This window comes from Xenopus laevis, chromosome 1L, assembly GCF_017654675.1.
Source record: "Xenopus laevis strain J_2021 chromosome 1L, Xenopus_laevis_v10.1, whole genome shotgun sequence".
Classification (NCBI taxonomy): Eukaryota; Metazoa; Chordata; class Amphibia; order Anura; family Pipidae; genus Xenopus; species Xenopus laevis.
Genome location: NC_054371.1, coordinates 81,361,005 through 81,505,183, shown reverse-complemented (window position 1 = coordinate 81,505,183; position 144,179 = coordinate 81,361,005). Strand labels below are relative to the sequence as shown.

The 144,179-nt window shown below is 37.5% G+C and overlaps 1 protein-coding gene across 5 annotated transcripts; it reads left to right on the top strand.

Annotated features, from left to right (window-relative positions):
* Positions 1-79,173: 79,173 nt before the first annotated feature.
* Positions 79,174-138,713, top strand: XB5957215.L (melanopsin-B-like L homeolog). Of its 5 annotated transcripts, none has more exons than XM_018254519.2 (12): positions 79,176-79,263; positions 104,843-104,906; positions 108,034-108,179; positions 109,943-110,076; positions 113,155-113,358; positions 114,188-114,359; positions 115,985-116,140; positions 122,204-122,311; positions 123,618-123,821; positions 128,235-128,283; positions 133,340-133,480; positions 136,986-138,713. In XM_018254519.2, exons 2-12 carry the CDS (start codon positions 104,892-104,894, stop codon positions 137,400-137,402), a joined length of 1,746 nt encoding a protein of 581 aa, XP_018110008.1. In that variant the 5' UTR covers positions 79,176-79,263; positions 104,843-104,891; the 3' UTR covers positions 137,403-138,713.
* Positions 138,714-144,179: the final 5,466 nt, after the last annotated feature.

Below are 144,179 nucleotides of genomic sequence, written 5' to 3'. Positions count from 1 at the left end.
ACAGAAGGAGTCGCAACTTGTGTTAAACCAGACTTGGATTTTTACTGTTGAGTGCTGTTCTCACATCTACCGCTAAGTGGGAGCATTTTTAACAATGCAGGTGCCAGGGAGCTGTTATCTGGTTACCTTCCCATTGCTCTGTTGATGGGCTGCTGGAGGGGGGGAAGGGGAGGTGCTAATATCACTCCAACTTGCAGTGCAGAAGTAAAGAGTGACTAAAGTTTATCTGAAAACAAGTCACATGACTGGGGGAAACTGACATGTCTAGCCCTATTTAGATTTTTAAATAAACTGTGTTCTTGAAATTAACAGATTTTGATTTTATTTTCCATGTACAGTATTTGTACTGTAGGCTTGTCAGAGTGAAGGACTGGGGCAATGGCACACCATTAGATTAATTGCCAGCAATAAATCTCTGCTTCTGCAGGAAACTAATATCCTGTAAAAAGATTTTTGTGATTCACGTGATAAAACCCATGTATAGCTTCAGTCTTCTAAAATCGCTTGAAGTTTCTTCTTGAGGCAACTTCAAGTGATTTTGGGAGGCTGAAGCGACACATAGGTATTTCCACCAGCGATTCACATTATTGTCAGTGGGAAAGTTTTTACAGGATATTAGTCGCCTGCAGAAGCAAAGATATATCGCTGGCGATAAATCTCCTGGTGTGCTTTTTGTAGCTGTTTAGGGTCAGTCCACATAAGCAGATTCGGGGAGATTAGTCGCCCCAGTGATAAATCCCCTCTTCTTCAGGAGAATCTCCCCAAACTGCCTTCCCTCTGCCCTCCTCCGGCTAAAATGAAAATCGCCTGTCGCTCCGAAGAGGAGGCGATTTGTCGCTGGGTTGACTAATCTCCCCGAATCTGCTTGTGTGGACTGAACCTTAAACTTCACTTGACTTCTTTAGTGTTTTGGAATCTAGGAAAAGATATTAAATGGAATCTTGAGGCTGATTGGCAATGGAAGGTTAAGGCAATTACAGAAAGAAAAGAAAATGCTAACTTTTTTCATGTCAGGAGCTCAAAAGAACACCAATCACTGCTAATCCCTAGATTGCAAATTACCATAATTTTGAAATGTGACAGAAGTATCATCATGATCTTTCTCACAAACATGTTAAACTACTGAAAACGCCACATCAAATTCCATATCAGTCCACACAGTGCACACGGTACAGACATCATACAATTCATTTTGCATCCATGGAAAAATGAGTTTGACATTTTATTTCTGCCTTCTATATTAGCATGATTTGTAATAGTATATTAAATTGTAAATAAGGATCTATTCATATATGGACTAAAATATATTGTGTAAATAACTGTATCAGCAGGCATCTTCTAGCAATGATATTTGCTTGATTTCAGCATTCTTATAAAGCTGATGAAGCATGAAAGCAACAAATTGATTTTGTAACAAGCTAGGACATCAAACGGAAACCAGTGGTTTCCAGACGTATGCATGTCCGCTTATGTTAACATCATTTCAGCAGCTGGGAGCTGTAATTTTTATTTAATGCTTGCTTAAAGGAACATCCTCCTAAATGCAATATTAATGTTTTACCTTTGTGAGTACACTTGTACAAAATAACTTTGTACATTTGAATTAATAATCAAAACAAGTTGCATGATGAAATAATCTAAAGAAATGGAATTAAAGGAAAACTATACCCCCCAAACAATGTAGGTCTCTATTAAAAGATACTGAGTAAAACAGCTCATGTGTAAAACCCTGCTTCATGTAAATGAACCATTATCATAATAATATACTTTTTTAGTAGTATGTGCCATTGGGTAATCATAAATAGAAAATTGCCATTTTAAAAAATAAGGGCCACCCCCTGAGATCTTAAGATTCACTGTGCACACAAACAAACCACATGTTAGATCACATGAGCCAATTAACAGACAGAGTTCTGCCTTTTGCTTCCTCACTTCTTCCTGTTACAGTTAGTGTTGTAGTATTTCTGGTCAGGTGATCTCTGAGGCAGTACAGATAGAGTCACGAAATGGTGGTTCAAGGCAAGAGATGTAAAAGGGCAATATTTATGTAAATATATATTCCAGTTTGGTAAGATTCTTTAATATGTCATTCAATTTGATATAAACTATCTGTTGCTTAAGTATTCATTTTGGGGGTATAGTTTTCCTTTAACCTAGAAAAATAAGTCTTGAAATTGTGAAGAAAATCTATTAGTTAAGGACAGATTAACTAAATCATTTCTGACATTTCCTCTAACACATCCTCAAAATGCTTTGTTCTAAACTTAAATGTGCTTCAAAGGGTTTTCAAATGAAATTAGTACAGTACTTAAATGTAGATGTGATCTAGTATTTTATATAAAGTGTGTAACCAGAGCTTTATTCTCATATCCTTGGTTGGACTTACATACTCTCAGGTACTCCAAGACAGGTTTACAGAGAGTGCTCAAATTCTTTGTGGTATATTGTATCCATAGAGAGGCTTTATAAGGAAGCCACTTTCTCCTTGGCTGACTTGAGAAGAAGAGTGAATGATGCTTGGGAGTCTCAGGCTTGCCCACAGTGATTCAAAAGTTAGGTTAACTAGTGGAATGTTAGACCCGTGGAGCTCACTGTAGGTGGTAAGAGATAGCGGTAGGTATCTAGTTGAGCAGCTTAGGAAGGGGCAACTTCTTAGCTGTACCTTACCACACAGAGAACCTGGGACAGTTGGCATTACAGTTCAGAGCCCTTGGCCTGAAGAGGAGGAATAGGAGTGTGGGCATCACACAGCAGGGTCCAGCAGCTTGCAAACCCCCATTTTGTTTAGTTAATATTTGCTTAGGGATTTGTGTTAATATTTGCTTAGGGATTTGTGTAATTATTGAAGTCGCCGTATTGGTGACTGTGAATAAAGTGTTCCTGTGTTCATCTGCAAGATCATACGGACCTATAATTTTATCTCCTTTAAGAATGCTCAAGCCTTTTTGTGAAAAAAAAATCATTAGGAAGCTGAGGTATTTGAATGAAGGAATCACAAAAGATTTTGGGAACTCACATGTGGTTCAACCGTTCCTATAGCTATATGTACCTGGAGGAGTTTTTTGTTTTGTTTTTTTCTCTGCCATTACTGCTGAGCATACAATACTTTAGCTTTATGTTTGATAGCAGGAGCATTGTTTTTTTTCATTATTGATTCTTATAAAATTATTTGGTGGTTAGGGATGGGTGGTCTCCATCTTCGTGGCAAGGAGATATATTACTTTAGCTGCAGTTTAAAGACTTTTCATTGCTCCACTTTTTTTCATTCTGAAATACACTTATTTTGTTTGTGAGCCATGGAGATGTCCAACTACAATAAGCATGTTGTACCAGCTTGTATACTGATTTCTATTCTTTTTTTTTTTTTTTGCTATATTTTTGAATGAATAGTTTCTTATAAATCCAAATCCATGCCCTGTTTCTTTTTAAACCCTTAAATGCAGTGGCTATAATGCCTTTAGCAGTGTCAAGCCACCGCTAGCTCTAAAGCTAGATTAACTCCATGCAACCTTGAAATTTGTGTTTTTGTACTACAGTGAGCTAATACTTACTGTAGAATGATTTGCACTAAGCTTTGTTGTGCTACTGGAAACTGTTTCTGAGAACTCTTTGCTTTTGCTATAATATTTTAGTTTCAGTTGCATATGGCAAGTATTGATTGAACACTTACAGGAGATGAAAGCTTTGGTAACAATGGCATTTTTACAATGAGAAATAAATGCTTTTTACTTTGAAGGTTAAAGTAGTAAAAGTCTTTTTCACACCTGCCATGTTTAACTTCACGGTCTTTCACCTATTCTTATGTAATGCATTCACACAGCCGATCTAGTTTTCAGGCAGAAGTCAGACTTTTCTTTTTAAAATAAATATGCAGTCAATTAATTTTGAAGTATTATAAACTTTTTAAAATGATCCAATAAAGAGAAAACAGCAAAATTTTAGGACTGGTTATATGTACTGGTAATGCAAGGGATTGAATATGTGAGCACAAGGGATGGCTGATTGCCTTAAAAGACATTTGAAAAGACCCCAGTGAACACACTAAGTGCTAAAGTTATATAAGACAAAATAGTAATTTGGTGTTACTTGCTTGGGGCCAAAAACGGCCAATTTAACAACACCAAAATTATCCATAGCAAAAAATCAGCAGTTACCTTTCACTAGTGTACCATAAATTGGAAGATGAACCAAAGATTTGTTTGTTGTTTGTACACGCAAATTAGTACCTGTGCTAGTAAACTAGTCCCCATATCTGTTGCCATTCCCAGGGTTATTTTATAATTCGTTATTAGATATTGATAATAAGAAGATATTTTACGCCAGGTATACTTTACAGTTTGAACGAAGGCCCGACCTTATAAACTGAACACACTGCACACAATAAATACTACAAATCTGAGAAAGGAAAGGCCCTTTTGATTTTTTTCCAAGAAATAGCATTTAACATAATATGTGTGTGATTGTCCATTGACATATGGATTTAGATGTTAGCTTGCTTTAGAATGAGATCTGACCCTTTCATATTCTTATAATTTTCACAGTCTCTGTTGAAATACTAACCTATAATGTTATTGAATGTAATTTCTCATATATGAAGAGAAAGCAAAGTGAAAAAAAATTATACTGCAGAATGGGTTGGCTATAACAATCTTGTCAGATTAGACAAGATTAGTAGGAGAAGGGTTGAGGCACGTAGCAACCAGAAGTACAGGTCATAACCAAAAGTAGCTCTAATGGACACTTGGTCACAGGAAACAGAGTCATTTTAAAGGTGCTTTTGGCAGGAAGTGCCGTAAATGATTCTGTGTCTGTGCATCAAGGTGCTCACCCACAGTGATGCATCAGGACACAGATACATCAGGACACAGGGTCAGACTGGGGGGCCCAGGGCCCACCGGGGCTGATGTCTCAGCCCTGATTCTGCCGCAAATCCCCCTGCGGACCCCGGCCCCTGGTTTTGCCATGACCGGGCCGGAGACAAAGATTGTGGCAGCAAGGGCAGGGAGTGGGTCTGGGCCCACTGGGTTTTTTCCCTGCACCCCGCCGGCCCAGTCCAACCCTGTCAGAACAGATTTATGATCTATTGAGGTTTGTGGCAAGTTTATGCCAGAATATCAATTGCTTTTTTTCCCAATCGTGTTTTGAAAAACCATTAGTATTTTTTTTTTCCATCGTCAATTTTTTTTAAAAATTAAACCTCTCCACCTAAAGCCTGCTGCGCTTTTTATTTTTTTGTAAAAAACATACATAAAAATACAGACTGGTTTATCAAAACAGTAAAGGGATGTGGGGGGGGGGAAGTAATTTAATCTGAATGCCCACAATCCTCAATGGATTATAAATCCAGCTGGCTCATGCCATAAATGTAGCAGGGTGCGACAGTACGAGTGTGTAGGAGGGGTTTTTGACACGGACGTTGTGAATAAAACCAGCTAACAATGTAATCATAAATGCAGTAGATATAACTGAGCACAGCAGCCACAGGAATGGCTTTAGAGTTGACTTGTAGCCTGTTCAAAGACACCATAATACATTTATACTTATCCACTAGTGCTAAGCCCGACAAACTGACATTGTTAGAGAGGTTTGGCAATCCTTTCTGCTAAAAGAAAAAAAAATTAAATAGAGAAAAATAAAGTGTAGAGTTTTTATAATATCAAATAAAAGGAAACCAGTTTTATTTACCTCTCTGCTCATCCTGGAAATGCAACCAATACAGGACAAGTTGTAACCAGTGCTATGGTTTATCTGAATGTGTAACTTCACCTGTGCTACTGTACATGTTTGGAATGTTTTGCCTTGATCCCTGTATTTGATCCCTCGAATTGAACTGAGGCTGCAGCTTCAAAGGGTTAATGCAGGCTTAACCTAGCAAAGAACTTCACAATGCTGGATCCTTGTATCTAGCAAAAAAAGGACTTGAAATGGGATTATAAAGCAAATATATATCCAGGTTGTCTTTCTACAGTGCAAAGATTCCTGGTGTGTTGTAAAACCCCATAGGTCAAAAAGGTGCAGATCTTTCCAGCATGATTTCACACAGAAGTATTTTCACAGCACAAGTTGTTACAATGTCTATATAGGGTCAAGTAAAGACCTACTGCAAGTAAAATATTTTCACATCATTAACCCTACTGAACACCGCTACACTACTGCATACCAATCTTCTTCAAGTTCGGCACCCCAAACTATTGTTAACCCATTCAGTGGGTTTCGTCTGAGAATGATGGGAGTTGTAGTTTGCCAAAAGCTGGAGGGTTGCTATTTATCTATCAACTTTTCCTTTCATCTTCATTTTTGCTCTTTTTAAATGAGTATCTGCAGACAAAATTCCTATTTACCTAAAGAATTGCAATAGCTACTGTTGTATCTTCCCCTCTGATTCTTTTCATGTAGGAATGCCATTTTTATAGTGTGACTTCTATATGAGTGCCAAGTGCTAAAGGGATTCTGTCATGCGAAAACATGTTTTTTCAAAATGCATCCGTTAGTAGTGCTGCTCAAGCAGAAAAAAAAATCTGTGTACAAGGTACTATTTAGATGGTACTTGACACCCGATAAGATAGCAAAAGGTATCCCTAAGGCAGATCCCAGTTGTTTCAGAGGCTTCCAACAAATTGGTTCCATGTACCATATATGGTGGACGTGCCCTAGGGTGGTTAGATTTTGGATTTTGATACACACTGTCATATTTTCTGTTTTCAACATTAATGTGAGAAGAGATCCAATAATAGCTCTTTTGAATGGCAAATGTGAAGGTTTCTCCAAGATACAACATAAACTTTTTAACGTTTATTTTTATGGCTGCAAAACAAACCATTGCTAAGGCGTGGAAGGCCGGATCTTTTCCTATACTTGCCTTTAAACGTAAAATGGACTGGATTACGGTGAACGAAAAATTAACTAGTTTTCTCAACAACACCCATGACAAATATCTAAGGATTTGGCAACCCTGGTTGGAGTATAGGCGCTGTGATCCCATTGCTTGTCAGCTTCTTTCTGTCTGATTCTCATCCTATGCCATATTATTTTACTTTTGAGGTATGTCAAACTTCTGTGATCTATTCTGTAATTCATCAGTCCTTCATTACCATTCTGGGATGCAGTGGTGTCCCAACTATATAGGTGGCTTATTTGATTATTTCTAATAGTTGTAAAAGGACAAAAGTTTGATACCCAATGCAATATTTCAAGCTCATATTGGCCTATGATAATTTGTAACGATTTTTTTTGCACGTTCACTGTTGACATTATAAATTGTATTAATGTGAGCTGGTAACTTATTATGTTAATTTCCAATTGTCTGTATTGTCTTTGATAACTTGTCAAACTCTTGTTTCTGCATATATTGCATTTGTTTAAAAAGCAATAAAAAAAAAAAAACCCAGCATACAGAATTTTTTATATTTAATTTTTAATTCTTACATGTTGCTAGACATGCCAGTTTCACAGGTGTCCCAGTCATGTGACTTGTGCTCTGATTAACCTCAGTCACTTTTTAGGATGGTGGCACATGCTCAGATTTGGGGAGATTAGTTGCCTAGCGACAAATCTACTCTTCTTTGTACGACTAATCTCCCCAAAATGCCTTCCTGACAGCTAGAATGTGAATTGCCAGCGGGATGGTACTCGGATAGCTTCGGCTTTCTGAAGTCGGCCAAAGTTTCCTTGTGAGGAAACTTCGGGCGACTTCAGAAAATGAAGAGACGCGAGTGCCATCTCGTTAGAGATTAACATAATATAAAGTACTTGGCTGACATTGTGGTCGAGGGAAATATAATGACATTCCAGTTCCTGAAACAAAACTATACCCTTCCCAATAACTTATTTTTTAGATACTTACAACTGAGACATGCGGTAGATACCCAATTTCAAAATGTATCAATAGATACCACTCCCAGAAGTATTGAGTTAAGCATTAGAAAGGAGATCCTCAGTAAACCACTTTCATCCTTCTATGCCCAGTTGTCTCAGGCAGGGAGTGCCTCTCTTAACAAACTGTTAAATGGCAAAGGGATACTCCCGGGATTACTGCAGAGGAATGGGAGGATATACTGGAAGCTGCCTTTGAAGGTATCATGTGCAGTAAAGATAAAATGACTCAGCTGAACTACCTTCACAGGGTATACTTTACCCCACATAGGCTTCACATAGGCTGTCCCAGATGCTCAGGTTCCCCAGCAGAGTTTATGCATATGGTTTGGGGCTGCCTGATAATCCAAAATATCTGGAGGGAGGTAACACAGCTGATCAGAATGTAAACTGAGATCCCCTTACCAATGGATCCCAAGGTATTATTATTAAATTGGGTGGCTGAAATTTCACCAAAAAGTGCACAGAGAACTTTAATAACTATTCTGTGTATGTATGCAAAAAAGTTGATTGCAGTGAAGTGGAAATTAAGAAATGGACTGTCAGTGCAAGATTGGGAGCAGGCAATTGAGAAATCAGCTACCAATGTATAAAATAACATATATGAGAAGAGGCTGCCCGGAAATTTAACAAGGTGTGAGCGCCGTGGACAGATGATGACCCAGACTTAGCTGCACCCCCAGATCTGGAGCTCCTGGGGGGGGGCAATGCTCCCCTCCAGGAACCTGATCAGTTAAGGTACAACTGGGTTTGCACTCCTAATGGTTACCCTTCAGAATCTTTTCCTAAAAAACAAATGGTAAATTTAATATGCTTTATTCTCCAATGGCATTGTATATGTAAATGACGACATCACTCAGGTTAACAATTAAATTATTGTTCATTTTATTTAAAAATGTACAACAAAAATGTAACTGCTACATATATGTCTGTAACGCATATCAGTTGTGCATTAATAAAAAGAATTGTTAAAAAAAAAAGTAGATAAGAAGAGATCAAAAGCAGTTCCAAAATTTTACAAGAAAGTTTTTTATACTTTGCCTAACCTTGAGTACTAGTCCAAAAAAGCACAAGTTAAAGACAGGGTACTGCCTAGGCCTACCCAGGGGTGCACAGGACATGTAGCAAAACACTTATAAATGCTTAGCCAGCAAAGTAACCATATCTCCTGTAGTATAATATACTATCTATATTTTTAGATAACAAAAATATACATTAAGCTATCATATGAAGCATTTAAGCTGTGCTCATTCATATTTGTAGGCTACTACCACATGGGACCTTCTACTCCAGTCCACTATCTGGTGTGTCTGCATCCAGAGACACTGCTTAGGCCTAGGTGCAGACACACTTTTGATGCTAAAATTCGTATATGCCTCAGGTTACATTCAAGCATGCTGATTTTTTTTTTTCATGAAAAGTTCCTGAAATTGGACAATGCTTTTTGAGCTGTTTTGAACTCTTCTTTTCTACTTTTGCATATACTCTCATGGTGCAGCACATACAACAGTGATCTGCAGCCATACAACTCCTTAAATCAGGATTTTAATATTGGTATATTTATAACTGCAAGACACGGGTCAAATTAATTAGGGATGACTAAATGAGAATGTTAACTAAAGGGTAGTATGAACTGATTTACTTTATAGATGCAAAAGGTAATCCACCGGTATGACATGATGCCAACACTTACAGTAAGTTTTGATTTTACTATTTTCAATTGAATGTATCGACTCACTTTGGTTGTACATGTTTATGTAGAAGCACCAAGAAACACCCTATGTGGCTTAATAAAGAAGTAAAGAAGTTAATAGAAAAACTATAATATTTAAAAACTATAAGGTCTGTGGGGACAGAAGCTGCATTTAACTGATAAAAAAACGTGAACAAGGCGCCAGGGCAAGATGGAATACAACCTTGGGTTCTAAGAGAGATTAGTTCAGGCCTCTCTCTGATTTTCTCAGACTTGCTTTCATCTGGTATGGTACGTATTGATTAGAGGAAATCTGATGTAATTTCTATATTTAAAAAGGAATTACGATCTCAGCCTGGCAATTATAGGCCAGTAAGTTTGATACCTTTGATGGGCTAATTTATTTGAAGGCCTGTTAAGGGATCACATTCAAAATTTTGTCCTAGTGAATGACATTATGAGCAGCAATCAGCGTTATGAAGGATAGGTCATGTCAGACAAATCTGATTGCTTTTTATGATGAAGCAAGTAAGATGCCAGACAGCGGGGAGCAAAAGAGATTCATACAGTGCCAGACAAACGACTGCTTTCTAAATTAAAGTCTGTCTGGCTTAATTAAGTCGTTTGCACATAGATAGGAAACTGGCTACAGGATCAGGTACAGAGGGTGATTGTTAATGTTACATTCTCGAGTAAGGTTTTTAGTGGGGTCCCTCTGGGCTTCTTTTATTTGATTTGTTCATTAATGACTTAGGGGAGGGTATAACAAGTAATGTATCAGTGTTTGCAGATGACACAAAACTATACATTTATCGAATCAACGTTGGATCTCATCTGCCACCTAACTGCCCAGATTGCCAGTTTGTCAAAATCCTGTTGTAAGGAGCATACTGGAAGGAATTGATTGGTCTGTAAAGTCATACACCTGGATGTAAAAATATGCAAGACACATACCCTTAATGGGACTGCACTAGGCAAATCCATAATGGAAAAGGACCTTGGAGTCCTTGTAGATAATATACAAGGTTGTAGCAAGCAATGCCAGTCAGCAGCTTCAAGAGCAACAAGGTATTGAGCTGTATTAAAAGTGCATAGATTTGCAGCGCTCTTAAGCCCCATCTAAAATAAGCCATGCAGTTTTGGTCTCCAGTACTTAAACGGGACATTATTGAATTAGAGAGGGTGCAGAGAAGGGCAACTAAGCTGGTAAAAGGTATGAAAAATCTCAGCTGTGAGGAAAGACTGGCCAAGTTGGGGATGTTCACACTGGTGAACAGGCACTTAAGGGGGAATATGATAACTAAAAATATGTATAAATACAGTATATAAGAGGATCCTACAATAACCGCTCTAATGCTTTATTTACCAGTAGGTCCTTCCAGCTCACAAGAGGGCACCCATTCCAATTAGAAGAAAGGAGGGTCCCGCTAAATATTTGAAAGGGATTTTGTATAGTGAGAGCTGTGAAGATTCAGAAATTCCTGAATCAGTCTTATTGGTTGATACATTAGATAGCTTAAAGAAGGGATTGGGTGGCTTTTTAGAAAATGAGGAAATACAGGGTTATGGAAGATAGCTCATAGTACAAATTGATCCAGGGATTGGTCCGATTGCCATCTTGGAGTCAGGCAAATCTGGAATCTGAGGCAAATTGGAGAGGCTTCAGATGGGGTGTTTTTGCCTTCCTGGATCAACTAGCAGATAGGCAGGTTATATATCGACTTAAAAGGTTGAACTTGATGGATGTGTGTCTTTTTCAACTTAACTTACTATGTTACACTGAGAACACTGATGAAAGTCTAGTGAGAATTGTACTTTTAACTACACTTTTACTCCATTAATCTATCTTTCTCTAATTTTTCTTTAGTCCCCCTTTGTGAACAAATCCCTATGTTTTAAATTATAGTTTTTAAGATAAAAGGGCTTTAGGCCCCTCATGGTCTCTGTTTCTAAGAATAAGCAGAGATCATAAAGATTTTCTGACATTCGTTTTAAATGTTGGATTAAAGATTTTCAGAATAAAATTACCTATTCAATCTTATACTGTGTTCCCATGCAATACCACTCTCGCCTTTCATAAATCTCACCCTAGGCATATTTTGTTCATGGGTTTATCTAACTATATATGAAAATTCCCATAGCATACTGTGCATATATTTACCATCTGATTGCTATTTAGCCAGACAATATATTTCAAACAATCTGACATGTAACAGTTATTAACTATAGTCTATCCACCTGCAATCTGTATTTTAATACTAATTGTTAATGGCAACTTAGTTACATTAATGCCAACAGTATTTATTTTAGCAGTGAAGTTGCTACATCAAGTTATACATTGGTTCATCATAAGCAGCAGAAGATGTTAAGTGATGATGATGGCAAGAGATTGTGCTGAACACTTTGTTCTACTTTTTGCATTATATGTTTATTATAGATAAAGACAGAGCAAACATTTTTTGTCATTATTTATTTGAATTATTTTGATTAATTGGATTGCCTTATCTGATATTTTTGTATAGATATTAAACAAAGCACCATGCTGATATTAAGGTGATATTAACAACCAACCAGAAATGCAGAATGTTTTTTGTTTTTTTTTTTGTTTTTTTCTTTTGAAATTCTTTTTCTTGAGATTTTCATTAAAATACAAGAATTTGACAATATGTTAAACATACAATGTTTCAACAAGGAGCAAAAGAAATATTCTTAAGCATAACATTTGACATGAAAAATAATAAAAAAAAGGAAAATACAAATAACATAAAATATTAAAATATTAAAATAATAAAAATAAAGTAAAATAAAATAAATAGACCTGTTTATTCTTTCCTTACAAATTAAAACCTGACAATGCAAAAATAAATAAAGAAACGTTCTTGTGAATGAAGGCACTAAATATTTCTTTTAACGTATCATTAGCATAAATCTTGTCCCATAAGATTAAGGATAAATGACTTTCTATCAGCCTCTAAAGTTGAAATATAAAGGGACCATCTATTCTTAATTCTATTTCTTTGGAGAAGATCATCCATTCTAAATCTAATTACCTCTTGAATACATAAGTTAAATAGATAAGAAAGCATATATTTCAAAGAAGGGCGGTTCTCTTTTATCCAGTACAAAAATATGGATTTTCGAGTAGCTGCCATAACCAACCAACAAAAAGATAATATTTCATCTGAGACATTAATAGGAGAACCATTGTAAGATACTGGAAAATAGTCTTTCACATCTACTAGAGCATACTGTGGATTTAAAGAAACATCTAAATTAATAGATTTTTTAATAAAACCTTTAATTTTCTCCCACAGGTTTCTAATAAACGGACAATCCCAAATATAATGAAAGAAATCAACATTCTGCTCTTTACATTTTGGGCAAAAAGAAATCTTCTGAGAGCCATCACAGTTTTGGAACAATAAGCCATAACCTAAATGAATGAGCCGAAAGTGCTGGTCTCTCCAACACTCAGAGCATATATTCTTTCTAAAATTTTGGAAAGAGTGCAGAAGTTCCCTGGAAGAAATATTAGTTCCCAAAAATGAAGACCATTTTTTACTTGAGTTCTCAAGTGGATCCATATCCTTGGAAACTGACTTTAAAAGATGTAATGAGATCCATGAAATACTATTTAGTTTAATGTCTTCAACCAATTGTAATAAACATTTATAAAACTGATGATGACGTAGTTGTGCTTTTGTTCTATTATCAATTCATTGGAAACCTTGTCTAATCTGCAAATAACTGAGCCTTTCCTTCTCAGAAAGATACTTTTCCTTAACTATTTTCCAAGGAAGTGGGTCTCCCGAAATAGGATCTATAATGTGATTTCTTTGCTTTATAGGAAAACCCCTCAGAAAGAAAGGAGATAAAAAAGGTGAGACATTGAAGTTCAGATTATTCTGTTTACATTACATTTTCCAAGTACTGGTTGTATCTCTAAAAATTGGATTTCTCTTAATATCTATATGTTGCTTAGACCAGTTTTTATGTAAAGAAGATATAATATGTTCTTTTGAGTCCAAAAATAATTCCAGATTCAGATTAGTAAATTTCTCAGTACCAGACAACCATTCCACAATGTATCTAGTATTAGCAGCAATATTGAACTTTCTAAAGTCTGGGACATTAAGTCCTCCTAAACCTTTAGGTTTCCTAAGTTTAAATAAAGAAATTTTAGGTTTTTTGTTATGCCAAATAAAATTTCTGAGGATTCGGTCTAACTTCTGCACATCAAGATGCTTTAGCAATAACGGAAGGTTCAGGATAGGAAACGCAATTTTTGGAAAAATTAGCATTTTAAATAGTGCTATCCTTCCCATTAGGTTCAATGGACTATCCATCCATTTTTTGCAATGGGTATGCATTATGTGACTTAATGGAGAAAAATTCAAAGGGTACAATTTAGAGAGACCAGAAGAGATCATTATCCCCAAGTACTTAATTTTACCAGAAGGAGATTTAATTTGAAGATCAGCTAGCAATTGTCTTGGAATGGTGGAACAAATGTTCAAAATATCTGTTTTACTGGAATTAATAAAATATCCCGAAAAAGTCTTATAATAATCAAAAAAATTAAAAATATTTCTACGTGATAACGTTGGATTACTAACAATCAAAAGAAGGTCATCAGCATATGCTAATGATTTGAAATGTTTACCATCAATCGTCAGACCTTGGAATACATTTGAAGAATCAAGAAATCTAATTAAAGGCTCCATAGAAATATTAAACAAGAGTGGGAACAAAGGACAACCTTGACGAGTTCCTCTGAAGAGATCAAAAGTCTCTGATAGTTCCCCAACTGCTGCGATTCTTGCTTTGGGATTCGAATAAATAGAGTTAAGCAATAACATAAACTGACCTCTAAGACCAAATCTGTCACAGCATTCCGAAAGATATTTCCAAGACACATTGTCGAAGGCTTTTTCAGCATCCAAACTCACTATTGAGCATGGAATCATAGCTTTCTTGGCTTTATAAATAATATTTATTAAAGTACGTATATTCTTAACCCCCGTTCTATTTTTTACAAAACCATTTTGCTGAGAAGAGATAATATTGGGTAGTAATAAAGAAAGCCTATCAGCTATTATTTTTGTTAAGATCTTAATGTCAAGATTTATTTAAGATATAGGTCTAAAAGAAGCCGATGAGAAAGATCTTTGCCTTCCTTTGGAATTAATTTTATATGAGAAATCATACTAGATTTTAAGACCTTCCCATGACAATAAATTTCATTATATAGATTAGTCAAAAAAGGGGCTAGTTCCAGTTTTAGTGCTTTATAAAACGGAAAAGTTAATCCATCAGGCCCACCGGCTTTAAAATCCTTTAAAGAATTTATGGTAGACAGTACTTCCTGGATATCAATTGATTGATTAAGCAAATCTAGCTGCTCTTCAGATAGTTTTGGGAAATTAACCTTTGAAAGAAAATTCAGACTTTCAATTTCATTTATCTGTGAAGGAGAATAAATAGATTCAAAATAACATTTGAAGATATTTACTATGTCTTTTGGAAGGTTAGTCAATTGACCCAAATGATTTCTAATTAGCATAGGTTTATGAGACCATTTACTGTGTTTAAACATATTAGCAAGAAATCTATTTGATTTATTATGCAAATGACCAAAACCAGCTTTACAATAGGCCAATTAACCCAATGTTTAAGTTTATCTAAAGCTTCTTTATATCTTTCACTATGTAGTTTAGTAGGATGCATAACAAAATTCAAATAGGCCTTTTTTTGAGCTTTGGAATGCAAAATAAATTCTTTGTTAATTTTTCTCATATAATGTATTCTATAAGAAGTAATTTCTCCACGGATAACCGCTTTCCACGTATCCCACAACAATGGCAAGTTGGGCTCATCATCCTGAATCGACACATTCTCCTTAAGAAACAAGTTCCATCTCTCTCTCAGCTTTTTATTAAATTCCGGCTTATCTTTGAGAAAAATTGGGTATGACCAAGGAATGTAAGATTTTGGTGTAGGGCCTAAATCTACCTCTATTAAGACCAGGCCATGATCTGACAAATTAATACTACCAATATTTGCTGATCTAGTTTTATTAAGTACATCAATTGATGAAAATAAGTAATCAATTCGATTACCTATTCCATGAGGATGAGAGAAGAAGGTAAAATCTCTATCTGTCGGATTTAACATTCTCCAAAGATCTACCATCTTTGTTTGACTTTCAAAATTCGATAACAATTTTGATTTTTTAATAGACTGTTTTTGGACTGGACCACTTTTATCTAAAGGCCATAAATAAGATTCATTAAAATCTCCTCCAATAAAAAATTTATTTTATGGATAAGACCCTATCTTCTGGATTATCTGAGAGTAAAACTGTTCTTTACCTGAATTAGGAGCGTACAAGGAACCCATGAACCAAACCTTATTTTGTAAAAGCACCTCAGCTATCACAAACCTTCCATCATTATCCCTTTCTGAGTTCATTAATTGGATATTCAAAGACTTATGGAATAAGATCGCTACTCCTCCTCCTTTCCTCACTGCAGTAGAATAAACTATATTTCCAACCCACCCTTTTTTTCATTTTTCAGATTCTACGTCAGAGAGATGAGTTTCCTGAAGCATAACCACATCTGATTTCAATTTTTTTTTCTCAGCTAAAACTCTTTTTCGCTTTATAAACGAATTAAGCCCATTCACATTCCAAGTAACTATATTAAGCATTGAAACCTATAATAAGATATGAAATATTGTTACAAGAATACCAAAAGTTTCTAGAAATACCAGGTCTAGCAAGATAAGAGGAGAATGTAATGCAGGTCAAATCCTTAAAGTGAATGAAAAAATAAAATAGAAACATCATAAAAAAAAATTGAACAAAACTCCAATAAAATACATATAAAGTCATCAGGAATGTAAACCATCTATTGATGAAATGAACATCTTTAATAACATCAACCCTAAAAACAGCTTTTGTTTCTTGTCTCCTTTCCTTAGCCGAAGCAAAGAAACCAAATCTTGCATCCTTAGATTGATCCTTAATAGAGGATGGGGATTGTTTCTCAAGCCGGAAAATGAAGTTTGAAGCATCCTTTGGATTTTCAAAAGTGTGAGTTTCAGTAGCCAGGAAAATCCTCAATTTAGCTGGGTATGTGAGTGCAAATTTAATGGCAAATTGTAGTGAACTCCTTCCTTTTTTGAGAGAGCAAAATTGAATAGTCTTGGAATATAAGAATTCGAAAGCCATCAATATCCAATATATGGTTTTTCTTATAGGCTTGAAGCAATAAAGCTTTTTCAGAATAGTCTGAGAACTTAGCAATAACTGCTCTTAGTTTGAGAGGAGTTTGCTCTCTTAAAGGTCCAATGCGATGAACTCTTTCCAGTTTCATATTTGTTAAGTTCTGAGAAATCCCTAATTTTTTTGGGATTGTTGTAGTAATCATTGTGACAATGTCACTCATCTTGTAAGATTCCGGAATTCCTATAAATCTTAAATTATTTCTTCTTGTCCTATTTTCGAAATCATCAATTTTAGATTGCATATCCTTTGTCTTCTTTTCCAGATCATCCAATCTTGTAGAAGTGAAAATTGTGTCATCTTGAATATCAGAAACCAGAGTTTGTAATTCCTGCATCTGGCGATTCTGTGAGGTGAGGTTTTCAGACAAACTTTTAATAGTGCCTTGTAAAAGTTCGAGAGCTTTCTCAATAGCTGATTGAATATCAGTCGTTGGGTTAAGTAGTTATATATATCAAAATCCACTATAGTTGCAAGCAGTACCACAAGAAAACACTCAATCTCCTTGAATGTAGACTGGTGTATATTTCAGAATTGGTCTGCAATAAAATAACATATATATATATATATAAATTTTTTTTTTTTTTTCTTCACAGTTTGCAACACTCTTTGCAGTATGGTATGAAGATGCAGTAAATAGGTTCAGATAATTCACTTTTCTTCACCTCAGCTTCTGTTTATTTGCAATTCAAGAGTCTTTACGCACAAATATTAATGTTTGTGAAGAAAGTGTGTCATGAGGTAAAAATTCAACCACCATATTCCTCACACAAATGCGTCACTCATTAGTTAAAGTTAGGTATAACTGAAGATCTTATCATCTCCTTAGTAAAACAATGACACTCACTTTGCTTTTCCCTTCACAACTGTTACCTTTTCCCCCAATACAACACTTTTTGCGTAGAAGTATTAAGGCATGTTATGAGGGTTTATCCTGAGGTAAAGAAAAACCCCTTTGACGGCCATCTTGCTGCATAAACAAATGCGTCACTCTCTAATAACGTTTGTTATAATTGGGGTTATTACTGCTCCTTTACAAAAACTTAGTCACTAACTTTCTCCTTCACAACTGTTTCCTTTTCCCTTAATCCAGTCCTCTGTATTTAGAAAAATAGTAAGACTTGGTAAAAGGAGTTATTGTGAGGTAATAACTCTGTCAGCCATGTTGTCACAAAAGTATATGTCTCACGAATCTTTTAAATTTGCCAGGAACATTTTAAAACGTTAATATATAAGTTATAGTTACTGAAATCCTCGAAATAATCCACTTTGCATTCCGGTTCACAGGTTTCCAGGTCTCCGTTTCAGAGCCAAGGTCATGAGCACCCGCCACTACCGAGCCAAACTGCCCCTCTGTTCTCCAAAACAGCCCCAACCGGAACCGGATCTCTTCGGAAGACTCACAGAAGAGAACAGGAACTCCGAAAATCTTCAGGGTAAGTAAATGAAGTACATTGCCGAATTTAAATAGCTGGTATAAGTGGAAATGCGCAGAGCTTCACTTCCGCCCTCCCGCTCTCTCAGGCGCCATCACCGGAAGTCCGAAATGCAGAATGTATGTTAAACAAAGTTATAATCATTAAATGTAGCTTCTTTTTCTAATATCAGACATTTTTTATTGGTCTGTCCACATATCTCTATATAGAAAGATAAGTGCTTTTTAAAATCGAATTTATAAAAACACATCTGAGTGAGTCACCATGTACAGTCATCTAGAAATGTCTAAGCTTATAAACTTTTATGAACATCACAGCGGAAATCATATAAACAGATGCACATCTTATTTCAAACTAAAAAATACTATAGAACACCTTGACTCTATAACATTTCAGTCACAATTAACAATGGAAGAATGCAAAGCAATCTTAAAAAATATTGTTTTTGTTTTTTAGTTTAAATTAAATTTACAGTCACCCAACAAACACAACTCTTGAAATCCTAATTTCTTTTCTGCACTTGTCCATAAACCCCAGATGAGGGTTTTTGAATTCAAAATCTGATTTGGAAGTTTTGCTGCATCTGAATCACTGGTGGGACTTGAACAGAAATCGCCACTCTTTTAAGCTTTCAATTAAAATAGAAACTTCTCTTTGTCAGATTTTAAGTCAGAGAAACATGAAAGGTACATGAGATACATCCACACACTAATATCTTGTGCTTTTAGTCACCCTCATACAGATTTCAAATATGAATGCAAAATGAAGAACCACGCGCCACACCTATCAGTACAGTGCATCTTACTTGCAAGGCAGGCTGCATTTGCACAATTTGATTCAATTGAGGTTGAACACTCTTTTTGATGCCTCCCATGAAGATACCTTCCTCCCATACACTTCCATTTGCTTCCCTATATAGTACCAGTGCTATATAGTGCTATTGGAATTTCACAGCATGCAATATCTACAGCTAGAACATTGTATTATGTCCAAACTTAGGAACTCAAATTGTCTGTGCCCAACTGCCAGTTACAATCTATCAAATCTGAGTATGCAAGAAAGGAGCAGAAACATCCAGCAATGCCCGACCAAATCCAGGTAGAAAAAACATTTGAAAAATACATTTATTGATTCATTCTATCTTAATAAGTCATAGTTAGCTTCATGTAACATCCAGGATATTTATATTTATCCAATAAATTAATCATAATAAATATCATTTTATAGACAAAAAAAAGAGATGGCATGAAAATATGCCAGCGTATTTAGCACTGTAGGACCCAATTACTTGGGATAATAAGCAGACTTTAGAAGTGTTACACAAGGGCTTATGTTCTACAGAACCAAAGCTTTTTGTACTATTAACCTTATCAGTCATGCATAATCATGACTAAGTTCCATCATGACTTTTTCCATGATTTTTAACAATTATAAGCTTACTTCTGAATAATTACAAATGAGTTAGTCACAGTCAACTAAAGTCAGGAGGAAAAATTTTGATTTCTGTGCATTTTCAAGACATTAGAAAAGTAGCAACTGTCATACCCCCAGCTGTCCTCTTAAATTGCAAGTCATTCAGATATAGGTTTGCCACCTGGCAGGTATTTTATTGGCCTAGTAAAACACCAGCAAAAGTTGGGAATTTGTAATCCCCATTTATTCCTTAATCCGCCTCCAATCCAACCCAATCCCAGCTCCCCCTGTATATCCCCAGTAGATCGGTAACTCTGCTCTTTTCACCAAATCCCTACCCAATATATCATGGCTCTCTTCCCTTACTGGTCAAAAACATGGCAATCCTATTCAGACCTGGCATTCAAATAAGAGAGCTCTTGCATACACATGCCACCATTGGGACCTGTACTTTTTTTTATGTGCCACAGTTGCAGGGTGCAGCCAGGTCCCAGACAGAATACGCTTTATGAATAGAGAGATCCCATAGCTGCATTGCATTTTGTTAAAAGGCATTGAAAGAGGAACAGACACGCCAAATCGTAAGAATTGTCCAATCGGGATGCCCCTCACACAACCCTCTGCTTGTGCACTCTTAGAGTGTTATTGCTCAACCTTATCCGCAGTGTTCCTCAGACCCCCAACCCCTCACCCCCTCTGCTCCGTCACCGAATTTTCTATGGAAATCCATGGCGGAGGGTGGGGAGGGTTTAAAAAAAAAATAGGAACCCCCAGGGCTGCCCCCAAAACCGTGCCACCGTAGGGGCCTATATATAAATACGGCCCTGCCCTTAGCTCACAGTAGAAAAGGTGTTGTGAGGAAGGAGCTGGTAGAAATACTTAAATTAAGGGTTACTGAGGAGTCCAATAGTGATTGGTGCAGTCCTGGTCCCTAAACCAGATGGGCCAATAAGTTTTTGTGTAGATCTGTGTAAGAATCACATAATCTAAGTTTAATGTCAACCCAAAGCCTGAGTGGACCAATTTCTAGACTCCTTGGGCGTGGCTATATATATATACCGTATATTGTGTATATATATATATACAATATACTCTTGTATTTGTATATATTTATATATATATATATATATATATATATATATATATATATATAGTCCACTCAAAAAAAACCGCATCAACCAAGTCTTAGTATGAAAAATCAAATATTCAAAATTTTATTGTCAACGTTTCGGCTCCATAGATTGACGGCTCAATCTATGGAGCCGAAACGTTGACAATAAAATTTTGAATATTTGATTTTTCATACTAAGACCTGGTTGATGCGGTTTTTTTGAGCGGACTATGTGATTGTTGTAAACCAGCACACAGGCATTGGACTATTTGCCGTGTGCACCAGCTACACAGTATATATATATATATATATATATATATATATATATATATATATATATATATATATATATATATATATATATATATATATAAATATATACAAATACAAGAGTTCTCTGCACTCAACCCATTATCAATATGCCAGGTCTCTGCATAATCAGTGTTAAAACATACTTGATCCACATATTCCTCCATGGTACACTACAAGGTGTCTGTCTTGTCAGATAGTCCAAGCAGGAATAAAAAATTTTTTTCTCAGAAAAAGGTCAAAAAAGACTTCCTATATAAATGTGGGTGCTGATAGGAATACCTAGCCAAGGTATTGCAATTTGTACACATTCAAAGTCCTAACGCACACCATCCATGAGAGACTCCAATGATTAGTCACATACCTGGGTGCTACGCTGAAAATAGCTGCATTATCCAATTTCCACTGACAAAAGGTGCACACCAGGATTTTTCAGTTTAAAACTCCATGTTTATTAAATAGATTTAAAACAGGAACCGGCCAACGTTTCGGTCTTTTTCTAAGACCTTTATCAAGACCCTGTTCACAGTAAAACATGGCCATGGCGCCCTCATATGCCAATCTGTATATGCACTTATACGAGCAAAAAATACTTATCCCCCGTTTTGGGGACAAAATGCTGTTTTTTCATCGTTATATCGATGATATGATCATCCTGTGGGGTGGATCTGCAGAGGAGTTTATGGGTATGATTAATTATTTAAATTCACTGGACAGTCCAGTTAGATTCACATGCGAAATTAACTCAAAGAAATTACATTTCCTTGATATTGAGTTATCTTTGAATGATCATGGCCTTACCTATACCCTCTTCAGAAAGCCCACCGATAAAAATGTGCTGTTACACTATGGAAGCTGCCATTCGCCCACCATGAAGCGATCCCTTCCCATCTCTCAATTTTGTAGGGTGATTCGTAATAACTCCTCAGAACAACAAACTGAATTACAGCTACGTGAGATGTGGGCTCGCTTCAAAGATCGCGGCTATCCAGACAAGGTACTGGACAAGGCCCATGCGATAGCAAGGAATAGGTCTAGTGGTGTAAGTGAGACTAAGAAAACTACTTCGAGGCTGGTTTTCACTACCACTTACAATCCAAGCACCAGTATAGTCAACAAGGGGGTGAGGGACCATTGGAAAATTATAGAGGCAGACGCTGATTTACGTAGACTGACTTCTAGTCCCCCAATGATGTGTTATAAAAGAGGCACGAATCTTAGGGATTTGCTTGTTAAGAGTGACCCAATTGACTACTATACAAAGAACCCTGGTGGTTGGTTACGTGATCTAAAGCTTGGCTGCTTTCGCTGTCCATGCTGTACGTCATGCAGATATATGTCTCCTGGCACATCTTTCCTTCATCCCCAAACAGGCAAGCGCCTGTCTATTAGACATCACATTACCTGCACTACCACGCATGTGGTTTATTTAATCACCTGTCCCTGCGGTCTTGCTTATGTGGGGAAGACAGACCAGACCCTAAGATTACGAATGGATGGGCATCGGTCCGCCATCAGTACAGCATTTAGGGACAGGACCACCAACAAACCTGTTGCAAAGCATTTTTTGGAACTGAATCACAGATTACCCAAGTATATAGCTATTGACCATATTCCGCCCCTGAAACGTGGGGGTGACAGGTCTAAAATATTACTTCAGCGGGAAGCGTTCTGGATAATTAAACACTATAGCCCCTTTAGGCTTAAATTAATACTGCTCCTACTTATGCTTCCTTGAGCAACGCTAATGGTTTGGATACAAAGTTGCAAAAATCTATATCCTCAATGTATTTATTCTCTGCTTATATTGAAGTGTTCATGCAATCTGTACATACTTGCCACAATGTGCTTAATTCTTCTCTGCTCTTTTTTGGTGCAGGTGTTTCCTTTTTTCACATAATCATGTGGGCGTGCACAAAGGGGTGAGTGTCATGTTTTTAGGTATTTAAACACTGATGTTTTACTGTGAACAGGGTCTTGATAAAGGTCTTAGAAAAAGACCGAAACGTTGGCCGGTTCCTGTTTTAAATCTATTTAATAAATATGGAGTTTTAAACTGAAAAATCCTGGTGTGCACCTTTTGTCAGTGGAAATTATATATATATATATATATATATATATATATATATATATATATATATATATATATATATATATATATATATATATATATATATATATATATATATATATATACCTTAAATTTAACAAATGGCTATAGATAAATTCCCCTTGAAGAAAAATGTAATCCCAAAACCGCCTTTGCAACTCCCTACCTATAGTTTATACCATAATGCCATTTGGTCTACATGGAGCCCCTGCTACCTTCCAGAGGCACATGGTTAAAGGAACAGTAACACCAATAAATGAAAGTGTTTTAAAGTAATGAAAATATCATGTAGTGTTGCACTGGTAAAACTGATGTGTTTGCTTCAGAAAAACTACTATAGTTCATATAAACAAGCTGCAAAGTTACGCCCTCATGAAGAGTATGCTGCTGCCTACCTTGATGATATTGCAGTTTACAGTAAAACTTGGCAAGCTCATCTGGACTTCAAAAAAAAGGCAAAAATTATTTGTCCTGCAAACAGATGCCTCAGAGATTGGCCTAGGGGTAATAGTTTTTTTTATTACTCCTCTATGGAGGATAACATCATTGAAGATATAAGTAGTATATCTACTCTTCACTGTAATGAGCCTCTCTCTGTTGCACAGATGCACTTAAATGGATTAATATATACTGTAGCAGAGACAGATTGATCTGCGAACTTCAAGCACATGTGGAAGTGTGTAATGCATCTACTACTACCTGTGGTTGGGCTAAACCCACCATGCATTTTTCCATCCTTACCTTCTTCTCCTATGAATATTGGATTTCCTGCATGTGGAAGCACTTTACTCATAAGTGGAGGCTGGAGGCATTTAGATATCCTTGATACTGTTCCATAACTCATGTGAGGTGGCCCTGGCAGGGTGCAGTAGAACCCTCTTACTGACCACCAGCAGGACAGGGATGTATTGTGGCCACCAGTGCTACACTTTTAAATCTGGAATTAGACTCCTTGTGCAGGTCTGGCCAAGTAACACAACTGCTCAGTTAATGAGCGCTAAGGGGTGTCTAGGGCATTTACAAATGACCCAGCTTTTGCTTTACCCAATTAGAAAATACTGTTTAAATTGAATTGAATTATAACAAACATTTTAATTATGTTTAATTTATAACATATACAGTATTACTTTATCAGTTGTTGATGAAGTGGTATTTATTGCTTTATTGCTCAAGACAATCTCTACTAACTCTAGATATTTGTGTATATATGTTTTTTGCAGTTGTTTGTCTCTGCAACCATTAATGATCTTTTTCTGATTTACATAACCTTCACATGCAGGGTACAGTTGCATTTAAAGGGAATGTAAAGACAAAAAAATAAAATCCCATTTTTACTTTCTTTAAAGGAGAAGGAAAGCTACAGAGGCATTTTATTGCCAATAGATTAGCTGCAATAGTGCAAGCTAGAATGCTATATTTATTCTGTAGAATGTTTTACCATACCTGAGTAAAAAGCTCTAGAAGCTCTCTGTTTGTTTAGGATAGGAGCAACAGTATTAACGTGGTGTGACATCACTTCCTGCCTGAGTCTCTCCCTGCTCTGGGCTCAGATTACGGTAGAGAAGGGAGGGGGGGGGGGAGAGGAGCAAACTGAGCATGCTCTTGCCCAGGGCAATGAGGTTTAAGATGAAGGCAGGAAGTCTGATACAGAAGCCCATGAGTACACAATAGAAGGAAAGAAATGCAGTGTTTCTTTTGACAGGGGACTCAGAGCAGCACTACCTTGGGGGTTTACTGGTATATTTAGATTGACCTTTCTGATAAGGCTTACTTAGTTTTAACTTTTCCTTCTCCTTTAATGTAAAAAAATCTCCAATATACTTTAATTAAAAAAATGTGTACCGTTTTTATAAGAAACCTGACTGTATGCAGTGAAATTCTCCCTTCATTTACTGCTGTGGATAGGAATTGTCAGATGGTCCCGAACTGCTGAGCAGGGAAACAATCATACTTATGAACAGCAGGGGGAGCCCCCGCCTTACTTCCCAGCCATGCAGAATTCTAGCAGCTTTGTTTATGACGATCCCTAAGCAGCCCAGACCACACTGAGCATGTCACAGTCTTAGTCTTGCAAAGATGTTTAACAAAGTTACAAGATAGTGACCCCCTTGTAGCCAAATTTGAAAGCATACAATTATTTGTTTGATTAGGCTTGTGGTGCAGTAAGTTCATGTTTATATTTAGTATACAAAATACAGCATTTCTAGCCTTATTCTAGTTTACATTTTACATGCCCTTTAAGTTGAAGGCTCCTCCCGAGGACAAAGGCGGCTGCTACAGGTGGAAGATTGAGCCGTGACACACACTACTTTTCAGCACATAGTCCTACATACAAATACTTACTGATGAGGTTTTATGTTTAGTACACTATAGTAATTTCATTCAGAATATGTTACTTCTCAGGGGCAAGTTTCTAAAGATGTGTGGAAATACAGAAAACACTGCCACATTAAAGAAATTGTATTCTATATAAAACTGCAAGCATTCACCGCTTATGTTCCCTTTTCATAAGCATTTAAAAACTGTTCTATAGAATGAAAAATGTCATACAGCTTAAAGAGATACTTTGGGTATATACAAAGAATGTTGCGTCATGGCAGTGTCACTTGGCATCTGATTATCTTCATATCCAAAGCTAGGTGATTTAAGAAACAAATGTATTCTGACATCCGTGATTATTGTGACGTGTCTTCACAATACGCACCAAGTTGGCAAACGTCTCTTGTCACTACTTCATAGGTAAGCAAATCTCATCTCATTACAAGCAATACACTACTTCTTTTTGAAGGTCAGGATAGCTTGAGGACAGGAAATGAAAACAAAAAAAGACAGAGGGATAGAGAAATTGTACTGTATAGCAGCTCTGTCTCTCTTACTGCAAGGAAAAGGGGAAATATGTATGCAAAAATGTTTGCTAACACAATCTGGGATTGTAGGAAAATTCAGGGGTTTATTGACCCTTAAACCTAACTAAATATTAACTGACTTTCAGTCACTAGCAGCTTTGGTGGATCCAGCCATACTTGCCATACTTGCATCCAAGGCAAATACCTCTTGTCCTACAGCACTTAATATCCCTCTGATTTGTGTCCCTCCCATTTACAGTAAACTATACAGGACAGGGACCTCCATCCTTTTGTCTCCTTGACGCTAAACACTTAATCTATATTGTAACTATACTTTATATTTTTGTGTATTGTATTTTTGTTCTTATTTGTATTTATTACTGCAAGGACCCCCTGTTTGTTCTAACTAATTTATTGTTCTACTGTACAGTGTTTTGCCTTCAAGTAGCACTATACAAATAAAAATATACATACATACATTGTCTCAGCTCCTGTTCACCCACTGATTTGCCCACCAACAGCAAATGCAGAAACCCATCTCCTGGAGTTTCACTCGCAAGAAGTGTGACAGGATCACGGGAGTCAGTTTTGAAGAGTTGTGAACGAGAGGTTCACTAACCCCTAGATGCCTTCTCCATAAAGTAACCCTAACATTATAGTATATAATGAGAAACACTGGAGGGGATATTTGCATTTTAAATGCAGTGTGTAAACTGCAAAATAAGGCTGCAATCAGATATCTTTTTTGCACTGTGCAGAATGGCCATTCCCTTGACTAGAGCACTGCCTGTGTTAAAAAACACTCTATCCAAGAGGGGCAGAGAAAGCACATAGGCAACCCCCCTCTCCTGTCCCCCTACTTATCCCCTAACTTGCGCGTCATTCAGACACAGGGAGTGTCAGGAGGCGCAGCCCGCAAGAAGTGGTAAGGACAGGGCTCGGCTGTGCCTCCTGACGCTGCTCTCTGTACTGAGCACACAGTGGGAAATACTGTAGAGAGCAACAGTTACTGGGGAGCAAGTATCCCAGGCAAAAATAAATTACTCTTGTATTTGTATAACATATGTGAATGTTGAATGAACATCTTAGAATTGATATGTAACTATAATGATATAACGTGAGCTAACAGGACAAAGTGTGCCAATAAAACATTGAAAAAGATATACAGACAACTTTGATATAAAAAATAATCCATGTGGTTTAACATCAAAATCTGTTGTGTGCACTGCCACATACTTGTGTTTAAGTTTGTATTATGAAGCTTTTCAAGCAGTTTGGCTGATGTATTAACTTTTCTCTGTAGGTCTCCCCAGTTAAGATCTCCCAGAGAACTGGTAATTCAAGCTCTGTGATCGAATAATTGCTGCTCAGCAGTTTTCTGCCCTTTTTGTGCCAGGGATGAGCCCTCTGCTATTTGAAAGCTGCAGTAAGTACGCAGTTCAGGTGCTGTGCTTTAAAAGTCAAAACATATCGGGTGCCAGGAGAATAAAACAATTTTAAGAGGATTTAACTTTATTGAAGATTAAGAATGTTTGTGCTCAGTTGGCCAGGAGGTGCCAGAAGAGATTCTCTCAGGAGCTGGGTTGCCAGGAAAATTGTTCCCAGAATTGATGAAAATATATTTATATTTGGAAGCATCAATGGACCAAACATGCCCTTCCCCAGCCAAGTGTTTTTGCACTTTTGTACTCTGCCCCACCACTAAGGACGCAAGTTTTATACTCCAGAACGAAATACATAAGTACAGTTCTGCCTTCTTTCTGTAGTAAAGATGCAATGAAGGGCATTTTTAATACCCCAAAGTTTTCTTAGTTTTCGGGTGAAAAAAAACATGAAAAATTTGTGAAAATCGGATGAAAAATCTGGAAAAACTGTGAAAATTAGATTTTTTCCCACAAAGCAAATTTTCGGGAAAATTTTATAAATAAGCACAAAAAACCTGAGCGGATTGATCTTAATTTGTAGCAGAAAATATTGAGATAAATTCGGACTTTGATAAATAACTCCCTTAACGTTGAGCAAAAGTTGTTGACTTTTTGCAGTAAATCCACAATCTATGTCACATTTAAAAAATTGGCTGTAGCAGAGAAGTGTCTAAAAGACAACTAAAAAAGCATTGGCATACTGGCTAGACAAAGGTGCCAGAACTGATTATTCATAGAATACATTAAAAACTGGGTTGATCCAATTTTTTGGTCCCTCACAGATCAACAATGGGATCAAAAAAGCGGCGTACACAAATCCATCTGGAGTTAAAGTGGGGTACAGTATATATATATATATATATATATATATATATATATATATATATATATATATATATATATATATATATATATATATATATATATATATATATACATACATATATATGCATGGCCTGGACCTAGGGTGTTAGTTTTAGGGGCGAACCCACAGATGCCTATATCATACCTATGAAGTGTCCCGTTTTTCATGACAGTCCCGATTTTGACACCTCAGCCCACAGTCCAGGATTGTTACTGAAATGTCCCGACTTTCTCTTTGATCTCCTAAACTGAACAGCGAGAAAAAGATACAATGTTTTTTACTTGATTGGCTTTTGGCAAAGAGCCCAGAATATGTGGCAGGTGCACTTGGATACTTTTGTAACAATTTAACAAAGAAACAATTGTAACAATTTCAGATAAACAGGTCTCTTGGAAAAACTGTGACATGTAGCTTAAAGGGCAATTCACCTTCATTAGCAAAACTGTAATAACACATAAAAACCTCAGAAATGTGTTCAAACTTTAATAAACCTGCCAAATTTTGTAAAATGAACATGGTAATTAGGTGGTGTGGCCACAAAAACGGCTGTGGTCAAAAATGTTGCCACGTTCCCCATGCCAAATCTTTTTGTCCCTTTTTCTATTTCCAAAATGTTGGGAGGCATGCTATAATTAAAAAGAATCATGGCATGCACAGTATGTAAACTGCACTGCACTAAAACTTAAGGGGGGCTGGTCCTATCTATGGCAAATCCATAGTTAATAGTGTAGAACTATTTAAACAGAGTTTCATAATGCTGCAATGTTTCACAAGCTTTGAGAGCTATTTCTTAAGCTCATCTCTGTTGCAGTTACAGACGTAACATGGAGAGATGATAAAAAGTCTTGTGCATATGAGTAAGCATAAGTGACGTACCCAATAACCATGAGGATGCAATGCAAACACAGAGTTGCATCCGCACAGAAGCAGGCACAGCTGCTTATACATGCCTTTGCTTACCCTAGCAACGTATATTGATCTTTAGTGAAAATATAACCAGGGACTTTCTTAAAATTTTTTTTTTTTTTGGAGAAAATTTCAGAAGCCATCTCTAAGCATATTTCAAAACATTCACAAACCTTTAGAGGTATCTTTAGAATTCAGAGCAATAAAGATGATCATAAAAGTGAATTATTCAAATGAGAACAAAACAGTATCATTCTCATTGATAGATATATATATGAAGGTCAAAGGGGCAGATTTACTAAAGGGCGAAGTTGCTATCGCTAACGAAAAATTGGCAGAAATCTCATACATAGAGACATCGCCAATTTACTACTAACAGGCGTAGATGAAAATTCGCTAGCAAAAGAGACTGACGCTAACGCACTTTCGCACCCTATCGCCCAGACAAACAGAACCTTTCACCAGAGTTTTCCTTTGCCACCTTAGACCAGATGAACTGATAAAATGAAGCAACATCGTCCTCTATCTTATGTCAGTGACATCATATCCTGTATGCGAGAAAGTCATAAAAGTTGTAAAAAAATGCTGCAGTTTTTTCAATTGTTAAAGTGGGATTGCCTTCAAAAGTCCTTACTATTAAAGCTTTATGTGGAAACATTTATTCCCCAACCATTTGAGGGGCATGCCACATTTGTTTTAGGATGGACTAATATCGAGGTCATTAAAGGATCTCTTTTGTATTTATTTTGCTTCCTAGGACATCTAATGCCCTGCTGCGAGTATAAATTTGTTCTAAGTAGAATTTGTCTGCAGGTTAGTGTTCATTGAACGTTTAATATTAGACCAAAAACAAATAAAGTCAGCTGGGCCAGGCACGAAGCCTTAAAAGCCCTGTTGACTGATAGCTAACCAGTTCAGACGTAGTTAGAGATAGTTGAAAACTAAAACGTAACTTTTAATCCAAATAAATAAAACCCATACACACACCACCAACAAACTGAATAACAAAAGACTCCATAGTGGAAGTGATGAAGTCCGGGAAAAGTGTCCCTAAAACCATTTAAAAACCAGGCTACAGGTGGGACGGTGAACTAGCACAACTTAGACCATGTCAAATGACAGTGTGCTTTCTGCAACAAGTTTAAACACTGGATGCCAGTCACAGTCCCAGAACCCTCCCTTCCAATAGTTCCCCAGATAGAGTCTCCTACCTAGCTACGTAGGGAACAAGTGGGAGCTAGTCGCCCACCGTCCACCTATGCCACAAGCCCGACACGTTTTGCCGTTTGCGCGGCTTCTTCAGGGGCATAAGTGCCGGGTGTGTGTCCAAATGCGGTTTAAATAGCCGTTTCAAGCTGTTCGTGTAGCTCGGCGCCTCAGACTAGCGTCACTTCCGGTTGCGCATGGAGAGAATACCCTCAAACGCTTCAATGTATCTATTGCGCATGCGCTGCCCATACTTGCGCATTGTGGTTAATGGGTTGTGCGCTTACGTCACTTCCGGTTGTGCATGTTGTTAATGTCCTCGGACGCCTCATTACATCATTGTGCATGCGCTGCCCATACTTGCGTGTAATGGTCTGTATGTCATGCGCACACTTTCCTCTAGCATTGCGTATTGCGCACACGCCCCCCATATATTACTGGTTGCTACGGTGAATGGGGCCAGTAACGTATCTGAAAAAGAAATAGTCAATGACTAATTAGACACGGAGACCCCTCTACTTGAATAAATAGCGCTAGGGGGCACAAGCAAGCTAGGGACCGCTTGGTATTACCTAAAAAGGAAGAAATATATAGCTACTTGAAATTATTCCTAGAATGATTCTTAGTATATTAATATATGAAAAAGATTATTATTATAAAAATGGAGAGAAGGTAAAGCCCTCATTAAGGCCATATGGTACTTTAGTATTTAACCAATAAATCCATTGTGCTTCACGCTGCAATAATTTTCTGTCTATATCACCAACCCGCATTGTGGGGTTGATGTGATCCACTGCTGTGAATTTTAACATCTCAATCTTGCCATTGTGTATTTCATTAATGTGTCTTGCTACCGATGTATTCCTCCTATGTTTGACATCTCCCACATGCTCAAGGATTCTTCTCCTAAATTCACGTTTTGTTTTACCAACATAACATTCCTTTTTAGGTAATACCAATCGGTCCCTAGCTTGCTTGTGCCCCCTAGCGCTATTTATTCAAGTAGAGGGGTCTCCGTGTCTAATTAGTCATTGACTATTTCTTTTTCAGATACGTTACTGGCCCCATTCACCATAGCAACCAGTAATATATGGGGGGCGTGTGCGCAATACGCAATGCTAGAGGAAAGTGTGCGCATGACATACAGACCATTACGCGCAAGTATGGGCAGCGCATGCGCAATGATGTAATGAGGCGTCCGAGGACATTAACAACATGCGCAACCGGAAGTGACGTAAGCGCACAACCCATTAACCACAATGCGCAAGTATGGGCAGCGCATGCGCAATAGATACATTGAAGCGTTTGAGGGTATTCTCTCCATGCGCAACCGGAAATGACGCTAGTCTGAGGCGCCGAGCTACACGAACAGCTTGAAACGGCTATTTAAACCGCATTTGGACACACACCCGGCACTTATGCCCCTGAAGAAGCCGCGCAAACGGCGAAACGCGTCGGGCTTGTGGCATAGGTGGACGGTGGGCGACTAGCTCCCACTTGTTCCCTACGTAGCTAGGTAGGAGACTCTATCTGGGGAACTATTGGAAGGGAGGGTTCTGGGACTGCGACTGGCATCCAGTGTTTAAACTTGTTGCAGAAAGCACACTGTCATTTGACATGGTCTAAGTTGTGCTAGTTCACCGTCCCACCTGTAGCCTGGTTTTTAAATGATCCTTCCTTGGACATCTGTAATAATAAGTGGCCACTTCAAGCATTTGCACCATCTCCAATAAAGATGTCCATACGCCCTATTCAAATTGGCCTAAGCTTAAGAGTATTAACTAAGTTTTGTTTTGTAGAACGGAACGCTAGCGAAAGAGTGATATGAAAGGGTTGTGCTGACGAATTAACGCTAGAGAAACTTCGCCAGCAATCGGCTGCTGAGTTGCAACTTTGCCCGGCCGGTCGCGGTGCCAGCTTAGTGCGTGCATTCGATTGCGCATGCGTGAATTGGAGTTTGCGTGCAAGCATAGAAGCACAAGAAAGGGAGGAAAAGCACAGAGAGTTGGGCAGAGAGGGGACCGGAGTAGGGGTAGGCGACAGAGAAGGTACGTGTCTCGCACCCCCTCAGCTTTGCAACCTAGGCACGTGCCTACTCTGCCTACCCCTGGTTCCGGCCCTGCTGGTAACGAATTGTGACTGGCGAATTGGCACGCAGTGTCTTCTATGTTTACATTGTACTTCCTTCTTTTCGGTGCTAGTATTTTATGCCCTTCCCTTCTCAATGGAGGAATATATTGTATCACATAAAATATCAAATCATTAGCCCTCTGTCCGATCCCAAGATACTGAGACAATATGATTACATATAGTAATAGTCATTAATAGTTGTTACCCCAACGTAGATCAAATTGCATGGGCAAATCAACATATAAACTGCAAAATGTAGTGTCACATGAATTATATCCCCGATTTTAAACTGCTACTGGGTTCCTAAAAGTAAAATCAGTTAAAACATTGTGCATCACAATTGCTGGCCTGGCTAAGTATAGGTGTGCTGAACACATTTACTTGCAGGGGACTATATTTTAGCTGTATTATAACTATTAATTGATCCAGTGACTGGTAACTCTCACTATAACATAAATCAAGGGAAAGTCCTGATTCAAGGGCAAAAGAGATAAGAAAAAAAATATTTATTAATGTAACTATATATATATATATATATATATACGTATATATATATATATATATATATATATATATATATATATATATATATATATATATATATATATATATATATATATATATATATATATATATATAAAATTGTAGAAAGGACCAGCACTCCGTTTTCCAAAGAATTCAATAATTTATTTCAATCTCACAGTGTCTCCAACGTTTCGGCCCACTTTGGGGCCTTTATCAAAGGGCCCAAAATGGGCCCGAAACGTTGGAGACACTGTGAGATTGAAATAAATTATTGAATTCTTTGGAAAACGGAGTGCTGGTCCTTTCTACAATTTTATATACCTATTTTTGACCAAGCACCCGGCAAAACGAGATGTTGTGAAGGATTGCGGGTATCATCTGCAATATATATATATTTATTTACACACACACAGTCTGAGCAGTAAATGATCTGTAATATATTACAATAAAGCCTAACTGGTGAAAACCAAAATTGTGAAATGATTTTCCCTACTGTGTATAAATAAATAGATGATCGATAGGCAAGGAAGGTGCCTTTTAGTTTTTAGCTATTGAAATAATAAATAATTTGGCATTACCACCTTGGATCATGTTTTGGTATAATAACATATATGTAGAATTCAAAGTCCTAACTTTACATTCTAGGAATGTGCTAGAAACCTGGAGGTAAAAATAATAAATAAGTGTTTCACTGATATGAGGGTAATGCATTAAAAGGTGCAAAGTTTACTCCAGTACCAGTAACCCATAGCAACCAGTAAACAGGTGGTATTTACTGATCTGCAAATACGTGATTGGCTGCTATGGGCTAACAAACTGTTGTCACATAATTAAAGGGGTGGTTCACCTTTACGTTAACTTTAAGTAAGTTATAGAATGGCCAATTCTAAGCAACTTTTCAATTAGTCTTCATTTTTTCATTCCAGCTTTTAAATGGGATCACTGACCTCATCTAAAAAACAAATGCTCTGTAAAGCTACATATTTATTGTTATTGCAACTTTGCATTACTCTTCTATTCAGCCCCTCTTCTATTTATATTCCAGTCTCTCATTCAAATCCATGCATGGTTTCTAGGGTAATTTGTACCCTAACAACCACATGGCTGCAATTGCAAACTGGAGAGCTGCTGAATAAGCCAAGCCAAATAACTAAAAAAAAACACAATTAATAAATAATGAAAACCAATTGCAAATTGTCCCAGAATATCTCTCTACATCATACTAGAAGTTAATTGAAAGGTAAACAACACCTTTAAGTGTTAACTTAAACAGTTATATTTTAGTAAAAAAGAAATTCATATTTATTCGCAGGGACTATTAAAGGCTTTTCCTAAAGGGAAACAATAATCTGCATCAACACAAAAAACTAGCATACGGTTTATTCTAATTTTACTCATGTATATAAATGTAGGTGACCAGTTTGTTTAATTCCATTTTTAGTATTCTTAACACCATAAACATGTTCCTTTATCCTGATTAGTGCTTCCTAATAAACATTTGGTGTAGTGAAGACTATTGCTATATCTCTATCTATGATACCCTTTTATTTATACTAAATAAGAACAAAATGTACATTCTTCAGATAACACACCATTTTATCCAAAATAGAAACTATATATGCTGGATTTTAGTTAGGATATTCAGCAGATCACATTATAAACATGATTTCTTCCTGTATACTTGAGTGGAGGGCATCAAAGCCCTTGCATAAAAAATGCTTTTTTCATCAAATACAAAGGACCACAGTTGTCTTCATTTGTGTCTGCCCCATTTGTTTCAGTTTTACAAGGGAACTTGATGTAATACAGCACAGTTTGCAGTTCACATGTGAATCCAATGTACATTGGTTAAAAAATGCAAATTTCAGCCACTGACTGTGACTTTTCTCAAGGGAATAAACCAAAATCCCGTATGTATATTTGTAATCCAGAAACCTGTTCGCCAGTAAGATTCAAATTACGGGAAGGCCATCTCCCATAGATTCCATTTGAAGTCAATAATTCAAATTTTGCAAAAAATGAAACATTACCTTTTACTTAATCCTACCTAAATACAATTAATCCTTATTGAAGGCAAAACAATCCTATTGGGGTTATTTAATTTGTAAATGATTTTTTAGTAGACGATCTATGGAGATTCAAATTATGGAAATAATCTTTAGCATTTTGGATAACAGATCCCAAATTTGTTTATATATAACTTGGGCTTTTATACAGGTCTCCTGCTGTTGAGATAACAATGTCTATATAATGTGAAAAACAGACACTGTTCATAATTGAAAAAGATATGAGCTCTGAACTGACATTTTTTACCATATGAAAAGATTATATTTATAAGAAAGGTTTATGTTATATCCCTAAAACACTTATGTTTGAAGTACAAGTATGTACTTTTGTGTTTGAAGTACTTAACTTGCAGTGACCTATTTAAAAAGCTCTTGAAATAATTACAATAACCATGATAAAACATTCTTCTCTTTTATTCTCATAGAAAATCTTTACTACCCTTTTTTATTATTATTTTACTATTCTACAGACTGCAAACATCTATGTATTGTGGCTGCTCTGGTGTTCATATTAATCCTCCAAATCTATCATTCGTTTTACTTTTCTAATGGTTTCCTGTAAAAGGAAATTACATAACTGGGTGTGTGTGGTCTGGGGCATATTATCAAAAAATGGACGGCAGGGTACTGACCCCTTAATAACATCCCTCTAAGCACGGCTTTGTTGTTCAAGATGGCAATAAATGATGAACTGTACAAAGACTGTACATTTCTTGCCTACAGCAATGTTAATGGCTGATTCTGTAGATTAATTTAAGAAATTATTATATGGGACTTAAATGACGAAGGTGCCTAAAGTTATTGAACCTAGAGCATGACTGATTGTTGAAAAAATGTATATATATATGCTGGGATAAGAGTCATTTTTAAGCTGTCCCCATTGTCATTCACTAAGATTTTATTGGATCCATAATAAAAGGGTCCATGTAAGCTTGAACTGGATGGTTTTGCAACTTCTTTCAACCTCCACTAATATGTTCCTGTGTCTTTAAATGCCAGGAAAACAAAGCAAAGAGAGGTCTGTGTAGGACTCTCTATGATCTACAGTACAATTCAGCAGAACTGGCTAATCAATAGAGCACTACATAAGGAAACTCTGCACACCCCTTCATACTGTACACAATACATAAAATACATAAAATACAGAATTGCCAAAAAAAAAAAATCTTTTAGTTTTAAAGGACATTTTGGAGGTCATTTATTAAAGTTCGAATGCCTAAAACTCGAAAAATGTGAAAAAGGATGGAAAAGGTCAGAATCGGAAAATCCGGCATCTCAGACCTACTCAGGTTGTATATGAGTCAATGGGAGAGGTCCCTATCCTATTTGGAAGTTTCTGTGGTCTGAGCTGGAATTAGCTCGAAAATCAGACTATTTCACAATATTCGCGCAAAAAATCCAATTGTGGGTAAATCTTGTATTCTAGTTTGGTCTGACTTTCTGAAATACTCCAAAAAAATCAATTTTGATAAATATACCCCCCAAGATGGAGCACCCCAGTCTGTCCCCTTTGGATTCCATCTGTTTGGCCTGCTTTCTATATTTAAGGCAAAACACATGCCCCACAGTACAAGTTATGGATGAACATGCAACTTATGCACCCAGTGTGCCAAAACAGAACACTTTAGTGTGCACTTATTTTAGTACTTATTGGCGGAAGGCCACACCGGATTACGCTGGGAGAATAAGTAGGGGCAATATTGGGGGTTTACTGTTTTATGGCAAAGGGCTACAGTATTGTCCATTATATGCCATAATTAGATAAAAAGCATTTTCTTATCGCAGGCTTTAGTTGACTGTCTCCCCGAACTGCCTCCTGTCGGCTAGAATGTAAATTGGGATAAGACAGGGTTTTTCAAAGTTGCCCGAAGTTGCCTCACGGGGGAAACTTCTGGCGACTTTAGAAAATGAAGCAATCCGAGTACCATCCCACCAGAGATTTAGATTCTAGCCGACGAGAGGCAGTTCGGGAGATTAGTCGCCCCCGAAGAAGAGGCAATTTATCGCCGGGTGACTACCTCTTTGCGTGTGCCCTTACCATAAAGAATTATAGTTGTACATATCCTATAAAGTTTATATAGAGGGCAGGCATATCATCCTCAAGGGAATCCTGAAAATGCTAAGACATATTGTGTTAGGAGTCTTTTCCTGCCTCTTCTGACCAAGAACACTAACCTAAAACACAATTCCTGCCATGGTCAGTGGTTCCCCTTGAGGGGCCTGAAACCATGAGCAGGGGTACCAAACTAAAGACCATTTAGAATAAGAATTGAAAGAATGCCTATTTTGTCTCCTGAAAGCTGAGCTTCAAGGGCATTTAGGATATGATTATAGGCAAACTACACTCAATATTATTGAAACCAGGGCAGAGATATTTATTCCTGATGAAGTGCTACAAGGACATTATACTGATGCTGCAGAGGCATTGTCATGGAAGCATGAATTCTTAAAATAAAGGACGTGTTTGGCACGTCCATTAAAAAATATTCAGACTGATGTTGCCCTACAAATTAATCAAAGTATATGAGGAACTGATTCTTGTTTAATAGTGGCTAAAGCAGTAAAGATGGCTCAATTTGCAGATGTTTATAGAGGAGCAATAGCTAAACAGATGAAATCAAAAATAAATACAGTGATGTACAAACTTGAGGCAAAACACATGAGCATCTTTGTAAATGTTAACTAGATCTTCAAATGTTGTCAGAGAACCAAGTAGTTGTTTTTCTTACTTTTGGTACACATATTAAAGGCACTAATATCAACAATAATTCTCAACAGTAGAAGTACTCGCAAGCTTTCCTTTATAATCTGTGGCAATCACATCTATTCATCAGAAATATTTTGGTTTGATTAGATATATGTCTGATGGTTATTTTATGCATTTATAAATTAATTTGATTCAATCTGCCATCTGATTTACTGTATTTTTATTTGACAAATGTCACACATTAATATAATTCTGATATTTACATAATTAACATAGTATACATACAACAATCTAATTGTTTTATGTTTTAAGCTACTATAAAAATCCTGTATTATTTAGTGTTTTGTATTTGCACCTATGTTTGTGTGTGGGTGTGTAGTGCGGTCTCTAATAATCTCAATAGGATTGTTTTGCCACCAACATGGATTAATTATATTTTAGCTGGGATAAAGTACTGCTTTATTATTACAAAGAAAATTAAATACTTTTAAAAATGTCAGTGATTTATTCATAAAAACAAATAATTTCACAGGTTTGATGTGTAATTTGCAACCACAGGGCAATTTTCTGTGTTTGTTTTGTGCCTTTATGTAAAAACTCTCTTTTTAGAAATAGGACAGCCAGTCAGTTTGCAGCCTACTTATATACAATGACATGTGTCTATTGACAGGCACCGTGCATAGCCTTAAGGACTGTAAAGGTTATATTTCTGGAATGGACTGTCACAGTATATTATTAACTAAGTGAGTTACCTTCCTGGTTTTAGATGTATAGATCATTATTAATGATCTTTATACAGCCTGGACACAAGAAAATAATACGTTGTTAGGTTTTCATCTTCTAGCTAGTAGGTATAACCAAAGTTATTTGGTAGGAAAAGAAAATTGCACCGAAAGGTTTCAAATGAAACTTCTGATATGCGAATGAAGGGAAAGAGAAGGGTATATTAAGAAGTAAAGAATTTTATTTATAAAGATCAAAAAACTGACAATTGCACAATCCCTAAATTCCTTAAATAAAAAAAATCCACCAGGGCATCCAATGGTATCTGGCATAATAAGTCTAAGGTAACAATACAGTATATACATTGATGAAGCACTGAAACAGTTTGTACCCATTACACCCTATTATGCACAAGGTGCGATAATGCAGGTATTGGATTAGCTGAAAATCACTGTATGGAGTTAGTTTAAACAAGAAACCTACATCAAATTGGTTTAAAAGCTATAAAAGTGACTTTACATATAAGGCAAGCCTAATATCAACAGCACAATTAATTTGTATGTGTGTTGACCCACAACTATTTCACATTTGAGGTAGATAAATAATCTTTGTATTAAGATATATTATGGACCATAAATTTGTGTCAATAACTTGTTACACTGTAAATAGACAACTATTTTTTACATGCTTATAGCAACCCACAAATACTATCGAAAGGGATATCTACAGGACAATAATTGTGAATAAGGAGTCTATGTGCTGTAGTACAGGATTGATTTAAGCTACAGGCTGTATGAAAGCTTTAGAGAAAGAGCTTATACCCATAATTCCCTAAAGAGGGCAAAAGATCTCTCATTATATACAGAAAAAAAAAGCTTTTGACAAAGACTAGCTGAAAATAAATTCATTAGATTAATTGGTGACTATTGCTGGAAACACCAGAGTGTGTTAGTACTAGACCATTCTATAACAGAATTATAAGTTAAATTGGATTCTACCAACTAGACCACATATTACAACCTAACCTTGAAGTGACTTTCTTGTTGAGATTCCCTATGTGACTCCAATAAAGAAAACATGACTAATATGAATAAAGGAAGCTTACTATGTGGGGGGGCTGTCTAGCGTGTCAGTTTCTAAAGAGAAACACACGTCCAATATGAGTGGATAAAAATCCATTTGAATTTAAAGACTACTGTATATAAATTGGAATACATCATCGATGATTTGCATCATGCAGTGTAAATATGGTAAGTGGTGTATAGAAAAATCCTTACATGAATATAGGCGTATTTAATGCACCAGCTTCTATATAACTGCAGCTTTGCTACATCCTTGGTTCCTACCCTGAACACTACAACCAGCCACCGGTTAAATAAGTTGATTTATTTTCTAAATAAAAGAGCCGAGTAGGGCTGAGTTTGGTGCATTTCTATAAAAAAGTATTGGGTTATATAATAAGATTATTAACTGTAGGCATTGCCATGGACACATTGCCTAGGCAATGAAGCAGAAATATGGTTTATTTGTCAAGGTGTAACCAGGGAAATGGGAATCTTTAAACTCTAATTGGTCACAGAATACCATACCCTGAAACTTTTTTCAAATTTTGTAACTGAGTGGACTAATTACTTAAGCCCAGTTGACGCAGTAGAAGTGCATAGAGCTGACATAAGTGAACTGTGACTAGTGGAAATATCCTAGACCGCCCCAATGTTAATACGCAGATTATGAAATGGGACCTTGGGGAGGCGGTGAAATTGGGAAGTGTTAATTGGGACACTATATTCTGTTTGTTATATAATTATTTTGCCCTACTATTTAATTGCAACATTACTTCATGGCATACCTGTACTTGCAAATCTTTGTTGTGTTTATAGTGACATGACTTTAGGGACACCAGACTTTGTAAATGGGAGGTAGTAATTAAAAATAGGGATGCACCGAATCCACTATTTTGGATTCGGCCGAATCCCCGAATCCTTGGTGGAAGATTCGGCCGAATACCGACGCAAATCCAAATCCTAATTTGCATATGCAAATTAGGGTCAGGAAAGGAAAAAGTGGAATTTTTTTTTTGTGTGAAAAGTCATGTGATTTCCCAACCCGCCGCTAATTTAGATATGCAAATTAGGATTTGGATTTGGTTCGGCCAGGCACAAGAAATCTAAATCCTGCTGAAAAAGGCTGAATCCCAAACCGAATCCTGGATTTTTGGGTTTGTCAGTTCCCTGTACTGAGCCCAGGAGGTCTCTTTGCTGAACTGCTCCACTGAAATGCTGATGATTGTTTTTAGCACATTAGGTTTGTTCTTCTTTTCTTTGTGATTTATTCTGTACGTTGGACCCAAACAACTTCCACTTAATTGTATTAGAATAGCTATCACTTTGAGCAGTCAGTCTGTCCTGAGCTTACAGCATTGACTACATATACTATTTCATCAGGATTTGCCGCAAAAATACTAAACTTACTGGATTTTTAGGCACTTTAAAATTGTTTTTTTTTTTTTTTACATCTGAGCCCTATATTTATAGACGGAAAAGATCAATAAACCAGTTAAATTTTTCAGCACAGACAATTTAGCATGTACTATCCATATTGTACCTTAGAATTGGCAAGAAGCATTCTAAGCAAAATTACATGTCTCAAGAGCACAAAGCTTGGCGACCAATCTCATACTATTCTAATGTATTCTGATGCTTATCCACATCCAGTAAGATTCCAACAAGTGTAATGTCCTGTCAGGTATCAAGGTGAGTCTGAAGGTATGAGCCTCCCCCACGCTTCCCACTGAGCTGCGCCCTGAAAGTTGGTACAGGATGGTCCCAGATAAGGAATAGCAGGAGTGCCAGGTGAGCCCGCAGAATAACAGTTCGTAATAAGGACTCAGCACTTATCTGCAGTTGAAGAGACAAAGTCAGGGACAGGCCGGGTCATACACAGAGAACGATCAGGAAGCAGGTGCCAATTGAGGAAAATCCAGCAGAGTAGTCAGGGAAGCCAAGGTCGAGATCAGGAATAACAAACACAGCAATCCAGGGATAAAAAGAAGAATAGTCAGGAACAAGCCGTAGTCGTAATCAGAATAATCATCAGTAGTAAATACGCTTAGTGTCAGTAGAGACGATCACCTCGCATTGAGCTTAGGCCTGAGAGACCTTTTAAACCCAGGGCGCATGTTTGCGTCAGAACACGCGCCTGCGTCAGAACGCGTGCCTGCGTCTGGACGCGCGCAGGAGAACGCGCGCATTAGAACATGCGCCTGCGCTAGCAACAGGTGCTGGCGTGGGGACGTTGGCCAGAGGAGACATCGGTTCAACCCGAACCTGACCTGCTGGGACCTGACATGTCCCTGTACCTCAAAGATCTCTTCACTGGTTACTCATACTGAACTGGTGACACCTAGGAAAGAATAATTAGACTTCAACCTCAGTTTAGGTGCCTGAAGTCTATGCAAAGTTCCTGGGTGCTCCTAATTACTTTTCCTGCTTGATTTATCGGTTCCTGACTACCTGCTTTGCTCCTGGCTACGATTCTCGGTGCCTGCCCTAACCTTTTTGCCTGGATATGACTACAAATGTTCTTTATCCCTCTTGATACCGCAAACTGGACTTCCTACATACAGCTTCCTCCTTGGTCCTGACTTCAATCTTACAACAGCCGTTGGGCCCGCCCCTGCCACACATGTCCATGTGCAGTTCAGGGCAGCACCCAAAGCAAGTATTTTACACTATGTTTTATGAGAGGAGGCGAGTCCAAATGGATGGGCATAGAACTTAACTGGGGCATTTGGCACATCATGGGCTTTTTGCCACCCATGGTAACTCGCAAGCTACTGCAGTGCCCCTGTGTACAGGGCTACTGTCAGTTGCAACTGGTATAGCACACTATACAAGTCAGAGGGGATATATCATAGATGGCAGGTATACATCTCCATTCTTTAGGTTTTGAGCCATTCCACTAAGAGTCAACCCTTCAAGAGACACCATAGCATTAACCAGCCAGAGATGTGGGCTTTGACATCCAAGGGGTGTATTTACTCTATTCAGGCTGGAGACTGTATTTTGCTGAAGTAAGCTGTTTTTTTCTTTATTTGCCCTTCAAATTAAAGCTGGTTCATTGCAGTTGAGTTTGAGACTTTGTTCGGAAACCCCAGAAGAAGCAAAATAATTTTAAAATAAGAAGCCATTTATGTTTTTTCCATTATGTCTGAATATGCAATCATAATAATTCATTGAAAGTTTTATAGCTAAATATTTGCTAGTAGCTAAGAAAATTGTATTTTGTCAAACAACAAAGTCACTTCATAATTCTTCAGTCCAAATCATGAGACAAAGTGATCATGATCCTTGTCACGTACTTCCATTCGTGTATAATGAAGTATATGTTATGTAGCTTATATTTAGTTCATCAACAAAAAATACTGGATTCATGCCTGGGAAAATTAGATACATGAGGGCACCCAAAGGTCAAATTTTACATTTGACAAGGACACTTGTGTTTCAATCCCCTCTTGATTGAATCTTGTTTTAACCAAGTAAGACTTAAGCAACTTTACTAAGAGAACCATGAAAATAGACAAAAGTTTCATAAAAATAAACCCATAGGATATAGCGTTGACATATTTTTCTGTGCATTCCCAGTTAGATTAGAATTCTGTTGACGTGATCAAATGATTATGGGGAAAGGGATAAAATGAATCTAGCCTTTAAAGGTTTAATCTTCATTGAGTGCTTTAATAGGTCTATACGCCCATATTTTCCTTCGATTTAGCCTTGAAATAGGTATATAATACCTAAAGCATTTAGTAAGAGATTCACCAAGGAAGCTGAAAAAAATAATATTCCTACAAGCCTCTGTTAACCATGGGTGAAACAGGAAAATGTGGACTTTTGGAGATATCTTTACTGGCAGGGTTAGATAATGACATAACAAAGCCTGTTCTTTGGACAAGTTACAAAGTAGAAGCTAAACTAGCGAGCAGAGGGCATTATGTGATCATAAAGTGAAACTGAAAAAAATAGAATGGCTTATTCTTACAGATCTGTTCCTGGGAGATATTCTGTTACACATATACATTTGGCTGGGGGAATGACAGAAATAGTCCAGTTAAAGACAGTCTGTGAAATAGTGAAGGAGACGGGGTATATTGAGTCCACTATATCTTGGTTTTTTATTTCCCTATTGATTTGCCTAATGGAAATAAATTGTATTTATTTTAATGTTCTATGAAATGACTGCTGCCTTATTTTGCCAATTTAATATAAGCAGTCAATTCCTCCCTTGCTAGCCTGGCCCCAAGCTTCTTAAAAAAGGCTCTAATTATGTTTATGATGCCATTACTAGTAGCCATAAGGGGGTATGGTCTAGCATTCCACTGGTGTAGCATAACATAGTGAGGGACATGACTGCCTGAATAGTGTTGTCAATTAATGCATGCAGGTCCAACCAGACTAGCACTGAGAAACAGGATGAGGATCAACAAATTCCCTTTTACCACTGTATCAAAATGCTTAAGCCTACAGGTCACTATATTGTAGGTTATAAAATAAAAATATCTCTGAATTTGTATTGAAAAATTAAAAGAACCAAATCTTTTGAGGGGAAAAAAACTCACATTTTTCGAGATTTATTATACCCGAGGATGGAAAAAGTCTGAATCCGAAAATCCATGATCTCAGACCTATCGAGGTTGTATATAAGTCAGTGGGAGAGGTCCCTATCCTATTTGGAAGTTTCTGTGGTCTGCTTTGGAATTAGCCCAAAAATCCGACCCAAAAAAAGTGATTTGAAAAAAACAAAAACTGGTACGATTCGGATTTTCATGTTTTTTTCATGTTTGTCCCTGATCTCATTAATTTGTGATATTTTAACAATAAATAAGATCTAATCGTGGATTCTAGTTTGGTCAGCCTTTTTTTTATTTTAGTCAGAAAAATTGTAATTTTCATAAATAAGGCCCAATATGTTTGACCTCATCCTGAATTGCATTGTATATTGTTGAAGCTGAACAGCTGGACAAATTTGGCAACTGCTAACCCCAATGTAAAACTCTGCTTTTGATCATCTGGTACAGGGGAGCAGGGCTGCCCAGGTAAATGATTTTAGTGTTGCTAGGAGAGGCAGGTGGCAATGTGCTCAGGGTCCAATAGTAAAAATAGATAGGGTGGGTAATTTCTCCTTTAATTTAATTAGATCTGTTGCTACACCATTGTCAGACTTCCTACATCTTGATGCATTTTGCTCTTTGGGGAATTGCAGATAATGCCACAATGGTTCATATAATGAACTTGCTATAGCAAGCTGTGAATTCACAGGAAACAGCAATGAGATTTTCAGTTGGTGGATATCAATATACTGCCTGGCACTGGATTTTGCATGTGGTTTTGTCCTAGAAAACCTATAACTTGAAACAATGAAATAATTTGTACATTTATACACGTTGTTATATTACCTCTTTGTTGCTGTGATACTGTATTACATTAACTATTTCTATGGGAGCTATAAACCTGTATTTATGTCAAATTCTTGTATGAATTAACCCATTTGAAAAGAGTCACATATTATGGACCAGCCATTTGTCTTTGGGAAACAATGTCAAGCACATTTTCAGTACACTATTGTATTTCTTCATAACAGCAAATATAAATATATTTGTAACATTTCATAAAAAATATGATTAATTCATTAATGCATACAGTCTCTTCTAGATTACATAATTCTGCTGAATTTATTAAACCTTCATCATTAAATGCTCAAAATGGCTTCTTTGTAACAGTTCTGACATGTAATCCATGACCTGATAAAATAAGTGTTTCTGTAATTATACATCAAGTTAATAGTCATCAAACATAAGCACAAACAATTTAGACAGACCTACTGTAAATCTAACCCAGTAAAATGTTATTCTGCAAAATAACCTTGACTGGTAAGAAATGACAAAGTTATGAAAACCTTAGATGCGTCTTTGTTCATTTTACATAAACTATTGGAATTCTTTACCCATCAGCACACAGTCAAATATTACAATTTACAATTATTCTGAATAAATCATTTTACTGCATATTTTCTACGTAAATAGTGTCATTTATGCCAAATCATTGTGAATGGCAACTACAATCTCACATAGGATTAAAGGAGAAGGGTACATTAAAATAAAGTTTAATTTTTTAATTTAAATTAAAAAAGCTAGGAAAAAGGTCTGTATAAATACACAAGTAAACACACAAAGTAATGCTGCTCTGAGTCCCATGTCAAAAGAAAAAACGTATTTCTTTCCTTCTATTGTGTAAACATGGGCTTCTATATCAGACTTCCTGTTTTCAGCTTAAACTTCCAGGGCACGGACTTGAGCATGTTCACTTTGCTCCACCTCCCTTCTCCCTCCTCCCTTCCCTGCTGTAAACTGAGCCCAGAGGTTTGAACAAGCAGGGAGAGACTCAGGCAGGAAGTGATGCCACACCAAGCTAATATGGCAGCTGCTATGCTAAATAAAAATAGGGAGTTTCTAGAGATGTTTACTCAGGTATGATAAAGCAATCTATAGGATAAATGTGGTGTTCTAGCTTGCACTATTGTGGCTAATCTATTGGCAATAAACTGCTTCTGTTGCTTTCCTTCTCCTTTCAGGAGGGAGTTTACCTTATGCACAGAGGTGTCTACAACCTGGAGATTTTTCACTAAAGATCCATTTCTACAAAGTTATTCTTATTTCATGAGTGTTTTTGTCAGGCCCCAGCTGTGGAAGCTCTAGGGTAGAAATTGAGGTTTGGATCTTCATTATCACCAGAGACATGAATTGCTGCTTGTGTAAGCATGTCATTTCAGAGGATGCAGTGTAATGCACATTCAATAACATGAGAGCAGATATAATGACAAATATAGAAAGGTGCAAATATGTGACAAAAATTAGTTTTTTTTACCTTATATAGCAAACAAACAGGCACAAAATAAGTGCAAAAATAAGTGCAAAATATGCACACATTTGGCATTGCCTCTGATTACCAAATAAAATCTCATGCTCCCTACAAATAGTTCTTGTGCTAACTTTGCTTTGTGAGACAATTTTATATTCGGCATTTCAACTGAGAACATTTCATGATATCCAGGAATGGACGTTTCATTTCCCTGCATTTATTGTGGATTTTTAGCAAAATCCTGTAGGAATAAAATGTTTTCTGTTGGAATTTTAAGTTAGAATATTACTCACCATTACAATATATTCTAATCCAGACATAATACAAGCTTTTCCCTAGTGTTATTTCCATCCCTCTGGAGTATGTGTTAGATATCTGAAGGTGGGTTTCAAATGTAATCTATAAGGTGAAATATGAAGCATGGGGCACAGACAAGTGATACCACCAACCCCTCAGCGACCTTTTCTTTTTTTTCCTGGCTTGAGCCTAAGAGTGGCTTTATACAATGAAAGTAATTATTCTGTTGGGTTTTCTGGTAGGCTCAACCTGAGCTGACCAACTAAAGGCCCACAGGCTGCTTGAAATTTCATGGATTTAAAAACCAAATGGAAGGAAAAAGAGGATTCAGGGGCTCACTCAAGTATACAATAAATAAAGTTTAGACTCCTCAGAGTATTAAATATCTTATGACACCCTGCTTGCTGTATAGCATATAATGCTGTATATAATAGTACACAATTCTTTGAATAGGAACTATAATTCACAACAAAGGACAACTCATAAATAAAAAAATACAGAAATGATCATGTACACAGTGGATTTATTTGATTTAGATTAATAGCAGAGACTGAATCATTAGTACTTGTCATCCATTTCAAAATCTAACTGAAAAAAAAAATCAAGTTAAATTAGGTGTAATCTTATTATCCTATTCCAAAAAGAAAACTTCTGAAACCTTGACAGTACTAATCTGTACCAGACGAAGTGAACTTCATGCCAAGAGTGATTAGTGAACCCAAAAAGAAAAGGTGAAGCCAATTTAGTAAACCTGTGTTATACCAAAACGATTGTACAGCATATATGTCACACTGTATATACCACAACAGAATATGATTGAATGACAAAGTTATCAAATTGCCAACAGTAAGTTCCAAGTACATTTTACTGTACTTAATTAAAATAAATATGTATAAACAGAAGTTGTATTTTATAATCTCTAATATCCACATCTGATATTTATGTGTGTGTGTAAAGCATATGCTATTGCACATTTTTGCTAATGCTATGTATTAAGTTCCCTAAATAAAGCTTGATAATATTTAGGTACAGGTATGGGACCTGTTATCCAGAATGCTTGGGACCTGGGGTTTTACCGATAAGGGATCTTTCTGTAATTTGGATCTTCATATATGTCTACTAGAAAATAAGTAAATAAACCCAATTGACTTGTTTTGCTTCCAAATAAGGATTAATTATATTTTGTTTTTTTAGTCAAGTATGGGTTACTGTTTTATTATTACAGAGAAAAGGGAAATCTTTTTTTAAAATTTGGATTAATTAAATAAAAGTGAGTCTTTGGGTGATGGCCTTGCCATAATTTGGAACTTTCTGGATAACAGGTTTCCGGATAACAGATCCCATTTAAAGCGATACTGACACGTTCCTATAAAATCATAGGAACTTGTCACTATAAAGTAAATGCAGCACCCGTAATCATTCCCCGATTAGCCCCCCCCAGCCCCGCGAACCTGTGTGCTGCCGACCCGCTGATACTACTGACAGATCTTTCGGGTTGCTTGTAAGGGGCCCGAAGGTTCTGTAAGGTTTGCGGACCAAGAAGGAAACACCAATCCAACACAGTTCAAGGTATCCGACAAGGGTGAAGAGAAAGAATCATCAAGTCCAGGCAATGGGTCAATGCAGGCAGAAAGGTTCAAAGTCCAATAAACAGGCCGAAGTCAAACACTTGATGACGTAATAACGTCATGACACTGGTGTGACATTGCTGTGTCCATTCTGATGATGGCGTCCCAATGCTGCGTCCATTCTGACGCTGGCGTCGCATGATAACCCTGCTGTTACTTGCCTTTGAGTGCCAGTGTTTTCTTGGATAGTCTACTGAGGAGGGTGCCGATCCCTCCAACACCGTGCACCAGGCGCTGAACTGCTGAAGGCCAGGGTTGTGCGAGTGGGCTACATCACATTGCGTCGCAATGATGCGCCCGTTCTGACACGCTGGTGACAGAATGTGCCTCGTGGGATCCCTTCCTTGGCGCTGCCGTCTTGGGAAGGCCGGAGGGAATCGGCAGTAGCAGCGCCGGTAAGTATTCCTTATATTGTTTCAGTGACGTTGGGCTTTCATACGTAATCAGCCTATGGAAGGATTGCGCCACCCCCAGCCCAGCGTCACTGAAACGGTTTAGAAGGTCTTTTAGCAGTGTTGGAGGGTTGGATGAACGCAGGTTTGCGGGGGCTGGGGGTTTGAGGGGAACAATTACGGGTGCAGCTTGATACTGACACGTTCCTATGATTTTTATAGGAACATGTCAGCATCGCTTTAATACAAATCATATCTTGCTCAAAGTTGTTGATACATGCACAAATACAGTAGTTTATACGTGGGAAGCTGCACAACTTGATCAAAAAAAGGTGCCCTGAGTCCAGATGACACAGTTGCACAGGGCTGTTGTATGCAGGAATGCTACATGTACTGACATATTGCTAAATAAGTAGAAAATGTTTCTTCTCAGTTTAACTTTTATATGTGAAAACATAAATATGTGAATATTTAATATATATTTTATTTCACTTTTTTTCTGCAAAAGATTTTTGTAAGCACTTTTTACTGGACAGCATTTTCACAATTTGTTTCATTCAGAATCTATGGCTATAAAGGTGCTGTTCAGAGCTATAACAAAGGAGTGTATTTTTATGCGAAAAAATTCTATTCCTACAAACCTGAGGAGAAATAATCAGAACTAAAATTGTTTTACAGTAGATGATTCCCTTCCCTTTATTTTCAATAAATAAGAGTAGATGTGACATCAGTTATAATAACTACATAGTTAAAATTGCTTTGAAATAATTGAGACAATAAAGTCTAGGTTTTAGCAGGAGCAATAGATTCTTCTGTATTGATTTAGAGTCAGAAACAGCAGTGCGGAAATGGTCAAACACTGCTTTCAATTGCAATTACAAATAAAACCATTAATAATTTTTTAAAACAACAATGAAATCTTTTTTTTCCCCATAATTCCAGTGTTATTGTGGTTGCCAGGGTGGGTTGAATGTGAAGCTAAATTCTTGCAGTTGTGGTTTGATACAAATTGAACAAAACCGCTCTGAAAGTTTCCCATAATTTTACTGAGAAACACTATTTACTTTAAAATGCAGTACTCTGTTTCACTGTGTGAAATGTAAAGGAACAGTAACATTAAAAATGAAAGTGTTTTAAAGTAATGAACATTTAATCTACTGTTGCTCTGCACTGGTACAACTGGTGTGTAGCTTCAGAAACATTATTATAGTTTATATAAACAAGCTGCTGTGTGGCCATGGGGGCAGCCATTCGAAGCTGAAAATGAGAAAAGGCACAGGTTACACATCAGATAACCGATACAGTCTGTGATAAACATGGTTATTCTTCAGAACTTATGTTATCTACTGTGTATCCTGTGCTTGAATGGCTGCCCCATGCCTGTTCAGCAGCTTGTTTATATATACCAGTTTTACCAGTGCAGGGCAACAGTACATTATATTGTCATTCCTTTAAAACCCTTTCGTTTTTTTGGTGTTACTGTTCTGTTGCTAGACAAATAAGATGATACAGGAATAAGATGGTAATCTCAAAATAAGTGCTAAAAGCAACATGGACTAGAAAAAGATTGGGCAGTATAAAGGGTAATAAGAGCAGGTAGGGATCATTGGGGTCACTGAAATAATGTTCAGAATGGGGTTGGATTTATATAAAGGTTTGAATTCAACTCAGGGCCTTTTTCCCCATAGCCAGGAAGGCCCCTTGAAACATTAAAGTCATTGCTTTACTACAAAAAAAGTCATCATCGACCTCTTCTAAACATTGTCTCAATGGGTATATGAATGCCCTGGCTGTAGGCAAGACCTTTACACAACTTTAGGCCTATGGTAGTGTTTTTTTTAGCAGAATGCACCAGTGTAGACATCTGGCTTAATGGAATTTGCATGTCAATAGCTGTAACCGACAGAATCATTTAATGAAATCACAGGTTGCATGGCCCTTTCTCCTACTGAAAACTACAGGTATGGAACCTGTTATCCCGAATGCTCGTGAAACCTGGGGTTTTTCCGGATAATAGATCTTTCAATAATTTGGAGCTTTATACTAGAAAATCATGTAAATATTAAATAACCCCAATAGGCTGTGTAATTAGAAATGCATTATTTAGACAGTTTGTGTGACAAACTAAAGAAGGTACAAATGTGTGCATAAGCAGCTGTGATGGCAGTAGTGGGTCTAAACAGGAACACATGAAAAACAATTTAAACCTTCTTACCTTCTAATGGTCATTTCTAGACATATTCTTTTTCATATGGCTTTGTAAATCATATAATTACATTTCCTTTGGCATTTTTGTAACTTTGAACATGGTGACAGAATAGTACATATTTATATTCCCAGAACCCAACATAACGTTCAATAGTTCATTGATCCCACATACTATACTGTACTTCCTTTGTTACCTTATAACAAAGTGAATGTGCAACAAATGCAGTAGCGCCTTTAGCAAAATGCCTCAGGCTGCACTATTTATTTTTACTTTGACAATCACATTCAATGTGCAGATGCGTTTGTTAGTGGGGCAAACACACTGGATCAATCTGCTAATTTATACAACTCTGCAAACCTTTTATCTCAATTACCTCTGATCTAGTGACAGCATGCCAATGGTATTTCAACATCTGGAAATAGGTAGTGTTTAAAGCCTTGAAACACTTTTAAACACAACTGGTAATTAGAAATGAGTATGCTTTTGGAAAAAAAAAAAAAACAGATGCAAATATTACACTGACACTAAACAAAAGGTTTAGAATGATGTACGGTATTAAAAAAAAAAGTAATTTACACATGAGCACTAAATAACCCGTTGCCTTATCTTGTGAACGCATGGGGTTAGGCATGATAGTTCTCACTCGGTAATAAAGTACAGAAATTTGAGATTCAGTAATTCAATGTGTTAAAACATTTATATACACTTAGGGCAGACATTAGCAATATTAGGGGGCAGATTCATTAAAGGTCGAATTTCGAAGTTAAAAATACTTCGAAATTCGACCCTCGAATTGAAATCCTTCGACTTCGAATATCGAAGTCGAAGGATTTAGCTCTAATCCTGCGATCGATCGATCGAAGGATTTTTATCCAACGATCGAAGGAAAATCCTTCGATCAAAAAATCACAGGCAAGCCTATGGGGACCTTCCCCATAGGCTAACATTGACTTCGGTAGGTTTTACCTGCCGAAGTAGGGGGTCGAAGTTTTTTTTAAAGGGAAAGTACTTCGACTATCGAATGGTCAAATAGTCGAACGATTTTTCGTTCGATTCGTTCGATTTCGTTCGAATTCGAACGAATTTAACCGAATTTTTACCAAAAAAATACTTCGAAATTCGAATTTTTTTCATTCGAATCCTTCACTCGAGCTTAGTGAATCGGCCCCTAGGTCTACTTTTTTGTGAAGATATCACACCAAGATCCAACTGTAACCATACAAAATGTAGATAATTATTTTAATAAGTTTCCAAATTGGTTCAAATGGTTACAGCAAATCTCAGATGAGGTTAGTATTAGTATAAATAATTACCTTTAAAAAAACTCAGGTTTGTATTGTATTCTGTCAAATCATTTCCACTATTAGTGATGGATGGTGTAAAATCACATGTTAGGACGCTTATTTGTTTTTGGCATAAAATCATTATGCAAACCCCATAATGATGATAATTATAGACTCAAAGAATGAACAGTATTGCAACGGCAAGACGCTAGAATAGATCTGGGGCCCAGAATATGAGTCCTTTAACAAAAGCAATAGATTATACAATTATTTATGCTATTGTCAGTAAAGAAGGAATCTGCCAGATTGCCTCTAAAGAGACTAATGTGACAGCATTTTCTTTAGGAAACAAATGTTTTACATTATTTAATAGAGATGAAAAAACATTTTGACAAATCTGTAATTTTTCCGTAGAATGAGTGTGACAATTAAATCTACAACCTGTGTTTTCCTAGCATGCAGTCCTTAGAAAAAGGGAGGATGAAACCTGTTTCCATTATATTCTAAGGTAATTACAGTGAGTTATTATTTTCCCCGCTGGTCATGTGAGAGGACACTCACCATTGTGGGAATATCTTAGAGGAGACATAGAATCTTGAACTAACGTAATCACCAGACAATCTGCCTGCTGTAGTGAGGTCAGTTATGTGAAGAATTCTCTAGGAACATAAGATAGTCATGGTAACAAGAGAGTTAAAAGTTTAAAGGGGTTGCTAACCTTTGAGTTAACCTTTAGTATGATGTGATATTCTCAGACAACTTGAGTTGGTTTTCATTTTTTGTTGTTTGTGGTTATTTATCTTATTATTCAGCAGCTCTGCAATTTTAACAATCTGGCTGCTAGGGTCCACATTACCCTAGCAACCATGCTCTGATTTGAAGAGACTGGCATATGAATAGGAGAGGCCTGAATAGAAAGATGAGTTATATAAAAAGAAGCAATAACAATAAATGTCTAGCTTTACAGATTATTTGTTTTTATATGGGGTAAGTGACCCCATCTAAAAACTGGATAAATTATATTAGAGGATCCATTGCAAACTCAATGAACAGTTATGTCTCATGTGTTCACCCTTTAAGTCGCTGACTAATTCTAAGGGGCAAATTTACCTAGGGTCGAATATCGAGGGTTAATTAACCCTCGATATTCGACTGCCGAATTCAAATCCTTCGACTTCGAATATCGAAGGATTTAGCGCAATTCGTTCGATCGCAAGTATGCTTTGGGAAAAAAAACTGATTTTATGCAAATATTACACTGACACTAAACAAAAGGTTTAGAATGATGAATTAAAAAAAAAGTCATTTACACATGAGCACTAAATAACCTGTTGTCTTATCTTGTGAACGCATGGGGTTAGGCATGACAGTTCTCACTCGGTAATAAAGTACAGAAATTTGAAATTCAGTAATTCAATGTGTTAAAACATTTATATACACTTAGGGGCCGATTCGTTAACTTCGAGTGAAGGATTCGAAGTAAAAAAACTTCGAATTTCAAAGTGTTTTTTGCTACTTCGACCATCGAATGGGCTACTTCAACCTTCGACTACGACTTTGAATCGAAAGATTCGAGCTAAAAATCGTTCGACTATTCGATAATCGAAGTACTGTCTCTTTAAGAAAAAAGTTCGACCCCCTAGTTCGCCATCTAAAAGCTACCGAAGTCAATGTTAGCCTATGGGGAAGGTCCCCAAAGGCTTTCCTAAGTTTTTTTGGTCAAAGGATAATACTTCGATCGTTGGATTAAAATCCTTCGAATCGTTTGATTCGAAGGATTTAATCGTTCAATCGAAGGATTATTCGATCAAACTATTTGCGCTAAAATCCTTTGACTTCGATATTCGAAGTCAAAGGATTTTAATTCCCAGTCGAATATCGAGGGTTAATTAACCCTCGATATTCGACCCTTGGTGAATCGGCCCCTATGAGCAGACATTAGCAATATTGGGTCTAATTTTTGTGAAGATATCACACCAAGGTCCAACTCTAACCATACAAAATGTATTTCACAGAGAGAATAAAGATAATTATTTTAATAAGTTTTCAAATTGGTTCAAATGGTTACAGCAAATCTCATATGAGGTTAGTATTAGTATAAATAATTACACACCTTTACAGTTGAAGGTCGAAGTCGAAGTAGCCCATTTGATGGTCAAAGTAGCCAAAAAAAACACTTCGAAATTTGAACTATTTTTCCTCTATTCCTTCACTCGAGCTAAGTGAATGGGCCCCTAAGCGTTATAGAGCTGAAAAGCAGGAAGTTGTATTCAGGCTATTATGTTAGACATCCAGTCACTCCAGCCTTTATGCATTACATTTTTGCCTAACTATATTAGAAACATTTTTTATTTTGCACAGCCTATCTATTTACACAGTTTTTTTTTAATTTTACACCAAACTGATCCTTTAAGCTACACCAATGATTATGTCTGGGTTATCACCCATAGGTTATTCAGGTGAAATTCCAACTTTTAGAAAGTACTCCGACTCTTAAAAGCAACCCCTGGACAATAGCAACATGATTACCCTAATTGATGTCGTTGGTAAGTAGCTACATATTTACAGTGAAAAATGTGGAAATATAAAGTAACAGTAAAATTATTAACAATGCTGCGGCTAGACTGTTCATACTGGATGAGTAATCGCTGATTGAATACTGCAATATAAGTTGTAGAAAAAGACGCTGTCACCTGCTGACAAACAGAAAAACATTTTATTCTGCAGCTCTCCAATTTGCAGTTTCAGCAATCTAGTTGCTAGGGTCCAAATCACCCTAAAAACCATGCACTGATTTAAATAAAAGACTGGAATATCAATAGGAGATAGTAGTAATAACAATAAGGGGCAGATTTATCAAGGGTCGAAGTGAATTCGAGGGAATTTTCAAAGTAAAAAAAATCGAAATTCAAAGTAATTTTTTGGATACTACGACTTCGAACTTACTTCGATTCGAAGTAAAAATTGTTCGAGCAATAGTGACTTTTTGCTAGCATTGCAAACATTTCACAGCGAAGGTGCGTTAGCGTTCGTTTGTGTCTAGCGAAATTTGCTAGTGATCTTGTGCTTAGGTCAATTTGCATTCGTCGGGTAATTTAAAGTTGTATGGACGTCTTTATTATAAATGTTGGTGCAAATGCTTGAAGTTACCACTTTTTATTACAAATGTCCAGGGAACCTTGATAAAGACATGAGCATTTATATAATTCCCTACACATGAGCCCAATGTAAAATGAATGTTCCATATGTTAGGAAATGCCTGGAGAAAACCAGTTCACCAAAAAAAGTTTGTTAGAACTTTTGCAGGCAGTCACGCTTCAAAATGGAAGTCGCCAGCGTTTTTGTAACTTTATTGCATTTTCGGCACACAGGATATGATGTAAATGACAGGAGATTGAGGAAGATGTAGCTTCTTTTTAGCACTTCGCCTGGTCTGAGGTGGCAAAGTCAAATCTGGCAAAAGAGGTAAGGTTCAGTAAAATCCGCACTTTACTGAATTTGTGGAGTAATGACCTTTTGCCAGAGTGAAAAGTTGCCTGGCGATAGAGTGCGAATGAATGCTAGCGATGGTCTCTTTCATTAGCAGATTGGCTCCTGCGCCTGTAAATAAATTAGCGATGTACCTGCGGGTGGCAACGCATGTGAATTGTCGCTAACGTTAGCCACTTCATTGTTTAGGGAAACTGCCCCTAAACATTTAAGGGAAGATATAACTTATTTCTAAGTAGCCTAAATGTGGGGTTTTTTTTGCATTTATTGTACGGCAATGGTCAGCACATGGTAGGGAAGTTAATTTACCACTGCATTAAGAGGGTGTTTGTAAGTGGAGTAAAAAACTAAAAAAAATTTAAAACTTAAAAGGTTTGTTAATTCATATTCCAATTTGTTTTTCTGTTTTTGTGCACTGTAAGTGGGATAATAAGTGGAACCAAAATGGAAAGTGTGACTCTGACTCAAGTCTGCCATATGTATGCATATTTGAAGCAGGAGTTCCCAAGTGCTTTCCGCTATAGTGATTGTGAGTAAATTGCCACTTGAGAATCTCAAGACCAAGACCTAGAGCAGAAAATTGCAACACTGTGATTGACAATCTCGAGGGGAGTATTTTGCTTACTGAGAAGCTGAGACAGTTAGTCCAGAAGAATAGCTGTGGGATGATGAAGCAGTCAGCTGGGTAATGGTAAATACTCTAAGGTGAGGAACTGGAAAAGGAGGTATGTTCCAGGATTTATACATCCCAACAGATTTGCCACATTGTGTGAGGTTAAAAGAACAGTAAAATTGAAAACTGAAAGTGTTTTAAAGTAATGTATTGTTACTCATCTCTGCTCTTGTAAAACAGATCGGTTTGCTTCAGAAACACTACTATAGTCCATATAAACAAGCTGCTGTGTAGCAATGGCGGAAATTGAAAAAAAACTATATGGCATAGGTTAAATAGTGGATAACAGATAACACCATTATGTTCTACAGAGCTTATGTGCTGTGTAACCTGAGCCTTTTCTCCTTTGAATGGCTGCTCCCATTGCTACACAGCAGCTTATTTATATAAACAATAGTAGCGTTTCTGAAGCAAACACACCAGTTTTACCAGTGCAGGGCAACACTGCATTATATTTGTATTACTTTAAAACACTTTCATTTTTTGATGTTGTCCTTAAGAGTGTGAACTCACGAAAAGCATGAGATGGGGTGATCTTTCCAACAGCCAGGAGACCAGTCTCTGTAGTAGTGGTGGGGAGGAGACCAGGGTTAGGTCTAGACTTCCGCTTCTAGGGGATTATTAGTATGGCAGATAGGATAATGTTGTCTTGATTGCTGCAATTGAAAAGTTTGCTGTCTGGTGCCAGGCATGTGGTTGATTGGTCTTAGTACATATTGGTGCTAATGGCAAAATTAATGGCAAATGAAGCCTCTTAAAGGGGTTGTTTACAATCCAACACTTTTTTTAGATCCGTTGTTTTCAGATAGTTCAACAAAACATATAGGGGCAAATTCACTAAGATGCGAAGTTGCGCCAGGCACAACTTCGCCGCACTTCGTCAGGCGTAGTTTCGCCAGGGCTCCACAAATTCACTAAAATCCGAAGTTGCGCACAGGGGTAGCATAAGGTTGCGGAGTTGCGCTAGCGTTGATTCGCTATATAAAGCGAAGTTACGCTAGCGAAGGCTAATTTGCATACGGCGCGAAATTCAAATTTCAATGGAGGAACACGTATCTGCACTACAAATGCCTAGAAAACCTTCAAATCAGCAAATAAAAATTTTATTTTGCCCTACACATGTGCCCACTGTCTAGGTAAGTTGCCATGAGTCAGGAAATGTAGGGGGGAGGAAGGGGAGCCCCAAAAATTTTTCGATCTTTTTCAGCCTATCAGCCATCATGTAGAAAACACGCCAGCGTTTTTTTGGGACTTAGAAAAAAAATTGACTTTTTTTTAAACAATCCCTATCTACTCTATTGTGCTTCGCCAGGTCTGAGGTGGCGAAGGAAGTCTAGCGTAAAAGGTAGCGTTCAGTACACTGCGCAAGTTAGTGAATTTGCGTAGTTTCGTCGCTAGCCAAACTTCGCCTGGCGTAAGGTTGCGAAGTAACACTAGCGAAACTACGCCAGCGTTCGTTAGTGAATTTGCGCAGTAGCGAAAATGCCAAACGCTACCGAATTAACGCTAGCGTTCGGCGCTTCGCGGCTTAGTGAATTTGCCCCATAGTCTATTTTCTATTAGTGGCTGTTTTTCTAATATTGAAGTTTAAAGTTTCACCTTGTTTCTAAAGCAGCTTAGTGGGGATCAATACTGTTCTAAATTGATACATTTAGCTGATACATTTCTTATCTTTGTCCCTGCTGAGCAGAATCACTGCGTCACATTAAATACAGCAGTTAGAACTGATATTATTATTCCCTAATATTCCCCACAGATGGGGGTTGAGAAATGTATTAATTTCATGTAGCAAACTGTAACAATTCATAATCAGCAACATGGATTACTGAAATATCGCGAAGGAACATGGAATTTTACTTTCCAATTTTGGAAAAACAGTAAAAATAGAAAAAATAGAAAACAAATTTCAAAAGTCTTTATTTCTCAGGCGGGTGAATTGGTGTGGGTGAGGGAAAGCTGTTGTAGAGAAGGTTGTGGGATTATAATGGTCATAGGGAAGAAATGAAAAGGTCACATATTATAACCACTGTTTGATGAAATCTATAACTATAGCAATAACTCACCAATGAATAATGAAATTATTTCACTGAAAGTTGTAATCTCCAACTGCTTAAAAATGCATAGAGCCTGTCTGGCAAAATGGAACAGCTATAGTTAAATGCAAGTATAATATAATATGGTGTGATTCCAGTGGTGCAGGATCAAATTGTATTGACAGTGAATGGAGGATCAGCACTCTAGAAGTAGAAGTGAAATAATGCTTTTATTTGGATACAGTTTTACATCTTAATCCGACGTTTCGGTCCTGTGAATTTAGATATTTATCCCCTTTAAATTGTATGTATCATATTATTGTTAAATAATAATAATAACAATAATATTGTCATATTAGAAATGTAACCAGGCCGTGAATTTAGATATATACGTATACCATTTTAATTGCATGTATCATATTATTAATAATACAAGTGTGGTGGGGTCTGCAGCACCTCCCACCAATCGAAAAACCATGTGTGCAGGGTCAAGTGAAATATAAGCTTTTTATTGAGAAAAAAGAATGACCAAAAATATTGCACCACCCCATTCAATATTCCATGAGTCCCAAGAACAAAAAGATAAAATTTAACCTTTATTGGTATATATTAAAATGAACCGAGGGTGAAAAATGTATTAAAAATACAATCAGGCGGAGCACATTTGTTTGCTAAATTGTGTAGTGTATCCCGGATGCTTATAGGTTAATCATGCTCAAATTTGACGAGATTATATGGAAAGAATCATAGTAGGGATTAACTACATCTAGTCATATGAATTGTAGCAAAAAGGCCCTTAGCAATCACCCACAGTTACCCAAACGGTTTGTTCGCTGTGGAGTGTAAGAATAAATAAACAAGTTACAGTCACTTGTCCGATAGAATTATAGTATGGGCATAACTTCCCATTGCCTCTGTACACCCTAAACTACTTGTAAGGTAACCCTCATTAATCACGAGGCGTGCAGTGCACAGCCCTGCTAGTGTGAGATAGGTGATCGGCGTTTCTTTCTATCAACGGTAGTTGCTGATTGCTATGGTGCCATTGTCTCCCTGCCTAATTGAGCTAAAAGAAAACCGGCGCCTGACGCGCGTTTCGCTCGCTCAGCGAGCTTTGTCAAAGGCAATCTGCGGCGCGAAGAGGAGTGCGTCTATTTATAGATGCACAGTGTCCGTTGCTATTCAAATGAACCAATGCGCAATGGCGTCTATGGGTGCGGGGAGTAGCTAGTCTGGCTCATTCAATTTCCCCATACTCGCAACTGTTGCCTGGTTCGTGGACAAAGTATCCATTGCATAATTGAAAGTACTAGAGGGAAAGTAAATTGCAACAGGGTAAATCTTTACTCCCATACCTTAGGATAGGTCATAAGGTAACCAGTGTTGCAAAACTGAATAAATGATTGAAACATTCTTAGCTATATGTAGCTAATTGCTTACAATAGTGACATGTATCTGATCTATGTCAATTCTAGTACTGTCACTACCAAAGATAGTTATTATTGGCTCAATTGTGCCATTTGAAAATAATGAATTTCAACTGAAAGTGTTGATATACTCAGAATTTTGAATATTTCAGATGAAGATATTCATGGTGATACTCTCATTCAGGCCACCAGGACCCATTGCGTTCATGTTGAAAATCCATTCGCTTTCTTTTGATAGAAGGGATGATTCTAAGTCACCACCTCTAATCCCCAGGGATATTCTAGATAGCCCGGTCACTAGAAGACCTCTGCTAGTGTGATTATGATGTTCCAAGAAATGTCGACTCACTGGGGTAGTTTCCTTTCTGATTTTATCCATTCTAGTGCATTGTCAATGCTCACCACATGTTCCAGTATTCTTTTCTTTAGAACCTGGTTAGTTTTGCCAATATATATTTTGCCGCATGGACAGGTCAACATGTAGATCACACAGTCTGTATTGCAGGTAAAGTTTTGGGTAATATTATGTCGTTTGCCAAATCTGTCGACAACAAAGGATTTGTTATGCATATATCGACAGGCTCTACATTTACCACACGAGATTGTACCTGTCCTTGCTGTGCCTTTATCTTGTCTAGTAAAGTGACTTTTAACCAATCGGTCCCGTAGGTTTCGGTGCTCTATGACAACATGTTAGTGGTCGAGGTCCAAGTGTACTCGATAAGACTGGATCCATTAATAAAATGTGCCAATGCTTCTTAAGTATGGAATCAATGGTTGACCATTGCTTACAGTAGGTGCTTATAAAGCGTACTGGCTGTGAGTCCTGGTTTATAGATCTCTTGGATCAAACTGTCCCTGGGGGTCCTCAGGGCCCTGCAGTAGGCTTTCCGAATCAAGGTCAAAGAGTAACCCCTCACAATCAGGCGTGTTGTAAGTTCTTTTGACATTTTTTTGAAGGTAGTCACATCCGAACAGTTACGTCTTCGTCTGATGAATTCACCTACCGGAATGCCCCTTTTGGTTGATGCTGAATGATGGCTCTGAAAATGTAAAATGGAATTGGTGGCCATGGTCTTACGAAACAAATCAGTGGAGATAGTGCCATCGTCATTTATTGTGAGAGTGATATCCAAGAAGTCAATACTGCGGTTACTGATGGTGTGTGTTAATTTAACGTTGAGACTGTTATTATTAAGTGCCACCAGAAATTCATCCAGTAGTGCCCGATCTCCCGTCCATAAAAACACCAAATCATCAATGTAGCGATACCAAGATGAAATAAATGGTGTATAATGGGACATCACATCACCGAAGACCCAAAAGGCCTCCCACCAACCCATGAAGAGGTTAGCATAGGTGGGTGCGAATGCAGCCCCCATGGCAACTCCCCTTACTTGTAAGTAGAATTTCTCATGAAAAACAAAAAAATTGTAATTAAGACAGAATTCAATTAGGGCAGCCATAAAATCAATATATTGGCTGTCCCATTCACTTTCTGTTAACATGAAAAATCTTGCTGCACACAGGCCATTTTTATGTGAGATGGAGGAATACAATGATTCAACATCACAGCTCACAAGGAAAGTCCCTGCTTCTGAGTTGACATATTGTAACTTGCATAGCAAGTCTCCCGTGTCTTGGCTATAAGAGGGAAGGTTCTGGACAAATCTCCTCATTTTAGAATAAATATATTGGCTGGCCCTTTCACACAAATTACCATTACCCAATACAATGGGACGACTGGGTGGTTTGGAGATGTTTTTGTGTACTTTGGGCAGCATATAAAATGTAGGAGTAGTGGAGACTGTGTTAAGCAGAGCTTTGTGTACACTTTTGCTAATCAAACCAGTCTGATAGCCATCAGTGACAAGAGTGTTGTATAACCTTCTAAATTCATCAGTTGGGTCCCGGTGTAATTTATAGTAGCATTTGGTATCATTTAATTGCTTCAAAGTTTCAGTTAAATACATGACTCTTGGCCAGATAACAACATTCCCTCCCTTATCTGAGGGTTTGATTATAACATCGTCCCAGTCCCTAATTTGTTGTATAGCTAAACGTTCTGCTTTGGTCAGATTGTCCTGACTGGACTTGGGTAGATTCATGAAATCCCTCATGACCAGTTCACCAAAAATATTGACTGCTGGACAAATATTTCTCGTGGCATGAACCGGCTTTTGGGTTTCATAGTTGTTATAGGCTCAATTTGTTCAGAAACCAGGTCTTCCAAATCTAGGATTGCGAGATTAAATAATTCCTGATCACTGTTTGAGTGAGAGGATGAATAGGTCAGATTGTGTGGATTTGATGGATCTGAGGTAGAGGAGAGTGGATCAAGTGTTATTTTATCATATGTACTGTCCTCTTTGTTGAAATATTTCTTAAGTAAGAATTTCCTACAAAAGAGAAACGGGTCCTTATATAGGGAGAAGGAGATGATATCAAAACTTGGGGAAAATGATAAACCTTTGGAAAGGATTCGATTTTGGGTGACCGTAAGGACATGTTCGCTCAAATTAATAACATTCAATTTCTCCGAGCTCTGTACCTCCTGTTCTGTCCCCTCTCCCAATGGTTCTGTCTTGGGTAAGCCCATTTGTCTTGATTCCTTAGTTCTCTTCCCCCCCCTCTCCTGATTCTCTTCTGTTGCCTAATCCTAAAAAAGGTTCATCAATCCTATCGCTATTGGTAGCACCTACTGTAAGCAATGGTCAACCATTGATTCCATACTTAAGAAGCATTGGCACATTTTATTAACGGATCCAGTCTTATCGAGTACACTTGGACCTCGACCACTAACATGTTGTCATAGAGCACCGAACCTACGGGACCGATTGGTTAAAAGCCACTTTGCTAGACAAGATAAAGGCACAGCAAGGACAGGTACATTCTCGTGTGGTAAATGTAGAGCCTGTCGATATATGCATAACAAATCCTTTGTTGTCAACAGATTTGGCAAATGACATAATATTACCCAAAACTTTACCTGCAATACAGACTGTGATCTACAGTACATGTTGACCTGTCCATGCGGCAAAATATATATTGGCAAAACTAACCAGGTTCTAAAGAAAAGAATACTGGAACATGTGGCGAGCATTGACAATGCACTAGAATGGATAAAATCAGAAAGGAAACTACCCCCAGTGAGTCGACATTTCTTGGAACATTATAATCACACTAGCAGAGGTCTTCTAGTGACCGGGCTATCTAGAATATCCCTGGGGATTAGAGGTGGTGACTTAGAATCATCCCTTCTATCAAAAGAAAGCGAATGGATTTTCAACATGAACGCAATGGGTCCTGGTGGCCTGAATGAGAGTATCACCATGAATATCTTCATCTGAAATATTCAAAATTCTGAGTATATCAACACTTTCAGTTGAAATTCATTATTTTCAAATCTCACAATTGAGCCAATAATCACAACTATCTTTGGTAGTGACAGTACTAGAATTGACATAGATCAGATACATGTCACTATGCAATTAGCTACATATAGCTAAGAATGTTTCAATCATTTTTTCAGTTTTTCAACATTGGTTACCTTATGAACTATCCCAAGGTATGGGAGTAAAGATTTACCCTGTTGCAATTTACTTTCCCTCTAGTACTTTCAATTATGTAATGGATACTTTGTCCACGAACCAGGCAACATTTACGAGTATGAGGAAATTGAATGAGCCAGACTAGCTCCTCCCCGCACCCATAGACGCCGTTGCGCATTGGTTCATTTGAATAGCAACGGACACTGTGCATCTATAAATAGACGCACTCCTCTTCGCGCCGCAGATTGCCTTTGACAAAGCTCGCTGAGCGAGCGAAACGTGCGTCAGGCGCCGGTTTTCTTTTAGCTCAATTAGGCAGGGAGACAACATGCTTTAATCTTAGTCACTCTTCACGGCTATAGACGCTACCTTCCATAATACAGTATATCTGGGGGCGCGTCAATGGCTGGTGGGGGACTGGCACCATAGCAATCAGCAATTACCGCTGATAGAAAGAAACGCCGATCACCTATCTCACACTAGCAGGGCTGTGCACTGCACGCCTCGTGATTAATGAGGGTTACCTTGCAAGCAGTTTACGGTGTACAGAGGCAATGGGAAGTTATGCCCATACTATAATTCTATCGGACAAGTGACTGTAACTTGTTTATTTATTCTTACACTCCACAGCGAACAAACCGTTTGGGTAACTGTGGGTGATTGCTAAGGGCCTTTTATAATCTCGTCAAATTTGAGCATGATTAACCTATAAACATCCGGGATACACTACACAATTTAGCAAACAAATGTGCTCCGCCTGATTGTATTTTTAATACATTTTTCACCCTCGGTTCATTTTAATATATACCAATAAAGGTTAAATTTTATCTTTTTGTTCTTGGGACTCATGGAATATTGAATGGGGTGGTGCAATATTTTGGGTCATTCTTTTTTCTCAATAAAACGCTTACTATGTATCATATTATTAAATAATAAGTATTTAAATAAATAATATGGTTATCTTGGAAGCATGTAACTGGGCTGTGAATTTAGATGTTTATAGCTTTTTTAGGACGGATAAAGGGGTGAAAAAAATTGTGTGTCTTTATGTAAAGCCAGAATTAAAGCTATGCATTAAATAATATGGACAGCATAGGGAGTGTAGAGGCCCTATGAATAGAGATTTCAGCTTACTGCAAAAATAATCCTATTATACTAAGAAAATTAACTCTTGTATTGGTTACAAACCAGCCAGTATAAGCAGGGGCATAAAATACCCATCGCCAGGTCTCCCACAAAAAATTATTCAGAGGGCTCAGTATGCATAGACACCCCCCCCCCCCGCTCACTTGCATCAGGCAGGCGAACAAGGGAGCAAACTCTGCAGTCCAGGCAGCACCCCACTGGTTACCAGGAGCGGAAAAATGCAACTCCTGGTAACTTTAAGAAGCTAATTTTTGGTTTTTAAACTGGAAATTTGGCTCTTCTAGCACATAGAGATCAATTGTGCTCTCTGTTCTAGGTTTGTGGTCCCCGCCCGGATCCCCTCTGGCCGTATTGTGGACCCCCTCGGAGCCAAAAAGGTGAGTGTGGGGGGGAGGAATCGGCAGCTGCAAGCCAAGAGGTGGGAGAGGGGCCAGGATCACCTGAGTCCAGGCCCCCACTTCCCTCTATAGTTATACGGCTGAGTTTAAGGGCTAGTCCACACGGGGAGATAGCGACGCGTTTGCGGTCGCGGCGACAAAGCGCCGCGACAGTCGCCGCGACCGGCGCAGGCGACAGTTTTGTATGGGCGCCTATGTAAAAACGCCTGTGCTAACCACACGAGGCGATGCGCTTTTCAACAGTCGCCTGAAAAAGCCTGGCGAGGCATTTTCAGGCGACTGTTGAAAAGCGCATCGCCTCGTGTGGTTAGCACAGGCGTTTTTACATAGGCGCCCATACAAAACTGTCGCCTGCGCCGGTCGCGGCGACTGTCGCGGCGCTTTGTCGCCGCGACCGCAAACGCGTCGCTATCTCCCCGTGTGGAATAGCCCTTAGTGAGAAGAATGAAGTTCGGCTACATATACAAAGGAAGAGTATTCACAACTAGGTCAAGTTGTTATTATGGGTGACTTCAGTAATCCAAACACTGACTGGAGTAATGGGGTAACTAATAATCACTAATATACAGTAGAATTTATCAGGACTAGTGCCAATTAGCATTTTGTAAACAGTTATCATAACTGCTCATAGCTTGCAGTAAGGGAATAACATAAGAAACAGTTGTGCTAAGAAAATTGTACTTTATAAATACACATACAATAATAGGTTTTGTACAGAATAAAATCAGTCCAGAAATTGTCATTTGTACATTTAAGATAACACAAGTAATTACTGGACAAACAGTAATTATAAACCAAGTTCCTTGAGAAGATCTGTCTTTTGGTAATTAGATGATTATCTACAGATGGAGTGTAATTTATTCAATCAACTGCCTCATGGGGCACACAGTGCATTTCAGTTGTAAAAAAGGACATTCACTAGAACAGCAGTAGCCTTATATTGGTTAATGGACTAAGACAAATATTTCCAATGTTATTTCGTCTAGTCCTCTTTTTAATTAAGTGTATTGAATATAAGCTCAAATTTGTAAACCACGTATTACTGATGTAATATTGTACACTGCACGTTCAACAGGGTGCAAATCATTAATGTACATATTTGCTCTAATCTTTTTTTTAGCACTGTTAAATTAAAATCATGATTTACAGTAGTGGGGGATGGAGAGAGGAAATGCAATGGAAAATATAGGGACTGCGCACCTTAGTAATTTATTTCTTTAGGTTTAATTGTTTTATGTTGTCAAAAACATACTACAATATAGACTTAATTTATAAATTAAACTAATACCAAACCTGATTAGCACTGGATCTAGAATTATTTTAGCATTCCCATCTCTAGAGGAATTAAATCAAGCTCTTTTAGCCTAAAGTAATTAGCAGAGAAGTATTATGACGAATGGTCTTCTTGTTTGTCACAGAAATTCGTTTTCTGATTACATTTATGTAAAATGCTAAAATGATGCATAACCAAGTGAGCAGATCAGAGGTGCCTGTTAATATAAAGGAGTAAAACAGCCTGCAGAAGAAAATCTGGGTTCAATTAGATATTAGAAGCACCAACAATAAAATAAAATCAATTCCAACTTAATTCTCCAGTTTTCTTATATTGAAAGAAAGACATTAAACGTTCAATAAGCATTCAATAAAGTGAATGCTCTGGAGCACTAATCATAAAGTGGAAGGAGATTGCGGTATTTAGGTTTACAGCAGTCATGATTATAACTCATTATAGTCAGCTACAGGCTCTTGATGTGATGATTGTGCAGCTGCTTTGGGGAGACGTTGGCTAGAGGGTTGGAGGAGATTTTAAACTAGTTGTTGGGGGGTGCAGTAAATGATTACTTGGAAGACAGGTTAGATGAGGTATAGGAAGGGAAAATGGGGAAGGTTATTTGGTTGGGGGTACTGTTAAGGACAGCGAGGATCACGTGTATTTAAATTCTCATGCTGGTTCCATAACTAAATGTATGTTTTCAAATGTAAGGAGTCTGACTGGTAAAATGGGAGAGCTGGAGGTGCTGGGAAAATATGTGATTGGTGTTGCCCTGATGTAATACCTATATTTAAAACGGGATTACAATTTCAGCCTGGCAATTATAGGCCAGTAAGTTTGACAACCATGGTGAGCAAATTAATTGAAGGCTTGTTTATGTCAAAATGCTGTCCTAGTGAATGGCATCATTAGCAGAAATCAGCATGGCTTTATGAAGGATAGGTCATGTCAATTTGATTGCTTTTTATGATGAGGTAAGTAAGATGCTGGACAGCGGGGGAGCCCTAAATGCTTTCTACACTAAGGGCTGTTGGGCTTAAAGGGGAACTATCATGAAAATGTAATATAAACTTCATACTGAAATAAGAAACTCTGTAAATACAATCAATTAAATATTCTGCTTAATTTCTGAAATAATCAAGTTTATCTTCACTATCCCTCTCTCAGCATCTGTTTCTCTTCATTCTGTCTTCATGCAGGAGTTGGGTGTCAGACATTCATTGACCGTTAGATCCAATATATCTTATAGGGGGGGTTTCCTTTCCTAGCAGATGAAGTAGAGCTCACTTAAATAATGATTCCAGTAAAAAAATCTAAAAAAAAACTGCCTTTTGCACAATTTCTAAATGTAGACAGTAGACAGACATCATATCTAGTGATTTTAATAGAGTGAGCTCTAATACATTTTCTAGGCAAAAGGAGCCCCCCCTACAAGATATATGGGATCTAACTGTCAATGAATATCTGACAACCCAACTCCTGAATGAAGAGAGAATGAAGAGAAAACAGATGCAGAGAGAGGAGTAATGAAGATAAACCTGATTTCAGAAATGGTACAGAATTTTTATTGATTATATTTAGAAAACTTCTCATTTCAGTATGCTGAAGCTTATATTAAGAGGAATTCACCGGGATGAATTAAGACTGAGAATGGCTGCACACATTGTTGCAGGTACTCCATTTAAGAGCTACAACTTTGCTGGATGCCACTTTTGTCAATTATACTGATCACAGTATGTCTAAAATAAAATCCTCTGCATATCTACAGTACATAAACCCTCAAATTGATACAAATCTGCGTAGCTAGTACTATCACATTTTACAGCATAAGTGATTCTTTCTCTAATTAGACTACTCGGCAAGCAATTTACAGGTACAGAGAAGGTTAACCTTTAGCAGACAGTGAAGAGCCAGAATCCCTACAATTGCAGCAGTTTTGTACAATCTCCCGTGATGCTTTTTTATCATTCTTTCACAGTTGTGTCACGTTACAGCCAGCACATCAATTGTAACTTCACAGTTACAATTGACACTCACATGAATGTATGTTTCTATTGATGTATTTTTTTATTTCCCTTTAACATCTCCTTGATTCATTTGTGATATATTTGATACTGCAAACATTTTTTTTTTATTTTTCTTCCACGATGAAGCAAGATATTTTGCAAGCTACTCTCATCTAGTTCATACCAAAAGTCATATACAAAATTGCGATAATGATCATTTATATAAAGCTTGTCAGAGACATTGCCTTGAGATAGAGCTGTCCACATATATTTTTGTTCAATGGAAAAAACTGTAAGATAGCTTTAAGGAGGGGTTGGATGGCTTTTTAGCAAGTGATGGAATACAAGGTTATGGAAGATAGCTCATAGTACAAGTTGATCCAGGGATTGGTCCGATTGGAGTACGGAAGGAATTTTTTCCTCCACTGAGGCAAATTAGAGAGGCTTCAAATGTTTTTTTTTTTTGCCTTCCTCTGGATCAACTAGCAGTTAGGCAGGTTAAAATAATTGAAATGTTGAACATGATGGACGTGTGTCTTTTTTTTAACCAAACTTACTACATTACTACGATACTATGTCAGGAAATATAGGCGAAAATGACAAATATTTCCTATAATACAACATATAGATTCTATATTAACTGATATGCATCCAGTATAAATGGAGTTGTAGGAGAATTACAAGATCAATTACATTTAATTAAAGTAATGGAAATGCAACTGACCTGATGAAATTTGCCTAGTCTATACCATATATAAAAGAGTTTACTGATCAATGTACAATTCCAGGCTACAAGTTTTACTAGTCATTTATTCTGGCAATTGCATTTATTTTCAAATAAGGGGGTTTTAGTTTATTATCATAAAATTGCTAAACCACAATACCATGTGAAGTTAAACCCAATATGGTGGTCCTAACTATTTAGCTCTGTTTATGTTGTTATAAGCTGGCCCCTCCCTTACTGTTTTCCTTTCTTGGACCAAGGCTTTTGTTTCACATGCTTGGAAATTGGTGTATGCACCTGGACTTGCACAGAATTCAAAATTCAGACAGACTGTAATGAGTGATTACTATCCAAAGTTTTGATATGGGTTGGATACCTTTCAAGCAAGGTAAATGGTCAACAGAATAGTTTTCAATTTAAAAATCTAATATTGTGAATATTTTATGAAATACAGTATGAGGTTTAAAAACAGTCAGCTGTGTTTCAGGGGCTGCTGCCGCTTCCTCTCTTGCTCCGCATCGCTAGTGCAGTGAGCGTTTGCTGCATTAGCAGAGGCAAATTTCTGTTTTAAAAAAGGCCCCTGGTAACTGGCCGAGTCATGCTGCCTGTCATCTTAGGCAAGGTTTTCAGGAGCGGCCCTGAAAACAGTTTTATTCTAGCAAATATTTCAAAGAATACCATTTAAAGGGCAAGGACCTGACATTCCTTTAATTGTCAGCTACTATAGCAACCAATAAACAGGTAGCATTTACTAGTCCCCGATTTGAAGGTAAACAGCTGACCTGATGCACACTCTGCACCTTTACTATTATTTCTGGAATAAGAAAGAGGCAGACACACATGTGTGGGAGGTACTGTTCAGTTTGATGTTGGGTGTAGATTCCTATTTGTAATCCTACACGTTGTAATTAGGGGAGCATTTAAAAAACAGAAGTGGCTGTTAGAATGTGCAGCGACCTGTAGTTCAACTGCCACTGCAAGACTGTCGGTTAAACATGTCAACCACAACTAGTATTTAGATTAAAAGTTAACACTTGCAATTGTTTAATCTCATATGGATTGCATATAGTACAGGTATAGGATCCATTATCCGGAAACCCGTTATCCAGAAAGTTCCAAATTACGGAAAGGCCGTCTCCCATAGACTCCATTATAATCAAATAATACAAATTTTTAAAATTTCTCTGTAATAATAAAACAGTACTTTGTACTTGATCCCAGCTAAGATATAATTAATCCTTATTAGAAGCAAAACCAGCCTATTGGGTTTATTTAATGTTTACATGATTTTCTAGTATGTAAGGTATGAAGTTCTAAATTATGGAAAGACCCGTTATCCGGAAAGCCCCAAGTCCTGAGCATTCTGGATAATAGGTCCCATATCTGTACCAACATGAGTTGACAAATCTATTGCTCCTTTTTTGTGTGCGTTTTCCACAAAAACTTTTGATGTTTGTATATACAGGTTGAGACCTGTTATCCAGAATGCTTGGGGCCTGGGGTTTTCAGGATAAGGCATCTTTCTGTAATTTGGATCTTCATTCCTTAAGTCTACTAGGAAATAATTTAAACATGAAGTGGCATATTTATCAAGGGTCGAGTTTCGAAAATACCAACTGAAGTGAAGACAAAGTTTTTTTTGGGTCGAAGAGGTCCGTATTCGGCCGAATTCTAATTATATGATCGAAGGAATAGTGCATTTGATCGAATTTGATTCAAATTTTTTCCTCCAAAAAACGTTGATTTCTCAAAGTCCACCAATTGACTCCATATAGGTTCCAAAAGGTCCCCCCTAGGCTAAAAAAGCACTTCGGCAGGTTTTAGATGGCGAATGGTCGAAGCTGATGTTTTAAAGAGACAGTACATGATAAATTTCGATATTCAAATTTCGAAGATTCGAATCGAAATTGGACTATTCCCTAATAGTTAGAAATTAGAAGTTTTTAACTTCTAAAATTCACCTCAACCTTTGATACATCTGCCCCTAAATATACACAATAGGCTGGTTTTGCTTCCATTAAGGAGTAATTCTGTTTTAGTTTGGATCAAGTGCAACATACTGTTTTATGTAGGTATGAGATCTATTATTCAGAATGTTTTGGGCATGGGGTTTTCAGGATAAGGGATCTTTCTGTAATTTGATTTTTCATACCTAAAGTCTATTAGCAAATAATTTAAATATTAAATAAACCCAATAGGTTGGTTTTGCTTCCAATAAGGATTAATTCTATCTTAGTTTGGATCAAGTCCAAGGTACTGTTTTATTAGTACAAAGAAAAAGGAAATCATTCTTTAAAATTTGGAATATTTCGATAAAATGGAATCTACCGGAGATGGCCATTCCATAATTTGGAGCTTTCTGGATAATGGGTTTCAAGGGTAATGGATCCCATCCCTGTACCATTCTTTGTAATAAAGAACACCTTACATATTGAACCAATTTTATATACTTTTTCCACAAATGACATTTGTAAATACTGTAAATATAATTCCACAATTACATGTGATTCCATGATAAAAAATGAATCAGATGTAGGCTGAGCCCCAGGGTAAGAGAACACAAGGGTCATAATGGGTCACTAAGGAGCATATTTAAAAAGATGTGTAAAAAAACAGGATTGAAATACACAAAACATTGTCGGTTTAATGCTTGTAAAATCTTAAATGTTTGTAAAGCTATGTAATTATTCTCTACAGATATGTAGCCAAGCACAACAATCTGGATTAAAAAGAAAAAAAATCAGTGGTGGTGCCACTTTTTTGCACAGTGTTTTACACTACTCTTCACAGGAGAAATTGCATTTGTTCCACTGACTTTAATGGCTTATGCCAGGTCTAGAGTGGTGTAAAATATTGGTATAATTTTAGAAACCTTATTTAGAAATGCAGTTCTGTGTGCAAAGTGCAAATTTCATGATGTTTTATATCCACAATGCACCATTTTCCCCACAGTTCAAAATCATTGGTAGGAACTAGCAAGTATTGGTATTCATTGCAATTGAGCTTAATGCATTAAAACAGATCCAAATGCAGGTTAGCATTTTTGTATTTCAGGTGGCAGTAATTTCCAGGCGTGCAGTGTTAAAACATATATGTGTGATGCCTTCAGCACAAGTCAGTCTCACCTATTAAAGGAAAACTATACCCCCCAAAACGAATACTTAAGCAACAGATAATTTATATCATATTAAGTGGCATATTAAAGATTTTTACCAAACTGGAATATATATTTAAAGGGGTGGTTCACCTTTAAGTTAACTTTTAGTATGTTATAGAATGGCCAATTCTAAACAACGATTCATTTTTTTTTTCATTATGTATTTTTTGTATATCTCTACATCATAGGAAGAGTTAACTCAAAGGTGAACAACCTATTTAAGTAAATATTGCCCTTTTGCATGTTTTTCCTTGAAATAGCATTTTATGATGATCTGTGTGCTGCCTCAGAGATCAGCTGACCAGAAATAATGTAGCTCTTACTGGAACAGGAAGAAATGTAGACGCAAAAAACAATTGGCTCCTGTGACCTAACAGGTATGGTTTGTTTAGTTTGTCTAGTTTCTATTCTAATTTTCTATTTAGGATTACCTAATGGCACATACCAGTAAAAAATTATATAATTATGAAAATGGTTTAGTTACATGTAGCAGAGCTTTACATATGAACTGTTTTATGCAATATATTTTTATAGATGCCTGCATTGCTGGGGGTATAGTTTTCCTTTAAATCACTTTGAAAATCCTGCAATTACCGGCACATTCATTTTGGCAGTAGCACCAACATCCAAAGGGGCAACAAAATAACAAAAAAAGAAAAAAGAAATACATGGATGTAACGGCACAACTGTACAGAAGAACAAGGAAGAAAATACCTTCAATGAATGACATCAATACTGTACGTGCAACATCTGCATCCATTTTACACCAGTTAGCTCTACGTAAAGAATAAGATCCCTGATTGCAAAACATAATATTAAATTACTAGTGCACAGTACAATGAAACCAATTATTTTACTTTCCCAACATAACATATTCATAAATAGCCCTCACTAACAGAAACTTCAATGAAAATAAAACTTTTTTGCTGATGTAGGAAATGATTGCTAATGTAACAGTTCTAGCATGTCCTATGTTAGGGTCGAAAGCATCATAAAAACAACGAGGAGGGGTCCAGACACACTTATAAAAAGGGCGGTCTTTCTCTTTGCGTGTCTTTTGCACTGGATCTCATTTTGTCGCTCTTTGGGTGCATTGTTATAAAAGGTACATCATTTGCACTTGGAAAATAAATACACAACTGGAATTCTATGCAGCTACTAATAAACAAAGCTACTGTAATGCTAACTTGGGCTAGGCAGACCAAACGGGTTAATGTCCAGCTAGTGATTAGAGCACGAGTTACATGTGACTCTAACACTACAGGTTAGGGCCTTCACTAAGTGAAAGAATAAAGGTGTGGTGTAGTGTAATTACAACTCCCACAGACTACTGTGCAATAAAATAGGACATGATGAACGCCAGAAGGTTCTTGTAGTGAAAACAAAGAGTAACAGTTTATTTGTTCAAGACAAATGAGCCCAGGGTTACTTACAATGATATGAGGCACAGGCAGAATATAATCAGCGCATTAGGACAGGTGGATGAGACAGCTGAGGTATGTGCCTCCCCTGAGGATTGTAGTCAAGTAGTAAGGCAGACCTCCAGGCAGATGTACCTTGAGGTGGTCCGCATCCCACCGAGCAGAGTGGTCAGGGAGAAGAAGTCTAAGGCTATTGACTGTGGTCCCTTCACTAAAGGCAATCTAGGAGCCTTGGGAAGCTACTCCCTGCTACAGATCCTTGATGGAGCACAAAGCTGCTCTTTTTCCTCACTATCATACTCTTACTCTAGCTGGCCTTGTTCACTGGATCCCTGCTCCCAACTCAGACACCAGAGGTACTGGTCCCTCTAGGGCTTAAGGGCTTTACTGGGCCTTGGTGTACCCAGGCTCAATGGGAACATCCAGATGGTTAGGACACCAGAAGCCAAAGAGGAAGATCCACCCCTTTCCATACACTATATTAAAGTGTGGCAGGAAGTGGTTGTTACACCTCTTGGCCAATAACTAACATATGCAAATGTAAACTAGATACATGGGCTTTTACCCAGCATCTAGGGAAAAGGAGGAAGGTTATGGAATATTACCCATATGGGTCCCTATATTACATATTTAAACAAAAACTAACAATGAAAAGGAAACAAATTATTTTATTTCTAACAATCTGCCCTTCAGTTGTCTTCTCAATGGTTTTTCATAAACCATGCACAAAAATGAAAAGGGCTGCTTTAAATGGGATACAAAAGAGTTTAACCACATTTATTATAATGATGAGGCGTCTGTATCCTTCTAACCCCACTACTATGCTATACCTATAAAGCCTTCAGGCATCAGTCCATCAGGCCTTTATTAGGTAGGACTTAATTAGAATTCTTTAAGGGGGTCAAACAAATACATAATGTATGTACTTGGTCAATTTTTAGTCAACAGGTAAAAATATTCTTTAGTCTCAAAAAAATATACATGACAAAATGACGACTAAATTAGGTCACCACTGAGAAAACAACTAAGTAGACTGAGAAACGTTTTTAACAAACAACATTTTGAAACATTAAAATTTAATGCAAGTTAAACGAGATTTTCTAATATTGTAAATGGCATAATCCTTACTCTAAGCACTTTATCACTCCTGAGATTTCTATTGGCAAAGTGAAAATGGAATCACAAAATGGGTTATCGTATTATCCACAGCTCACTTACTTAGTATTACTTGCCACTGTGAATGTGCATCTCTCTGTACATATGTATGTCTATATACCAATAGCCCACATACTGCTTCAAAGAGAATTGCCATTGAGATAATCATGCACCTAAACTGTACAGCATGTTTAAAAACTTATTTCACAAATATGATTTATTTTGAGATACAAATAGTTTATCAGTGTGCATCCTAAACAAAACAATTTTCCCTTCCACAAACTATTGAGCCATGCTGTATATCAGTAATGCATTGCTGGCTTGAGCTGTTATAGGCCTATTAGAGCCGGTGAAGTGACACACTGCATGATGGTGTTGTTTGCAGCCAGGAAAACTGTTTGGCTGAGGAATTTAGAAATAAATTCTTAAATAAATTTTGTTTTTTGCGGTGGTTGAGAAGAGAGGAGGTAGTCCAATACAGAGTTATTTATTCTTTATATGATTTTTTTTTCTAATTGTTATAATTCCCTTTTAATCATACTATTTTGTTAATATTTTGTACACATTATGAAATGTTAATTCCAGGTTAAAGAGAGAGGCAGATGTATACAAACAATATGTCCTGCACCTCCTTATTGGTTAAAAGTTGTACCTAGCTAGAAGGTCTAGGCTGTTGACGCTGTGTAAATTATTATTAATAACATGAATTTATGAAGTGCCAAGATAATCTTCAGCATGGTATAACAGAATGGAACAGAAACACGGAAGTAGCTGCATGAAACTACATACAATGCTTATTAGACAACTATTGGCATACATTATATGGCACAAACTTGCAATATTTAAACATCGCTCTTACTTTAAATCCATTAAAGTGCACTTAAAGACAAAATTCACCTTTTGCCATATTCCTTTGGTCTCTCTACCACTGTATACATCATAGTAAATACAACACAATTCTTCTGCCCTGTAATCAACCCAGTACACGTATAAATCTAAGTAGTCTAAGTGATTTCATCAAGTACTTGGCATGGCAAGTACAATGGTATTTCTAACTTTAGTCTTAAAGGGGTGGGTCACCTTTAAGTTAACTTTTAGTATGTTATAGAAAGGCTAATTCTAAGCAACTTTTCAATTGGCCTTCATTTTTCCTTTTTTATGGTTTTGGAATTATTTGCCTTCTTATTTGCCAGCTTTCAAATGGGGGTCACTGTTCTATTCAAAGACTGCAGATTTATTGTTAGTGCTACTTTTTATTACTTATATTTCTATTCCGATCCTCTCTTATTCCAGTCTCTTATTCATATAAATGCATGGTTGCTATGGTAACTTGGACCCCAGCAACTGGATTGCTGAAATTGCAAACCGGAGGGCTGATGAATAAAAAGCTAAATTACTCAAAAAACACAACTAATAAAAAATGAAAAACAATTACAAAATGTCTCAGAATATCACTCCCTACATCATAGTAAAAGTTAATATGAAGATGAACAGCCCATTTAAATCCTTAAAACTGCCTGCTGAGGGCTTGGAGCAATAGTTTATGGAGCCCAAGCAGAGCAGCAGTTATGGTGAGATTTGGAGACAATGCCTTTAAGCTCTCCTACATTATCCTGGAAGCCCCCCGGCCCACTATTTTCAGTTGTAGAGTTTCTTCAAGCTATCACTCAGTAGCTGATATATTCTATATCTATAATTTATTACGAGCTATGAAAGGCAATGACCACATGTTGGCCTTTGAAGTGGCATTGGAAATAAAACACTTTGAAAGCCATTGTCGGTTTAGAATGCTATTAAAACCTTGATCTGAAAAGTTACTTTGGCCACAGTTATTGTGTAAGTAATTACTATCTTTCTACTTTTTTTTTTTTTTAAATAAAATTCCAGCCAGCGCTTTGTCTTTTTTTATGAATTTTTGGCATACAAAATTTGCAGGGGAACGATCGTTCGCTTGAGCGAAAATTTGCCTGGTGAAAGGGTGCAAAACACTGTGAACGCTGAGCTCTTTCACTAGAGACTAGTCCTCTGTACCTGTTCGTAAATTGGTGATATACTTGCGTATTGACTTTTCACTAGCGATGGCGCCCTTTAGTAAATTTGCCCCATAGTATTTGTATATATTATGCTAAACTAAAGCTCTATGAATGCACCGGCTGTCTTTGGCTGCTGCTTTCTGAACTATAAACACAAGGAGGAGGTTCCTATAACTGGGCATAAATATGTCAGCTATTACTGGACGGCAGTTCTCTTACATATCAGTATATATAATGGAATAAAGTGTCAGCCAAGGTCATGTAAATGTTTTATTCAGAGCATACCATATTGGCAAATCTTTGCTTGCAACAGAACCTCTGCCACCTCAACATTAAATCAGCACTTCACAGCACTGCTGGGGGATTCAAGCTGGAGTAAGGGTGCTTTGTCCAGCAGAGCCAGGACTTTTCTCCTAATCTCTCCTCAACATTGACAACTCTCTTCCTTACTACCAAAATAGCCAAAGCCTCCTTTTTCTCCTGTTCATCCTACAACTGTTCTGAACTGAAATGATTAGTTCTATTTTTCAGTTGAAACTAAGAGAATTCATAGACATATCAGCAGATATTTACCGTATGTGTATAAAAAAAAATCTTCCATTGAAATCAATTAAAGGGTTGTACTGTACTACCCGGCGCTCATAGACATCAGCCACTGTTTACTTGGTAGTTTCATATAAAATTCTCATCATTCTGATGGTGAGAGTGCAATGTCATGTAAGCAATAATTCCTCTAACACAAGCAATTTAATGTTATAGTGCATTTATTATGTGTTTCTTATGCATTAAATTGAGATTACCAGATCACTTGAATAGTCAGGTCTATAATATATGCAAATTGCTGAGCCGCAGTCTTTACATACCGATTCTTTTGAAATTAAATGTAATTAGTGCCGCCCCTCTAACCCGATCTTCTGGAAGCAATGGGTGGCTCATCATTACGTTAACTTTGACTAGGTTATAGAATGCTTTACTCCTAGCAACTTTGCAAATGGCTTTCATTATTTATTTTTTATAGTTTTTTTTTTAACTTTCTCTTTCCTCTTCTGCTTATTTTCCAGCTTTCAAATGGGGGTCAATCATTCCAGCTGCCAAAAACTATTGTTCTGTTAAGCTACTACTTTATTGTTATTGTTATTTTTAAATAATTTATCGATCGTACTCCGATTGTACTTCGATTCGAACGATTTTATCGTACGATTTTCCTTCGAATACAAAAAACTTAGAAATATGCTCTGAAAGGTCCCCATAGGCTAACATAGCTCTTCAGCAGGTTTAAGATGGCGAAGTATTGAAGTCGAAGTTTTTTTAAAGAGACAGTACTTCAAATGGTCGAATAGTCAAACGATTTTACTTCGAATCAAAGGTCGAAAGTCAAAGTCGTAGTAGCCTATTCAATGGTCGACGTATACAAAAATGACTTTAAATTTCGAATTTTTTAACTTCGAAAATTCCCTCGATTTCACTTCGACCCTTGATAAATCTGACCCTAAGTAGCTTCTTATCCGACCACAGTAAGGTCGCATGGTTATTAAAAAGGTGAAATAGAGCTCACCACTGTCTGCCAGAGACAGATTCTGCTAATCTGTTTTCACTTGTATTTGATTTTTAGAGACAATTATGTCAAAGGGTAAACTTGTCACTTTTACCTTGTGATAAATATGCCTCTAAAAATCCCATAGATATGAATAGACAGCAGTCATTTCAGTTTGGTGGAATGTGGTGCTCTTTATTTGCTTTGCTTTCACTTTTTACTACATTTTAGTCACTACTAGGGATGTAGCGAACTGTTCGCCGGCGAACTAGTTCGCGCGAACTTCGACTGTTCGCGTCCGCCGCAAGTTCGCGAACGTCGCGCGACGGTGGCCAATAGGCGTTCGCGTCAAAATTGTTCGACCATTCGATCGCTAAAATCGAACGATTTTCGTTCGATTCGAACGAAAATCGTTCGATCGAACGATTAAAATCCTTCGATCGTTCGAATCGAACGATTTTCGGATGTTCGAAGTTCGCGAACAGTTCGTGAACTGTTCGCATTTTTTGCCGGTGTTCGCGAACGGCGTTCGCGAACACATACTCGGCGGTTCGCTACATCCCTAGTCACTACATATATATCCTTTGCTGATTAGGGACACATGTTAAAATAGCTGTATTAATCCAAGTCAGTCTGTCTATCCAAGCTACTCCTTCCCCATGATAATTATGCAGAAAAATAGTTATCTCACACTAGTCATACGCACTAACTGGGCTGTAAGCATGATGATGAGGGTGGGTGAGGATGAAGGAGGAATGGGGAGGTCTCAGCTAGGCTGTGCTTGTTATGTCCCATGTGCAGTCGATAGTGAGGATTAAGCTCCTCTCACATCATCACAGGCAGATCGCCTTCACTTCAGGCTTCAACAGGAGAATGGCAGTGCTAGAGGTAAGAACCTGCTTCTTGCACTTTTTGACTGCTTGGATGATTCTTCTCTTTTATACTGATATGTCCTAAGCTTAGGATAGGACGAGAGACCTCATCAAGAGCTGTCACATCTTACATTGTTAACCATAATGCACATAATGATAACATTCTGCAAGCTAAAAGCAAGGACAAGAATGCACTGTCAATTCAGATGCTGTCAGCTGGCAAATCCTCCCAAACATTCCTGACAGGTCTGGTCTGGGGAAGTCACACGGGAGCAATTTTCTGCTCATCTCTTAATATGTAAGAAACTGTAGTGCATATATGAAGTGTGGGAGATCATCTGAATTATATATCGGTTTCCATTGGCTTTTAGATTTAATATATAATGCTGTGATCATTTCAAAGTGAAGAACAGATACGGCATATATTTAATGGGTGCATATATAGAGATTTAAAAGTTTCTTGTTGTGGTGTATAGAAATGTATATTCAATCACAAGAACCAGTACGGTTTCTCTGGATGATAATCTGCTGATTGATATGAATACAACGAGAGAGAGAGAGAGAGAGAGAGAGAGAGAGAGAGAACATTTCGGAGAATCTAGTGTATCTGATCAATTCATTTTCAAGAATCCTTTTAATTTGTAGGCCTGAAATTGCTGTACCTCATCCCATGACCCATTCCTAATTACCTGCCCATCTATTTTCTATATATGCTATGTCTGTATCCTGCCAGCTATCAGGTTGTTCTGGTTATAACGTAATGACATTACAAGTTCACATGGTTGGAATTTGAGAGCTTCTAAAGCTCTTGTGTGATTCTGTGTTAGTATAACAGACCGCTTCTCATGAGAACAAATCACTGTAGCCTATTGAACTGTCATGTGCGTGAAATGTGCGAGAAACTGTTTGCAGCACATTGTTGAATAAAAACTGACATTTTAAAGGGTATGTAAACCCATGAAAGAAATGGTAATTGTAGACATCTTTCAGTTGAATGTTTCTGTCCCTTTCTGCACTGATGATTCTGTCTCCCTTAACAATGTAGCAGAAATCAGCAGTGCATGCTTCTTCACGGGTCTGTTAATGAGCTGACTTCTGCTACATTGTTTAAAAATCAGAACCACCACGGCAGGGAATAGTAATGGACAGACGGATACAGCAGTTAAATTTTCAAATCACTTTATAACCATTACAATGTTGGAACGTTGCTTAGAATTACAAATGTTTAGGCAACATTTTGGGGATTTAAATCCCTTTAAAAATTTATTTTATCGAGAGCCATATCCCAAATTGTTTAGATTAAGAAAACACTATATGCTTGTTTAAGGGAAGTTGATTGTATGTCATGTGTTATTGTGTAAGTTGTATTTGTGAGCATTCATAGGCCAGTTTTTGATGAGTAATGGAGCAATTTAATTAAGTTATATAACACTTTTTTGAATTAACTTGTACTATGTTGCCTAATACAAGCAATTTTTCAACTGATCTATACTATTTATTTTGTTTTTTAATTATTAGCCTTCCTTTTCTGTCTGTTTTCACCCCCAGAAAAAAAATGTGGTTGGTGGGGTCAATGGCCCTGGAAACCACAAACTCAAGGACTGTGACTATTCTGATTTATGGTTATTTTTATTGATTGTTTCTTTTCAAGCGCTCTCCTCTTCCATTCTGACTTACAAATTGCTGCCTGGTTGCTAGGGAGTTTAAGTCCTATTAAGTAAAGAGACAGTAACAATTCAATCCTGAATACTGCAGGGGATATTTTTTTTTAAAAAAAAAGAAGAAGCCAATGCCATAGGTCACTATAGGTCTATAGGTCACAGGTGTTATTGTAGATTCCATTGATATGGGTAACTCAGATGAATAGGATGTATAATGATGATAAATAAACAACATCATTGGTTGCATTATCATCACAACAACTACTTACCTGCAAGAATGATCCTCCTCAATGTGCAATGTACAATATGTGCTTGACCCTGTGAGCTTTCAAAAACTCTATACAATGTGCTTGCCGAGAAGCCAATAGTAAAGTACAGAAAGATCCTCTGTTCAAACCCCCTGCATTCCTTGTTTCCTTAGAATGCATCTGATTGGCAATTAATACTGGGAAGTGCAACAAAAATGTTAGAAACTCTGTGTTGCCTTGTAATTTGAAAGCTTGAAAATATAAATGTGGGATCTGTTATCCAGAAGCCTGTTATCCATAAAGTTCATAAACTATGAAAAGGTGATCGCCAGTGGAGTAACTAGATGTTACTGGGCCCCACAGCAAATTCATTTAAGGGCTCCTAACATATCCAGAGATTGTTCTGTTTTACCAATATATGTTGAAATTGCTCATTAATTAGGACCTCATGGAGCCCCCTATACCTCCCCCCTGCAGCTGCAAGGTCTGCTTCCTCTGTAGTTACACCCCTGGCCATCACCCATAGACTCAATTTTATCCAAATAATCCAAATTTTTTAAAATTATTGTATTTTTCTCTGTAATAATAAAACAGTACTAAGATATAATTAATACTTAGTGGAAGCAAAACCAATATATATATATATATATATATATATATATATATATATATATATATATATATATATATATATATATATATATATATATATATGTTTACAAGATTTTTTAGTAGACTTAAGGTATGAAGATCCAAATTACAGAAAGATTTCTTATCTTTCTTACCCCAGGTCCTGAGCATTTTGGATAACAGATCCCATACCTGTACAAGTTTTGTATGGCATTTTTACTCCACTTGAGGGGGCACTATGACCATGGACTCTAGAGCACTAAGGGACAATTAAGTTTTAATGACTGTAAGGCACATTTATTGGATATAAAAAGCTGGTCATTTATCTCAGCTATATTTTTGTTACAACATTGTACTAAAAGTTTCACTAGGTGTATCGACCAGTGAGCAATATGTTTAAAAATAGCCAAAATAAATTGGTGAATATAGATGTATTTGGTTTATAACAACTGGCAAATCTTTGCCAAATCAATCACGTATTATGGATATTAGCATAGAAGATATGACGTAGATAGTGACATTCTGTTGTGGCTCTTGCACCTTTATAACAGTAGCCTGGACCTGGTGATATTACTTTTGGAAAATAGCGGGGAAACAGAATGAACGCACTTGATAGATTTGTGTATTTCTGAAGTTTAATAGTGATGTAATAGCACCTGGTGAAAATACCCATATGTCTGTGGATATTTTTAATACTTATGTATTAATAAATTGATGTTGTTAGGATTTTTGACTTTAGTTTGTCAAATTTGGCAGTAAATATCCCATTTTGAATGAAGGTTTTAAGACCAATCTATCCTTGCTGCTTTCACTAACAAAAATAAATACAAATATGGCGCTAAATACGGGTCCTATGGTCAGAAAAACCTATAGTATAGATAAAGCAGTTTTTCATGGTGTTTTCATTGTGTTACATGTACAGTACTTGCAAAGCCTGCTTTATAAAGAACTGTTTCACTGAACAATTATTATCATTTACTATAATTAGTGAATATAAATCCAGGGTATATTTACAGTCTCGGTAAGGGTCATTTATGAATGTAAGTTGATAACTGTTTAAATGTCTCGCATTGCCCTGCTTGTCCTCGGTTCTTCTTAGCTCCCTGCTTCTGGAGAAAAAAATAATTTTGCCCCCCTTGAAAAATTTTCTGCGGACGCTAGTGGCAGAGCCCTCCACAAGGTGACCCGGGTGAGGGGCTTGGCACACGAAAAATGAAAGTTCAGCGGTGCCGCCGCTTCCTCAGTCAGCTGAGTTACAGAAGGGCCTGATGGGGATGGGCAAACAGAAAACGTGCCTTCCCTGGGTTTTCATATGGTGATCAGAAACCACGGCTTTTTGCTGATGAAACACAGTAATATCAAAACCAGTCTGAACTTTCTTGACCATGGCCCCCAAGAACTTACAGTACTTTATTTTATTTTTTTAAGGAGGCTGCTGATTGTAGTTAAGAACCAGTGCTTTAGACACTTCAGTGGAAAGAGTTTGCAGGTGCAAGATTCTTTAGTAACTTTGACTCATCTTAGCTGTTACTGAAATTCAATTACATTGCAAATGAAGCTAAAATGTGGTTCACACTGGATTGAATTTTGCTGCAGTTAAATTGCAGCTACACATCTGTTGTCCTGAAGAAGCTTGCCATTACATTTATTGATTTATCTGTTATAAAATGACTACTGTATACTTAGGGGCCTATTTATCAGACTGTTTAGAACATTTAAGGAACATGCAGCAATACCCCCTCTCACACTCGCCAGACTGTTTCCATTTTGCCTTCCTATCTAATGTGCTAGACAAGTAGTTAAGATGCTAATGTGCTGAACAAGTAGTTAAGATATTATAGGACTCATTTACTAAAGGTGTGGAAAGGCCAAACTAATCAGTGCAATTCACTATGTTTTACCCACAATGCAATAATTCGCAATTCCAATGCAATTACATCCACCACTGTCAGGCATAGAATTTTGCTCCAGTTACTAATACATCAGATAGTAAATTCCACACATTTTCTTACGCAATATTGCCAAAATCCGCCAATTCCTTTCCCCTGCTACAGCCAAGAAGCTCAAGTATGTTCTCATCCTATCCCGAATATATTACTGTAACCTTCTACTTACTGGCCTCCCTAACTCCCATCTCTCCCCTCAACAGTCTGTATTAAACACTGCTGCCAGAATTATCCTCCTCTCATCCAAAAGAGTACAGACCCCTCCCCTGTTGAAGTCCTTTTCATGGCTTCCTATAAAACAAAGAATAACATAAACTTCTCCTCATAACCTTTAAAGCCATTCACTCCTCTGCATCTAACTACATCTCATCTCTTGTTTCTCTATATGTTCCTGGCCAAAACCTCCGCTCCTCTCAGAGCAAACGCTTGGTTACACCCCCCATTACTACTGCTGTTTCCCGTGTCAAACCCTTCTCTCTTGTGGCTCCTTATATTTGGAATGCCATTTCTGAATCTGGAGAGAATCCTCCTTCAATGTTTTTAAAACAAAACTCAAAGACTACCTCTGGCACTTATGACCGTGTCACCCACTGTAACCTACAGTGCTTCAATACCAATCTGAATTGTGTCCATAAGTTACCCTCCCATTTAGACTGTAAGTCCCACGAGGTAGGGTCCTCAATCCTTTTGTCTCCTTGACACTGAGCACTTCATCTGTATTGTAATTATATTTTATATTTACAGTATGTGAATTGTATTTCTAATAATGCACTTATTGTTACATATTGATGCAGTGAACCCTTATTTATTACTACTAATTTATTGTCTTGCTGTACAGTGCTATATAAGGAGCGCTATACAAATAAAAATATACATACATACATACATACAAACGGGCACAACTTGGACCTTGAAGAGAGTAGTTACAATGCGGGTGGGATTTGGACATACACTTACAAGCCCTTTCATTGCATTTGAGCTGGCAGAATAATGAGCACCTATGGGGATAGCATGCAAACTGAGCTCTGTGATCACAGCAGATGTTATTTACAGGGATTGCATGCACTAAAACATGCTGGCCCTCTGAGTACAGCACTTCTGAATGCAGCAAGCAATGTATTCATGGGGGCGTCCACGGGTCTCTGTGCTCCATAACTGAATGCTGGGACCTGCAGCAATGCATACATTTTAGCAGGAGGCAGTCACAGGGCCTGTGCCTGTTTGCTCTGCCAGCTAAGGCTCAGCTTCCCAAAAAGCATAGCATGTTCTGTAATTATGACCAAAGAATAAGGAGAATAACAGAAGCATGCAAGACATTATGAAATTTGGGTCTCGTTTGGTAAACTGAGAAGAGAACAGCAAAGGACAGTCACTGCATATCCCATTTGTTGCTTAAAATTGCATTTTTCCATTATGCAAAAAAAGATAATTTAGGTAGACATCCCCTTTAACACTGACAGTGCTTTATGTTGGAATAACTGAAAGGTTTCCAATCACAAAAAATAGCTGTCACTACTTCAGAGATCCCGGCAGTATATATCGATTATATCCATTTCCCAAGTTCAAGGTTTTTTTTAGAATAAACTCACATTTTTTTTAAAAAAAACACAAATGTCAATTTATTTATTAAAATTCACAAACAAATAAAATCATGGAACAAATTCAGATTTGTGCAATTACAAACAAAAAAACTCTAGAGAACCTCCTATAAGATCAACACATCAAAAGTTTTGTATTCGAATTTTGCACAGATTTTTCACTTTTTGTTGTTTAAAGTAGTTGTACGCTAAAAAGTACACGTTTTAAAAATTAAAACATACGACTGTTAAAGGTGACACGTCACCCACACTTAAAAGTTGTTGTCACGAATCGGCACCCAGAACCAATGCCAAGGTCTCGGCTCTTGCTTCCTCCTTTAACAGCCGCCTTTCACCTCGGGAGGAGCCCTCGGCTAATTGGATGCCGCCAGGTTTTATTAAGAGAGGAGCGAAGCGGGGGTTCTGGATGAGCAGAGGGGCACGATCGTTAAACAAAGTCTTTGGGCAGAAGGTTACAGTTCAAGGATTAGACAAAATCGTAGTCAAACAGGCAGGGTCGGTGTGGGCAGAATTCTAGCGGAGTCTGACAGGCAGGGGTCCAGCCAACCACCAGGGTAAACCCTCACAGTTGTATAATTAAAGTCCTTTGCAGATTAAACATTAACCCTGAATTTTTTTTTCATTAAAACATCTGGACCTCAAAATCTCAGCTATCAATCATTTATTGCTTGCCTGCCTCAGGCCAATTATTTTCAGTTTCAATTCTGCACTTCCTAGATGTCGTTTCCCGACACATTCTACCTCCTTCCTCATCCTCTAATTATGCAGCCAGTAGATGGAAATGAGCAGCAGGTCCCTCATTCTCGCACAGAAACAAGATTTTGGCATAACGCAAAGGTTTACTTAATAAATATTGAAGAGTTACAATGGGCCATTGTGATTGGATTAGTGGAAGAGTTTATATGCCGAGAATTTCCCACACCAGTCAGTTGAACTGAAGAAGATGCTCGGATGAGTAGTGAAACGTCTTCATTGATTACTCAGCAAGTCCAGTTGTTTTTAGATTTACCTATACTAGATATACCATGACCTGGATGAAGGAAAATCTTCATAGTCATAAACGTTTTAAGATATTTAATATGGTGTGCTGAACTTAATTTTTTTTGTTATATCTAAGCTGTAAACTTCAATTCCCAGAAATCCTAGTTTCACAGCTGGGGTAACAAATGTTTGTAAACACTCTTAGGGCTCTTACAGACAAGCATTTTTAACTGTGCTCCCCTGTGTTCCGGTTTCATGCGTTCAGTCGCAGGGGAGTGCAGGAGTAGACGCACTGAATTCTTTTCAAAGGGGCAGTACTCACACAGACGCATGTAAGCGCTGAACGCAGGCTGGGATGCAGCATGTTGCATTTTTCCTGCGTTCTGCGCATTACAGCCCAGAACGCAGTATAGCCTCATTGAAGAGAATTCAGTGTGTCTACTCCTGCGCTCCCCTGCGGCTGAACTCATGAAACTGGAAAGCAGGGGTGCGCAGCAAAAAATGCTTGTCTGTAAGAGCCCTTACAGAAGAAAGAAAGATAAAGTAGAAATAGTTTCACAGGATATTTGCGTTTGATTAAATAAAGCCAACATAATTAATTCATAATACATGATACCTGTTTTTTATTTTGGGGGTCTGTAAATGCACACAGCTGGACATTTGTACACACATTTAATCAGTTTAGCAGAATTGCCAGAGGGGCAGAAAAGGAATACTCATGTTTCCCAGTTAAACATAGCAAACTGAGTTGAATTAAATTAATATTTTGCTTGAAGATGGTAACAACAGCGTGCATAAATGTAATTTCACAGCTAACTTGTTTGGAGAAGTGTATTGGTTCCTAAAGGCTAAACTCCATGGGAGATTTTGATCAGATTTTGAGGGTCAGTTCTTGCCATCCAACACCACGCAAGAGGATCCTACAAAATTTGACCCCACCATAGCTGGAATGTAAAGTCAGATCAGATAAAGTCAGATGGTGTAGTTTGTTCATGCATATACATCCAGCATTCAATTTATTTCAATGGGAAAAAAAAGTTTGTCAGACATAATCAGATTTTATCTCGTCAGATGAAAACACAGCATGCAGCATTCCCATCTAGCAGTCATGTCGAATGGAAAAAATTCCATGCAGTTTAGACATCATATTTTTGTATCAGTCCCATTATATTTTGAACCTTGTGACTACATCCGACTTGTAGTTTGTGTTTTCTTGATCTGCCACCGTACGACAAAATCTCCCTTGGAGTTTAGCCCTACGTTTAGCCCTAAAGGTAGAGGCAATAGAACCAATATGGCAGAATAAAGGTGTCAGCAAGTCAGATCTTTGGCATCCTCCAGCATGTGACCTTCATGATCTTATTATGAGGCTTGTCTTATTCACAAAAATAATTAAGTTATAAAAGCACTAATAATTAGAATTTAGATATTATCATGTTTAAAAAAATATATATACATATTGTTTATTTCCAGCTTGAGTGCCTGTAAAATATTTATTCTGTAAAGCTCATTATTTTACAAATGCTAATTTTAATATCTTTAGTTTCAATTCTTGTAAAAATATACATGTTATATTAGTGAGAGTTATTGTAATATGGTAGTGAACTTATGGCACCCTCTACTGGACATTATGCTAAATCTTTTGTATAAATGGGATGCATACCTATGGTTGAGTGAGCCATGGAGCCAGCAACAACAGGGTGTAAAGCAGTTCTGATGGCATTAAAAAAAGTTTGAAAATTAACATAAAAATGAAAGATATTGTATAAATAAAAATTATCAATTAGTTTAACAAGGGGAAAGGTTACTTTGCAAAAGGGACCTAAAATATAGAAAAGTTGATCTTACCCGTATGCATTCCTATTATACAGATTTGTCTACATAATCAACATGGCCCAAGAGGCAGTTCTTCCCAGAATGCATTTTATTACCCCTAATATGTGTGTGTAGGTGTTTTCAGGTCTCTCTTTTGTGAGATTAATTGACTATATAAAATCCATAAACACCATTTACACTATCATTGCAAATTTTAGCTGGAGAGTTGTACATTATTAAATATGTCTAGTTTTCATTTAAAGGCTCTTTTGTAATAAACTCTCTTGATAGTCTTGAATTGCATATTCAGTATATCTAAAAGCGATAAAGCTGTAAACTTCAATTCCCAGAAATCATAGTTTCACAGCTGGGGTAAAAACATTTTAGACATATACTAAATAAAGAAAATATAATTAATTCATAATAGATAATACCTGTTTTTTTATTTTGGGGGTCTGTTTAGCTGGGCACAAATTAGTTTAGAAGAATTGCCAGGGAGACAGAAAGAATACTCAAGTTTCCCAGTTAAACATAGCAAGCTGAGTTGAATTAAATTAAATATGCTGCTTGAAGATGGTAACAACAGCGTGCATATATTTCACAGCTAACTTGTTTGGAGCATGCTGCTTCCTAAAGGCTAGGATTTTGTGGAACAGAGCTTGCCATCCAACACCATGCAACAAGGGGAAATGTTATATTGTAAAAGGACCTAAAATATAGAAAGTTGATCTTACCCATATGCATTCCTATATGATATGTATTATACAGATTTCTCTACATAATCAACACTGCCCAAGAGGCAGTTCATCCCAGAATGTATTTTATTACACCTAATTGGACATTATGCATGCTTTAGAAGGTATACACCAAATAATATACACCAGTTGATGTTCATTTTGGAAAAAAATAAATAAAAAAAAACAATGAAAAAATAATAAAAAAATTATATATATATATATATATATATATATATATATATATATATATATATATATATATATATATATATATATATTCCTTGTGTTTTCTCCGCACTCCAAAAAGGACAAAGGACCCAGGTGCTACCAGTAATGGAGAATATAAATATGGGGACGAATGGGTGCACACCAGGAACGTATATATATATATATATATATATATATATATATATATATATATATATATATATATGTATATATATATTTATTCAAAAAAGACCAGCAACACCAAGATACTTTGGTGAAAAATAGTTCAAGTGTATTAAAAAAGCATGAACAGCCTGTTCATGCTTTTTTAATACACTTGAACTATTTTTCACCAAAGTATCTCGGTGTAGCTGGTCTTTTTTGTATTACCGTATATACTCGAGTATAAGCTGACCCGAGTATAAACCGAGGTACCTAATTTTACCTACAAAAACTTGTAAAATTTATTGACTCGAGTATAAGCCATGGGGGTGAGAAATGCATTTTAGTACATCTTCAGCAGAACAGACGCTCCTGCGTGCGCTCTGCTAGGGAAGAACTCACCTCTTACTTACTGATCCGAAGAGGCTGCAGTCACAGCTCTGTGCTGCCCACACTTGCTGTTGTAAGGGTATACATACATTACGTACATATATACATGCATACATTACATACACATACATACATTACATGCAGAGGGATAAACCTGCCTCTGCGTTGGAGCATCTGGATCTCTAGAAGCCTGCCCCCTATCCCTAGCCCAGAACACCAGCCTGCGCACTTACTTGGCCACAGCTCGCCTCTAGCGCGAGTCCCCGTAGGACTGCAGAGGTGGGGAGGCTGCAGTAGGAGGAACTACCCGTCGCCATGCTGCCCGCTGCCTCTAATGATGTTACAAGATGAAGGCACTGTAAGTAAGTGGGAGGTGTTGAGAGGAGATGCGGGCCGGGTAGGAAGTGAATGGTGTTTGGCAGCCGGCGCACTGGGGAGACAAGACGAGTGCAGCTGAGTTTTTTTGGCAACTGACTGAACTTTTCCGGGGGGGGGCAAATGCCCCCTCTTGCCCCCTTCTGTTTACGCCCATGAAAGTGAGATCTTCCCTAGCAGAACGCACGCAGGAGCGTGTGTTCTACTGAAGCACAGCCATTCTCGTCATTGACTCAAGTATAAGCTGAGGTAGACTTTTTCAGCACATTTTGGGTGCTGAAAAACTCGGCTCATACTCAAGTATATACTATACAATATATATGTAAGTTCTTTACTTTGCACCTGAGTTTAAACAGTTTGGCGGTGTGCGACCCTACTATAGGAACTCGGGTCGGGACTGAAAAGTCTGGCACAGACACAATAAAGAAATTGGCTTTTACAACAGGGAGTGCTGGTCTCAGAATAATTGGCATATATATAATTACCGTGCACCCCTCCCTTTGCTGAAACTATTTGCCTTGGAGTGCGGATACTCACTTGGAAGGATATATATATATATATATATATATATATATATATATATATATATATATATATATATATATATATATATATATATATATATATATATATATATATATAGTGAAAAAGGATTGCGGCACTCACAGGGTTTAAGTGAAAAAACAAAAAATGTTTTATTATTAAGCCTCAACGTTTTGATCCCCACAGGGATATTGATCATCCTATCAGTTAGATCACTCAGCAGAAAAGCAGGAAGTATTGGACTGTGCTTATTCATCTCGCTTTGTTTTTTGTTTGGGTAGGTGTGATAGCTCCCGGGGTTGGCATTACACAGGTGCATTGTAAAATGTTGGCCAGCTTAACTCTACTGTATTTGTATTATAGAATCTTAGCATCTACATTCCAATTCTGTGCTAGGGTATGGTCGGTACAGTAAGTGAGTATGTCTGTGTGCTGAAGTTCAGAATAAAAATACATATCTTTCTTTGGTGGCATTGTCAGGATTGTGTTTGGCATTGAAGGATGCCCTTCACTGTTCAGCTACATCTTCCAATGTCAGTTACAATATAAGATCCACTCTCTGACATGGCAAAATATAGAAAGGGCTTCTTCAATGTTGTGACACTTCCACCTAAGAAAGAATTGATTGGGAGTAAAACTATGAGGGCTAACAAGTCAATTAACATAAAAATGAATCTCCGTTTCCTTCATTAGTCATGATTTATGCTGAATGTATCTTATTTTTAAGGATTAAGAGTGGACTATGCCCCTTTATGCTGCATTGTGCTCCTTTTCCTAGACTATTTATCCAGTTGGAGGTGCACAACGCAGAAGAGTCCATTCTAGAGTCATACATGTGCATAATACAGCTAAATGGGAGGTTACAGCCGTACATAGCAAGAAAAACACAGAACCAAAAGAACCTTGGGATTTCCCATGCTATTGAAACTAAAGAAAAATCGGAAAGTCATTTTCACTAGAAACCCTCAAGGTTAACTTGTGTTCCCAGAAAGCTTTGTTTTCACAGGAAACATTTTCAATCAGAACTGAAATGTCAACTAACAATGGAGATATGTCCCTGAGAATGAGACTACCTTTGTGTATCACCTTTACTAGAGAATATGGCACAAAATCCCTGCTGCAGAAGGTATATGGCAGGTGTCAGCTGGGATATATGTTAAATAACCAAGAGGGAGCATAAGTAACCTCAATGAGCATTGGCAAACTTGAATGGTTCTAGAAGACAGAGACAATATAAAAATGTAAACTGGGAGATGAGATGTTAGTTAAAAGGGCAATGAATTAAAGCAATAATTGTTTTTTTTTTTTTTTGCTCAAGCCAAGTTTATTAGGAATCACATATACATACAATCAGCGTTTCCATGTTGACAATATTTGCAGAACATAAAATAGACATTCAGAAGTACATAAGAAAGTGAAATCAGCCATCAATTGCATTTACCTGTTACAGTATTATGGCCTAGAGTCTCATACCCTAACTACACGTTACGTCAGTGTCTAGCCATAACTGCCAGCTTCCCCACCACCTAGGAAGCAATCCGCTTCTGGTTAGAATAATCTTTTCTTTATTTGCAACTGAGGTAACTGCCTGATGCCAGAGCTTGACGGATGGTGGAGAGCTGCTTTTCCAGTTAAGTGTGATTTGCCTCCTAGCTTGGAACAACGCTCTAGATATCAACTGCTTATGTTCACTCGGGGTATATTCCCCAATGTCTATGCCCAAAAGGCAAAGGCCTGGGTCTAGAGGCAGTTTTGAGCCCACTATATTGGAGAGGTGTGCTAGGATTTCTTCCCAGTAGGTCCGCAGTTGAGAACACTGCCACACTGAATGCAACAGGGTGGCCTGTTGTGATGCACATCTTAAGCATATGGGCGAGACATTGGGGTAAATCTTATTCAGCCTTACTCTGGGGTAGTAGGCTCTATATAACATATATATAGCTGTAGCAGTCTGTCATTGTAGTTGTATGACACCTGTTTTGATGCTCTGAGAGCCTCAACCCACTGACTATCCGTTAAGTAGTGTAGGTCCCTGTACCATGCCTCCCGTGCCCTTACCGGGTTGCTCTTGACCATTGACTCCTGTATTATTTTGTATAGCCCAGAGAGGAGACCCTTCTGGTTTGGCTTCTGGAGGGTTGCAATGAGTTTAGAAGAAGCTATTTTAATAGGTTTTGCATAGTTTTGTTTGAGCAGGGCACTTCTGACTTGCTGGTATGCTAGCCATTGGGTATTGGGTATATTGAATTGAGATTTTATTTCAGCAAATGATTTAGGGGAGTCATTTGACCATACATCCGCTATGCCTGTGATGCAAAGTAATCCAAAGTTTAAAGGGAGCAATACGGGCCAAATGTGGGAATTTGGCGTTATTCCACAGGGGTGTCTGGGGGTCGACCTGCTCAAAGGCCCTACTCTGTGTCTGCAGGATGGGATTCTGCCTTTGGTCTTTAGACCCTAGGATTGCTCCCCATGGGAAGTCGGTAATGTTGGTTGCTCCCTTCCACAACTGCTGTAGCGGTGGGTAGTGGTTTGGTTGCAGAATTGTAACCAGATGAGTAAGTTGGGCAGCTAAGAAGTAGTGTAACATATTGGGTAGGGCCAGTCCTCCTTCATCTCTTGGTCTGGTAAGAGTCTGGAAGCTCAATCTGGGTCTGGATTTACCCCAAATAAATTTCCTTAGCAGCCTATTTATAGATTCAAAAGTTTTTGAGGGCACCCACACAGGGGAGTGCCATAATGGGTACAAGATCTTGGGGCATGGTCAACATTTTAATTAGCTGTATCCGCCCAACAGGGCCCAGGGGTAGGTGCTGCCAAATTTTTGTTTTACCCATCAGCCAATTTATCTGTTTATCTATATTGTTGTTACAGTACTGGTGAAGGTCTCTGGTTATCTCAATTCCTAAGTATGTGACTTTATCAACAATGGGCATTGCGGTGTCGCCTACCTGCTCATCCACTCCCAGGGGGTCTACTGGGAATAGAACCGATTTCATAGGGCTAACCCTAAGGCCAGAAATTTCACCAAACAGATTGGTAATCTCCAGGAGGCGTATCAAAGAGGGTCCCATGTCCCCCAAGTATACTAGAGTGTCGTCAGCATACAGCTGTATTTTGTCCTCTAGGTTTTGGGTTCTGAACCCTACGATTCCATCGGACTGCCGGACAGCCTGCTCAAAGGGTTAGATGGCTAAGGTGAAAAGCAGGGGGGACAAGGGACACCCCTGCCTGGTTCCCCTTGCTAGGGTGAATGGCGATGTAAGCGTAGAGTTAACCCTCAGTGAGGCACGGGGGGCGCGGTATAATAGTTTGACAAGGCTTTGAAACCGTGGACCTATCCCAAATTTTTCAAGCACTCTCCAAAGATAAGGCCATTCGACTGTGTCGAAGGCCTTCACTATGTCTAGAGCAGCTATGGCCCTCTGCCCTGTATTTTCATGCTTAGTGGTTAGATTAACAAACAACCTTCGGGTATTGAGCACTACTGTTTTTCCTGGGATGAACCCTGTCTGATCGGGGTTGACAATCAATGTGACAACTTTTGCAAGCCTTTTGGCCAGTATTTTGGCAAGAACCTTGACATCAGCTGTCAGGAGAGATATGGGCCTGTAGGACTCACATAGCTTTGGGTCTTTACCAGCTTTGGGAAGTAAAGCAATCGCCGCCTCATACATTGACACCGGGAGCCCTCCCTGTTCTAGGGCGGCATTAAAAGATGCCAAAATTTGGGGGGCTAAGGTTTTAGCATGTTTTTTGTACATCTCAATTGGTAGCCCATCAGCTCCTGGGGCCTTGCCATTGGGGAAGGACTCAAACGCTTCTATCACTTCCTCTTTGGTGATGTCACTATCTAGGTATTCACTATATTGAGGGGGCAGGTTGGGGGTAGTTAACCCATCGATGAATGTATCTATGTCTTCTATGGGCTTTGTCAATTTGGAGGAGTATAGATCAGTGTAGAACTGATTACCACTGCAATCTAATAGAGCTGTTATAGTTGGTGGAGTGGATTGCTGTCTAGAGAGATGGGCAAGCATTTTACCTGCTCTTTCCCCTTGCTCATATATGTGTGCTTTGGTAAACAGTTGCTTTCTCTGGGCTTTTTGAGTCATATAATGGTTATATTCCTGCTGTTTGAGCTTAAGGGCTGAGAGGTTTTCCACAGTGGGCTGTAGGGTCGCCAGCTGTTCCGCAGCGACTACCTCACTCTCCAAACTATTTTGCCTCACATAGCTTTGCTTTTTAAATGGAGCAATTTCTGCCCCTAGCTGTCCTCTGAGATATGCCTTAAAGGCATCCCATACTATCAGAGGATCAGCGGACCCTTTATTGATGGCGAAGAATTCCTGTATTGTGGCTTCCAGTGAAGTTTCGTTATCTAAGATGTTTAGCCACGCCGGGTTCAAGGACCATCTCGGGGGCTGGCTCGAATTATGGATCTGGATCGTTAGCTCTAGTGGAGATTGGTCAGAGATCCCCCTGGGGAGGTAATGCACCACCTTGATAAGCGGTAGCAGGGGTCTGTCCAACATTACAAAATCAATTCTAGATAGGAGGAGTGCGAATGTGAGAAGCAGGAATATTGCCTGATTCCTGGGTGCATGTATCTCCAGCTCTCCACCAGGCCTATCTCATCAAGGAGGTGCTGTAAGTCCCTCTTTTTGTAAGGTGCCATTTGACCTGGCTTCACCATTTTGTCTAGGTCGGCATCAAGTAAAGTGTTAAAGTCACCCATAGCGATTGTGTTGGCATGGGGGTATAGTGACATGAACTGGGCTGGGGCCACTAGGCATTCCCTATTAAATGGAGGGGGGATGTACATGCTTTGATAGGACTAGCTCCTTGTTGCTAATATGGCAATGTACAAAAACTTATCTACCCTTATCATCAGTTTTTAACTCATTCAGCACAAATGGTACCGTTTTGTGTATTAACAGTGCCACGCCAGCTGAGTGGTTGGTGGAGTGGTATGCCCAGCCCACCCAGGGTTTTTGAGAGCCAGGACCATGCCCCCTGCTAGGTGGGTTTCTTGGAGAAATGCAATTTTAACCTGATTCTGCTTGAGGTGATCTAGGACCAGCCTCCTTTTTATAGGGCAATTAAGTCCTCTGACATTCCAACTAATTAGTTTGGTATCCATTTACCCTCTGCTTTGGTGTAGCAGTTGCATGCATACATATTGGACTCCCGTATCTCTTGTACGATTTCCTGTAGCGTAGGTTCAGCCGTAGGCTGCATTGTGGGAGGCAACAAGCTTACTGGTTGTCCCTGAAGCCCTTTTCTTGGCTCGGTTCTGCCCCATTAGTATCTGCCAGTCCGGTTCGTCTGAAGCCGTTTTGGAAGGATTGAGGTGGTTTTAGGTCAGAATTATGCAGGCCCAGAGAGAAGAGCACTCAGCAACACGTCTGTTCACATCTAGTGTCAGGCCACACCCCCCCAATAATTGTTATTTTAGAAACATAACTTAAAAACAACAGAATCAAAGGATAAGGAAGGCAGTTATGATTAATGAAGCATTGAAGAATAATTTAAGAAGAAGACATTTTTACAAAATGCTCTCCAACTTTTTCCCTTATCCATGGGCTAGCTTGATCATAGTAAAATAATAGCTAAAAAGACAGTAAAGCCAATGTTGGGTTTGGGGCAAATTAAAATAAAACAGAGGACTGCAAACCACAGACCAAAGTCTTTAGATTTACAAAGTAAAATTCATCCAGTACCAGAGAAATGCATATCTTTGTTCTATAGTTTATATGTTGAATAAAATACCCCCTCTTGTAAAATATAAGGATATTATAAGTTACCAAGGAGTTTCATGACCATTTAAAAACAAGAGGCTGACGGCCGAGTGATTTTATACAGGTCATGGAACACCAAGGTGACTTCAAATATCCTCATAATTTGCAGCAGGGGGTTCTTTATTAAATATAATACACAATTAGTCATTATACATTTTACAAAGGGACTAAGTTTACTACTAAGTTACTACTAAGTTTGTAAAATGTATAATGAAGCAATAGAATTCTTAATGAATCAGATGAAAATTGAACATAGGACTGGCCAGATATGGGATGACTTTGACATAGTTGGCCATCTTAAATATATTGCAATATATGGACAAACAATCCCTGTTTTGTTTAAAGGGTAAGGCATTTTTAAGAAGCTGTATGCACAAAATGTCTCTGTGTTAAATATATTGATAATGGGTTGAGTGCAGAGGACTCTTGGATTTGTCTATATGTATTTTGTGGTCACAGCCTCATTGCATCCCAGCCTAATGGTTTTAAAAATTATTGGTGAGCACAACTTTCCCTTGTTTGTTATTTATATTTGATTACAGCTATTTCCAAACTCTTTCTGATTTGAGCATGTATTAGTTACATCACTAGTTTTTTCAGTATCTGCTCATGAAACAGAATTTAGTTTTTACTACTTCTATGCCATGTAGTATTTAATCACTCTCTCTAAATGGTCACTTTTTTAGTATCTTCACATTTATTTAGCATTTATATAAATGTGTTTTGAAGCTCACTATTTTACCTTCATATTTATCACAGTTTGCCTCCGTTAAGAGTACAATGAACAAAAAGAATAACAAAAGAATTCAGTCTACATATTAAGGAAGTAGGTTTAAATTATGGTTTGAGCAATTTAGGCATCTCTTTAGGCTTTTAAAGAGGACATTTGGAGTTTATCACTTGTAAACCGTCATTATATGCAGAGAAAGAATAAAGCATAATGCTGGGCAATAAGCAGAGCCAGATCTTTATCACCCTATGGAGTTTTTTTAATCTTTGAATTTGTTTTTGTTCAAAGCCCACAATTTTGGTTGTGACTGCTGAATCAGATACTTTTAACTATATACACTACAGTGTCTTTTATTTCATAACCCTAAAGATGTAATTTCAGTAACTGGATATTTTTTTAACTTGCTGAAAAGGCATCCAACAATCTTTTGAACGTAACGAATGTATCTGCCAATAAAAACACTTTGAAGAAAGACTGTCGACGGTGAACTGTTGAAGACAGGGGTCCCATGTTTTTTTGTACAGTTTTTGGCCTCCACTTAGATGAATGAATGTCCCCTGTGAAGTTTTGTTGTAGATACACTGCAATGTTTTGTCTCTGTCACACTGTGTTCAAACACAGGGCTTATTTTATGAATCAACGTGTAACAACAAAGTGCAAAATTGCAGGCAGTGGTATTTGCACCAATATATGCTCTATAGCACCAATGCACTAGTTCTGCCTGCTTTGAGGAACTAAGTACATAATGCAAATGAACTCACTACACTGGAGGACCTATGCAAGCCTTTACATGCATGTCATTCACGATCCATGGATCCATTGTGCCACCTTACACTGCACTGTGGGGGGGAGTAAATACTTAGGTGCAGATTTATTAAAGGTCAAGTTGTATTTAAAGGAAAACTATACCCCCCAAACAATGTACAGTAGGTCTCTATAAAAATATATTGCATAAAACAGCTCATATGTAGTGATGGGCGAATTTATTCGCCAGGCGTGAATTTGCGGCGAATTTGCACGATTCGCCGCCAGCGAATAAATTAATGGGCGCCGGCGCCAAAAACGCCGTTTCGCGAATTTTTCGGCGAAGCGAAACGGCGCAAATTCGCCCATCACTACTCATATGTAAAATCCTGCTTCATGTAAATAAACCATTTTCATAATAATAGACTTTTCTAGTAGTATGTGCCATTAGGTAATCATAAATAGAAAATTGCCATTTTAAAAAATAAGTGAGTTTTGCTCGTGAACTCAATGAATTCAAGCAATTCCATTTTTTTCCTGCAGAAAATGCGATTAATTAAAGTTTTCGGGTTTTCGGGAATTCACTGATTCGAGTTTTTTCCATTTCAGTTTTTCGAGGTATTAAAAATCTCACAAACCTCTAAAACTCGACCTTTGATAAATAACCCCCTTAGGGTAGGACTCCACGAGCGATTTTGTCGCGATCCGACGCGCTGCAACAAAACGCATGTAGCAAATCGCTCGTGGAGTCCTACCCTAAATGTAAAGGCTGCCATATACAATACAATTAAGATCTTAACAATATAATCGTTACTAATGTTTGTTTGCTTTACAAAGGTTAAGAGCTGATCAGCAATAACTTTCTGCTGATGTCTGCCTTTGCAGACGCCCAATTAAGATTTTCCGCCATGTCTGATCGACAAGATGACCGATATCCAGGCTTTTACCGTTATCGGTCACCTCATCTCCCACAATGCACGCACCAACTATCAGGGTTGCAACCTTTTCCAGAAAAAAATACCGGCATTCCTATATATTTATCTTTTTTCCCTATTAAAAACATTGGGATCAACCATCATTTTTACCGGCCAGGCCGGTAAAAATGAGGCATCAGGTAAATGGCACTAAATTAGTTAACCCTTGCTGGTACTTGCCTCTAACCAGGTCACAGCTTTTACAACATTGTATATATATAAACTTGTACAGGTATGGGATCTGTTATTCAGAAAGCTTCGAATTACGGGAAGTCACATATGTCTAGCTCAACCAATCCTGTCTAGTGCTTGTTCGTTAAAATGCAGGGTCGGACTGGGCCAGCGGGAAAAAACCTGGTAGGCCCCTGGCTCTTGTGGGCCCCGCCGGCCCAGATCCGCAAACAGATCCACAATTTCTAGGCGCTTTCCTGCTGCGGGCGCCCAGAAAACGTATTGCGCGCACACGCCAGCGCACAGGTGCACGCACGCAATGCCCGGAAAGTATAATGCGCGCCTGCGCACACGGCAGCAGCAGCGCAGCAGGGGTGGAGGGGGGCCCTGGACAGCAGCTCCGGTGGGCCCCGGGCCCCCCAGTCCGACCCTGTTAAAATGTAAGGGTAAAAGGTTGAATAGAATGTAAATATTTTATTAAGTGGAGAGTGCATGCCCCTTACCACCTATTAAGGCCCAACTACAGAGGTAGTTACAGAAAAGCTGTTACATGTTGATATATTAGTTGTGGACAGTGGCTGCTGTTGAGAAGTGGAGCAATAATGTACCACATTTTAACAGTTTAAAGATTAGGTGACCAAAGAAAGCCAAAATGATTTCTTTATGTAAATTTTAGAAAACCAGGTAAAAAACAGAAAGCAAGCAAAAAAAGTAATTTTTAGTGAACAATTGAAATATATATGATTTAGTTCTTTCTCCTTGCAAAAACTGACGTAAATAATTAATTTGTTACTTTCCAAGGATGGTATTTGGGAATTTCCATGTAAACATAGTGCATAAGTATAACCATAAGACATATAATATTTATTGTTCTACTGTCAGAAAAAAATCAGTGGAATAAGAAAACTGGTGTAAAGACGGGTATAAATATTCAGCATTATGACACGGGAAGCTTTTTTTAATGCCATTAACATTCTACATAAATATAATTGCACTTTTTGATCTAGTGCATATTTAAACATTGCTTTAAGTGCTGTAATATAATGTTCGTAAGATGTGTGACAGTGTGTATGCAATCTAGGATTCTCTAAGCTCAGTTATTATTCCAAAGCTATTGAAGCAAAATGAAAAAGATGTCTTCAGGGTTTATCACATTGTATTTTTGTAAACAACTGAACATGTTTGGCTTTAGGGAAGCCACTTAAGATTGCAATGACAATTGTGGTATGGTGACAAAAAGGTCCCCAGTTTCCTGGGGAAAAGTGATTGATGGAATGTATGTTGGGCCACGGATTCTCGGATATTGTTACTGAGGTGAGACCAGTAGTGCTGTTAGCAGAGAAACACTATCTCTCTCTGCAAGGTTTTTGTAATTGATGATCCAGGACTGGTCTTACTGGGAACCCGCAAGTTTAGGGTGGGACGGATTCCTAAATCCATAGCCCAGGTTTTCAAGAGGCCCTAGGCCTATTTAGTACACCTGATGCTGAGCAGCAGTGCTGAATGTGTGTGAGACAAACTGCTGGGAGTGCTCAGCTTCAGCAGAGAAAGAAAAACATTTATTTTGTGTTAGCCAGGAGGCTGGATATTTCTGTTGAACTGCTGTTTTTTGATTACCTTCCCCCTGCGAGGGGAAATTTCTGCAGCCGCTGGAAAATAAACGCAGGCAGGAAGCCCTCAAACCGATCCTGGTGTGTGAAGTCGCCTCATTTGCAGCATACCAGCGAGTGAACCCCCACAATTCATATATAATTGCATTTAAGATTCTCCCTTTGTATCGGAATAAGTCCTTACAGACCTGTACAATAATACCAGAATACCTAACCTTTTTTTGATCACCTGTATCTCGTATGTAATGAGACAAAATGTGAATCGTTAAAGGGATTCTGATGATTTTTATTACTAAATGATTCACTCTACCATGTAAAAAGTAATCACTAACCCAAAAATGTATTTTTTTTTAGTTGAAATATTGGTGTGTAGGCAGCCATCTCAGGTCATTTTGCCTGGTTATGTGCGTTCAGAAAGAACCAGTGGTGCACTATGGAACTGCTATTGTTTTTCCTACTCCTAACTGAAGGAGTCACCGTGGATTTTTACTATTAAATGCTTTTCTTATATCTACCAGGGAGCTGTTGTCTGGTTACCTTCCCATTGTTCTGCGGATAGGCTGCTTGGGGGGAAGGGAGTGGGTGATATTACTCCAACTTGCAGCGAAGCAGTAAAGAGTGACTGAAGTTTATCAGAGCACAAGTCACATGACTGAAGGCACCTGGAAAAGTGAAAATATGTCTAGCCTCATGTTAGATTTCGCAATTAAATATAAAAAAATCAATTTGGTCTTTTGAAAAAATAATTTCAGTGCAGAAGTCTGCATGTTTTCCCATGACAGTATTTCTTTAAGTTAATTTATAATTAGTTTGGACACTAGGTGGCAGTGAGTCCTAAGTAAACTGTGAAGTATAAAGTTGTTGTTAGTGAAAAGTGAATAAAGAGAACACAAATAGGAAATGTGGTGGCCATTTTGACAGTGATAAAGAAAGGGACATCAGCCGACAATATGTCAGGGAAGATTGAGGAACCAAGATTGTGCCACAACTGAGAGGTTTGAAAGTAAAAGAGGCCACCTAATAAAGTGGAGCTGGTTAAAAGAAAGTTTTCCATACCTGGTGTTTCAAGGTTAAATGTAAATATTATTAAATATGCACTTGTACTTGTCTGAGAGTACACATATTTGTGAGTTAGGAAGATACTTATGGCGGTGTATTTATTTTAAAGTAAGGTATAATGCACTTGTTTGCCCTTTTACAGGAATATTCGAGCCCTAGGCCACTAATGACCATAATCAACTGCTGTTGGGGACTGTTCTTGTAGGACAGATTGCTTGCCTTGGGATGCCTACTGTTGTTCATGGCTCCGTTGAAGAAAAACTGTTGCATTCACCCTCAAGTATTTTCCTGAAGGCATTCCCTGTGCATCTATTACAGTAAAGTAGGTTGATTAAAGGAGACATTTTATATAACCTTCATATTCAGTTATATGATTAATCTTTTCTCAAACTATGTAATGATACAGAAAAAAATGTTTTGAATGCATTTTACCTGCAAAAAGTGTCATTATATCAGACCTGCAGTGAGAACTTCTCAGTTCAAAGGCTAAGCTGAAATGAGAGGTGGGAGCGTCTCTTCACTTTCTTACAGGAAATGATCACAGCACTGGCTGGCAGGCTGATCTCTGCTGTAGCAGTGAAATCCGTTCCCAAATACTTCAAAATTCGACCATCAAATTGAATTACTTCGACTTTGAATATGAAAGTGGAAGTTTTTTTTCATCGAATTTGGCCATTTGCGGTCGAAGTAAAATTGTTCGATCGAACGATTGAATCCTTCGAATCAAACGATTTTTCTTCGACTTCAAAAAACTTAAAAAACTGCTCTAGAAGGTTCCCATAGGCTAACATAGCACTTTGGCAGGTTTAATTTGGCGAAGTATTGAAGTCAAAGTTTTTTTAAAGAGACAGTACTTCGATTATCGAATGGTCGAATATTCGAACTATTTTACTTCAAATCGAATTTGAAGTCGAAATTATAGTATCCTATGCGATGGTCGAAGTATCCAAAAAAATTACTTTGAATTTCACATTTTTTACTTAGAAAATTCCCTCGAATTCACTTCGACCCTTGATAAATCTGCCCCTAACAGAACTTGATCATGATGTAAAGGAACAATATATGACACATAATATGGATGCAAGTAAAAACCCACATTAAGCTATCATTATATACAGCATTATGCTCAGTATGACCATGCAATCAATATACAGTGCCTGGCTATTTCTAATTAGCACAGAAAGGATTGACTCTGAGTCACTGAGTTTATTTTTGTGATACATTTTTTAAAAAAAAGAGATTCAGTTACATGGTGACAGCAGGTGACTAGTACAGTTGCACTGCATTTATCACAGAGGCAATGGATGCAGCACTAAAAGACCTGCTGGGCAGCTAAGAGATGCAGGCTGAAGAGAGTTCAACTAAGAGAGGCAGGCTGAGGAGAGTCAGGCTGAGAGGGGTGGGTGCCAATATTATATTATCAAAATTGCCACACACATCTGCACGCCCAGGCCATCTCTCATTGGATGCTGCTCCACAGCAGCAAGAAGATAGTGCCGGTGGCCCCAGCTCGAGTAAGCGCTTGCATGAGAACCGGAAGCCATCTAAACAGGAGGGGCAATTTTAACCCAAAAGGTATAAAATAGAAATACTTTTGAATTTGCGCACACCACTTACTGCATATTACCGGGTGCATCCATATCCCAGGCCGCTTCCAAGACCAACACTGCAACAATCCAAAGTAGGGAAGAAGCACACCAGTTCAGCTAGGCAATGCCTTTTAGCACATTTATCTGCAGAAGTATTGAACGCACAAGCTTACGGGGTCCAACCGTGAGGAAGGGGTTGGACCCCGAAAGCTTGTGCGTTCAATACTTCTGCAAATAAATGTGCTAAACGGCATTGCCTAGCTGAACTTTTAAAAATAATTTCTCTGTAATAATAAAATATTACCTTGTGCTTGATTCAAACTAAGATATAATGAATCCTTATTGGAAGCAAAACCAGACTATTGGGTTTATTTAGTGTTTACATGATTTTCAAGTAGAATGAAGATCGAAATTACGGAAATACCTGTTATCTGGAAAACCCCATTGATATCCTCTCGTCTATTTTTCACTCTATGAAATGCAATTATATTGAACTGAAAATACCCAATCCTATGTATTTATAAAATGACATACCATAACTTAGTTTATCTGGACATACATATAAATATTCATATATAAATGTAAGCAAAGGTTTATAACAAGCTCTGCCTGCAAGGATACTAAAATCATCAGTCCTCCCCAAATGCCACCTGTCACTCTACATTCATCTAATGTTATATTTGAAACGTAACCTTATTCTTAGTAACTAGAGCTTATACTGTTAATCATGGTTTATTGTTAAACAGTACTTTATGATCTCTAACAGTGACCTATTGGCGAATTTTACCTTACTGCCATATAGGAATGTATTATAGATGTTTGGAATATTGTATAAAATGTAGATTTCTGTAGCTTAGCCACATCCGTTACTTGAGTAATCAGCAAGGAAGCCAAAAGGAGTATGAATATATTGAAGCTTAAAATTAGATTTTAAGTTTCTGAAAGAATCAGATTGGAGGGAAAGGATGTAATGCTACAGCTGCATTTAATTTATTAGAGAAACCTACAAATGCTCTCTTGGCACTGTTACACACTACTGCAATTATTTGGTGGAAATTAATTTCAGATGAATGTCTCTTATGTGGAGAGAAAAAAAACCCCAATCTCTATCATCTCAAGCTACTGTATTGGCCAGATACTTATTAAATGCTATTGTTTAACAGGGTAGTTCACCTTTTAGTATGTTATAGAATAGCCAATTCTAAGCAACCTTTCAATTGGTCTTCATTGTTTATTTTCTATCATTTTTTAATTATTTGCCTACTTTTTCTGGCTCTTTCCGGCTTTCAAATGGGGGTCACTGACCCCCATCTAAAAACAAAAACCCTCTATGGCTAAAAATGTATTGTTACTGGTACTTTTTATTATCCATCTTTCTATTTAGGCCCTCTCCTATTTATATTCCAGTCTTTTATTCAAATCTGTGAACAGTTGCTAGGGTAATTTGGACCCTAGCTACTAGAAGGCTGAAATTGCAAACTAAAGAGCTGCTGAATAAATAACCAAATAGCTCAAAAACCGCAAATAATAAAAAATGAAAACCAATTGCAGATTCTCTCAGAATAGCACTCTCTAATACTAAAGGTGAACAACCCCTTTAAATGTTTTTCTTTGCCTTTTTCAGATCCAAGTAAACATTTCAGCTTCAGAAGAATAAGATTACTCTGACAAAGATGGATCTTGGAAAAGTAAGTCACGAGACTGTGCCTGCAATAAATAGTGGGGCCGATTTATGAAAGATCAAATGACAGAATCCAGAAGGCCTTCCAGCAGCATGTCATAAAGGGTTTGACACACTGACCAAAACTGAGAAAGGTGTGAGTTCTTCCGAATGTGTGTGACTGCTTTGGACACGGCACAGCTCAGTACCAGCGCTGAGCACTATTAGCCATCCAGATCATTGATTTCCTATGCAAATTAAGTGTTATTGGTAAAATTATAAAAAGTTAATAAGGGAGCTCTTAGTCTTTGTTCTTTTTTCTAGTATCTGCTAAATGTTCCCTCCTTATACAATATCTGTGCTCTTGAAATTAATACACTCTGTTCTTCCATAAAGGAATATTTGAATAGACATTTGTCCCATAAAGTTGAATTTGTGGAAATGCTGTAGTTACCAATGTTGATGATGTAGTTACCAGCTGAAGGGAAGAGGTAGTTGTACCACTAAATGGTAGATTTGGACTTCATTTATATGGGAGTTGTCAAATATTGTGCACAAATAGTATTGCCACTATTTCATAGTCTCATTTGGGTGCATCATTTCTGTCACACTGATGTGAGTCATTAGGGCCTTGCCAATCCAGGTGTTAATTCTAGGGTGCCCTTGTGCCCTGTACTTTACACCTTTTATGCAATACATTGAAGCTGGCTGAACCTGCAGTGAAATATTTCCTGTGCTCCCATGGGAATGGTGGATGCTGGTATCACAAGGTTTACGTTTTAAAGGGGACCCATCACCCAAAAAAAAATAATATTCAAAATCCTGTTTTATAACATCCGTCAAGCAAAATGAACTTTAATTACACTATACACATTATTTGAATCTTGTTTCCTTCAGTCTGGGCATTCATAATTATAGCAAGCAGGCAGGTGCCATTTTGTAGACACTGTTATTAAGGCAAGCCTTGCATCATCTCAGAATCTTGTTTGTGCACCAGAATGGGGGACCTGATGTCCATCCCTATGCACTGGCTACACAATTCAATGGTGAAAAGAACGGGGGAATGTGTGGAAAGCAGTGACATTTAGTAAGTGCTGAATGGAAAGTGAAAGTGATTGTCTGCCCCACCTCTATGCCTTTAAGGAAAAGTAAATTTCAAGACTCTCAAAAATTGCAGCAAAAAACGGGGATCACGGCTATTTTTACGTTCCTTAAAAAAGGGGTTATTCACCTTTGAGTTAATATTTAGTATGATGTAGAGAGTGATAGACTGAGATAATTTCCAATTTATTTTCATTTTTTATTTTTTTGTGGTTATTTAGCTTTTTATTCAGCAGTTCTCCAGTTTGCAATGTCAGCAATCTAGCAACCATGCATTGATTTGAATAAGATATTGGAATATGAATAGGAGAGGGCCAAATGTAAAAGTTGTTTAGAATTGTTCACTCTATAACATACTAAAATGTAACTTAAAGGTGTAGCACCCCTTTAAGATAACATAGTTAATGTGAGTATATAGTCAGCATTCAATGTGATTTCTGTGATTTCAAGCATTCTTTAAAAATGGAAAATTAGAAACTTTGAACAGGATGAGTTTTTATGCCAGGATTTAATGTGATTGTAATGAAATAAAGGTTTTCTAAAGTACTGGAATGTTAAAGTTCATCAATAAAGTTCAAGCTCTGAACTTAATCATATTATATTTTATCACTTATCTTCCAATACTTTCCCAGTCCTGTGAGCTGTCATGTTTCCACAGAAGACATCTTGATTGCTTCAGCTTCAGAAGTGTTAGCTGTCACTTCATTCTATTCCTGCCATGACCTGCACAAGCGGAACCAAAGGAAATACCAATTCCTTCTTGTCCCCCAAATAGCAATAAAAAGCTCTCAAGTAAATCATGCCTTTTTTTCATTGAAAGTTTGAAGCCTGTTGTAACAATTCACCAATAATTAAAACTGCTCCTACAAATTCTATGCAGAAGATGAAACCTACCAGCCTGTAGTCATGGACAATATAGATGGTCTTTTCTTTATAAATAAATATTTCATTCATAATGTTTAAAGGACGGGCTGCATGAAAAGTCACATTTTTAATAATACATATTTTTTATATATAGTCAAAGGTTTGTAGACTGGAACTATTCATATTTTTGCAAGCTACAAAATACACAGTAGTCACACAATATACTAGATACTTTATTTAAAAGATACAGATAAAGGTGTAAGTTACAGGGTAATGCATACTTTTTTATATAAATAGTTGCATTTTGTTAGTAGCTTAATAATTACAGCAAGCTTTAAAAACATTTTAGTTTGACAGGAACTGAGACATTCTAAAATCTTGCTGTAATTACCAACATAATTAGACCAAAAGGTGTTACTTTTACAACAGTATTTTTTTGGTTTCATATTATATTTCAGTACACTGTACATTTAAGAAATACATAAAACATACATGAAAAATATGGTGTTTTTCTTTTAAAGAAGTGTATGCAGATTTGTTTTTTTTAAACATGCTACCTTCATTTTCTATTTTTCCTTTAGTTACATATCAAGAAATGCATTGTATAATTGGTGCACAATTTTTGTCAAGTGACTCTTTAAAACTTATCTGTACCCCCTGTTGTAATATACGAGAGTATTAGTCACATCTGACTGAAGTCACAGCCTGTAGCGGATGTGTGAGTTTAGTAACACATAGAAGTGCGGAATGCTGGGCATTGTTACTGCACTAGTAGGGGCAGATTTATCAAGGGTCGAAGTGAATTCGAGGGAATTTACGAAGTTAAAAAATTCGAAATTCTAAGTAATGTTTTGAATACTTCAACCATCGAATAGGATACTACGACTTCAAATTTACTTCGACTTCGATTTGAAGTAAAAATCGTTCGACTATTTGACCATTTGATAATCGAAGTACTGTCTCTTTAAAAAAACTTCGACTTCAATACTTCACCAACTTAAACCTGCCGACGTGTTATGTTAGCCTATGGGGACCTTCCAAAGCAATTTTCTACGTTTTTTTATATTCGAAGGAAAATCATATGATCGTACGATAAAATCTTTAAAATCGTACAATTCGAAGTATGATAGGAGTACGATCAGATATTAGAAACCATTTGTTGATTTATTTATTCTCTTCCTCTAATGTAGACTGTTGAATATGGAACACATCGCCAGGATGCAATCGCACAAATAGATGTCCCAGATCAGGTTCTTTACACAATTGGGAGCTTCATACTGATAATCGGTTCTGTGGGAATTATAGGAAACATGTTGGTTCTCTATGCATTTTACAGGTACAGAACTATTTTAATACTTTCCTTGGATACACACATAATTAAAGTAGAAAAAATAATAACCAATAATCAAAACAATCAATAATAATAAAATAAATAATAAAATCAATAATAATACCCCTGAAGTGGCAGGAATTTAAAGGGATACTGTCATGGGAAAAAAAATGTTTTCAAAATGAATCAGTTAATAGTGCTGCTCCAGCAGAATTCTGCACTGAAATCCATTGCTCAAAAGAGGAAACAGATTTTTTTACATTCAATTTTGAAATCTGACATGGGGCTAGACATATTGTCAATTTCCCAGCTGCCCCAAGTCATGTGACTTGTGCTCTGATAAACTTCAATCACTCTTTACTGCTGTGCTGCAAGTTGGAGTGATATCACCCCCCTCCCTTTTCCCCCCAGCAGCCAAACAAAAGAACAATGGGAAGGTAACCAGATAGCAGCTCCCTAACACAAGATAACAGCTGCCTGGTAGATCTAAGAACAACACTCAATAGTAAAAACCCATGTCCCACTGAGACACATTCAGTTACATTGAGAAGGAAAAACAGCAGCCTGCCAGAAAGCATTTCTCTCCTAAAGTGCAGGCACAAGTCACATGACCAGGGGCAGCTGGGAAATTGACAAAATGTCTAGCCCCGTGTCAGATTTCAAAAAAGAATATAAAAAAATCTGTTTGCTCTTTTGAGAAATGGATTTCAGTGAAGAATTCTGCTGGAATAGCACTATTAACTGATGTGTTTTGAAAAAAACATGTTTTCTGATAACAGGATCCCTTTAAGAGCAGAACTTGAGCAGAACTCTCCTTGCTCATCACCCATCAAATTTGTTGAAATAAACATATCTGCTACAAAGAGAGCATTTTTGAGATATTTAAACATTAGGATGTTTTTTTGGTTTACATTGAGCACATTTTCATTCTTGGGTAGAGTTTCTGGAACATTCAGCGTTTTTTTGGTAATCTGCATGTCCGCATGGAACATCATGAGCATGTAATCCTTTTCCAGATAAGTGAGCAGTGAACCCTTTGAAATTTCCATTGATCATGGCATGGTTAGTTTACAGTACACTGAATAGTTATGACGAAGGCACAATGATTTTTACATTACTGTAGGACAGGATAATCACATTCAGTCATGCAGTTTTGTCCGCAGGGTGTTTTGTTGTTATTCAATAATTCAAGCAACTGATCATAATTGAATCAATTTTATTGAACTTAAGCATCAAAGGAATGTTTGCACCAATGTATTCTTCCACACTCCTGCACTTTTGTGCACACACAGATTCAAAGAGTTCTAAATTATAGAAATATAAATGGTTATAAGAAACATAAATAAATGTTATTTAATGCAGCTGCTTTCTTGCAAGACCCAAATATCAGCTTTACATTTGTGTGGGAAAAAATGAAATCCATTGCCTACAACATTATTCTATGTACACTTTTTCTTATCTTAATTCTTATGCACCTAATGCAAACTGTGCTTTTACTGTTTATCTCAATGCCTTGATTATGCACATCCATATGTGTCTGTAAAAAGCAAATATTAAACTAAACATTTGGAAGAAATGTATTTCCCTTTAGCTGTAACAATCATATTAAGACCTAAACCATTAGACTTTATCTATGTTTTCTTGGTTTGATTGTATTTTCTATGCATTATTTAAATCTGTTTGAATCATTCATTGTAAAATGTATTCAATTGACAACACATTGCATTGACCCAAGAATTAAAGGTTTAATTTCTTGTGTCTTTCTCCAGAAACAAGAAGCTGAGGACGGCACCCAACTACTTTATTATAAACTTAGCAATCAGTGATTTTTTAATGTCAGCAACCCAGGCACCAGTTTGCTTTCTAAGCAGCTTGCACAGGGAGTGGATACTTGGAGATATAGGTAATTACTTTCCCTATTTCCTATTTATTTTCACGCCATCTAAATGCACATCACAGATTAGCTATTTTATAGCATATTGAAATCATTTGCATATGTATTGAAGAATTATATAAGATACTGTGAAATTGGGAAAAAAAAGAAACTGCACTTTAGTTCAACATATTTATGTTTTCCTGATGGATTTACCTATAGTAAATAAGAGTTTAATTTATATTTTTATATTTCCCTTAAAGGAGAACCAAACCCCCATACTAATGAAACCCCCTACCTTCCATAGTCCCCCTCCCTGTTCCCACGCCGCACAGGTGTTAATACCTGTAAATGCCCCAAAGTCTTTAATTAGCCCTCGATGCAGAGTCAGCGCAGTGGAGCTCACAGAGGCCATCTTGACCGCTTCAGGAGTCTTCAGTAAGCAAACGGCGTATCGGCACATGCGCAGTTGTAGAAAATTTCCGTTTTAGAACAACTGTGCATGCGCCAACAGCCACGGATATTGCTGAAGGGACCCGAAGATTCCCGAAGCGGTGAAGATGGTGCCCATGAGCGCCATTGCGCTGACTCTGCATAGAGGGGTAATTAAAGACCATGGGCCATTTACAGGTATTAACACCTGTGCAGCGGGGAACAGGGAGGGGGACTATGGAAGTTTATTAGTTTGGGGGTTTAGTACTCCTTTAAGTTTCACTGAAGTTATTAATGCCTCAGCCTCAAGTTTTAACATTTCCTAAGCAGCCATTGTCTGGATCCATGTCTGGATAGATGAATAGAGATGAAATTTCCTATATTTCAGATGATTGTTTCACTGTTTAACCTGCAGCTGGATGAACTGATTGGTTGCTAAGGGTTACTCCCAGGTGCAAATTTGCCCAGTCTTTATTAAAGAGCCCCATTGTGTATGAAAGCTATACATACATAATAAGTAAGATTTACCTTCAGTTTAGTATTTTTTTAAATACTGTTGTTTAGCATTTAAAAAAATTCAACATCCATGCTTCCCTGCAATTCCCACACTACTTTTTAGTAGGGATGCAACAAAAACCTGGATTTGATTCAGGATTCAGCTGATTCTGAAAAAATCAAGATAAGATTCAGCCAAATCCAATAGCCTGGCCAAACTGAATCTGAATTCTACATATATGACAAAAAAAATTTGCATCAGGTATTTTTGCCCATGTGCCGGCTTTTCCGGAGCAAAAGAAATGTTCGAATTTGCTGCAGCATTCTGCCAACCATGGATTCTGGGATTTGGCTAGACCCTTAAAAGCAGGGTTTGGTGCACCCTACTCTCTAGTGATATGCGGGTCAGAAAAACTCAACCTGCATCGAACACTAACCAACAAAGCTGCAAAATGTTTCTATTGTAGGTCCCTCACCCAAACCGTACCCATGTCTTCCTGCTCTGTATGTTACTTGTGCGTGTGCTTTTGGTTCCAAAAGAGAGGGAATCTTTGGCAGAAAAGCAGGAGTGTAATTTCCCAGTCTGACCTTTAAGTTAACTTTTAACATGTTATGAAATGGCCAATTCTAAGCAACTTTGCCATTGGCCTTCATTTTTTCTTTATTATAGTTTTTGAATTATTTGCCTTTTTCTTATGACTCTTTCCACCCACTCTTTCAAATGGGGGCCAGTGACCTCAACTAAAAACAAATGCTCTGTAAATCTCTGCAAATGTATTGTTACTGCTAGTTTTATTACTTGTCTTTCTAATCAGTTCCTCTCCTATTCCAGTCTCTCATTCAAACCAATGCATGGTTGCTGGGGTAAATTAGACCTTAGCAACCAGATTGCTGAACTTGCAAACTAGAGAGCTGCTGAATAAAAATTAATCAAAAAAACAGAAATAATAAAAAAATGAAACCCAATTGGAAATTGTCTCAGAATATCACTCTCTACATAATACTGAAAGTTAATTTAAAGGTGAGGAACCCCTTAGGGCAGAGACAGACGTGAAGATTAGGGGAGATTTAGTCGCCTCTTCTTGGGGTGACTAACCTCCCCGAAAAGCCTTCCCACCGGGTAGAATCTACATTGTGATTAATTTCTGGGCTACTAAATCTCCCCAAATCTTAGCGTGTGATCCTTAGTAGCACAACACTTTTTGTTTGTTTTCTTTGTAAAATAAAAGAGTACTCAAACAATAGTTTGCTTCATTATATACAGTACACAATGTTTAGTGCCAACATAGCCATTTACTATACTCAGTCCAGATATGATTCTTTGCATTATAACCCATAAAGCACAAAAATATAAAAGAATAATTTTAGTCACATTGTTTCTGTCAGGTAGATAGAAATAAAATGTAACAGCATGGTAATCTGAAGGAAAAAGCAAAATAAACATATCCGCTGCATGATAGTGTATTTAAATGCTTAGCACTATGATGGTTTCATTATGAACTCCTTTCATTTTGTGAAAAGAACAATTTTTGCCTGACATGAGGATTATCTGATTTATATCAGCCATACTTAATTAGGAAAGCAGCCATGCTAAATATAACATTCTGAACAAAGTAAATCTCTTCTTTGAAGTCAATAAAAATGTATAAACTTATGTTGAAAATGTCTAGGTTTTGGACCTGTTATCTAGAATGCTCGGGACCTGGGCTTTTCCGGATAACATCTTTCCATAATTTGGATCTTAATACCTTAAGTCTTTAAACATTAAATAAACCAAATAAACTTTGCTTCCAATAATTACTATATATCTTAGTTTGGATTTAGTGCACTGTACTGTTTTATTATTATTATTATTATTATTATTATTATTATTAATAATAATAATAATTTTAAAAAAAGCTAATCATTTTTAAAAATGTGGATTATTTGGATAAAATGGAGTATATGGAAGATAGCCTTTCTGTAATTCAGTGCTTTTTGGATAATGGGTTTCCGGATAACAGATTACATACCTGTATCCTAAAATTAAAGGATATTAAAGCTCCGTAACCATATAAAGGCATGATGCCACAGAGCCATTACTTTTATGTTGCTTTTATATAAAAGGCATAAACAGTAAAAAAAATAAGTTTACGAAATTAGTAAGCAACTGTTGAATTTCTCTTTCCTCTTATTTTCTAGGCTGTAATGTGTATGCGTTTTGTGGGGCACTGTTTGGAATAACCTCTATGATGACATTATTGGCTATATCAATCAATCGATATATAGTTATCACAAAACCACTACAGTCCATTCAATGGTCTTCCAAAAAAAGAACATCACAGATTATTGTCCTTGTCTGGATGTATTCATTAATGTGGAGCTTGGCACCATTACTTGGCTGGAGTAAGTTGAATAATCTATTCTCATAAACATTTCTGGAGCACAAAATGTCCACCAACAGTACACTTGTGATAGGTAAAGCACGCTAATAATTAAAAAGTAGCAATTTACATAAAACCGAATGTGTTACTATCTTACTTCTATGCCTTTCCAATTAAGGAAATGCATTTTTCAATATAATATCTATAGAATAATAAGAGGTGAAAAGTTTGCTCTAGGTGTAGTTTCTGACGGCAGTTAATCAGCAGCTATTGGTCTCCCACAGTTGATGAATATGATGAAATATTTAATTTGTTGCTGTGGTTTGCAAGACTTAAAGGTTTCCACCTTCTGTTACTAATGATGCAGCAAATACACTTCGTTGGGATTTGGCTGAATCCCGTATCCCTCATTCAAAATTAGGCCAAATCCCGAACTGAATCCAAACCCTAATTCATCTATGTAAATTAGGTGCTGGAAGGCCTAAACATTTTTATAATGCAGGCCTGGGGTTTTCTGTATAAGGGATATTTCCATAATTTGATCACCATTAAATAAACCCAATAATGAGGATTAATTATATCTTATTTGGGATCAAATTTACTGTTTGATTATGACAGAGAAAAAGGAAATCATTTTAAAAAAAATTTAATTACTTGTTTAAAATGGAGTCTATTGGAAGATGGCCTTCCTGTAACTCCAGGCTTTCTGGATAATTGGTTTCCATCGGATCGGTAAATACATGGATAGAAGACATTTAAAAAAATCAAAACATATAGCAGTTCCCTTTATGACAATGCTCAGTCCCTGTGTTCAAAAATGGTTCAACATATGAACACTTGTTTTCTTTTAGGTTCCTATGTGCCAGAGGGCTTAAGGATATCTTGTACATGGGACTATGTGACATCTACAATGTCAAACAGAAGTTACACAATGATGCTGTGCTGTTGCGTCTTCTTTATTCCACTTATTGTAATATCACATTGTTACTTATTCATGTTTCTGGCAATTCGGAGTACTGGCAGGTAAGCTGTATTATCTGTATCAATGTATATTTTGGTCTGCATTTTTGAATATGGTGCTATATCCTATTCTCAGGACTCATATCAGAAATCCACTTGAACTACAAACGGAACCCCTATTTGCATTGAACATTGAACATTGCTAATACTGCTTCCAACTTACTCAGGCATGATGAGGCCCAGAGCAGGTGTACCTTTATATGTTCTCTATACTGCAGCTATGCAGATTCACAATGACAATTAGGGGGTTATTTATTAAACCTCAAATTTTTCTGGTCTGGCTTTTTGGGGCAAAACTCAAATTTTTCGATATTTATTATACCCCAATACTGCAAAAAGCCCGAACCCGAATCAGTGGGAGAGGCACCTATCCCAAATTAAAGTTATCATGGTCTTCGGTGGATTTAACCCGAAAATCCGACTTTTTCAGGGTTTTCTGGAAAAAACTCGTAAAAATTTTAGCTTATCGTATCGTATGATTCGGGTTTTCGCTCAATCTTCTTCGAGTTTTTTACAGATCCGATTAATTTATTAATAAATAAGGCAAAATTGGGACAATGAGATAAATTTGGATTTTAGTAAATAACCTCGATGTATAGATGTTGACAACTTATTTTACTGATTAGAAGCTCTAATGAGAATAAAAAAAGCTTATTTATAACTGGAATTCTGTCATTCAGTGGTAAGCAGTCACTTCTAAAGTGTTCCAAATTTAAGAATGATGGAAACATTAAAAGCAAAACATTGCTTACCATGGTAAGAATACAACTTGGCATACACAGAAAGTAATGCTGCTGTGATCACAATTTTCCGTTCTGAAAAATAAATCTTGTGTTTGTGAATGCTCATTTAATTAACATAGTGCTTGCTGTGAAGATGCAATTGTATGCCCTTTCAATACCATAGTAAACACTGGCTTTTGTAGGCTTGCCATGAAATTGAATTGAATCAGCCTGCTTCTGTTTTTGCTACCACCCATGCAACAATTTACAGCACTTCATTGGGATTTGGACAGATTAAAATGATAAAAATGATTGTGTAAATAATTTGTCATATCAGTTACAGTATGACTCAAATAACTAAACAGGGAGTGCGGGCAGTGACACGCATAGACATTCATTCGGTGCTAAACAGTGAGGAACATCTGGTGGGTTGTGGATCAGTTCCTCTTTAATGCCCCAAAACCACAGATTAAAATCTTAATGATGCCTGCCATGGGAAAAAGCACTTTACAGATACACTTTGTACAATATATTAATCACACATCTAAGTCTGTTATGTAATGGAATGAGACAGTTGTAGATTATAGCTATTGCAAATATGGCATATCATGGAATATAATTGTATGTGTGTGTGTGTGTTAATAACAAATATACATTTTGCAAAGACTGTGTTATTGATTTTTCTGTCAATTGATTATTTTAAAAAACAAACCATGATAGAATGCTTTATTTTTATAAAAACTTTAATTCTATTACATTTCTGCAAATGGAAATGTAAACTATTTTTATTATTTTATATCATATGTAGCACAGGTTCTGTAAGACTAACCATGCTGGATCTAAGAGAACAGTCCATTTCATTATGTGCAGTGATTGCACAGGAATTACAGATGTATTATTTTGCAGGAATGTACAGAAACTTGGATCATACGGTCGCCAATCTTTTTTGTCTCAATCCATGAAGAATGAATGGAAAATGGCAAAAATTGCTTTTGTAATCATCATTGTATTTGTACTGTCCTGGTCTCCTTATGCTTGCGTCACACTGATTGCTTGGGCTGGGTAAGTGCTGACTCTTTTTGTAAAACTGAATTATTTAGAAGGAAGCCACTCTATTGTTTTTTTCTACACATTTTATCTATAAATTATTAACAGCTAATGTGACACATTCCAACTATTCCTGATGTGTATTAATTGCCAATAACCAGTTTGCGCAAAGGGAAATTGCCACCCCTACAGCAGCAAAATAATGAATATGCCGTTTTATCACAGGATAACATTTGCATTAAGCTCATTCCCTCTATTTTGCAATAAAATATTGACAATTTAAGTGAAATATTGGGGATTACCAGAGTGGTTGTAGAGGTTCTGTTGGCCAAGTAGTAGTGGCAGTTGCATTGTGTGAGCTTTGGGAGGATACAAGACTCCTTAAATTCAGCATTCCCTGTATTAGTTTGGGGTTTATTATGCAGAAAATATTATCTAGAAAGCTCTAAAATATTTCAATAATACTTCCACGCTGCCCTATTTACTGCAAATGAACCATTAATCCTTTTTCACTATTTGCATTTTCTCTTCTTCTCTATTACAAAGATAGTACCATAAAAGAAATTTTAAGCAAGACAATATTAATCATAGACACAAAGCATTGGTAATGGATACTTTTTTAGGTACTTGCCCTACTTGTATAATGACCCTAACATGTAAAGGGCACTTTTCACCAAAATAATTTTTCCCCACTTCCTCACTGGTGGTGCAGGTTAACATAAGTTAACTGCTGTGCCCCCTGCACTAGAGTGACTGTGATAGGGCACACACATGCTCTTAATAATTTAGTGTCTGGGCTTTCTCAATATTCTCATTACTTGATTTTTAACCCTGGGGCTCTTGCTTATTATGTGCATGTGTATCCTATAACATGCCCCCTGCCACAACAGTAGATTCACAGTGTTGGGGGCACAGCATATTGCCTGGCTAGTTTTCTACTGACTGTCCTTCTGGTTTTGACTTTGCCTATTTTCGATCTTCTTCCCTGGTGTCTGCTGACTGCCTTGATCTAGGCATGTCACTTGTTACAGAATTTGCTGTGCCTGACCTGACCCCATATATCTGCCTGGCTACCTACTGTCTGCTCCTGTTTAGTACCTCACTCATTAAACCTCACTACCCTCTCTCCACCCCATTAGCTGTCTCATCCATATGATAGCTAGACGTTAGTGTGGCTGCTTGTGGGTCACTATCTGCTTATGATTAATTCTCTAACATCACAGCACTGATGGAAAAATTACAATGAACAGTAACTGGGAGGAGAAATGAATAATGAAAAACCATGTTTTTTTATCATGCTGAACTTTAGTTACAGTAAACATCTGTAGTTTCCTGTTAAGTGATCATTTTAGTTGGATGGCATATTTCACATTTAATTTGTGTTTTTTGAAACTCTATCTATAAGAGTGAATCCACACAAGCTTTAAAGCATAGCTAGTGCATGTGCTGTTCCAGACCTAGACCATATTTGAATTAAGCACCCACACACCACCACTGTTGTTGTTGTGCTATAGTATTTAAATTGCTCTCACCCTTGCTGTGTGTAACATACCACAAACTGTGATCATTTAGCAGCTATTAAATGTCTTAATATCACTTTCTGGCTGAGGACTGACAATCAAACTGAATAGTATAAATAAGAATGGGACAGCACAAAATTTGTCCAGTCTCACTCGCTTTAAATAAGCAAAACAGGGTGTGTTAAGACAGTACCATTGTTTTGGATGGAAAAGATAAGCTGTTGCTGGGTAGAAAAGTCAGGCTGTGCTAGTGGAGAGAGCTATCAGCAGTGTATGCAAGGCTTTTATATTTAATTTTGCAATTTTAGACATATTGTCAGTTTCCCAGGAGCCCTCATGTCATGTGACTTGTGCTCTGATAAACATCAATCTCTCTTTACTGCTGCACTGCAAGTTGGGGTGATCACACCCCCCCTCCCTTACCTCCCCAGCAGCCCATCAGCAGCCTATCAACAGAACAATGGGCAGCTAACCAGATAGCAGCAAGCCCGGATTTTTGGAAAGGCCACAAAGGCCTGGGCCTATGGCAGTAGAATTTTAGGGTGGCGGCAAGCTGTCCAACCACACCCTCGTTGGTTCGGAAGCACTGGTGATTTGTAGGAAATACAATAGTTTTTATAATTTGCTGTGCATCAATCCCCATTACTCCATACTCAATGCTGAAAATTTGCACATGTGCACAAAGGAAGAGGAGGGGAAGGAGAGTTGAATGGCAGAGGGCCTAGGGGCACCTGCTGTGTAAATCCGGCCCTGGATAGCAGCTATTCGACATCTCTGCTGAAGGATTTGTTTGCATTGTAGACATGAAAATAGCACCAAAGCAGGAAACCCCTTGCTTTGTTGCAATTCTCACAACCTATGTTGTGGTATAATACAATGGGCAGGGGAGAAATAATAGCTGTCTAAAGGCAGTTCTATCCTGAAGTGTTGGCTCCTTCTCAAAGGTCAGGATCAGGCACAATGCACTGGCTGCCTCCACACCAATATTACAGCTAACAAAAAAATACATTTGTTGGTTCGAGAATAAAATTTTAAATAGTAAAGTACATTATTTGCAATGTAAACAGCGTAATTTAAAAATACAAAGTAAACCATAAAAATCATGACAGAATCCCTTTAAATGTAAAAGCAAAAAAAAAACAATAAACAAACCAAGCCTTGATTGTTTCTTGGTTCTGGTTAAAATTAATCCTGTAATTATGTTAATTGAATTGTAAATTGCCCATAAGGCTTCCTTCCATGTAAAAGGAAAATTAACAGGAAAATATGAAGTTCCTTTGCAGTGATACTCTAAAAGCAACAGCACTGATGCGCTCAGGGTCGGACTGGGCCGGCAGGACACCGGCAAAAAACTTGGTGGGCCCCGGGTCTTGTGGGCCCGCTGGCCCAGATCCACACCCAGACTTACAGATTTACAGGCTCCTTCCTGCTCGAAAACCATAGCGCACGTGTACTCACATGCGTGGCGGCGGCACAGCAGGGGGTCCGTATGGGGGGCCCTGGACAGCCCTGGGCCCCCCAGTCCGACCCTGAATGCATTAGTAAAAAATTTAGTGTTATGGAAAAAACACATATTGCACAAAAGTTCACTCTGCAGGCCCTTGATAAAGTAGTCCCATAATACTGAATGTATCTTTTCTGCAGCTGCATAAACAACACAAAATCGCCCCATTGAGATTTATAGAATGGAAGTTTTAGGTATTTACTTTGTAAGTCTGTTTTAAAACTAGCCACAGATCCAGGCCTCACGTGGTGAGGTAGTACTATTCTGTATCTGCCAATGGAAATTACTACAATAGAGTTACAATACAATGAATGCTGCCTGGCTGCAAAACTGAAGGTGATGTTAACCTTAAAATGAACTTTTAGTATGATGTAGAGAGTGATATTCTGAGATAATTTGCAATTTGTTTTTATTTATTTTTATAATTTGTGGGTTATTTAGCGTTTTATTCAGCAGCTCTGCAGTTTTTAATTTCAGCAATCTAGTTGCTAGTGTCCAAATTACCATAGCAACCATGCATTGATTGCAATAAAAGACTGGAATATGAATATGGGGGCCTAAACAGAAAGATGAGAAAAAAAACAATTACAATACATTTATAGCCTTACAGAGAATATGTTTTTAGATGGGGTCCGTAACCCCCATTTGAAACCTGAAAAGAGTCAGAAGAAGGCAAATAATTAAAAAAAACTGTAAGAAAAAAAGAAAAAAAATTGAAACGTAACCCCTTTAAAAAGTAACAAATGGTATGACACTTGCAATAGAAAAACAATAATTTATTATTCAGTAAGTAAACGTAACTTTTTAAAATAACATAATCAGGGTAATTTAATAACCTTGTGTTGTGCGAAGTGCAAAAAAAGCTGCAATCATTTCCATAATGCATTCTTCTAGTACAGAATGGCAGCAGGCCTCTGCACTCTATTATGGAGTATTTAGACCTTCTGCCCGCCTCTTGAATGGAGAGTTGCAAGCATTAGGCAGTGCTTTGTCCAAGATAGGCAGGCAACTGGAGGCAAAGGGTTCATCTGGGCCTCTGGGGGTGAGGATAGGGTTTGCCTGCACCTCCCGATGCTGACAGATCCAGCAGATCCATGTACCAAATCCAGCATGAGGAACAGTGTTTCCCAGTGGTGCAAATTCTTCTGTACATGACCCATATTAATATTGGGCTATTATTTGTTAAATATCATTATTTTCTTATGGAATCTTTGCACTCATTTGTGTGAATGTTTCATTAACAAAATAAGGCCAGTATTATGCAGCAGCTATAATTCCAAACATGTCAACTATCCACATATCATTAGGCTGCTAATAACAGATCTTTATTACATCTCAACATTTAGAGGGGTTATTAAAATTAAAAATAGAGGAAAAAAACAGATTTTTGGATATTTACTATACCTCAATGCTGCAAAAAGCCTGAATCCAAACATTCACCATCTCAGACCTGTAGAGGTCCTGTATAAGTTAAAGGGAGAAGCACCCAAGTTTTTGTGGTCTGCGCTGGGTTTAGCCGAAAATCCAACTTTTTTGGGCTATTAGGACAAAAGCTCTAAAAAAATTACAGTGGTTTGATTTTCCGCTCAATAAAAGTTTTACCGCAATCCGGTTGAATTGAGTGTTTTTATTAATAAATAAGCTAAAATCGGGCATGGAATTTTGGTTGTGGTTTTTTTAATAAAATATGAGATAAATAACCCCCCGTTTTAAAAATCATTATTAGGTTAGCATTCAATGCAAGTACTTGATTAATTATATTGACAAGTATCAGAATAAATGTCCATGACACATAATCAATAGAACCTGATAATGGTTCAGACAGGAGCAGCAGAATGCTGGAATAAAAAAACACATTAAAATTAGACAGAGGGCATGTCTGCAACACTTCATCTGCTGTGCTAAAAATAAGTAGGGATATTGTCATTTTAATACACTTGGGGGTTATTTATCAAAGGTCAAATGTTAGAGTTCATTATACCTTGAATGAACTCAAATAAACTCACAACGCGAATGGTTATTTATTTTAAAAAAAACTTGAATGGAAAAAACTTGATTCTGCGAGTTGAGTTGCGAATCCCGAAAACTCGTATTAATCGTGTTTTCTGCTGGAATAAACTCGAATCGCTTAAATGATTCTAGTTTTCAGGCAAAACCCTACGAAAAAAACTCGAACATCATGGAGGCTATTAGCATCTTCAAATGTTTCAAGGCACCTCCAATTTTCTGCAGAGTGACGCTTTATTTTTTTATCATTCCTGAGTGTGAAGGCACCATATTTATTAGTAATAAGATTAAGTTTAGGGATATGTTAATCTCTAATCTTGTTGGTTCATCTCTGTGGCCGAATACATTGGGTGAAGCATCATTTCTAGGCAAAGCTGTGTGTGCAGTTCCTACTTTGTATTTGCATAGGAACACTGTACCACACCACCACGATTCCTGTATATGTATGTTCATCTCCTGTCCACATGCAGAACTAAACCTTAAAAAACAAATATAGGTAATGCCATATTTTATATACTCAACTAATTGCATCAGCCTAATGTTTCAGAATCTCTACAACAGTAATGATTCAGGTCCCTTTTGCACAGGGGGTCAACACCTTGGATTTTTTTAGGAGTGTCAGTGACACTGCACATGCTCAGTGTGCTTTGGGCAGTTATTAAGAATCTTAGGGGTTGTCACAAATCATTAAGCAGCAGATGTTACAGGTCTGATTATTAAATTCTGATGCAAATTGCGGGGGTTTCCGAGCTGCTGGGTAGTGAGGATTTGAATAAATTTCTATTCAGCCTTGTATTATAACTTTTATATTCTATAAATGCAGTATGTTGTGTGTTAGTCCATAAGCTCAGGTAAGACAGAGAATGTGCTGTGAATCAGCACATTGATTTATCTAAATCATTGAGCTTCCAGTATCTGTGGTTCAAGTGGGCACAGATACACTGGGAATAAATATTGTCGGTAAAATCATGACACACAACATGACAAAACTTGATATTGCAGATATAAAAGATTATATTTAGCTCAGTATAAATCTCTTTTTTTTAGGCATGGTAAATCTTTAACTCCCTATTCCAAGACAGTCCCAGCAGTCATTGCCAAGGCATCTGCGATCTACAATCCAATTATCTATGGAATAATACACCCAAAATACAGGTAAAGTATTTGATATTTGAAGTGCTAAGGTAAGTGCTGTGTTAGGCTAACTGATGTGTCTGCTTGAAAAACAGCCCTGTACATGTTTTGTCTCATATATATATATATGCTATGTACCATAGCCCTATGTACAGGACTGAAGAAAAAAATAGAACATTTATACTAATGAGGATGAAAGCTGATACTGTTGGCAGACCTTCTGCAACATCCCCTTCCTCATGAGTTTTACTTTGCAGAATTCTCCACTGTTGAGAGCTTGACCATATGGCGAGACAGATATTGTCTGCCACATCACTAAGAGAAGGAAATGTGATCAATAACTAAGCATTAAAAAATATAAAATAATTAGCATTATGCATTATGGCCATGAATCATTGCAAAATTCAACAATGGGAAAGTGAGAAATTATTCTTATAAACAACTGTACAGATTAACATGTATAGATGAATAGTGATTAAATTCGGCAGGTACGAACTCGGGGCGAATTTCCGCGATTCACCGCCGGCGAATAAATTTGCAAAACTCCCACTGGCGTAAAAAAATTTGGATGCACGTTGGAAAAGTCGATTGAGTCAAAAACGTCACACATCAACACTATTCAGATGCCCATTGACTTTAACGCCGACGTCAAAATTGATGCAAATTAATGTGGGGATCAAAATTCGAGTTTCGCAAATTTTTTGCCATTTCGCGGGAAATTCATGAATTTTTCAGTGAAGCGAAACGGGAGAAATTCACCCATCACTATAGATGAATAATCCATCTCTTTAGCAATCCACTCCTATACCACTCCTACAACAACAGCAGCACTCTAGGCCAAAAGTGGAGGTTCATTGTTACCCCAGAGTCTTGCTCTGTGCTTTTAAAGAAGCAATTCAAGAACCTCATCTACCACAAAAAGCTTCAAAAGTTATTGTCTTTACCTTAGCCAGGAAGCTTAGAAATCCAAAAATGTGCATACTAAGGTAGTAGGTTGTTAGCCAAGCGGTAATTGTACCAAATAAAAAAAAAAAAAAAAAAAGAAAAGAACGTTCACACGAGCAGCTATGGAATTCGAAGCAGCATTCACCAGATGAAAACTCATTCAAGTGGTATTGATAGAGCATTGACCCTACTTTAATGGGGGCTGCGTGGCAAATCATTTTTGATTTACAGCTTAACGTACCTCTTGACTGCTGGTACAACATCAGCCCTATTGCTTGCAAAAGTGGTGCTTTATCAGTCAAAAAGCTGAAATAATTTAATTAATTACAACAAACAAAATTTGATTTTGGAAATTAAAATATTCAAATATTTTTATTCCTAGGGAAACCATACACAAGACTGTGCCATGTCTCCGTTTCCTAATTAGGGAGCCAAAAAAAGATATTTTTGAGTCTTCAGTAAGAGGTTCCATTTACGGCCGTCAGTCAGCCTCAAGGAAGAAAAATAGCTTCATTTCAACTGTATCCACAGCAGAAACAGTGAGTTCACATATTTGGGACAACACACCTAATGGACATTGGGACAGGTATGTTTGAGATCATTAAACAGTGAGCCTTTTAATTGAGAATTCCCATTGTCAGTCCTGATTGCCTAAACATTCCAGTAGATATTTGGAAATAACACATTTAAATGGATACTGCAATGGTCAGGATTACAGATTTGTCCTGTGTAGAGCAGAATGTATGTGCTTTGGTATTCTAAGATGAATAGTTGACTTAAATAAGTCCCATATCATAAAACATGTATGCTCCTGCCAAGCATATCAATAACTTGACGCTTATCTTAATAGTGACAACTGCATTGTTCTAACAGTGTATAGTAGAGTATTGTGGACCCAGGCAGGAATGGGCAAATTGTAACAACATAGTTGATTCAGTGGTGATTGTCAATTTCCCAGCTGCCCCAAGTCATGTGACTTGTGCTCTGATAAACTTCAATCACTCTTTACTGCTGTACTGCAAGTTGGAGTGATATCACCCCCCACCCTTTCCCCCCCTGCAGCCAAACAATGGGAAAGTAACCAGATAACAGCTCCCTAACACAAGATAACAGCTGCCTGGTAGATCTAAGACCAACACTCAATAGTAAAAACCCATGTCCCACTGAGACTCCTTCAGTTACATTGAGAAGGAAAAACAGCAGCAAGCATTTCTCTCCTAAAGTGCAGGCACAAGTCACATGACATGGGGCAGCTGGGAAATTGACAAAATATCTAGCCCCATGTCAGATTTCAAAATTGAATATAAAAAAATCTGTTTGCTCTTTTGAGAAATGGATTTCAGTGCAGAATTCTGCTGGAGTAGCACTATTAACTGATGCGTTTAGAAAAAAAACCCTGTTTTCCGATGACAGGAACCCTTTAAATGAGAAATTTTGGTAGGCATTCAGAATTTCAAAATTAATTTTACTTTTGAAGAATGAATTATTTACATTGCTCAAAAGATTTCTACTAAATGATAATGTTTCTTTAGATCATAGGAGCATCCTTAATTATGGACTGCTCTGGCAGTATTTGAACATTTTTAATTGGATCCAGCACAGCTATCGTTCCCTTTTGGTGGAATCTTCATTGTCTTATATAATGTGTTTAGCATTAGGCAAGTAGTGTTGCAATTCACTTTGTTATATGACTGCACATTCTACCCTAATACTTTGCTTGTTATCGTGATTTTTTTATTGTTAACCTGTGTTTATAAATGTATTAATAATTGTTGTATATTTTTATTAAGCCAAATATAATAAAATCATGTATGTTTCCTTTTAGAATGCCTTGCAATTAGTTTTTTTTTCCTTTGTCTCATTTGTGTGCTAAGTTGTGTAGTTTTTCAGTAGAGAGTTTTCACACTTTTTTACAGTATACTTTAGCTCCAAACCCAGGTTTTTTATGGATAGCCAGGATCTCAGAAAGAGTAAGGCCCCCACTTCCAACTTAAAGGGATCCTGTCATCGGAAAACATGTTTTTTTTTCAAAACACATCAGTTAATAGTGTTACTCCAGCAGAATTCTGCACTGAAATCCATTTCTCAAAAGAGCAAACAGATTTTTTTATATTCAATTTTGAAATCTGACGTGGGGCTAGACATTTTGTCAATTTCCCAGCTGCCCCTGGTCATGTGACTTGTGCCTGCACTTTAGGAGAGAAATGCTTTCTGGCAGGCTGCTGTTTTTCCTTCTCAATGTAACTGAATGTGTCTCAGTGAGACATGGGTTTTTACTATTGAGTGTTGTTCCTAGATCTACCAGGCAGCTGTTATCTTGTGTTAGGGAGCTGTTATCTGGTTACCATCCCATTGTTCTTTTGTTTGGCTGCTGGGAGGGAAAAGGGAGGGGTGATATCACTCCAACTTGCAGTACAGCAGTAAAGAGTGATTGAAGTTTATCAGAGCACAAGTCACATGACTTGGTGCAGCTGGAAAATTGACAATATGTCTAGCCCCATGTCAGATTTCAAAATTGAATATAAAGAAATCTGTTTGCTCTTTTGAGAAACGGATTTCAGTGCAGAATTCTGCTGGAGCAGCACTATTAACTGATTCATTTTGAAAAAAAATCTTTTTCCCATGACAGTATCCCTTTAATAACATGACGTTTTTAAAAATAATTAGGAAAATGTAGTATCTGAAATTATAAGAAAAAAAGCTTATGAGCTGGGAATAACTTAAGTCGTTTTGGTCAGATCTGGTCAAAGTGTTTGTGAGTATAAAGGGACATGTTAAAGGGATTGTTTGCCTTTAAATTAACTTTTATTATGATGTAGAGAGTTATATTCTGAGACCAGTTGCAACTGGTTTGTGGGGGTTTGAGCTAGTTTATTTAGCTTTTTGTTCAGCAGCTCCCCAGTTTGCAATTTCAGCAATCTGGACTAGGGTGCAAGTTACAGATTGTACAGATATATAGCATTTGTTTACAGATGGGGTCAGTGACCCCAATTTTAAAGCTGGAAAGGGTTAGAAGAAAAATTAAAACATTTCAAAAACTATTTAAAAATGAAGGGCATTTGAAAAGTTGCTTAGAATTAACCATTCTATAACATACTAAAAGTTAACTTAAAGGTGAACCACCCCTTTAGTAGATGTAGTTAGAAATACCATAGAGGCATAGAGGTGGGGCAGTCAAATATTTTTACCTTCCAGTCTGCATTTTCTAGATGTCACTGCACTGTTCACAATCCTCCTCCCTCCTCACTGTCTAATTGTGTAGCCAGTGCATGGGCACAAGGTCCCTCATATTGGCACATATCCAGGATTTTGTGGTGATACAACACTTGCCTTAATAACAGTGTTGCCTGTCTACTTGCAGTGATTGTGAATTCCAAGATGGAAGGGAACAACATTTAAATAATCTATATAGTGTAAGCAATGCATTTGCTTCCCAAGATAACTGAGCAGTATTTTAGTTTGTTTTCATCCAAAAGAATCATATAGCGAGCATATGATTTTTTTCTAGCAGAATATGAAGAATGATTTAAATTTCCAGGAAAGAACTGTTTAAAACACACAGATGAATTAGAGCTCATCTACAAACAAATGCAAGTGCAAGCATAAATCACACAATTGCATGCCTTATACTTCTACTATACTGCCTTATTGTTCTTGTTGCTGTAAGCTTCTTATACTCTAGCCATTTCGGGGCCCAATTTTTTACCTCAAATTTTTCTGGTCCGGTTTTAAAAGGGGAAAACTCTAATTTTTTAAGATTTATTTTACCCAAAGCTGTTGAATCCAAAAATACTCCATCTCAAACCTGCCAAGGTCATGTAGAAGTCAATGGCAGATGTCCCTGAGGTTGCTTCTTGTGATCTGCGCTGAATAATCCGATAATGTCTGGGTTTTCATTCAATAATCCGATAAATATGAATTTTTGCAGAGACAGTTTGATAAAGTCGAGGTTTTTTCGCTCTGACTTTTTCTAGCAGAATTATTGGTAAATGAGTTCAATTCTTGGGTAGGAGTTAGGTTGACTTTGTTTTAATAAAAAAAAAAAATTTCCATTTAAGAGCTATCATGCCTCACAGAAGGACAATTACTGTACTTATTACTTATCAATATTTTACTTTACTGATCTATGTGAAAACTAGAATAATGCTCACAGAGATGCCAGACTTAAGGATAGAACTCCGCTTTATTCCTGGCTGCTCTCTCCACACTATATTTAGTGTATATTTAACTAAACTCCAGAGCAGGTGTTAAAGGTTCGCCATTCACAATGCAATAAAAGCCCCTTGGGGGGGGATTGTAATATTGGTTGCTAATGTAATGTGGATAAATGTTCGCAAAGTGAAAAATTTTGCCTTTGCAAACACTTTGCCCCTCATATAACAGTAGGATACCGATTGCAAATGTTATAGTTTGCGATAATGTAATAAAATTAAGCAATCACAAACCGTTTATTGCGACAAAATATTAAGCAAAAATCCAGAGCAGGTGTTAAAAGTTTGTGATTCACCATGAAATAAAAACATTGAGACGTGAGTGTTGCTCATTGTGAATTTTATTAAATTTCCCCCCCAAGACCTTAAGAATAATTGGTTCCTGCATGTCACTCACAGTCAATGATATTGCATTTTCTGCAACCTAGTAAATAAGGCTCACTAAGTCTAAATAATACATCAAAAACATTGCCTATTTATTGCTATGACTTGTATCTAGATATCACAATGGAATGCAAACACAATTGCACCAGTAGTGGTGGGACAGAATGAAATTGTGTTAAATGCTACAGGTACAGTGAACCCCCCCGTAACAATTTAAAAACAGAACTAATTTGCATATCATTTTACAGAACCTGGTTCTTTGATCTATGTGTCCATTATTTGCTCTATTACCTGGATTCTGCTAAAGAAAATAACTTCAAGCATGGATTTTATTATTTTTTTGTATAAAAATTAAAATGACCATCATCATACTGGTCACAAATTATTTTGTTATTTCTTTGCAGGAAATCCCTTTCTCAGACTATGAGCAATTTGTGTTCTCCCTTATTGCAGGTAAGTCTCTCTATATCACAAAAGCTTTAGTTCTACATAGCATAGGTGATTTGGTGGTAACCAAATTAAGAATTTGTAACATCTGTTTTTTATTCACTTAAACTCTTTAAAATTATGTACATACCAAAAACCAATGGATAGTCATACTCTATGCCATGTTAGAATTGCAAAATGATATAATTTAGCAAACAGAATGCAACAACAGCTATTGAAATTACTGTTGCAATATTGCTATTCTCCTCTTACACTATGTGAATTTTTAATAACCTGGCACATTATAAAAGATTGAAATACCATATACTGTATATAATCAATTCTGGATCTTGGATGTCAGAATACATGTATTCTTGCATGCCAATATGACTGCTCGCTGGGGGTAATAATAGGATTTATTCTAAGGACATCCCTCTCACTTCATTCTGAGAGCCAGAGATACAGGCTTGGTGTTTGTACAAAGCAATAGTCATTCTATGTAGCTCAACAAGAACTCAGCTTGTAAACGGCTAGTATTGTGCTGACAACATTCAAAATATTACAGAGACCAGTTGCAAGATGGCAGTGCAGAGCTCCCTCCAAACCTACCCCAGGCAGGTGCATTTTTTAGCAAAGAGGAGCACCAGCCTGGGGTCTGAGGTTAGCAACTGTAATCATTACAGTGTGGCAGAAAATAGGTCATTAATCACTACAGAGTACCAGCAAACACTCAAAATGCTGGTCATTCTTAACAGATGGGCAACGCAGCTATACATTGCAAAGTCTGATCTTCACTGTACATTTCATTCTGCAGGGCAAAGAATTTTTAGGAAGCACAGATGGAGTTGTTCTACGTAGTTGGATCTGCTCAGCTGACTATACCATTGCTTGGCCACACAGCTTAGTTTTATTTTGTTTTTGTGTTTTCTTTGCATTGTGTTCTGGTTGTTATGTTAGAGCTCAGTTCACTCCAGGCTTTAGAAACATGTTTTATTTTGCATAGCCTTTTTACTCAGTTTTGTTTTTACATTGAACTGTTCCTTTAAGGAACGCAGAAGTCAGCTGACTACCAATCCCTATATCCATAACTAATATGAGAGTGGAACACACAGGCTAAGGGTGAAATAAAATACATGTAATAAACTGGAAAAAAAATCATAATAAGAACAAATATTTGCATCTTATAATGTAATATTCTTTATTAAACAGTTATTTCACTGCAAACTTTGGTTGCACGTAGTGCTTAAAGGTGGCATATTATTGTAATGCAAAAATAACTTTTTCGTTAAGAAGTCTTATTACATATCCTGCACGCTGATGCAAACTATACAATTCACAATCTCTCTTCCATTCTTCTCACCCCTTTCCTTGTTTGCAAAAGTTAAATTAAATTTCTGCAAAGGTAAAATTGTTTGCACAAAAGAATACTTTTTTTTTTTTTTTATTACATTCCATCCAAGCATTTGTTTTTCATCCATGTTCTTTACTTCACTTGTGGGAAAACCACAGCTCCAAAGCCCCGTGTCGGACTTGGGGGGAACCTGGGCTGCCACGTAAGGGCTCCCCAACACCCCCACATGCGATCACTCAAGCCGCAAATTTTCCACATACCTTCTTCTTGCACATCATTTCTTCATGCATTCGGATGGGGGGGAGGTCAGGAAGGAGTGCTGGAGCTGCCGGCAGGGCCCATGAGGTCTCAGCCAGCAGGGCCCATGCCAGCAGGGCCCATGAGGGCTGGGGCCCACCTTTTTTTTTTCCTGGTGTCCTGCAGGCCCATTCCGATCCTGATGATACATCTCTTATCACACTGCAGAACTGGATAACTGGTAGAAAACATCTGTAAAAAATCAACAGTATGTCAGGAACATTGACACAGTACACATTATCAGCTGAATCTAAACATTGGACTCCATATTGTCATTCACACAATGGAAATTTCAAGCCTAAAATACACTGCATACTAAACGTTTGTGAATGAATTCTAGCATTTGTCACATTGATTAGGATAAAGAGAGAACTAAGCCTTCCTATAAGATTAAAAAAATCAGAATATAAATTGCAGCATAGAGAACTTGCTTCTAGCTCTCTTTCCAGTAAGAAGTGTGGATATACTATTTTTTGTGATGACAGGGAACAGCAACAGCTGCTAGCTCCTGGCTAAAAACTGACAGATTTTGTAACACAAGTGCTAGAAATAAATTTGGGCTGGTAAAGAAAGGTTTGTGATTTATTGCTCAAAATATAAGAGATGACATCAAGTTGAATTTAAATTAGGATTGCTGGGAAAGTAATCACATTAAAGGGAAAGCTAAAATGGTATCCAAATACAACCTCTTCTCAGTACCATAACTTTATTTTCTTCTTGGGCCCTAGTGCAAAAATTGGGATTGACATCCCCTGCCCTCAATTATCATGCCTTATATCACCACCAGATTCTTAAACCAAGTACCTCTAGCCATTCATATACCTTAACCTCTGTGTGCATAATTGTGAAGTGTTCACTATTTTAAAATAGATTATTTATGTACATAGGCCCCCTGGATCCCTGAGCCCCAAGGAAGTCAGATGCCTATTTTCTAATACAGCAAATGCCTAAAGGTGGCCATAGACGTAACAATTACGATCTTTCTTGGAAAAGATCTTTCCAAGAAAGATCGTTCGTTTCAATACACACGTGTAGAGCTGAATCGTCAGATATACAGGTAGATATATGGGAAGAAACAATAGAATTCTACCTGTATCTGACGATTCAGCACTAACAATGGGCGATGTTTGGGTCAATTCAAAGGCACCCGATCAAAATTTTCCATCCAGCCCGATCGACGAGCCGACCGATATCCAAGTCTTCTGCCGATATCGGTCGGCTCTTTTTCCACCATACACGCAAAGAATATCGGACGAAAATTCGTTTCGTACGATATTATCTGTGCGTCTATGGCCACCATAAGGCAGTATACTTTGGATGACAGCCCTTTGGTGCTATATATATATATATATATATATATATATATATATATATATATATATATATATATATATATATATATATATATATATGTGTGACCTGTTATCCAGAATGCTCGGGACCTGGGGTTTACTGGATAATGGATCTTTCCGTAATTTGGATCTTCATACCTTAAGTCTATCATGTAAAGAAAATCATGTAAACATTAAAAAACCCAATAGGATGGGTTAGCATCCAATAAGGATTCATTATATCATAGTTTGGATCAAGTACAATGTACTGTTTTATTACAGAGAAAAAATGAAATCATTTTTAAAAATTTGGATTCATTTTATAAAGAAGAGTCCTTGGGAGATGGCCATTCTGTAATTCAGAGCTTTCTGGATACCGGGTTTCCGGATAATGGATCCCATACCTGTGTATACAGTATATAACAAATGTTCTCTGCATTGAGGATAGGATGAGGAGAGTGCCACTGCCTAGGGCAGCTGCACCTATAACTACAGCACTGAGTGCATTCATTAACACTACATATCTATAGAAATAAGTCAAATCAACTGGACTTGCTGTGTTTTTCATGAAGACGTTTCAACAGTCATCCAACTGGCTTTCTCAATTCAGAATAACTTGTACATAGGATCTTGCTTCGCTATATATGCTCTGGAATGTTGCTCCAATCAGCATAATCTGTTTATCATAATCCACAAAAGTTAGGTGTTGATTGTATTAGCAAAATTGGATCTTTGATGTGTTTTTAAACCTACCAGGGAGAGGTGCCAAAACAGCATTGTATGTGGCAGACAATAGGGGGCACATTTACTTAGGGTCGAATATCGAGGGTTAATTTGCAGTACTTCGACTATCGAATTTTTAGTTCAAACCGTTCGAGTCGAAGTAGTCAATTCGATGGTTGAAGTAGCCAAAAAAAACATTTGAAATCTGAAGTTTTTTTCCTTCTAATCCTTCACTCGAGCTAAGTAAATGTGCCCCTAGATGTCGCACCCCCTGCCTCTATTCAAACTTGGTTTTTCAGTTTTTACATATATGGCTTCTTTAACACCTCTTTTGAACCAAAAATGAAAAACATAGTTTGAATAGAGGCGGGGGGGGGGTTGCGACATCTATTGGAACAGAAGTTCCAGTATTTTGGTCTGTGAGGACCTCCATAGGAATGCCAGTGCAGGTAAACATATAGAATAGCTGCCTATTGATACGTTTGGAGGCGGTATTTTTTAAAGTGACTTCCTCAGGGTACTGGGTACCATAATCTAGGACCACAAGAATATACTGAGGTCCTCAGGCTGACTTTATCAGAAGCTCTACTAAATCCATTGCAATTCTTTAAATGGGACCTCAGTGATAGGCAATGGCACTAGAGGGCTGTGGAAGTAAGACACTGGGGCAGACAGCTGGCATTTCAGGCTAGCGTCACAATAATAAATAAATAAAGTCGCAAAAATACCTGGCCAGTAAAATCTTTGCAATATTCGCTGGTCGCAGGTGACCACAACATTCGCCAATAGGATTGGGGTACTATTAACTGCTCTGTCACCACACCCTGGACTTTATCAAACCGATAAAGCAAATCCTGTCTAACCAAAAACATGGGGATAAACATTCGCAGCACCAGGTTCTTGTGGTTCATCATTAATTACTTTAACATTTTCCCCGGCCTTGGACAGTGTAGGATCCCTCATCTGGGATGTTCCAAAGTAATAACATTATTATTATTGTTAACATCTATAATTTTAACTTTTTTTTTATTGAAGGACTTTTCAAAAGGCTTTTGTTGGATATTTAACATGAGACTGAGATGAACTGAAGCTAGGCAACTTTTGAAACAAGACATTGTATACCATGCCCTGATCTCCAGTTTCTATACTTAGTTATTCACAGGCATGCTCCAGAACCACCTAAAGCCCCCAAAACTATCTAGTAGGCCATGCCACTGTTGGAGATCAGGACTGCAGACTATCCTTCCAAATTAGGGACAGCTAGGAGGTATGACTATGGCTAAATAAGCATACAGTACATTGTTATATTCACCTTCTCATAATGGCTCATAATATTGGTATTGCGAATATTAAATTGTATAGCTTGTTTGCTCATATTTAGGTACTGACTGACGTGAAGCTGGATTCAATTTTCAGAAGTGGTAGTTTTCAAAGAAGCAACTCCTTTTCAAGCAGTCACAAACAAGCACAAAAAAGAGAGTTATTGAAAGCTTGGAGCTGCAACGTTTTACCCAAAGAAAAGGTACATAAAAATAAACTGTTGGACATAGTGACAAAAAAAGAGGGGCAACTGTCACAGAGCCTAATAATTATTTGCCCATAAACAGCCAGGATTGCTGTAGAATATTTGTACATAATTTTAATTTCCATCCCATACTATTAAGTTAGACTAGTGTCGATTATTACAAAATCAGACCACATATAATCATGCATTGCAACATTTCCATTTAAAGAATAAGACTTATGAAATATCCATAATGCAGGGATGCACAAAATTCAGTGAGACTGCAGAAAGTTAGCTGGTGTGCATAATTAAATATTAGATTTCCTCCTAGACACATACATTTACTATAACAGCATAAATAACCATTGATTATTTGGTTTGTGGGTCCTAAAAATAATTATCTGAGAGGCCCATTATTTTCTATTTATGCCCTTGGCATATTCCATTTTTATGTGCATGTGTGGCTGTGCATGTTTGAGTGTACCATGTCCTTGGTACTTGTAATTATTTATAATGAGTCCGTGTCCAACAGTTTCAGAGAACACAATTTGTCAGGTTGTATCAGCACAGTTTTTTTTGTTTCTTTAATTTTTTTAATAAAGCATTCCTTGGGATTCATTAAACCCAATTATTGTCATATCCAGGCACATGGAAAGATACATCATGAGGACTACTTTATAATATAAATATTAATAAATTATATATATATATATATATATATATATATATATATATATATATATATATATATATATATATCGGGCGACTTCGGAAAACGAAGCCCCGCAAATGCAATCCTGTTGGTGGTTTTTCATTATAGCCGGTGGGAAGGTAGGGGAAGGCAGTTCCAGGAGATTGTCGCCCCGAAGATGCAGGGCCGTTCCTGCCATGAGACAAGGTGAGCACCTTGCCTCAGGTGGCAGTGAACGGAAGTTACAAGGGGTGGCAAAAAGCTCTGCTCGGCTCTGCTAGTGCAGAAAGCGCAGTCGGCTCCACCGCTAAACTTTTAAGCGTGGAGCAGGAGAGGGGGGCAGCATAAGGGTTGCTGCCTCAGGCGGCAGCAGCAGGGTTGCTGCCTCAGGCGGCAGCAGCCCGTGGATCGCCCCTGCGAAGAAGAGGCTATTTGTCGCCGGGGTGACTAATCTCCCCGAATCTGCCCGTGTGCCCGTACCCTTAAGCCTTTTTTTAACACAATCACTTCATTTCAGCGGCTCAAAAGCAATTGGACAATTGACTCAAAGGCTATTTCATGTGCAGGTGTGGGCAATTCCTTTATGTCATTATCGTACATAACTGTATGTATGTATTTATATTTATCAGCCCCTTTTTCTCATAGTACATGAATTATTACAGATAATGTCTAAAATCCTTTCATTCCTTCAGCCCTATTACACATACTGCATAAGTCATAAAGCAAAAAAAGATGTCAGTCTTTCTGACCAAAAGAGTATAGAGGCATGTAAACTATTCTTTAGGACAGTAGCTCACACTAGATACACAGCATGCCGGAAATTGCAAATAAACATAACTTGTTAACATTTACACTTCACAAGGGCCACAGGCAGTAGCACTTCCACAGGACACAAACTTCCAATTCACAGTTTCCTTATACTTGCACACTGTCAGGGGGGATACATTTTCTGGTTCCTCCAGTGTCCTCTCTCACTCTCACCCTCAAGTGTCCTACTAGGGGTCCAGTCAACACTCCCCCCCCTACTTCCAGGACCTTGCCCAGACACCCCAGATGCTTCCAGTGGGGCTCTCACACCCATCACTGTTTTTTTCTTCCTGTGCTCTACCTATCCACTCCAACCCTAATTGGGTCACTATACCCACTTACTCCTTGTTGGGGCTATAGCTGCCCATGCTAACTATTTCTCACCTCACACTATATTGTGCTATGACACAAGCTAGGCCTCTCATTAGCTGAATTCAGTACCTCTCCCTGTGGACTGCCTCCACTGCTTCAGTGACTTCCTGCCTGCCAATCTTCCAATGACGCATTCCTCCCATTTCCTCAGGAGCCTCCCCTTTTATAACTTCTCAGTTCCCACCCTCTTGGAACTTTCTCCCAACTCTTATGAAACTATTACTTACTAGCTCCCTCCAGTGGCCAACCCAATTATCCATTAACATTTTTACCCCCTTTACAGGTAGTTATTTGAGTAAAGGTACCAGGAAATATACCTCTTCATCCAAAAAGAAAATATGAAGATACTGTAACATTATCCCAATAAGTAAAAATACATGACACAAGTCAGACACAAGTACAAAGTTTGTATTTTCATTATGGTATTTCTTTATTTAATTATAACATTTTTTTTAATTTTTAATGTAATATTTAATTTTTTTGCTTGAGGAAAAACCAGTGTGCATTGTATGCTATAAAACTTTTTAACTTTTGCCATAAAAAGTCACCTTCAAGCAACTCTGATTTGATTGCAATTTTGCCAGATCTGGCTAGGGTTGGGGACTTTCTTAAGCTTTATTGCCTAGCGTATCAGCTCAAGCTAATTTGCATAGAGCTGGAAATTTAAAGTTGAATGGACCTCTTTCTGTTAAATGTTGCATCTAATACATTACAACTAGACATGTCCAGGGAACCTTAATAAAGTCAATAGAGTTGTTTTAATGCCCTACACCAGCGTTTTTGAAACTTAACAGTTTTCCCACTCACAAAATATGATGCAAATAACTGAAGATTAAGGAAGATATATGCACTCCATTGCACTTCGCCTGGTCTGAGCTTGGCAAAAGAGGTAATGTTCAGTAAAATCCACATTTTACTGAATTTGCGGCGTAACGTCCATTCACCAGAGCGAAAAGTCGCCTAGTGATAGAGTGCATCTGCTAACGTCTATCTCCTTTGCTAGCAAAGTGACGCCTGCGCCTGTTAGTAAATCGGCGAAGTCCCTGCGGTAATGCTGGCGAATTATTGCCAGTGTTAGTCACTTTGCACTTTAGTAAATCTGCCCCAAGGAGTCATTACCAACCACAAGTTCAAAGAGTAAAGTGCCATTTTGAGAGAAATAACTGTGTTTTTAATGTTTTTTCCCAGAATTGCAGTGTCACTGCAGTTGTTAGGGAGATTTGTGTCTGATAGAAATGCATCCGATGCATCATAGTGATGCCTGCATATGATTCTTTTGCGGCGTCTGTGCTGCACCTACTGATGCAAGGCACGAGGGATCCCTGGAACTACTGCCTGTACTGCCAGAATGCATGGCCCTGCAGCAGTCATTAATGACCCAGCAGGCTCCATATTTATTATGAACTGAACCACAAAACCAGAATTAAACTCACATGTGGTTTTACAACAAAATTTATCATTTAAGCCACTTGAAATGCAATTTAAACATGTAAGTGCCCTGCTTCTCAGTGTTTTCTATAATTTGTGTGGTCCCTGTCTTTAATGTACTTTGAATAGGCTTTGTTTATAGATCAGGAAAGCAATATTTAAAGTACATTTGTGACTGGTATATACAACTTGTAAAATGTATTGTTTTTTTTTGTTCCAACATAGGATCCAAATTCATCACATACACTGGAACAGACGTTAACATGGCCAGATGATCCAAGCCCAAAGGAAATTCTTTTGCCCAGTTCCCTGAAATCAGTTACCTATCCCATTGGCTTGGAATCCATAGTTAAAGATGAACATACAAATAATTCCTGTGTAAGAAATCATAGAGTTGATAAAAGTGGAGGTCTGGACTGGATTATTAATGCTACCTTACCTCGAATTGTCATCATTCCTACCTCAGAGAGCAACATCTCTGAAACCAAAGAAGAACATGACAATAATTCTGAGGAAAAAAGTAAAAGAACAGAGGAAGAGGAAGATTTCTTTAACTTTCATGTTGACACAAGTCTGTTAAATTTGGAAGGACTTAATTCATCTACAGACCTATATGAAGTAGTTGAAAGGTTCCTTTCCTAAAGGAAGCAGGGGAAAAAAAATATGTTAACTGTTCACATCTGCTATAAATAAAGCATATGCAATAGATATGGCACACAGTTATATATTTGAATTAATTAGTAATAGTGAAGCCACTTTAAACAGATGTTTGCCTTAAAATTTTACTGTTAGTATAAGGTGGACTACTCTATTCAGTAGGCAGTTGTTCATTGTTTTCTATTCTGCTTTTTTTATTATTTAAGGTTTATTATTATTATTTGTTCTGTAGCTCTTCATCTTGGAATTTAAGGAGGAAAAGTGACAACGTTTGCACTAGGTCCAGCCCACATCACATAATCAGCAGGCAGCATTACTGGTAACCTGTTTGAAAACAATGATTTAACTGGTTGCTGTGAATTACTAGACCTAATGTTAATTTTATTACAATGGGTGCTCAATCCCAACATTTTCTAACAAAGAGTGGAAGGATAAATATAAGAGAGTCTGAATAGAAAGATCATTAATAAAAAGAAAGGAAAACAATAAAAATCTAGACTCAGAATGAATCTGCTTTCTGATTGCTTACCATTGCTGTCCAAGATGACAAGATGCATTTTAAAGGTCAATGAAGTCCCCTTTTAATGATTTGCATACAGGGTAGGACTGTGCCAGGGGGACACTGAGAAAAAAATGGTGGTCCCCCTGCCCTTGTGGGCCCCGACTGCTCCCAGCTGCTAGACCCATAGCTCCTTCTGACTTCCCCGTCACAACATGAAGAAATAATGTGCGTTGAAGATGTTACGAAAGGGGGACAGAGGAAGATTTGTGGCTGGGGCCCATGGGGGTGGCTGAGGGGGTGTGTGTGGGCCCCAGTGGGCCCAGATCCCCCAGTCCAACGATGTACAGGTAAACTATAGTTTGAAAAAAGGATGCCTTCTTTTTGCCGAAATTCTTCAAAGATCTATAATCCTGGGTAACATTAGCTTCAGCATGTTCGCCACCCTCTATAACTAAGGCATGCATAAGCTATTCATGTGAGCCATGTGTCATCACTGAAGCCAACGCTGTACAGGTAGACTATAGTATAAAAAAAGATGCCTTATTTTGCCAAAATTATTTCCCAGATCCATCATCTTGGGTAACATTAGCTGACTAAGGCATACAAAAGCTATCCATGTGAGCCATGTGTCATCATTGAAGCCAAATCCATCGCTAACAAAATCTAAGATGATGGCCACAACCCTCTGAAGACGAGGTCATTATGATGCACCTTTAATTTATGTGAAGTAAAAGGTGATGAAATGGGGAAATTCCTGAAAGGTGTCAAATGTTAGGCACCCCGCCAGCGACTGTAATAATTATAATCACTGGCGAAAATGGCACCAACCTGGGTACTTCTGTAGAGAACCCCTTGATGGTCTTGATCATCTCTTCTTCTTTCTTTACATCAGGTGCCGTAGAAGAAGGAAGAAAAAGATCACAATATGGTGCTCTTAAAAAAAAAAGTACAACAAGGCCAGTGCAGTTTTCGGAAAACATCAACACCTGCGGGTGATATCAGGTAAATTATTATAATCACTGGGGAATGCCTAACATTAGGCAACTCCCAGTCATTTTAACATTTCCTTTTCCTTTAAACATAGTAATTACAGAGGAATGGGGTTGCCCCATAATGAATCCAAATACTTCATTACAAACCTTGACTTTACTTACTACTAAACGGAAGACCAGCTGCAAATAGTCTTAGAATATAATTTGTCTGCATCATGCTAATAGATCTTTCTAAGATAAACATTAGGATCAAAAACATTTTATTATCATATTAAACTAGCTTTTATAATTTACAACCCATTCTACAAATGCATTGCTATTTTTTCCTTCAACAGGATCACTAAATTCTTGGAATTTTATTTTTAATATACATGAAGGCTCATTAACTAGGGCAAGATGGAGGCTGCAAAAATGCACAATACTATAATTTTTACCAGTAAAGTAGCAATTTTCATTGTAATAGCTGATGCTCCTAAAATATTGTAATTTGCACAAATTTAGCGTCTATATTGGTAAACAGCATTGTATGTATGTGAATGTTTACAGTCAGCGATGTTCACAGTGCAGTATTAGGGCTTTCACACATGCACTTTTTAAACTTGGGTATATTTATCTTAAAGAGCTCTGTGTGTAAAAATAAAGGCCCTGCTTTGAACAAAGCTAAGAGTGTTATAAACTAGGTACAGTAAAGTTATTTAACTCTCAGAATTGCTCATTTATTAAAGCCCAAACACAGTGCTAGAGCACTAAAGACATGGGAGCAGATTTAGTAACGTGCGAAATGGCGACAATTCGTTGGTGACAAGTCGCCAGCGTTATCGCGTTCAGGCACTTTTTTTTGATTTACTGACGGGCGCAGGCGTCACTTCGCTAGCGAAAGAGACAGACGCTAGCGGTCATTCGCACTCTATCGACAGGAGAAGTTTTGCTCTGGCGAATGGACGTTATTCCACAAATTCACTAAGATGCGGATTTTACTGAACGTTACCTCTTTCGCCAGACTTGCCTTCGCCAGCTCAGACCAGGCTTAGATCTTCCTCAATCTGCTGTTACTTACATCCTATTTTTAGTGTAAATAAAAAAAGTCCCAAAAAACGCTGTCGTCTTTGCCTTTTTGTGATAGCTTGCAAAAGTCCTTAAAAATTTTTTGGGTAACCGGGTTCCCCCATACATTTTCTAACATATGGAACATATACTATACAGTGGGCTCATGTGTAGGCATTATAACAACTCTATTTAATTTATTAAGGTTCCCTGGACTTGTGTAATGTAATATATTTTCTGCAACATATACGTCCATTCAACTTTATAATTTCCTGCCGTATGCAAATTAGCCTGAACGAAGACCTCTAACAAAGTAACGCTAGGCATAATTGAACGCTAGCGCATCTTCCTTTTGATTGCTGAAGTAACTGTAGCGAAAATTTGACGCCCTGGGTGCAACTTCACATTTTAGTAAATTAGCGTTGCCTGAACGAATTTACGCATGGCAAATTTTCGCAGGTTAGTAAATTATAGTTCCTCTTTGCACCTTTTGCCATTGAGTGCACAGATGCAGAGCACAGTTCTGTGGGTGCAATGTAGCTTTATACTCCTACATATGCTGTAGGAGCCCTGTACTGAACTCCTCCTATCCATGAGAAATGTGCTCCATTCTGAAATGTACATAATTGCAGCTATGGGTGTTAAATTCAAGTCAAGGTGCACTTATTTTTTTGTACTTTGCACCTTGTCTTATGAATCATCTATGAGTCTATGGGCTCACACAGGCAATCTTACAAACACAAGGTAAGATCTGTATCAAAACAGAATAGATGGTGGTTGCATTTTAATGTTGTAATGCGGGTACAATAGTAATTAAAATAAACTGAAATATGCTCAGGTAGCATGCAAAGGAGAACTAAAGCGTAACTAAAAAAAAGTAGGCTAGAAATGTTGTACATTGTGTTTTGGCCTTCTGTACCAGCCCAAGGCAACCACAGCCCTTTAGCAGTAAAGATCTGTGTCTGCAAAGATGCCCCAGTAGCTCCCCATCTTCTTTTCTGTTGATTCTCTGCACATGCTCTGTTCTGCTGTCACTTACCTGAGCTTAGGGAAGACTCACAATATACAGTATATACAGAATAGAAATGTCACAATATAAGTCTAAATATTACTTAATACAGATAATTACTTCAGGTCAGCTCAGAACCAATGTAATTATCATTAGAATTTAATAATCCAGCCTTATAGCATCATCTTATATTATGGACAAACCTCCTTTTCTGCTTGATGATTTGCAATGACCCCTAAGCTTAGCTTTTCAACAGCTGCTCAGAGCCCACTTTCCAAGATGTTTCCCCTGTTTGAAGTCCTGGATCATTGCTGCTATTGAGAAGCTGAAACTTTAGGCTGTTGCACTAAGTTCAGTATGTAAAATATGGCATTTTTTAACCACATTTTTAGGGTTTAGTTCTCCTTTGTGTGGAAGTGGAATGCTGTCCTTAGAACAAAAAGTCTGCTTTTGGCTGGAAATTTAAAAACGCAGTGCTATTTTGGGAACTATGTTAAACTCTGCTGCTGAAATGGTTACCGTATTTTACTTATGGCAGGGTTTCTAGATATATTCTCAGAATCAGTGGTACTAACCCTCAAGACAAAGCAAAATACCCTCTTTCTGAATGGCTCATTAACATGAGTTTCTTCAAATGCCTATGATTGTTATTGAAAGTGATACAGATAAGGAAAAGTCAATATAAATAGATGCATTAAACTTCTAAACAATATAGAGAATATGCCATGTGTACCATGAGCCTTATTAGTGACAGAAAGTACAAGTCTGAGTAAAACATTATACAATATTTTAGCAACGGGGGTAATAATTTAATGACAGTACCCCTTTAAGATCACTAGTATATATTTGCAAACTTTTGAAATGACATATCAGTGTCCCAACCAATTAACCTTACAATAAAGATAGGACTGGCAACATCCAGGCGGTAAATAATTTCCCTTAGCTCGCATAAACCTGGCACGAGGGTTGAATTATTATAGTCAATGTCATTTTGTCTTTTGTCTTAACTAATAGCCATCAGTGTTGATAAAACTGAGAGATGGATTTCTCTCTATACAGAAGTAGCTAGCTTTTTTTTTTTTTTTTTAAATAAAAATATACATTTTCATTTTGTTGACTATAGGCCCTTATTGTTGCTGTCTTTGATTCAAAAAAAGAAAGCTGTAAGGTTTATATTCTGTATAGTATATCTGTAAATGCACTTTTATTAGAAGTTGGTTGAATATTTTATAATTATAATATTGTGTATTCTGTTTCACCAAGGCAATGGCATAAACACAAATGTATTTATTTAACATGATAAAACTGTATGTGCAGAACCAACTACCTTACTATTTTTATACAGTGTATATGTTATGTATGTCACTCCTGTCAGCAGTATATTTAAAAAAAACAAAGATTTAAAATAACAAAACAAGGATATCAAAGTACTGTACTTCCAATAATGTGGCCTTCATAGACACAGCCACACAAATATGAGGCATGTGCAGTATATTCTACTTTTTCACCTGTATTTAATGACATTTTTAATAACAACAAAACTACATCTATTCATTCTATTTCAAGTGGGTCAAGTAGCCATTTTGTTGCTTAAATGTAGTATTGTCAGAAACGTATTCATCCACTCAAAGGAAAATCATTGCAAATTTAATGGAATAGCATCACATGGACATGGAGAATAAACACCTTTGTATTTTTAATAGATTTTCTTAGAATTATTTTCCACCCAAATACATTTGTGTTTGCATTTTTATACAATATAGGTGAAAAGTCTGTGGCACAATGCAACAAATATTTTACCTCAATTCACCTAAAAATGGAATAAAGAAACTATAGATGGAGCATGTGTTTTTTTTTTAAATGTTTATTTATTTCCAACATTCAGCAAAAATATTTGTGTACAGACATTACATTAAAGAAGATTTGTATTAAGCCTTACATTGGTTTATTCTTATTTATTGTACCCCATGGCGAAACACTTTAAGACAGGGCAGAATTAGTTAAAGAAAGAAAAGTAAAGTAGAGTAAAGAAAAGAAAGAGAAAGAAATAGAAATAAGCATAAAGTAGAAGGGGGAGGAACTGGATTTTTTTATACATCAGCAAAACATTTTGAATACATAGGGTCCCCGCACACAGTTAACCTGGGCAATAAACAGTATTTACCCCCTATCAAGGAACACTGGCACAACCACAGAGAGTCAAGCCAATCAAGCTCTGGGATTGGCAAAGATTGCTTCCTGTTTGTATAGGATTCATTTTTTAAAATCCATAGTGTCCAGATATTGGTGAACTTTGAGGGGCATCCTCTGGCTGTATAGATTTGTTCCAAAACCGGGATTGGCTGTTCCAGAAGTTAAGAGTTGGAGGTTATTGTTCCTTCCATTTAATAGCTTTTGCTTTCTTAGCTTGAAAAAGTAGGAAGATGAGCAGAATTTTTTCCGAACCTGAGATCACTGTGTCTCTTAGGAAGTTAAGAAGTAAGGCCATTAGTTGAGAGAGATAGTCAGCAATTTCTGATCAATAGGCCTGTATCAGAGGGCAAGTCCACACCATATGGTAAAAGTCCACCTTAGTGCTCTTACACCTATTACATAGGTCAGGAATAGGGATGTAGCGAACTGTTCTGCTGCGAACTAGTTCGCGCGAACTTCGACCGTTCGCGTCCGCCGAATGTTCGCGAACGTTTGGGAGTTCGCGAACATTTTGAGTTCGCGTTCGATTCGAATACAAGTCGTTTGACCATTCGACCATTCGAATTCCTTCGACCGCTAAAATCGAACGATTTCCATTCGTTCGAACGATTGTAAGCATTCGATTCAATGAAAAGCATTCGATCGAATGGCTTCGATCGTTCGATTCGAATGAAAATCCTTCGATCGAATGATCAAAATCCTTCGATCGTTCGAATCGAACGATTTTAGCGGGTGTTCGAAGTTCGCGAACTGTCCGCGAACGTTCGAATTTTTTGCCGGTGTTCGCGAACGGCGTTCGCGAACACCAAATCGGCAGTTCGCTACATCCCTAGTCAGGAAACGCTGGGTTAATTTTGTGCAAGAGATATGGAGTGAAATATGCACAGTGAAGGTATTTAAACTGTATTAGCCTGTCCTGGGATCTAATTAAAGGGTGTAGAGAGTCCGACAAAATACTTTCCCACTGTTCTGTTGTCAGATCTGGTATGTTTAAAGTCCATTTGTTGTACAGTTCCAAACTG

Excerpts from the sequence above, each read along its gene's own strand:
- XB5957215.L (XM_018254519.2), top strand. Across the intron at positions 116,141-122,203 it reads ACACTGATTGCTTGGGCTGG|GCATGGTAAATCTTTAACTC; the intron begins GTAAGTGCTGAC and ends TCTTTTTTTTAG. Across the intron at positions 122,312-123,617 it reads ATAATACACCCAAAATACAG|GGAAACCATACACAAGACTG; the intron begins GTAAAGTATTTG and ends TTTTATTCCTAG.